The sequence below is a fragment of the Muntiacus reevesi genome, chromosome 3 (genome assembly GCF_963930625.1).
Source record: "Muntiacus reevesi chromosome 3, mMunRee1.1, whole genome shotgun sequence".
NCBI lineage: Eukaryota > Metazoa > Chordata > Mammalia > Artiodactyla > Cervidae > Muntiacus > Muntiacus reevesi.
In genome coordinates this window covers 7,878,784-8,010,540 of record NC_089251.1, presented here as the reverse complement: position 1 = coordinate 8,010,540, position 131,757 = coordinate 7,878,784, and the positions used below count along the sequence as shown (strand labels likewise).

The following is a 131,757-nucleotide window of genomic DNA, read 5'->3' as shown; positions in this document are numbered from 1 at the left end:
GTAAAGCAGGTATAACAATGCCTTCCTCGCCAGGCGATTGTGAGATTTCCATGGGTCTGGGCATCATAGCACAGAGCTCTGGACCCAGCACTCAGGAAGGGCTTGCCCATCACGCTCCCTGAGCCTGGGAGACAGTCCCAGAACTGTCCCTTGTTCATTTGCAAACAGTTAGCGCCAACTACATGTCTGCCTTGGTGCTAGTCACGGGTAGCACTTTAGGATCAGTCCCAGGAGGCTCAGAGGAGGAAGCCAGAGCTGCCTGGAGGAGGGAGCATTTAGGTCTGGCCTATGGAAGTCTGGGCAAGTTGGGGTGAGGGGGTAGAAAAAGGGTTGAGGAGGGCATGTCAGGCTGGGCACCAGCCTGAGCAAAGACACAGAGGCAAGAAGTGGCCTGACAGCCGTAGGTCAAGCAGGGGTGTGGTGGGGACAAGAGACCTAGAGAGGCAGACTCCGACCTTGCTCTGGGAGAGGGGGCATTTTTTACTTTAATCAGGCTGCACCGGGTCTCAGATGCAGTATGCCAAACTTCAGTCTTTGTTACAGCAAGGAGGATCTTCAAGTTACAGCTTGAGAGATTTTTAGTTGCACCATTTGGGAATCTAGTTCTCTGACCAGGGATCGAACCTGGGACTCCTGCATTGAGAGCACAGTCTTAGCTACTGGACCACTAGGGAAGTCCTGGGGAGTGGTTGGCCTTGAATGCCAGGACTTTATCCTGAAGGCCTGGGGAGTCACAGAGGGTTCTAGAGAGAGGGTGCTGGTGGAGTGGGCTTGGAGAGGACAAATTTCCATCCCACAGTGGGGATGGAGTCAGGGGCTTTCCTCTTTACACTTGTCCTGGTCACTGATGGAGACACCAAGGCCCAGGGAAGAAGGAGAAGGTGGGAGCCCTGGCTGCCTCCGGAAAAATCGGGGGCCGAGTAGAGCGTGTTTGTGTCTGCAGGAGCTGACCCCCGGGGCAGGAAGGGCGGGTGTGGCTCCTTGGGTGGAGGTGGGGGGAGGTTTGCTCGCCCAGCCCTGCGGCTGCGTGTTCCATGCCTGGCCAGGCTTGGGTCTAGGGTCACTGGAGACCCATCCCAGTCCAGCAAAGCCAGGAAGGATGTGACAGAGCGGAGGGAGACCCCCGAGGGTCACTGTTCCTCGGCTTTTCCTGCAGCCTCGGGGATGGGGAGGTGGGCATGACCAGGCACAGGAAAGCTCCAGTGGGGGAAGTTGGCTGGCTCTGAGGTTCCCCAGGCATCCCCCAACCAGAGTTCATGCCCCAGGGACAGTTAGTTACTCCAGTCCCCCCGGAGCTGAACTCTTCCTCTCTCAGGCCCCACCCTAGGCCTTCCTCTGTCAGCTCTGGATCCCCTCAGTCACGCCAGAGACACAGGAGGAACCCGAGGCTCCCTGAGGTTTGAGTGACCCCAGCTGGAGCCTCCAGGGCTGCCTGGCTCCAAGTTCTGCTCCTTCCCATCTGAGCTTGGAGAGGACGGATGACCCTGGATGAGGGGGATTGTTGCCCGGAATGGATGTCAGGGCATCTGAGGCCATAACACGGACCCCACGGGAGGCTCCTCTCAAACCTCCCTCCCGGGAACTTCCCTGGTGGCCCAGGGGCTAAGACTCCAAGCTCCCAATGCAGAGGGCCTGGCTTCGATCCTTGGTCAGGAAGCTAGATCCTACGTGCTGCAGCTAAGACCCCATGCAGTGAAATAAATAAATATTTAAAAAATAAAAATAGAAAACACTGCCCATCCGTCCACCCTCATGCTGCTAATCCATTCCCTCTCACACGATTGGTTTCTCTAGAAAGCGGGAGAGGCCTAGGTGGACCCAGGATAAGCTTGAGGGTGACCTCCAGGGAGAGGAAAACCTAAGGAGGGCCTGGAGCCCTGAGCCCAGGGGCCCAGTGGAGGGAGGAAGATTGGGCACCCAGGGCTGGAGAGGGGGCTCACCCCAAAGCTCCCATGGCACCCTGATGCCCCCACCCCTCAGCCGGTCTCATGCTGTGTGAGTCTCTCTGCTCGACTAGCAGCCCCTCGAGGGCAGGGACTTGGATGTCTCTGCCCCACTGTTTCCCCAGCACAGAGCCCAGGAGGCCCTTCTGGTCCTTAAGACTCATTGATGAAAAGCATGAAGTTCCCCGGAAGGTAAGGCAGGAGCGGGCCGGGGTTGCATAGGGAAACTGAGACCCAGAGAGGTATGCCTTTGCTTCTGTTCCTAGTGAAAGAGGCCAGTCCCCGGGCCGGGCTGCCTGTCCCCAGGGAGTTTCACAGTCACTGTGACACCATCCCGCAGGCAGGTACCAACCTTGGGTGGTCTCCTGTTTGCCCCCCAGATGCACGCCCCATTCCAGTGGACACATCTACCTCCTCCAGCCCCCCACTCACCCCGAGCCCCAGCCCTGCACGGCTCAGAGAGGAAGGAGCCAGAGGATTCATTCTTCTGGCTCCTTCCCCACAGGGTCACTGCAAATTGGTGGCCTCTCTGCTCCGGAGGCCACAGCCCTGACCTGGCCCTCTCCACCCAGCCCTTCAGGCTGGGGGTAGTCACGGGTCATGGCCGCTGCCCGCCCCGGGCTTCGGCACTGTCCCTCGTGACTTTCCTACACCCTGCCCACACCTGTGTCAACAGACCCTTCATTCCACTCTCCTCGAATTGTCCCACTGGAGCGTGCCGTCTGTTTCCTGCTGGGGCCCCGACTGATACAGACGTTTTCAGGTGCCGCCTAGCCACACGCCAAAGAGACAAGCGGCCAATGGCCAGGCGTCTGGGCCAGGCCCCCACCGCGGGCAGGTGCCCCTTCCTCTCCCCTGCTGGCCAGGAAGACTGGGGCTGCAGGAGCGGATGGAGCACGTCTACCCTGGCCGCGAGCCACCAGAGGAATTTCAGGCGGCCCCCAGGGACCCCCCCACCAGGCGGCGGGCTGTCTCCAGCATCAGCCTGGAGCCAGGAACTGTTGAAAACAGTAGGGCCAGACCCACACAGGCAGGGGAGAACGTGGGTGCGGGGAAAGACGGCACTGGCCTGGGAGTCAGGGTGTCCAGGCTTCAGGCAAGACCTTCACGTGCTGTGAGGACTGAGCAGAATCCGCTATGTAACTCGGGGAACTCTGCTTGGCGCCCTACGCTGACCTAAATGGGGAGGAAATTCAAAAAAGAGGGGCTATACGTAGACAAAAGCTGATTCACTTTGCTTTATAGTAGAAACGAACACAACATTGTAAAGCAACTATACTCCAGTAGAAATTATTTTAAAAAATATTCTGTGTCTCACTTTTTACCTCTGTGCAGTGGGAGGGCAGTCTGCTGGCCAGGAGGAACCCAGAGCCCCGAAGAACAATCGGGATCACCCCACCACCATTCATACTCTTGCCCTGAGCCAAGTGCCACCTCATGGCCTCTTTAACGGGCTGAGACTGTCGCTTCCCCATTTTACAGGGGAGGAAACTGAGGCTCAAGTGTGCAGGACAACAGGGCTGAGGAGGAGGAGCAGAGGCCAATTCTCCTCTGGGCCTGTCCTTCCTCCCTTGACTTCCAAGAACATTCCATCCTGGTTTCCCTCCCACCTCCCTGGTTGCCTTATCTGCCTCTTCTCTGGTACCTCCCCATCCTTCCTTACTTGGACCCTGGGTCTCTTCCCTTCTCTGTTTATCCTCACTCTCAAGTCTGATTTTCTCAAATCTTTGTGACCATGATGTCATGTCCCAGCACAAACCCAGGGACTCAGACTCCAATAATTAAAACAAACATTTTGTGAACCTATATATTTATATACCCTGAGGATGGGCATTCGCCCTGTTCCATTTTCTTTCAAATACTGATCACTAGACACCCTATTGATCTCATTGCCCACTGTGGGTCTTGGACATAGAATATAGTGCCCTAGATGCTCGCTACTCAAAGTGTAGTCTTAGCGTCTCCTGGGAGCTTCTCTCAGGCTCTGCCCCAGACCTGCTGCATTTAATCAATATCCTCAGGACAGTCACATGCACATTCCAGTTTGGGAAGGACTGTTCTGGGTGCCCTCATCCAAAGAGCTTTAAAGACCATCTATACACTGGCAGCTCCCAGCTTTGTGTCTCCAGCTAGAACTCTTCCCTCAGGCTCCAGGCCCCTGATAAGCAGCTCAGACTTCACAAGTCCAAAACTGGGCTCTATTCATCCTCTGCCAACTGTTCCTGCCTTCGTCTCCCTGTTTCAGATCATGAGAGCTCCCTTCTCTCATTGCTCAAGACTTAAGGATGACCTTGACTCTTTCTGCTACATCATTCATCCAACCTATAAGCACATCCTGTTGGCTCCTCTCCAGGCAAATTCCCATTGTTTGTGGGGCTCCCACCACCCCACAGCTACCGTCCTGGCCACCACAAACACCTCATGGAATATAACAGTCACCGCCTCACTGGCCCTCCTTACTCCCACCCTTGCTCCCAGCCCACTCTGCACACTGTAAAGAGAATCTGTTAAAACCAAGTCAAGTTCCATCCCTCCTCTGCTCAGCGCCCTCTGCAGATAACCGTCTCAGTGTGAAAGGCAGAGCCCCTCAAATGGCCCCCAAGGCTCTCCTGTCCCCTCTCTGACCTCTGCTCTTCCCCCACTCACTCAATCTATGCCAGCTGGCCTCCTTGCTGTTGCTGAAATGCACCAAACACATGCCCACCTCAGGGCCTTTGCACCTGCCAATCCCTCTCCCTGAAACTCTGTCCCCCTAAATAACCACTGGGCTTGCTCCTCATGTTTAAGTTACTGGTCAAATGTCACAAGGTCAATGAAGGCTTCCTTCACATTTTTTAAAATAGTTTTATTTATTTGTTTGTTTTTGGTTGTGCTGGGTCTTTGTGGCTGCATCTAGTTGCAGAGAGCAAGGGCTACACTCTAGTTGTGGTGTGTGGGCTTCTCTTTGCGGTGATTTCTCTTGTTGTGGAGCACGGGCTCTGGGGTTTGTCCCATCGCATTTTAAGCAACCCTCTCCCCACACCAGTAACTGGCCCCTGGGCACATATCAACCACTGACAATACTGTGTGTATGCTAAGTCGCTTTAGTCGTGTCTGACTCATTGCAGCCCTGTGGACTGTAGCCTGCCAGGCTCTTTTGTCCATAGGATTCTCCAGGCAAGAATACTGGAATGGGTTTCCATGCCATCCTCCAAGGGATCAAACCCACATCTCTTACGTCTCCTGCATTGGCTGGCAGGTTCTTTACCACTAGTGCCACCTGGGAAATCTTCTGACATATTATATATTGTTTATTTGGTCTGTTTCCCTCTTTAGAACAAAAGTTTCATAAAGGTAAGGGCCTAAGTTTTGCTGCTGAATCCCCATTGCTTAGAATAGCGCCTGACCCATGACAGGTGTTCATTAAGTGTTCATGTAATAAATGAACGAACTTAACCACTGGGCTACACAACCTGGGGTTTCATGGGCTGTGATTCTGGGTTTCCAGGGTGTGTGTGTTGGGGGCATTCTGAACCCGGGGATGGGGGGGGTCTCTGAAGAGGGCAAATGACTCTCCAAGGGTATAGATAATCGGATTCAGAGGTTGTGCCAGACTCTATTCTAGAAGAGTGCGATCCCTCTATATCTCCCTCTCTCCCTGGGAAATGGTACGTGCTGCCTCCTGGGTGATGCTGACCTTCTTGATAAAACCCGACTGTGCCCAAGGTCTAGATGACCATGACCGTGACGACCATCTAGGAGGCAGAAGGATTCCACTGGGCTGGGATTCTAGAACCTCTGTATTGTAGGGACTCCGAGTTCATAGAAAGGGAAACTGAGATCCAAGAAGAGATGAGACTCTCCAACACCCCATGAACCACAGTGGGCAACAGAGGCAGGAGACCCTGCACCACAACCCCTGGAGGGAGCGGAAGCTGGAGAGGCAGGTGAGGATGCCCCTGCCTTGCTGTGTGATCTGGGGCAAGACGCACAACCTCTCTGGGTCTGCTTGCCAAAGAGGAAGGCTTATGTTGGCCGGCTGCGCATGTCCAGTGGGTCTCTGCAACCCCCCCCGAAGCCCCCCCACCATGGAGCCGCCAGGCCTTCCTGTTTACTCGAGGCCCCTCTCGCGGCTGGGAGGCGACAGCCTTGGCCTCCTCCGCTCCCCGCTTCCTTCCTCTCCCACTTCAGTGCCTCCGGCCAGGCCCTCAGGGCCCCCGAGGCCAAGACTTAGGGGCGCAGTCCACAGGGGCGGGGGCATCTGAGGATACCTCCCTACCTGAGCGTGCTTCCTCTCTGAGACCCTGAGGCTACAGACCCTGCGCTCATCCTCCAATGGTTAAAATGTTTCTGCATCTTGGTGGCATCCCGAAACCTGAAGAGTGACCATTTCTAGTCTCGGATTGGCCATCATGCTGCCCTCTCAGCCCGCCTCTAGTCGCTGAGCACACACTGACCCTAGAGATGCCCCCTCCTCCCATGCCTTCCCTGGGCTCCCGCCTCCACAGGACAGCTCTCTGAGCTCCCCAAAGTAGGGGGCTGTGGACCAGCAGCTGGCTCCTCCTGCCCAAACCAGACCTGCTGGATCAGAGTCAGCTTTTCAGGAAGGCCCCAGGGAGATACGTGTGCAGGTTACAGTTAGAAGTGCTGCAGGTCTGACTGTCCTGCCCGGTTTAAACACTCTTCCTGGGACTACCCCCGGCAATCCAGTGGTCAAGACTCCGTGCAGGGGGCATGGGTTCAATCCCTGGTTGAGGAACTAACATCCCACATGCTTCACAGTGTGGCCAAAAAACAAACAAACCTTTGTGAGCTTAGTTTATTAGGTATCCCTGCCCCAAAGGCTTCTCTTGAATCTACGAAGCCTCTACAGCTAACTTCCAGTTTACAAGAAATTCAAGGGGTGGGGTAGCTGGTTAAATGCCACCATGAGGAAGTAAGAGAGGAATCTGGAAAAAGGAATTTTCTGCAGGACAACTGGTCCCTTCACCGTCAGCATCAGAGAGCAGGAAGGCCTTCGAGGTTAAAAGAGTTTCATGGAATCACAACCAAATGCGGTGTGTGGTCCTGGGTTGCATCCTGGTTTGACCACAGACATATTTTGGGGACCATTGGGGAAAATTGCATGTGGTCTGATTATTGTCTATCGCAGTATTACTATTAACCTAGTGTTCTTGGACCTCTGAGTTGTGGTTATATAGGAAACGGTTCTTACTTATTGTAAAGTCATACTGAAGTCAGACTTTAGGGGTGAAATATTTTCATATCTGTAATTTACTTAAAAGTGGTTTGGCAAAAGTAAAACAATGAGGTATGGAAAAATAGTGCCAATTACTAAATGTTGGTGATGGATGTATGGATGTTCATTGTATTATTTCCTCCAGTTTTCAGTTTGCTTGAAAATGTTCATTAAAAAATAAAGCTCTGGGACTTCCCTGGTGGTCCGGTAGTCAAGAATCTGCCTTGTAATGCGGGGGACACGGGTTCAATCCCTGATCAGAGAACTAAGGTCCCACATGCTGCAACAGAGATCCTGCGTGCCACAACTAAGACCCAACACAGCAAATAAATAAATGCTAAAATATATTAATTAAATAGAATATATATGAATCAAAATATGTCCTTCTGTCCCTCTAAGTCTTGAGCCCTCCCCACTCAACGGGTCCTCTCCACCTCTGAGTCTCCACAGAGCTGTCCCCTCTGCCCTTCCAGGCCCTCTCATTCCTAATGAAACACACTCCTGGTTTCCTTCCAGGCCCCACTCCAGAGCTCCAGCTCAAGGAAACTCCTGCCTCCTGGGCCCCCTCTGAGTTCTGTGTGCTGAACTGCCCAGAGCTGGTCTGGGTGGAGCAGCTCAGGTGGAATTTTGTGAATACAGCCGCCCTTGTTCCGAGAGTCACTGCACATGGACCAGGGGGTTTGTGACCCTGTATTGTGAGCATAGCAGTTGCTCTGGAAAGCAGAATGAACAAACATGAGCAAAGGAAACCCTCACAGGGAGGTTTGTGGTGGCAAGGATGGGGTGGAGCTGTTAAAAATGTGCTGTGGTTTTTTTCCAAATTCTCAAGGTGTTTTTTTTGTTTTTTGTTTTTTTTTTAATGAATAAAGTGATTCCATGGTGAAGAGTTTGGGTCAGCTTAGGTTTTCATAAACTTAAAGACATACCTGAATTAATGAAGCTGTACTTAAAAAAATAAAGATAATGAAGATGATTTTGTCAGGTAGGCTTCTCTTAGCTTTGTATCATTTGGGGCATGTTTTTCCACTCACCTTCATGCTGATCATGACAACCTCAACAGAGGAGGTGCATGCACACCTATGTGTGTTTTATTCCAGTTTGACAGATGCTCAGACAGTAAAGAATCTTCCTTCAATGAGGGAGATCTGGGTTCGATCCCTGGGTCAGGAAGATCCCCTGGAGAAGGGAATGGCAACCCACTCCGGTATTCTTGCCTGGAGAATTCCAAGGACAGAGAAGTCTGGCAGGCTACAGTCCATGGGGTCGCAAAGAGTGGGACACAACTGAGTGACTGCACTTTCACTTTCCTTTTGACAGATGCAGCATGGAGACCCTGAGGTGAGAGGTCACAGAACAAGTTGGGGCTCCCTTGCATGTCCCGTTGGCATGGCTCACAGACTAACCAACTGCAGAAGACCAATCTGTACCCCACCCAGGGCCTCATGGTGTGGGCCTTCTAGAACCTATCTCCCCTATACTATTGTCTACCAATTTCATGTTCTTCTTTCAATAGACTCACTTTTTATAACTTAAATATGTTTATTTTAAAGGAAAGTTTAAATAATGACTGTAAATGGAAAACCAGCCCCACTTGCCATAAATAGAAGTGGACACACACGGGTCGCCCTCACCCCACCCAGGATTACGTCCCGGCCGGGGGTGCCCTGCTGGAGGCTCTCTTGGCTTTAAAGGGAGCCAGCTGGGCTTGGGACAGGTGTATAGGGACACGTGAGCACTAAGGGAGACGCTCTCCGTGATGAGGTCAAGGCGTGAAAGAGAACAGAAGAGGGAAGACAGTTCTCCCGGGGGATTCTGGGGGATTCCGAGGCATTCCCAAATCGCCCTGCCAAGGCTGCTCTGGTCTGTGGTCCCCAGGCCGTGGCACTGACCACTCACACCCCTGGCTCAGTGTGTTCTCGTCCTAACCTTGGGGGGGGGGGGAGGAGCACTGAGCCTCGGGGAGGGCAGGTTGTGACATCCTTCAGGTCTCACCTCCAGGGAGGCACCCCTTGACCATGACCCCCATTCATTCCCAGTGCCCTGTCCAGACCCTCAGAGCGTCCTGCGCCAAGGAGGCCAACTCACTGCCCACCCAGCTAGCTGATGTGTGCTGCCCTCCCTGTCTGGGGAGCCCCTACCCCCACCCCCAGTCCATGACCATGCTGCCTGCTCCAGCTCTGCCCCCAGCAACGGTTGGGGACAGAAAACATGCTCAGAGAGCTAAGGGGCTCAAGGCCAAGGCCACATAGCAAGGATACAGGGGAAGCCAGTCTAGGGCCCAGCTCTGCCTGACCATGAGCCCCTGAGAGCCAGGACCCCAGCTCCCTCACTCAGCATCCCCCGGCCTGGCATAGCCTGGGCCCAGCACACCCCTGTGTGAGGGGGGTTTTCCTCTGCAGCAAGGAGGGGGCACCAGCTGAAGCAGGTTGAGAGGGGCCCCAACGAGGAACCAGAGAGGGAGGGGCTGGGGACTCAAGGCTGGGGCGTCCACACCCTGTGAATCAACCCTGATGGAAGCAAAGAAAAAGGAATAAAACTGAATGTCCTTGGAAACTCCTTTAGTGCTCGGCTGTCCATGAAAACAGGATAAAGTGGCTTCCTCTGCCTGTGCTCAGCCGGCCAGGGTGGAGGCGCTGAGCTCAGGCCGGGAAGGCCTCGAGTCAGGACGAGGGTGGGGCGGGGCTCTCGCTGGGGAGGGGGCTCCAGCTTGGCTACTTGAGGGCGTCCAGGTGGGTGCAGACCTGGGAGAAGACACTGTCCACAGAGCCTTCTGCGTTGACCTGTAGGGAGACGGGCCGTGAGGGCAGGATGCCTGCGGGGCTTGGTGAGGGGGCTGGGTGGACCCCACCAAGGCAGGGGGCTGACCCCACCCCCCCCCAGAGGCCAAGCCAGGCTCCCCTAGCCCAGCCACAGTGGACAGCAGCCTCTTGCCCAACCAGTGAGGGAAACCAAGGCCCAGACAGGAGGCCTGTCCCAGGGTGACAGCAATTGGAGGCCACGCCAGGAAAAGACCCAGGTTTTCTCTTGGGCCTGCACCTTGCGAACAATGCCGCGTTTCTCGTAGAAGGCGATGACGGGCTCTGTGGCCTTGTAGTAGGTTTCCAGACGCTTCTTGATGGTCTCTTCGTTGTCGTCCACGCGCCCGCTGGTCTCTCCGCGCTTCAGGAGCCGCTTGGTCATGGTCTCAGGGCCGGCGTCCACATACAGCAGTAGCGTGGGATGTGCGATCTGCCGGCAGGGTGTTACTTACAGCGGGTCCACTCCCGCCCCCTGGGGCCACCTTCTCCCCTACTTTCCACTTCTGAGGCCCGCTTGAGACCCACTCAGACCTTCCAGCCCTTCCCCAGGGCAGTCTGAGGAACCTTCCTCAAACCGATCTGCCCTGCCCCTCCCCTGCTCACACCTCTTCCATGGCTCCCCAGTACCCTCAGGAGAAAGTCCTAACTCCTCACCTGACCTGCCCTCCTCATCTCATGCTCCTCATGCCTCTGCTGTCCTGGCTTCAGCCGCATGACTGGCTGTGGTCGGGCTCTCACCCCTGCCTCACCAGGCCTCTGCTCATTCTGGGAACCTCAGTCAGAAACCCTTTCCCTCAACACCAAGAGCTCGCCTTCTGCTTTGAGCTAAAATCTCATTCCTCTAGGGCAGTCTTCTCAGATGCCCCCTCCCCCGCCCCAACCACAGTCCCAGCTCTCTGGGATGCTCTCGCTGGTGGCTCAGACAGCAAAGAATCTTCCTGCAATGCAGGAGACTCAGTTCGATCCCTGGGTAGGGAAGATCCCCTGGAGAAGGAAACAGCAACCCACTCCAGTATTCTTGCCTGGAGAATTCCATGGACAGAGGAGCCTGGTGGGCTACAGTCCATGGGGTCACAAAGATCCGGACAAGACTGACAGACTAACATGCTCTTTCACTTTTCTGCAGTCAGTGCCCTTTACTTCTGCCTTGAGCTTGTCGCAGGAGTGTGTGCGTGTGTGCTCAGTTGCTTCAGACTCTGCAACTGCATGGACTGTAGCCCACCAGGCTCCTCTGTCCATGGGATTATCCTGGCAAGAATACTGGAATGGGTTGAGTTGCCATTCCCTCCTTCAAGGGATCTTCCTGACCAGGGGTCAAACCCTCATATCTTGCAGCTCCTGCATTGGCAGGCAGAGCCATGGAGCCACCTGGGAAGACTTGCCTCAGGAGGGCCTTCTGGTTATTTACTTAACATCCCTCTCCCAGGCAGACCTGGAGCCCCTGAGGGCAGGTAGATGCATCTTACACCTGTAGAGCCGATGTGAGCCTGACTAAGGAACAAGGGCTGAGTGAAGGGGCAAGAGGCTGCTGAGCTCTGGGAGTTCCCAACAATGTCACTGTCATTGGAATAAGCATTTCATCTGTGGAGAAGGTTTGGAAGGACCAGGTCGACCAGTCCTCCTTCAGTGAGGCCCAGGCGCCCCCTGGTGGCCAGAGCCAAGCAGACCAGGTTTCCAGAGGCTGGAGGACACAGTGGAGCTGGGCCCTGTGCCAAGTCCAGCACCCACAGTATCACCCACAACCGCCCCAGGAAGGATGGGGTCTTTCATTGACCACATTTTCTAGACGTGACTGTCACGGCCTGAAATGACGTCACACAGCTGGTATGTCAGGACATACTCAGGGCTGCCTGGCATCGGACTTCAGGATCCAAGACCTCCTAGCTCAAAGGAAGCCCAGCCAATCCCCATGTCACAGACAGGGTAACTGAATCCCAGGCCAGGATAGACACTTTCTTGAGGTCCTGCAGCCTCTAAGAGGTTGAGAAATACGGTGTTGTGATGCCCCTGGTGGTTCAATGGCTAAGACTCCTTACTCCTGATGCAGGGGGCTCAGGTTTGATCCCTGATCAGGGAACTAGAACCCATAAGCTGCAAATAAGAGCCCAAGTGCTGCAATTAAAGAGCCCGTGTGTTGCAGCCTGGAGCAGCCAAAAATATATATATTTTTTAAAGAAATATGGTATATTTCTACTGGGTTAGGCTCAAAGCTGTGGAAGCCCAAAGATGGCCCAACCTCACAGAGACGGGCAGTGGAGATGGAAGTCTGTCCTACCCCAGCCCCGTAAGATGTCAGGTCCTCCCCATATATGGCCCTGCTGCTGAGAATTGCCCCTGAGTCCCCATCCACCCTTGCTGACCTCTCCCTCCTCCTAGGAACTTGCAGTTTCCTGTTTCCCCCTATGGCCTGTGACGTCAGAGGTATTGGCATTTATCAAAGATGTGTGTATGTGTGTACACTTGTGTATGTGTGTATGTATGTGTGTACATCTGTGTGTGTGTATATGTGTACAATCTCTGTGTATACCTGAATACACCTGTGTGTATGTATACGTGTGTACGTGCATACATCTGAGTGTACATGTGTATGTGCATGTGTGTGTACATCTGTGTGTATACATGTGCGTATGTGCGTACATCTCAGTGCACACATGTGTGCATCTCTGTGTGTCCCTGTATTGGGATATGCTACACCCTGCTTCCTTGCACACATGTTGCATGAGTGTGTGGGCGTGTACACCACATGCCTGTGTACATGTGTACATATGCCTCTGGCCTTGTGCATGCGTGTCTGTTGGTACATGTACCTGTGTTTGTATGCCTATGGTCACCTGCCTGTACATGTGTGTGTTTGGGTGAGGTGTTCCCACCCTGGAGAAGATCCTCCTGGAGGGCACTTGTGCCAGGCAGCCCAAAGCCCTCCTCCTCAAGGCTGTCTCTGTCCAGCCAGACTTCCGCGGTGCCTGGAAGGGGACTAGACTCCCCCCATGGCATTCAAGACCTCAGCCGGCCTGAACCTCCCTCCCCATGGTACTTCAAGTTGCCCTGCCCCACAGATTCTGTTCTCCTCACATCCCCTGACCTTCCAGCGCCATCTATGCTGTTTCCTGCCCCTCTGACTGTGTGTTCACAGGGTGCCAAGTCCCACTTTTAAAGGATGCATTCTCTGTAGCCTCCATGCTACCTTTCAAGGATAATGTCTGTCCCCATTTTGCAATTGGAGACACGGAGGTTCAGAGAGGCAGGATGACTGGCCCAAGGCCTCAAACAGCTGAACGGGAACCCACGGCCAGGTTTGTGAACCCCCCAGCCCACTGCCTCCTCTTCTACTCATTTTCCTCTAGACTTCAGAAAGACCTCCAGAGAGTCATCCTGGTCTTCCTCCTTGCCCACCCTGCCACCCTCCGACGGTCAGTCTATCTCTCCCTCGTCTCAAAACTGCCCATCACGGCAGCTCCTGCCTGCCCGCTCCGTGTCACAGCTCCCGGGGTTGCACTTACCCTCCGCTCAAACTCCTCCCCCTGCTGCACCTCCCGGGGGTAGCCGTCGATCAAGAAGCCTTTGGAAGTATCTACTTTGGCCACCATGGCATCCCGGAGCATGTCGAGCACTGTCTCCTGGGGGCGCAGCAAAAGAAAGGAGGGTCATGAGCCCCTCTTCTCCAGGCCCTGCTCAAGTCTCTGCACATGCCGCCCCACAGTCAGAAATGCTCTCTGCCCTAACAGATTTCCCAAACAAGCCGCCCTCTCCAGGAAGCCGCCTCTGAATTACAAAGACTTGATTGATTGGGCCATTCATTCAATCATCCATTCATTTCTTCATTCACTCAATAATATGACTGGGCCCCTCCTTCCAGCCTCCTGTCTGAGCCCTGAGGACACAGCTCTGAACAAAGCAGACCTTCCCTGTCCTCAGCACGCTCACAGCCTGCTGAAGAGACAGACCGCTACACAGTTCATTTACAGTTTCCAAGAATGACATGGGCTATATACTGGCAAAGAAGCGTGGGCGACTGGAGTCTAAAGTGGAGGGCGGGAGCCTAAAGTGGGGGGCGGGTCTTGGCCCAAATCTGAGGGAGTCAGCAAGGTCTGAAAGCTGAGGAAGAAGCAACATTTCAGGCAGGAAGGAGTAGGATGAATGTGAGCAGACAGAAAGGTTGGGATGCTGGGAGGGTGCAGAGCTGGGGCGGGGGGTGAAGACTCAGGGGTGTGGGGAGGGGCGCTGAAGGGTGTCGGCAGGCAGGTCCTGGAGGCTCTTGGGAGCTTCTGGAAGGAATTTTCTGCCAACGGCAATGAGGACTCTCAGAGCCAGGGAAGGTCACGGCCAGCCCTGCCGATGTGTCATGGGCTTTGCTGGTTGGCGTCCATGCAGGGCCACCACCGCCCCCCAACCCTCACCCCGCTGGGGCCCACTCACCAGTGGTACCAGCTGCCCCTTCTCCATGATTTCTGACAGCTTCTTGCCCCTAGCTGAGCCCGAGCTGACCTCGGCCCGCAGGAGGTCTCCGGTGGAGAGGTGGGTGTAGCCATACTTCTGGACAATCTTCTCACATTGCGTGCCCTTCCCCGAACCGGGCCCGCCTGCAAGTGCCCACCCATTCAGAAGTCCTGAGAAATGGGACCCCTGCAGGGATGGGGGTGTCTGCCCGGGTCACCCAGCGAGGAGGGGGACAGAGCCCAGGGTGCCCCCCAGGCCCAGGCTCCCACCGGGAGGCCTTTGAAGCCGCGCCCTTCTTGCTGCCTCAACCCGCCTGCCTTGGACTCACCCACCACAAAGATGATCTTGGTTTTCTTCAGCTTCTCTGCGGGAGAGAAGAGGGGAGTGGAGGTTAAGTGAGTCACTGGACAAGGAGCCAGAGGCACCTCTGAGGTCCTAGGCCTGTAGCTGAGCCCCAGGCAGAGGGACGGACACTGCTCATCACCGCATCAGAGAGGCAAATGAATCAGCCCAGAGTGAGTGATATGGGGCGAGGGAAACGCAGAGACTGGGACAGGCCGGGGAGGTGAGGATGATCCAGGCGGAGAGACCCACAGGGACCAAGGCCTGGAAGTCACAGGCTCAGCACAGGCCGTGAGGGTGACGCTGAGGGCCTCGGACGCCCACCCTCATGGCCCCTTCCTGTGGGCAGCTGGACCAAGGTGTCGGGTCACCTCTGGCTCTAGAGTCTTCCATGATGCGGGGGTCTGTCGCCGAGCAGCAGACCCCCATGGTCCTGGTCTGCTGTGTCCCCCAGCCTCCCCCTTCAGGCTCTGGGCCTGCCCATCGCCTGCCTCCCGTAGGCGGTACCAGTGTGGAGTTGGCAACCACAACATACGTTGCCCTGGAGACGGTTGCCGGGAAAAAGGGCTGCGGTGGGCACATGGAACCCTTGCTTAGAGAGGGCGGGAGGGAGCTTGCATTTCAACCTCCGCCTTGAACTCAGCCAGATGGCAGCTCCACCATACAGAAGGGACCGAGGCCTGGAGGCAGGTGCCTGCTTGAACTTGGATGGGGGCCTCTTCCCAAGCTGCCCAGCCTTCCCCGCTTCTCAGGAAGTAGGAGCTCGCTGTGTGCCAAGGGGGAGGTGAGCTTGGCAAGCTCCTGGGGGTCTTGAGGAGCTGCTAGAAGAATGACTTCTCTGGGCTTCCATCGTCTGCGGCCATGTGAAAGGGCACAAGCCTGGGCGTGGGGGGGTGGCCACAGCCCAGCCGTACCTATGTTCAGAGCCCCGGGGGTGGAAGGACGACTGCCGGCCTCAGGCAGTAGCAGCAGCCGGGCCCTCTGGGCTCCTTTAAGAGCCACCCGGGCCCGGACCCAGCGCCAGGGATGGGACGGGTGGTGCCGCCAGGAGGCAGGCCAGCTGGGCGTTCTGCCCATGTCTCCCTGCAGGACCCAGCCCGCAGGAGCCAGAAGGGCCCAAGACATGCTGAAGACTCAACCCCACTGGTATGGAAGAGGGGCAGGAGCGTGTCCTTGTTTGCCTTGGCATTTGCACGCTTGAGGCCTCTCAAGCAGGGCAGGGCAGGCCTTCCCTCACCAGCACTGTGTCCCTCTCCAGAAAGAGCCAGAGGTTCAGCTCTATAAATACCAGTGTAGGAGGTGAGCTATGGGGCCCTGAGAAGCCTCAAGGAAGCCTCATTCCTTCTAAAATTAATCTTGGAGCTGGTACATCCCGCGAGAGGCCCGAGAAAGATGACGGAGGCCCCCAGACAGGTCCTTCCAGCAGCTCCAGAGCTACCTCCAAACAGTCCCCGCACATTTCCCGAAAGCACGCCCCTTTACCAGATGGGCACACTGAGGCCCAGGCTGTGAGCGGGCAAGGAGAGGCACTTCCATACCTTCCATCCTGCCGTGATCCGGGCAGCCGAGTCAGCGCTCTGCAAGACAAGGGCACAGGCAGCCGAGTGAGGGGGTTTCTCGGACATCCAGCCTCTGCCCCCGGCCAGCCCCCCAAGGTGGGGGCCAGGCCCTGGCCTGGTCTTCTGAGGGTGGAGGGGCCGCTGGGGGCAGGGGAGGCCCAGGAGGCTGGGAGATCTTAGCGAAGTCACCTTTCCTCGGGGTGCCTGCACTGCCTCACCTGTCGCATGCAGGGCAGGCAGCAGCCCCTCCCGCCCACTCAAGAGCGAGGTTGACAGCCAGAGGCGTAAACAGAGGCTCCTGCAACTGCTGAACTGTTTCCCTCCCAAGTCCCGGAAAACAGGCCCTGGGTCTTGCGTCTGCCTGATACCTTGACAACGCTCCCCAGAGTGGGAGGAAAGCCCGGGAGGCAGGAAGGTGCCCTCATCTAGGAGGGGTTTGCACCAGGATGCTCGAAGGGACACAGAGGCCAAAGGGAAGAGAGCTGTGGGTCTGTACTTGGTCCACAGCCTGCGTGGTTCTCAACTGAGCGGGTCCCCTGGCTTCCGCCCCTGTAATGTTGCACTCAACACCTGAATGCCCTTCCCCAAGGAGCTATTGTTGAGGACTCAGTTCAGGTGCCACCTCCTTCAGGAGGCCTTCCTGGACTTTGCCCTCCACTCCCACACTGGCAGGTGACTGGCCTCCAGCTTCACACACAGCATGCTATACTGGGCCTCTCTGCTGTTCCGCAGCAGAGCTGGGTGGAAGGCCCAACTTCCACCCCGACATGGCCCCTGCCGCCTCCCTGCCTGAGGACCTCGCACCCCTTTCCCCTCAGCTTGTCAGTCAAGCCCAGTGCCTCTTGGGATCCCACCCCTCTGCATCCACAGCTCAGAGGTCTCCCTCCCTCTCCCCTTCCCATCAGTCTCTTTGGAGTTGCCACGACACATCTGTGGCTCCCAGTTCTTCACTCCTCATCCCCCAGCCTTCCCCAAGGCTCCCAGCAACCACCACACACCCTTTTGCCTTAACCTTTGACCCCAAAGCCTGGGTCAGCATTCCTTCTGCCTGGGACCCCTGCCCGGTGTCCCTACTCTGCCCTCTCACTGTTGGCCTCAGGTTCCCTGGACCCTCATCTCTGCCCAGCCAGCCCAGGCCTCTCTCCCCAGCCTCCCACAAACACAGCCCCTGGACAGACCCAAAGACCCCAGAGACCCCCAGCCTCTAAACAGCCCTTACATCATCCGAAGCTACGTGCTCTATCGCCCAGCCAGAGTCCCCGGTCAGTGTGAACGCCCTTCTCCCCACCCACCTCCATCCCACACAAGCACGTCCTAGCCCTCTCGCTCCAGAATTTCCCTCCAGGCTGTATCCTCACCGACACTTCCTTGTTCCAAGCAGGGAAACTAGCCACTGCCCGGTCTCCCATGGGCCTCCCCAACCGCCTCCACACCCCACCAGGCAACCTGCAGGATTTTCTCTGACAAGCATCAAACCACATCCTTGCCTGCTTTAAAACACTTCCACCTGTGGTCCCCTCCATCCCCCCAATAAACCCTCACGTAGCTGATGGAGCCCAGCAATCTAGTCCCCTTGGGAGCCCTCCCCTGGAGGCCACTGCCTGAACTGCTTGGAGCTCCCTCACTCACCACAATCGTGTCCCACCTGCAGGTCCCAGCTAATGTTGCACCCAACACCTGAATGCCTTTCCCCAAGAAGCTATTGTTGACGACTCAGTTCAGGTCCCACCTCCTTCAGGAAGCCTTCCTGGACTCTGCTCTCCACTCCCACACCGGCAGGTGACCGGCCTCCAGCATCTCACACACCACGCTGACTGTAGGCCTGTGTCCCACCCCTCCGGGCCTGGCCCTGAAAGAGCATGGGGCTGGGGGCCTCACTCCATCCGCACAGCTGTCTTGGGAGGAAAGTGAGGCTTGGGGAGGAGGAGAGACCTGCCCCAGGGCCTGGCTGGGGTCACACTGGGGGCAGTGTTTTCTACTGCCCTGGGCCTGGCATCTGCTAGGTCCTTCAGCAGCTTGCTGAGTGTCCCACCCCCCGTGGGGTATGAGCTATAGCCTTTTTCCTGCTGAGTGTGCTGAAGGAAGGCTAAGAGCTGCCAGTGGCCCTCCGCCGCTGGTGGGGGAGGGAGAGGGTCCCCTGGCCAGGAACAGCCTGCAGCGATGCCCCGAGGAGTGGCCTGGACCCCAACCCACCCCGCCCCGCCCCCTCCTGGTAACCTAAGCCCCTCTGCCCTGCTGGCACCTGCCGCTTCTTGGTCCAAAATAACTTGGGTTGTGAGGAGTCCTCACAGAGGCCAAGGGTCTAGGGCAGAGTTGGGTTACGGGCTCAGCACCCAGGCCTTATAAGGCCCCCAGGTCAGGACCACGGCAACTCCTCACATGACTGGGTGGTCTGCTGAGGGGCCCGGGAGGCCAAGGCCCAAAAGGACCACGACTTCACCTCAATCACAAGGCAAGAGCAAGGCCTCCCAGCTCCTGACCAGATGCAGCCTTCTCAGTGGTTGGCAACTGGCTAGGGTTCAAGTCCCAACTCTTATCACTCAGCTGTGTGACCTTGGGCAGCTGGGGTCCCCTCTCTGGGCGCGAACCCCCAAGCTGAGTCCAGCTGCTGCTGGAGGGTCCCAGGAAGGTAGCTGAATGGCACTCAGGAAAGGCCCCATGGGCTGACTCAGGGCTCCCTCCGAGCCCCTGCCCTTTCAGGAGACTGGGGCAGGGGGCCAAACATCCAGGGGGCTTCCCGTCCCCCCAGCACTAAAAATGACATGACAGGGTAGCTCCTCCCCACACCTAGGCTGACCCCTCCCAGGCCCTGGGGCAGGGAGCCCAGCCACAGCTCCCCTCCCAGGTCCCCAGCTGAGATGGGCCAAGGGCAGGGACCCGGAGCCCCAGGAGTGCCGGCGGGACAAAGGGGTGACTGTCACGGGGGCCGGGAGGGAGAACACCACACATACACACCCCCCCAACCACAGGACACACATAGTGTGGCACAGACACCTAGCGCAGAGCCTGGAGAATGCCGCCAGGCAGATACTTACAGATCACAAGCTGGATAGGAGCACAGCCACACGAAGCCCGAGGAGACCCCGACACGCACAGACACGCAATCCCCCCAGGTGCGTGCAACTTCCCCATTCCCGGCAGGGGCGCGCCCCAACACACGTGCACAGGCGCACACACGGGCACACACTGACCTGGGGGGAGGGTGAGGGTGGGCGCAGGGGCCAGTGCGTGCCCTGCCTGTCCTCGCCAGCCGCCCGCAAAGGCGACTATTTATAAGGCTGTCAGCGGCGCGCGGCATGCCGGGAGCCGGCGCTCCGTGATGGCAGGGAGGGAGGGAGGGAGGGAGGCAGGGAGGCAGGGAGGGAGAGCCACCGGGAAGGGAGGGAGCACTGGACCAGAGCGGAGCCCTGGTGGGAAGCCAGGCCAAGCACCCCCAGGGGGCCTGCCTGCACACGCTTACAGCACTTTACTGCTTCCCGAAGGTTTTTCATTCCTCTGTTGTTTCCACTGTACCTGCATCACTCCAGGGGGACCGGACCGGGCTTCTTCTATGACCACTGGGGAAGCTGACGCCCAGCGAGGAGAGGCTCTTTGCACAAAACCCCACAGCAAACCGATGGCAGAGAGAGAGGCCAGAACCAGGGGTGGAGGGGACCAAAGTATGTGTTCTGGCGTCCAGACAAGCCCCCAGCCCCTCCTCAGATCCTGCCCCGAAGTCTCTGGGCCAACAGCCACCCAGAATTCCTCCTCCTCTGTTGGAAGGGACCCCAAGAGCTTCTCTGAGACTGTAACTCCCCAGAACTCCGAAGATCACCTACATATCCATCTCCCAGCCGGTGGCTGTGCGCCTGTGCGCGTGCTCAATCATGTCCAACTATTTCTAACCCCAGGGACTGTAGCCCGCCAGCCTCCTCTGTCCATGGGATTTTCCAGGTAAGAACACTGGAGTGGGTTGCCATTCCCCTCTCCCGTCTGAGCCAGTGGTAGTGTAGACGATTATTAAAAACAGAAAACAAAAAAACAGCCCTGCCCCGTGCAGCTGCCAGGCAGTTCCCAGTGAGGCCAGCTTGAGGATGTGGAACATTAAGAATGCTGTGGGCACAAATGGGACTGACAGTCCTGATACAAAGAACAGCTCCCATTAATGAGGCTCACTGGGCACCAGGTGCTGGGCAGAGCACTGGACTCAGACCATGTCTGCAGTCCTTAAACACAAGGAAAGTGAGGGTCACAGCTGTAAAAGAGCTTGCCCGGGGTTCTCAGGTAGAGAGCAAAGTATTTACCCAGCATTTTTCATGAGATAGGCACATAGCAATAGTTGCTCAATGAAGTAGCAGAGCAGAGATGAGAGCCTAGGACCACGTAGCTTCAGAACTCATGCACTTGACTGCTAGACCATATCACGACCTTGAAGGCAGCAGCCCCAGATGGTAGAGTGGGTTGAATCTGGAACTTGTCTTGCAGGCACTAGGGAGCCATGAAAGGTGTTTAAGTGAGAGGGTAAGACTCTCAGGAGAGTGAGGCCACCTTAGATGGGTGGATTCTTTTTAGCAACAACAGCAGCCTGGATACCAGGAGGCTTCTTGGGTCTAACCCCAACACTGCCACTTGTGACATCAGACAAGGTTCTTACTCGTTGGGATTTTAGCTTCCCCGTCTGTGGGAGGGGTGAGTCGTGGGTCAGAGTCTGCCCTAGAAATTGTATGAAAGGCCCCTCTCGAAAGCTGTAGGTGGTTGTGTGCATGGGCGCAACCTTTGGGGAAAGCAAATTGATGAAGCCAAATTTCAGTGTGACTCTCTGCTCTTAGGAATCCCACAAGCGGGCACAGAACGTGCACTAGGGCCGGTGCGGACCGACTGAGGGGAGGGGCAGTGGTACGGACAGTCAGGGTGGAGAGCTGGCAACCGCCCTAGAGTTAGCGAAAGAAGGGAAGCTGCAGGGCTATGTAGCTAGTGGGGCAAGAGGAAGAGGCTAAAGGCCCAACTGCATTGATCTTATCCCACCTGAGTGAAAACAATGCTAAACATGTATGTGTGTGGCGTAAAATCTAGCCCTAGAATTTTTTTCTCCATTCTAACATCTCTGAGGTTGGTTTTGCTTGTTTAATATTTATTTGTTAGGCTGTGCCGGGTCTTAGTGGTAGCACCTGGGGTCTTCGATCTTTGCCGCTGCACACAGGGTCTTTAGCTGCTGCATGTGAACTCTGAGTTGTGGCAAGAGAGATCTAGTTCCCTGACCAGGAATCGACCCTGGATGCCCTGCATTGGAAGTGTGGAGTCTTAGCCACTGGACCACCAGGGAAGTCATTGAAATAGTTCTGTCTAATAACTGAATCAATGGTATCTTTTTTTTCAACTTTTTTCTTTAATATTTATTTATTTGACTTCGCTGGGTCTCATTTTCGGCCCATGGGATCTTTGCTCTTTAGCTGTGGCATGCAAACTCTGAGTTGCAGCAGGTGGGATCTAGTCCCCTGATCGGGGATCGAACATGGGCCCCCTGCATTGGGAGCACGGAGTCTCAGACACAGAACCACCAGGGAAGTCCCTGAAGTAGCTTTGTCTTATAATCAAATCAATGGTGTCTTAAAGTTGACGAGCTAAAGCAGAACAGAGAGAGCAAGCGTGGGCACAGGATCCCGAGTGAAGGCGAGACTTTCACTTCTGCCTTAAAGTCTTCCCTACGCATTTCTTAAATACAACAAGCATCTATAGATGTACCTTGAAGACATTAGGCTAAGTGAAATAAGCCAGTCACAAAAAGACAAATATTGTATGATTCTATTTAAACAAAGGATCTCAAGCAGTCAAATTTGTAGAAATAGAAAGTAAGAGTGATGGTTACCAGGGGCGGAGGGGAGGGGAAATTCTGAGCAGTTGTTTAATAGGTTTAGAGTTTCAGATATGCAAGATGAAAAAGTTCTGGGGTCTGTTTCACAATGGAAAAAAAAGCAATGTAAATATACTTAATACTACTAAACCGTGCACTTAAAAATGGGTAAGTGGTAAATCTTATGTGTGTTTTTTTTACCACAATAAAAAAATTTTTGAAATCTTACAGACTGAACAAAAATATATATTAGGCACCTGTTTTTGTTATTTCCTTTGCATATGATCTATGGGTTTTCTACCAGTACTGTGTTATTAAAGTTTCAGGATTTTTTTTTTTTTTTTTTCCCAGCTACAATCTAAAGAAAGAAAAAAAAGAGAGAGAAAGAAGACAGGAGAAAGGGAGGGAAGCAAGGGAGAACTAGGGAAGGAGAAAAAGGAAGGAAGGGAGGGAGGGAAATGAAAAAGGTACATGGAAGAAAAATCTGGGAGATTAGACTGTCACCAGGGAATAGAACTGGGTGACCCCCTTGCTTTCTATCTTACAGTGTCTGTATGTTATGTTAGTCGCTCAGTTGGGTCCAACTCTGCAACATCATGAACTATAGTCTGCCAGGCTCCTGTGTCCGTGGGTTTCTCCAGGCAAGAATACTGAAGTGGGTTGCCATTTCCTTCTCCATAGTATCTTCCCGGTCCAGAGATCAAACCTGGGCCTCCTGCATTGCAGGCAGATTCTTTACCATCTGAGACACCAGGGAAGGCCATCATGTTTGTATAGTTCAAGTTATTTTAAAACATAAAAAAATACCTAAAATATAACCATACAGAAAGAAACCAATTTAAAAAAATGTTTTTGAAAATACTCTAGCTAAAAAGGATTCCAATGAGCCGGCATCAGGGGATACATCTGAGGCGGCCAGTCTTTGAGGTGCACAGCTGGATCCACGCGCCCAGCACATGGGGCTGGGCTATGGAGCTGCCCCGGGCGGGCCTGGCCGGACAGCAGAGCATCCGCAGGAAACAGCTGGAGTGGCTGCTTCAGGCAACACATGTGAGGTTGGCAGCTGGTGGGAGATGCCCCCTCCCCCAAGGACGGGTGAGGGGTACGGGTACCTCACAGAGGTATCCGGGTAAAAGGGTTCACGGGAGGGCCCTGAACCCCCAACTAGGAGGCGGACTTGGTCCTGACCACGGTGGGAAGCAGTGAAGGTTTCAGAGCAAAGCTGGCCATGATGAGGTGGCTTCAGGAAGCTAAGTTTGGCCAAGGGTGGCCCCGTCTCGGTTGGGTCTGTTCTGAGGAAGTAGGAGCATGGGAGGGCGGTTGAGGACTAGACCCCAGGCCTCTTGCTCTCAACATCTTCCATCAAAGTCCTGCTTGCTGATTCTGAACTGGTTCCCCCGCCAGGCTTCCATTCGGGCCCTTCTTCCCTCCTGACATCCCCTCCCTCATCAGTTGCACCTAACACAGCACACGGCACGTGGCTACCGACTGAGTGAATACACCTGTGAGCCGAGCCAAAGGCGGGGCCATTCTCGCCGCCGGCCAGCTCCGTGGGCCCCATCCCGCTGGCGCGGTGCCCAGGAGAACTCGTTTCCGTCCCCTTGTCTCACAGTCACCCTTTGTTAGCCCTCCGCTCCCAAGGGCATCTTATCTGACTAAACAGGTTGTAATCTCCCAGAGTCACGGACCCCCTACCTCCTGCCAACCTGGAGTAAACAAGCCCTTTCGCTGAGAGGTTGGAGGGATCCACAGCTCACACACCTGGCCAGGGCCGCAGCCCTGCCTGGCTCCCTCCAGTTCAGGCCTGCAGGATACTCCAGCTCCCTCCCTGGGCACCGCCCCCCACCCTTCCCACCCTGCTTACAGCCAAACTCTGACCCCACTGCCTGCCTCTCTCCATCAACCTCCTCCATCCCATCCCCCATGCTTCTGGGACAGAAATGTCATCCTCTCCCACCCCATTCTCTTCCTGTGGGACGCTCTTCCCCTCCAAACCTCTGCAGGAAGCGTCCTCAGGAAGAGCTTCACCTCCACAGCTGCAGGGCCCCATGCAGCCCTCACTGCCCTGAACCTGCCTCGGGCCCCTCCCCTCCCTTGATCCTGACCTCCTTGAGAGCAGTGTCTGGTTTCAGCCCAGAGGGAGCTGGGGTTCTGAGAGGGGGAGTGACTTGCTTAAGGTAACAGTGGCAGGGGGAGGTCAGACTGGCAGAGCCAGGTGAGTTTGGCTCCGGAAGCCCTTGCACCCCCAGCCCCCAGGGCCACCAGGTCTCCACCCAGGCTGTAAAATGCATGATTCACAAAGAAGCCGGCCATTCTGCTGGAGTGCGGACTCCTTCCCTGGAAGGTGTGGGCCAGAGAGACAGCTAGAACTCAGACACAGGAAATGGGGCTGGAGCTTAGGTGCGTTTATTTCTGTACAAATCACTACAAAATCAAGTCTAGGGTAGTCACCGGCCCCCAACCCTTGCCCCAAAGTGCAAAGACTCACTGCTGGCCTCCTTCCCCACCTGACCCTGCCCACTCTACGGCCTCCTCCAGGAAGCCCTCCAGTCTCTTCCCTTCAAGACTCCAGAAGAGCTGGGGGGTAAATCCAGCCCACTGAGGCCCAGCAATAAAGTGCCTGATGTAGAGGGAGGTGACAGAACTTAGGCGACAGCTCCCAGGCCTCTAGAGCCTTCCCCCGCCCAGGTAGGGGAAGGTCCTTGGACTACTCCAGCAGCTGCAAACAACGGGGCTTCGGGGAACCTCAGGTGGGCTGGGATCCCCCCTCCTCTCAGCCCCAAAGTCTCCTCCAACAGATGGAAAACTTCATGGTTGGATGGCAGAAACAGGGGCCTCGCTCTTTAAGAGCCAGGCTAATGGCAGCTGGGCAGAGGGGCTAAGAAAACAACTGAAGGTTTGTCCCTTCTTTTCAGAGTTCCCTAAAGCCTGAGGAAGTTGCACAAAAATACCCTCAAGTTTCCAGGAGGAGGTGAGGAAGGGAACCCCAGACCCTCAGGAAGCTGAGCCCCCCAGCAAGGGGCGGTGGCTAGAGATGTCCAGTCTTAAAGAAGGACAGACCCAAGGTGGTCAGTGGGGGGAGGTGGGAGGGTTCTCAGAGTCTACAATTAGAACCTGACACAGGCAGGAGGAGGCCCAGAGACGGGGCAAGGGGTTTGTTCAAGGCCACTCAGGGCAGAGGCAAGACCCAGATACCAGTCTCCCACCCTGGAGAGCCCCCCAACCCCACAAATGCCCCAGCCTGGCCCCTTACCCCCACCCAACCTCTCTCTAGCTCTGGAAAGTGAGGAGGCGGCTTCCTGGAACAGGACCCCACCATCCCCATCAATAGGAAGTGATTTGGGGTCCATCCTGGGGTTCTGAACCAAGGCCTCATGGGAAAGGACATGACTTTAGCCTCAGATTACTCAGAAATACCCTGATTGACTATGCTCAGACCCTGACTGGACAAAAAATACCCTCAACACCCGATTAACCACATAGAAGCCCAAATCCTTAATTGGCCAAGAGATTCCTCCAGGCCCTGGATGGCTGGAGGATGCACCCTCTTCAAGGCTTGACCAGCCAGAAGACACTCTGACCAGCCTTGATTGGCCAGGAGATGGCCCTGGGTCAAGCAGCTGGGCAGAGACCCACTTCTCCTGTGTCCCTCGTGACAGCCCCACAGGCGGGGTGGCCTAGGTCCAGGAGGGGTGGGAGAAGGTGATTCCGTACACCTGGGCCCAGGACGAGAAGACCCTCTTCTCCGTGATGAAGCGGTGGTGGTTGCCCTTGCGGCTGTTCTCGTTCTGGATGTAGGTGACACACTCGTCCGGCCCCTTGGGCTCATAGTAGTGGTAGGGCATGCGCTGCAGGTGGGGCCGCAGGCTGGGGCAGAGCAGAGGGGGCCGTGAGGGCAAGGTGGGCACTGCTCTTCCCAGCCCCTGACCTTCTGTACAGCCTCAGTGGGGGAAATCCCCGCCCCCCCCCCGGGCCTCAGTTTCCCCATCTGTGAAATGGATATAGTGTAGACTAGGTGTATGACTCTCAAACTTTTTTTTAAATCTATTTGGCTGCATCAGGTCTTAGTTGTGGCAAAAGAGCTTATGTGGACTCTTCCCAGACCAGGGAGTGAACCCCATGTGCCCCGCAATGCGAGGCTGAATCTTTACTACTGAGCCACCAGGGAAGTCCTCAAATTTTTATTTTTTTTTTTTTTAATGCAGTGGAAACTTTTCCTTTTCCCCAGAGGGTGGCAATGTGGGATAGTGGTAAGCACCATGGGCTCTGAAGCCTGGCCCCCACCCCTTCCTGCTCCTGGGAACTGAGGCCATTCACAAAATATCCTCCTCTTATCCCTTATGGTCCTATAAGGAGTAAATGAGATAATAAAAAGCTATGTTTGGTACACAGTCAGCACTTAGTAAAAAAAACAGCTGTCACCTACTGGGCTTTTCTTATAGTAATAATAAAAATAGTTATTAATATATAAACTCTGGACTCCGGCTGAGCTTGGGATGGAAGCCCCTGAGGTAGCTCTGAAGAGCCTAGATCTCTGCAGAGTAGTTTGGATACTGTAAAATAGAGGCCCTCAAAGGCATCCCAGCCAAGGTCTTCAGGACGCCCGCTCCACCCTGAGGCCAGCAGCTGGACATCACGCTGGGAGTGCTCACCTGCAGTAGTCGGGGGGCACCATGCCATAGACGTGCACGTGGTCACACAACTCCACCGCAATCACCATGGTGAACCAGCCCGTGCTCAGCCACGAGTGGGACTTTTCCCTGGGGGCAGAGAGGTGTCACGATGAGGGGGTGTGCAGGTGGCGGTGGGGCGGGCAGGGAAAAGGGCCCACCCACCCAGAGTTCCCCAGAACTCCTCCCACTCTGCCCCCTCCTGGGGCTCTCCTTCCATGTCAGTCACCCCGGGTCCAGCCCTGCTGCGGGAGCGCGGACAAGTCTGAACAGAGATGAGGCGTGGAGGGAGGGCTCCTTTGGGGGGAAGAACAGGAACACGACATGCTGGGAATTAACTCCTGGGGAGCCTGGTCACCCTCGGGCAGGCTGGGAGCGACCCTGACCACAGAGCATGGTAGGCGCCAACTCCAAAGGAGAGGCTAACCAGCGGAGATCCTGCCAGGAGTGACAAGTGACAAGTTGGGAGCGAGGCATGGGATGAGCAGCCAAGAACCCCAGGCTGTGCTGCCCACCAGGACAGCCACCAGCCACACGCGGGCGCATGTGAGCACTTGACCTGCGGTTAAGATGTGCTGTCAGTGTAAAATACACACTTTATTCCTTAGCATGAAAAAAAGAATGTAGAATATGTCACTGATAATTTGTGACACTGCTTACTTGTTGAATTGAAAATATTTAGGGTATATTTGATGGGGGGGGGGTTCTTTGAAAAGTTTAAGAAAAAATAAACTTCTACAAGATTGACAGAAAGAAAAGACACAAATTAACCAATATCAAGAATAAAAAAGGAGGATTCATCATAGGCCTTGTAGACATTAAAAGAATAATACGAAAACTGCAAAAAACAATGTACATGAATTTGATAATTTAGATGAAATGGGCCAATTCCTTGAAACCTCAAACTGCCAAAACTCAAGATGAAATAGATAACCTGAATATCCTATAACTCTTAAAGAAATTAAAAATCTTCTGAAAAGGAACTCTCCAGGTCAAGAGTTTCACTGGCAAATTCTACCAAACATTTAAAGAAGAAATAAAACCAATTCTATAAAATAGAAGGAAAACATTTCCCAATTCACTTTCTGAGGCCAGCATTACTCTGATACCAAAATGAGGCAAAGACGGTACAAAATAAACTACAGACCAATATCTCTCATGAACACAGATACAAAAATCTCAACAAAATATTGCAGATCATATCCAGCAATATATAAAAAGAATGACATCCACAACCAAGCAGAGTTTATTTCAGAAATGCAAGACTGATTCAATATATAAAAATCAATCAATATAATCCATCATTTTAATAGCCTTAAGAAAAAGCATGTGATATCAACTGATGCATAAAAACATTTGATAAATCCAATACCCAGTAATGACTAAAAAAAATGCTTTTAGCAGGACTTCCCTGGAGGTCTAGTGGTTAAGACTCCATTCTCCCAAAACAAGGGGCACAGATTTCATCTCTGGTTGGGGAACTAAGATCTCACATGCTGCATAGCATGGCCTAAAAAAAAAAATCACCAAGAACCAAAACAAACAAAAAAGTCTCAGCAAACCAGTAAGAGAAGGAAACTTCCTCAACCTGATAACTTCCTCAACCCATAGCTTCAAAAACCTACAACCAACACCATATTCAATGACGAAAGACTGAGCACTTTGCCCCTAAGACTGAGACCAAAGCAAGGATGTCCACTCTCACCACTTCTAAAACAATTCGGTGTTATATTGAAAGCACTAACCAGTGCAATAATGCACGAAAAAGATATAAGAGGCATACAGATTGGAAACAAAAAATAAAACTGTCCTTCTATGCATGTTGCTACATCATGATCATTTGCACAGAAAATCCAAAGAATCTACAAAAGTCTCCTTGAACCAATAAGTAAGTTTAGGAAGATTACTGGATATAAGGTCAACACAAAAAAATCAGTCATATTTCTATAAGCTAGCAATGAATAATGAGAAACCCATCAAAATTCTAATACTATGTACAATAGTTCTAAAAATTTTAAATATTTAGGTATAAATCAAACAAAATCTGTATAGGACCTATATGTTGGACATATCAAGTTGAATAAAAGTGAATTGAATTTCACCTATTTCTTTTTACTTTTTAAATGTGGCTACTCTAAAAATTTAAATTACCTATGTGGCTCGCATGATATTTCTTTTCATTCTTTCTTTCTTTATTTTTTTCGCATGATATTTCTATTAGACAGCACTGGCCTAGTTTTGTTTTTTTTTTGGGGGGGGGGGGCTAGCTTTTCTAGAGAGATCAGTCAGAGCAGCACATACCAAGGGTGATGTATCCTTAGAAGAGACATGCTGGAGATGGTCAACACTTTCCATGAGGCATGCTACGTGAGGGCTGCCCTAGAAAGATGCTAGGAGTGATGATACAACCTGAGAGCAAAGCATGCTGGGAGCCCTTGTCCTCTGGGAGCACCGCAAGCACTCCCAGGGAGATGAAGCCAGGCAGAACATGTTGGAAACGACACAAACTAAGAGCTGGACATGAAGCGAACTCCCCTAGGAAACCTGACCAAGAGAAGGTGGCAAGAAGTGACCACACCCTCAGAGCAGTGCATGCTGGGAGCAATAGGCCCTCCAGGCAGAGCACGCTGAGAGGGAGCACAGGGCTGGCCGGAGGGAGCGGGCAGGAGGTTGGTACCTGTCCCTGCCTGTCTCACTCCGGAAGAGGTCGTCAAACTGGCGCATGCGGCTGAGGGAGATGGCGTAGGCCTCCATGTTGGGGAACAGCAGCCCTGCCCGCTGGATGATGCGCACCAGGCTGCCCTGGGGCTTCTGCATCTTGTTTGGGGGGCCCCAGAAGATGAACACAGTTTCAGGGGTCCGGTTGACAAACTCCTGAGGCTTCCGCAGCACATGGAATACGCTGGAATGGGCCACCACGCGGAAGGTGGTCTTGTTGCCCACATCAGCCGAATAGCCCGTAGTGGGTGCGTCGTTCATGCGGATTGTGCACTCGGCCCGCTCGATCTCAGGACCCAGCTTGGTGCCCAGCAGGTGGCTGGAGCTGGTGACAATCACACACTGGCCACACCTGGAGGGCAGCGTCTGGGGGGTTAAGGAAAGCCAACACTGTTATGACTACTCGGTGCCAGACACTGTGCTCCATACACCCAGGCCTCCAGGAGGCAGGGATTATGATGCCCATTTTAAAGACAGGGAAATTGAGCTGTATTCATTCAACATTCAACAGATATTTATAGCAAGCTTGCTAATGGCCAACTACAAGAAACAGAGCAATAAACAAGAGACCCCACTCCTGCCTTTTAAGAAATTCAGATGGTGAACAAGTAAATGATAAAATAATGCCAGGTGGTTAGTTATACGTGCTGCAAAGGAAATAAAATAGGGGCAGAGGATCAAGATTGGCAGGAGTGAGGGCTATGCTAGAAAAGTCATCTGAGGGGGCCTCTCTCAGCTAACACCCGAAGGATGAAAAGAAACCATGCAGGACAGCCATGCTGGGGTGTCCCCAAGGTCACAGAGCAGAGGAGTGCAGGGTCAGGATTGAACCTAGGTCTACATGGCCACAGAGCCCCAGCTTCACCCTCAGGCCAGCTCTTCAAAGAAGACATCCTCCCCAATGTATCCATGACATTTCCACATCACCCACAAACAGGCCATCAACTTGTCAGTAGGAAATGGTGTGGAAGCTGCTTTGAGCCTCTGTTTTCCCACTGGTGCAATGAACAGATTGGAACCACAGGCCATCTGAAGCCTCCTTTCCGCCCATGGATTTCCTGTGCACCCTTCAAGGCTAAGTTCAGGTGCCACCTTCTCCAGGCAGCCTTCCCTGAGGCCTTACTCCAAGATCCAGCAACATGTCTCATGTTTAATACCTCAATTGATGGCTTTGCCAGCTTTCCTGAGCTCTACCATCCTGGCCTCCCCTATCAGGCTAGAAACAGCTGCTGGCCAAGTTCTGTCTCATTCCCTTCCACATCACCCACCCTCAAGCAGTTCCACTTTCTCCCAGAGATCCTACCATTTTAATTTCTCTTTCAAGGATCCTTAAAGTAGAGAAAGTCTCAGTTAAGTGTTAATCTGTCTCTCGTGTCGTGTGTTCATGCTCAGTCATTCAGTTGTGTCTAACTCTTTGCTACTCTGTGGACTGCAGCAGCTAGGCTCCTCTGTTTGCAGAATTCTCCAAGCAAGAATACTAGAACAGGTTGCCATGCCCTCCCCCAGGGGAATCTTCCTGACCCAAGGTTTGAACCCCAGTCTCCTGCACTGCAGACAGATTATTTTCCACTGAGCCAAAGAGAAAGCCCTTAATCTGCCTCTGTGTGCGTGCTCAGTCACTTCAGTTGTGTTCAACTCTTTGTGACCCTATGGACTGCAGCCTGTTAGGCTCCTCTCTCTATGGAATTTCCCAGGCAAGAATACCAAAGTGGGTTGCCATTTCCTCCTTCAGTGGATCTTCCCGACCCAAGGCTTGAACCCACATCTCCTGCATTGCAGGCAGATTCTTACCACTGAGCAACTGGAGAAGCCCTTAATCGGTCTCTTGTGCTTAGTCACTCAGTCGTGTCTGCCTCTTTTCAATCCCATGAACTGTAGCCCACCAGACTCCTCTGTCCATGGGGATTCTCCAGGCAAGAATACTGGAGTGAGTTGCCATGCCCTCCTCTAGGGAATCTTCCCAACTCAGGGATCAAACCCAGGTCTCCCACATTGCAGGTGGATCTTTACTGTCTGAGCCACCAGGAAAGCCCAAGAATACTGGAGTGCGTAACCTATCCCTTCTCCAGGGGATCTTCCCGAACCAAGAATGGAACTGGGGTCTCTTGCATTGCAGGTGGATTCTTACCAGCCGAGCTACCAGGGAAGCCTCTGTCTCTAAACACATGCTAATGGGCCTTTTTCCAGTGAGGAGGAGCTCATGGACCCAGGCTCTATATGCAAAGACCTCTAGAGATTTAGGAGGGTTAGTGAGGGAAAAGATAGAGGCAGGCAGGAGCTGGGGGACCTCCTTCTGGAAGGCGGCATCCATGCTTGAGGCCAACAATTTTCTCCCTGACCCCAAGGAAAATACTGGGGCTCAGGGGACTACAAGGTGAACTCCGGAAATACAACCTGAGTTTCATAGTCATTCAAGACAAACAGAAGCCCCAGGAAAGACTCTGGGCCTCTCCACACAGCTGTATCCTCATCAGATGTTGGAGCAATACCCAGGCTCCTCCTCACCCTTGCTGTGTGACCGTGGGCAAGTAACTTTGCCTCTCTGAGCCTCATTTTTCCCATCTTGTCAAGGGAGATAATGCTAAACTCACAGCGCTGGTATGAAGATTACTGCTGATCACAGTGGCCAGCACACAACAAGCAACTGACCATTGGCAGTTGCTTTTGTGTTGCCAAGTACCCTAGAGTCCTGCTCCCAAATCCTATGTAGACTCCCCTGAAGAGATTGAGATCTGAAAACCAGACAGACCTTTCCAAAGGGATTCTGATTCAGGAGATCATAGGCTATTAGCACTGAGGGTGGAACCTTGGAGAAAACTGAGGTCCAGAGGACAGGCTGCTTGTCCGAGGTCACATCACAAACAAGGGGCTGAAGGCACTGGACTCCTGGGGTCCACTCTTTTCTTTAGCAGGGATGGAGGAGAGAAGAGGAGGAGAAGAAGAAGGTAGGAGCAGTGATGGTGGGCAGTGGGGAAGGGCAGTCTCCAGGCAGCTCCCAGGGAGTTCCCAAGAGCGGCTGCCCTACCTTGTTGCCAAGAATGGGGATGTATCCGTCAGTGAGGCTCCACTTCCTGAGGTTGACAGGCCGGCGCGTCCGGCCCTGCAGGGAGCCATAATGAAAGACCTCATTGGCACTGTTGGAGCTGTAGAGGATGAGGATGGTGATGAGGGCAAAGAGGATCACGAACACTGCTGACCTCTGCTCCTGGAGAGGGGAGAGGCCAGTGAGGGTCCAGCCGTCCGGCACAGTCCTCACCACCGACCACGCCTGCTAATTCCTGTTTATTCCATCAGTTCAGGCACCACCTCCCCCAGGAAGGCCTCCTCCAACTCCCTCAGCACTGCCTATCACAGGCTCCAATCCCACTGCATTCACATCCCCCTCAATGAAACCATGAGTTCTGAGGGCTGGGACTGAGTCAGCCTTGATCCCCACCATATCTCAGCTCCCAGTGTGGAGCCCAGAAGGTTGGCTGGATCAGACTGGATGTGGGGGTCACAAGGATCCCTCCAGCTACAGCGGGAAGGATGCTTGGAGACAGATGGGACTTTCAGACGAGAGGGTCCAGGTCTTCCCCAAACAGTCAGTCTCCATAAATGTTCATCATTCATTTAAACCTGAAGGGAAAGGTTGTGGTCAGGAATCAGGATACATGGTAGTCGGTACACCAACTTGCGGCAGAAGGCAGGAAAGTGATCTCTGAAGCATCCACTGGGATTTATTGGCCCAGGGTCTGCAAGGCTAGAGGCCCTGGAGTCCTGACTCCTCGAGCTGAGCCCCCTAGGCAGTTATTGACGTACTGGTTCTCAGTTCCAAGTTTACTCTTTTTTGCTTATTCTGTGAAAATGGATCTGGACCCCTTACAAGCTTTTCCTCGCTAGCAAACTTTGTTAGTAGAGGGCACCAGAGATAGATTTCAGGAGGAAGCAAGTTTGCTGCCCAGTTCTGGGGGCTTTGAGCCTAGTTCTGGGGACTTGCTCCTCCAGGGCACATGGCTTCTCCCAGGGGTCAGCAGCTTTCTCTAGCATCCACCCTCCGGCAGTTTTGAAGCAGAGTGCCCCTGACTCCTACTGTGACCACAGCTTCTCCAGAGCTGAGCTCATGTGGCACACTCAACCACCAGCAACACCCACAAAAATTAAGCTTCACCTTCCCGGAACAGTTCTGCATGATGCTTGAAGTGCCTCCTGGGAGTTACCTCCTGTGAACAGCCTTCCCTGTAGCCTAGCAGGTGGATTTATGACAACTTCCATGGCACAGCATCACCATGAGCTCTCTGCCATCCACTGGGCCATAGCTCTTATCCTCTCCAGGCCAGTAAGGCCTGAGTCTGAGCTCTGACTGTGGGGGCTGCTGCTTTTTTTCCTTTTTTTCTTTTCCTTTTTTTGGCTTGCAGGCTCTTAGTACCCTGATCAGTGATCAAACCCTGTCCCCAGCTGTAAAAGTACCAATTCCTAACCACTCGACCATTAGAAAATTCCCAGTGACTGCTCCTTACACCTGCTATTCCTGTATTCTGTAGAGTTCAAATCCTTTGTTACTCCAATGCCCAATTATAGTTAACAATTCTTTACATTAAATTTGCTCTGTTCAAATTACTGTGTGGTTTCTCTTTCCAGATTGGACCCAGACACACCCATATCACCCCAATCCCAACCCCCAGGCTCTGCCAAAGCCGCAGCTCAGTGGATCCTAGGAAAGGGGTATACGGGGCCAGGTACATAGTAGGTGCTCAGGAAAGCATAAATGAATGGATGATGGGGAACCCTGGCACCCTTGGAGTGATGCTCGTAACATTATGTCATTTTTGACTCTGACTGCTGCCCCCTCTCCCAGCCTCCCATTCACCTTCACTCCCCTACCCCAGCCCCTGCCCAGAACTCCACAGTCACCTTCTCAGCTAATGCTTGACCACAGATGGACCAGTCAGGCCTAGGAGGACAGAAGTGGACCTGGGCCCAGAGAGAGGCAGGAACTTGCCCAGACCACACAGGTCAGTGGCTACAGCAAGGTTTGCACCAGGGTCTCCCACGCATCAGGAGCTTTTCAGCAGGGAAGAGAGACTGGGTGTGAGGCAGGTCCGAAGGCGACCATTTCACGAAGGGAAATTAAGAAGCTGAGATGGGGACAAGAAATAAAGAGATGGGGACAAGAAACAAGAGGTAACTTACTTTGTTGCTCTTCATCTCTCTCCGGCGTCTGCCGAGCGGCAGGGGCCAGTGTTCTGCAGGTGGCCCAGGTAGAGGTGTGGGGTCACACCTGCAAGCCACAGAAAGGGTTATGGTCCAGTTGGTCTTGAGCAACACCCTCCCCACTCCTGCCAGCTCTCCTACCCACCCATGACTCCAAGGCTCAGGGCTGTACTCATTTTCCAGATGAAGACACTGAGGTCGAGAAAGGGCAGGAACTGGTCAGAGGTCATACAGCCAGGTGGTGGCAGAGCCCTGCCTCTCCCCCTGCCGTGCTCTCTCCCACTCTGTGCCAAAGGCAGCTTGCAGGCCAAAGGCTGGCTTCCCCATTGGGGGTGGGGGGTGGGCTGCTCCTCACCTAGCAGGAGCCCCATTCATACCTCTACTCTAAACCTTGCCTTATGGTCCCGAAGCCTGGGAATAAAGCAACATTCCTTGTAGGTCCCCAAACTCCTCAACACTCACACCCTTCCAGGTCTTGCATAAACTGGCCCCTCCAACTGGAACACTCTGCACAACCCTGTTCATGCCCTCTCATCCTCCCACCTGGGGTGCGCCAGGAATGTCCCCTGCATGCCACTTTCCAGCTGAGAGCTCTGATGGCACAGCTGGCCCAGGGCCTCACTCCCATTCTCTGCTGTGCCTCCAGGGCCCTGGAGATGTGTGCAGGAGGTCCACTGAGTGATTCCATTCTTTTATTTATTTTTTTTTTTTGAGTGATTCCATTCTTGTTTTCCCTCGGTTTTGACTTTGTTCATTATTACCTAAGATCTTGACGGTTAAGGGTTCAGACTCATCTATCCAATGGCCATAATCACAGCTCCACCCTGGTGAGGGGGGAGAGCGTCTCAGGGAACCATACACATTCTGCTCCTCACTCTCCAACAGACGCCCCCCCCCCCCCCCCGCCCCGATCTTCGCAGGAAGCAGCTTCTCTGCAGCTTTCAATTTCCCCACCTCTCAAAAGGGAGTCAGTACCTGTGTCCAGCCACCTCCAGCAGGTTAGAGGCCAGAAGGCACTAAGGGAAAGTGAGTGCGCAAAGAAAGAAACTGGGTCCCAGCACCTCCCTAGCTCAGTCAAAGCTTCCCTCCAGGGGCCTCCCGGCTCCCGCCACTATCTCCGCCCCCTGACCTAGCAGCTGTTTACTCCTACACCGCTACCAGGAATAGCCAAAAAGTCCCAGGCCAAAGGAGGTGTCCCCACACAGCTCCTGATTGGTTGGGCCCTAACTCCGCCCACCACCCAACCCCGCCCTCTCTCTGCAGGCGCCCCCTCCTCCTAAGCCTTGTTTCAGGTTTCGCCGCAGCCGGCCTTCAAAGCCTTCAGTCGGGACTCTGATGGGGACTCTCACCGGGTCCAGTCCCGCCGGATCCACAGATCAGGAGACAGAGGTTCAAGGGAAGGGAACAGCAGCTTGTTGTTAAACTCACAGCCCACTAATGCAAAAGTTATCCAGGATCCCTGGGTAGCCCCCATCTGCTCTGAGGCCTCTAGCATTCCAGCTGCTTCTCCGAGCTGAGCCACCCCTCTCACTACGCTTTCTTTCGGATCCCCCAAGCTCCAGACACCCTAGAATACTCCAGTTCCCAGACCCGCCCCCCCACTTTCCCACCTTTGCCTGAGCAGTGCCCTCAGCCAGGACCACTGTCCCCCTGGTCAGCCCCCGTCACAGTCCTGCTCTGAGAAGGCCATGGTCAGTACAGCATCTCAGGCTCAACTGCAAATCCGGGTTCCTCCACTTACTGGCTGAGGGGCCTCGGGCAAGCCATGTGACCTCTCTGAGCCTCAGTTTCCTCATCTGTGAAATGGAATGATAAGAGTAGGTAACTCACAAGATTGTTAGAAGGATTCAAGCAGATGTGGCAAGGGAAGCACAGGGATTTGAAAGTGCTTGGTCGGGGCCAGCAGCTGTTAGTTTTCTGGTTATTCATTGTTTAAGGCCTGCCTCTTCAGGAGCTAGCCAAACAATTCTCCCCCACGCTGCCTCTGATGCCTGGCCCAGCAACTTCCCTCTAAAATCAATAAATGCTGAGTCCTTGCTAAGCGCCACCCACTCACTGAATCTTCCTGGCAATTGTACACAGTAGGGGCTCTCATCCCTATTTCACAGATGAGGAGGCTGAGGTTCACAGAGGCAAAGTGCCTTGCAGAGCTGTTCAGAATTTGCTGGGAAGTCTTATTTCCAGACTTGTTTCCAGGCAGCAACCTGGGGATGAGCCTAACCGGATTTCTCTCAAGGATCCCCCAGGGCTGGTACTGACGAGAGGCCACCAGGTGCGTGCCCAGCACCTGATTCAGGAAGGATAGCAGGCCTGCTGAGGGCCACTTCCTCAGGCCAGGGAGGCGGCAGCCCACAGCCCTGAGCCAGGAGCGTGGACTCAGTCCTGAGGAGGCCCGGTCAGAAGGCTGAAACTGTGGGCTAAGGCTGGGGGCCACACCCTGTCCTCTGTTTGGGGATTTCGCTTTGCCCAGCTCGAGGAGCCCTCCTACGCGGTCGGGACGCCCCCACGAGTCGCGTGGGAGGAGATTCCCGGGAGAAGGGGGAGGGGGCTCCTAATTCCAAATGGGGGACGCCGAAACCGTGGGTGCACCTGGGAGGGGGCGACGAGTTCTCTACATCCCGCTTGCGCTGACCCCCCACCCCACGAACTCCAGCACTCTGGCGGGTAAGGAGCTCTAGCCTCAGCAGGGAAGGGAGGCAGGACGGCGGCAGGGTCCCCGAGCTCGAATGGGGTGTCAGCGGCGGGAGGCCGCGCGAACCCCGCGACAGCCCTTGGTCGCGAGGACCGGGATCTTCAGGCACGATTGCCAAGAGTGAGTGGGTCTAGGAGTGCCCCCGATGGCCCCCGCATCAATCTCCATCACCAGCGGCTCCCAATCCCACCCCCACCCCCACCAGGGGTGCAGGCGGCGCCCCCTCCCGCAGCCCGCCCCCGCGCGGGGGCCTGCTCACCTCCCCCGGGGAGCGCTGGCTCCCCGCGGCCCCCGAGCCCCCTCACATGGCGCCGGGAGCCGAGAGCCGGGGTCCGCGATGCTGTGGCCGCCCAGGCCCCGCCGCAGCCCCGGCCCGCCGGGTCCTAGCGCCGCCGCTCCCCTATCTCCGGCCCAGGCCTGGGAGGCGGGCGGAGCCTCGAGGGGCCACGGGTGGCTCCGCCCCGGGGCGGTGCAGACGGTGATGGGTGAGGGGCAGGCGACCCCCAGCACGGAGCACCCCGGCGCCTTGCTCAAGCCTCTAGGCAGCCTGTAGTGACAAGGGCAGTAACAGCTTTCCGAAGAACCTCTTCTGTGAGTCAGACCCACACCCACTTCACTTTACTGTCCCCACGGCCGGGATGGGGAAACTGAGTCACAGAGCACCCTGCCCTTGGAATCAAGTTTCTCCCTGGGCATCCCTTCCTCGAGCCTCCAGAGCCCTGCACCCAGTAATCACCCTGGGTGAACGCAGGGGTCCACTGTGCAAGTTCAGCTCTGCCAGCTGCTAGCTGTGCGGGCTTGGCACACGACTTGACGCTTCCCCTGCTTTCAAAAAATGGGGCGAGCAACCTCCCGCGGTGTTGTAAGGATTAAACAACATTATAATTAAAACAACAATACCATTATAATTATCATGGTATTCATTACATCATTTTCTGTGATAGTGAAAAATAAGAAGGCTGGACGCCTGCTTAAATGAACAAAGGCACAACCCTGCTAAATGAATGATTCAGATCAATATACACCGACAGGAAGAGATGTCCAGGATGTTCACCCGGATATGTCATAAGTGAAGAAACCAAGTGTTAAAAATGCATCTGTATAATACTTTGGAAAACGAAGTTGGAAAATTTTGCATCCTGCTCCTAGATATATTGGAGAAGGAAATGGCAACTCACTCCAGTCTTCTTGCCTGGAGAATCCCATGGACAGAGGAGCCTGTCGGGCTACACAGTCCATGGGGTCGCAAGAGTCAGACACGACTTAGCAACTAAACCACCACCACCTAGATATATACCCTGGAGAAGGTCTTGCAAATGCAGGTTATGAAGTTCAGAGCAGCAATGCTTGAAACCAAACTGGAAATAATTCATATAGCTATCAAGAAGAATGGAATCTTTTTACATTATGATACATTCACATGGTGAAATACTACACAGCAGGGGGAAATGACATGGATGGATCTTACAGACAGGAGAAGTGAAAAAGCCAAGTTCTGGAAGACAAATGGAACTACACAATATAGTGTTTAAGTGCACAGCAGGCAGTAGGCCGCCTCTCATAGGACAAGAGATAGCTTTGCCTATCAGAGTGATTAAAGTTTTAAAAGTAAGAATCAAGAACACGACAGTTTTGTGTGTTGGGAGATGGGTGTGGAAGAAGGGAAAAAAGGCAGGGGTGTGCAAGTTATAGTATCAAAGGTCTGGTCTTTAAGTGGGATATGAATTCAAGAAGTTCATTATATTGTTTTATTATTCACAAGTATAACTCATGCCGTCATTCGGGTGTATTTTAAAAGGTGAAAAAAAAGAATATAAATGAAAATAAAGATAAAAAAGAAAATAAAGAGATGTTTTTGTCTATCACAGTGATTGAAGGGTCAATAGTGGTTATTTCTGGAATGATAAGATTATGGGCTGCTGTCTTCTTTTGACTTCGCTGTATTTTCCAAATTTTTTAAGATAATGGTCACATAATGTCTTTTATATTTTAAAATTTATTTTTAATATAAAAAATCAACTGCATATACAGCATGATTCATTTTTTTAACCCAACTGTCTGTGCACATGGGTTTGTAAGTGCACACAAACTGCTTTGGGAAGAATCCACGAAGGGTCTACAGGCAGTAGCTTCCCCTGGAGAGTGGATGTGGGGAGAGTGGATGTGGGGAGAGTGGATTGGGTGCTATTTTCACCTTTTGCTTTATAAACTTCCAAGTGGTCTGCGTTGCACTAATTTAGGACATTAATACCACTTTGTTTTTAATTAAAACAAGTCAGTGGGCCCCCAAGGGCCAGCCCCCAGGCTGTAGAGACCCTGACCTCCAGGTACTGGGGGCGGTACAGATGGCCGTGGGCGCAGGCAAGGCTTCCTGCCCCTCCGGCGTCCCGCTCCATCCACTTCCTGAGCCTGGGCCCCATCCTCACCCCAGCCCTCCTCGGCGCCTGCCCTGCCCTGCCGGCCACAGGACAGGAAACCGTGGAGCAGAGAGCAGGGCACCTGATGAGCATGCCTGCCGGGAGCTCACAGAAGCAGAATCTCCTGCTTGAGGTCACAGGCAGCTTAGAGGCCAGGGGTGGAGGCAATCCGGTCCCCAGTCCTTCTCCCAGCCCCGGTCAATGACCTGGACTCTGGAAATAAAAGGGTGCTGCAGCCCAGCTCCAGGACCAAATCCGGGGCTGGAGCTCCCCCGTCAGGCCTGCCGTGTCCCTGGGACCAGGTTTACTCCAGCAGGCTCTGCTCTAGGGCTAGCTTCCCTTTCCAGAGCCCCCAAGAAAAGTAACAACCACTTCAATAATAATAACAAGGACACGGAAGCCTACACAGTTTCCTGTGGGTCAGGGGTTTCTCCTGCGCTATTAATAACAAGCACTATGCGAACATACCTTGCTGAATCCTTAGCACAGTCTATAACGTGGAGACTGCTATTACTCCCACTTCCCAGGGGGAGAAAGTGAGGCTCAGAGAGTACACAGGTGTTTCAGCTTGGATTGCCCCAGGCCTGTACGCTAAATAGTTACAAGCCTTTCTGCCGACAAGTGTTTCCTAGGTGGCTCAGCGGTAAAGAATTCGCCTGTAATGCAGGAGACGCAGATTTGATCCCTGGGTCAGGAAGATCCCTTGGCGAAGGAAATAGCAACCCACTGCAGTATTCTCACCTGGGAAATCCCACGGACAGAGGAGATTGGCAGGCTGCAGTCCATGGGTTGCAAAGAGTTGGACACGACTGGGTGAGCATTTCCGCCACCAAAGCCCTAAGCCTGCCCCGCACACATGCCAGGACCTTCATGTCTGAGAAGCTGCGGCCAGTCCTGGTGCTACTCCCCGACCCTGCCCACAGCTGGGCAGCCCATGCCCTCTGGAGTCGTCCCCCTGCCCCCACCACAGTCTGAGGGCAGTGGCCTCTGCTTCAGCCCTTCCTGCCCCAGGGTGGTGGTCCCTCAGGCCCTTCACACCCCTTAGCAATCTTTGCACTGTTAGGATTTTTTCCCACACCATGGGATACTGGAAAAAGCCTTCACAGGCCTCTGAGTGGTGGGTCTGGAACTAAGAAGTCCCTGGTCATTTGCAGACAGAGGCTGGAGCCATAAGACTGGTCCAGGTGACACTGGATTTGGGTACCCACCAGTACCTAGAACTCAGGTTCCTTTCCTCACCTGGGCTAAATGTGTGAGTGTGTGTTCCTGCCTGGCCCCAAGTTCTTTCTGAGAAGTGGCTACGTGAGATATCTCCAGGCCATGAGACTCACCCAGCTTCCCTTGGTTTCTAGGAGGAAGTAGTGGGTCCCCAGCAGGCCCACAGAGGAGACAAAAGAGCCTGGGTGTGACAGAAAACAGGGGCCCAGAGAGAGGCTGCCCACATGACCCCCACTATATTCCTCAGGCTCCCACTCCCCCCGACTCACCTCCAGGAAGCTGCAGGAACTGCAGTGGCAGAGAAGGGGGTCCAGAGAACGTCAGCAGGCCCAGATCCAATCTCCAGACATCTGGAGTGGCTGGTGGATCGCGGCTGCCAGGTTACCACTCCAGAAAGACATTTGGGTCAACAAAGCAATAAACCTCCAACCCACCCAAGGGCAGGGCCAAGATAGAGGTGACTCTGTACACTGGACACCAAGGGTTGGGCCTGCGTTTCCCGAGTAATGGAACGGGAGTGGGAGGCAACCTCCTGGGATAGGCTGCAGTCGTAATCCAATCAAACCCAGCAGACCCTGGGCCTGGGAGACAGAGGGTGATGCCGTGAGTAGACACGGCTGATGGTGGTGGGAGGACTTCCTGCCCATCCCTCACCACCAGAGCAGGCAGGGTTGGGTGAGCAAAGGAGCCCCCGCTGAAAATGATGGCGCCCCACTTCCTGGGTGCCATCTCTCTCCTGTGAGTTGTATGACTACTCCCTGTGCCTTTTACAAGTGAGGAAACTGAGGCCACGAGGGAGGCGCTAACTTACCAGGGCCCTGCAGCAGGAAGCAGAGCCAGAATGAAGCCAGGTCTGACTCCAGAGTCCTCTCTCTGAGCCTGGAAGTTCCCCCACCAACCACCCCCTGCCCCCGCCCTGCCACCAGCCGCGAGGTCACATTGCCCCTTACCTCTGCCTAACACCAGCTTAGAAACACTCACCACCGCCAGGCCAGCAGTTGTGGCTTGGCCACCAGCCTGCTGCCTCCCACAGCGTGGCTCCCTGCCTCCCCAGCTCAGGGCTCTCCTCCCACACCTGCAGAGACTTCTGGGGCCACCGGGCACTGGGTAAGCGGAGGCAGGGCACAAAAGGCCTGTGGGCCAAATGCCAGGTCTCCAGACTCTCCTGACAAGGTTGGGTATGGGAGGGGAATGTTCCGAGTCACTTGGACTCCCTAGCACAAATGGCTACACGTCATTGATAGGTCCAGTGCCAAATGAAAAGGTGTAGCCCCTTGTTAATTAAAAAAAAAAAAAGTGTCAAGTGGAAACTGCAGAACATTAAGCTAAGCCTGGTGCCTGAGGAAACTGCACAGGTCACCTGTCAATGAACTGGCTGAGTCCCAGAGCTGCAAGCTAGAACCCAAGGACTCCATCCCAGCTGGGACTTTGGGGTCCTGGCCCACCATTAGTCTCCTAGTCTCCAGAAACGGGGAAAAGGAAGTTAGGAAGAAGGGAGGGGGAGTGAAGCCCTCTTTCCAACCACCTGATACAGGGGGCCCAGACACTCAGCTGCAGCTCTCAGACCTGGGATTGCATCCTGGCTCAACCCAGTGGCTTCGTGTCGTTTGTGAACTGGGTTAACTCTAACCCCACCCCATGGACAGTGGCTGCACACCGTCCATCCCCTGTTTGATGGTGGGTCTGCTTTTCCACTTTACCAGTGACCGAACTGCTACTCAGAGAAGGAAAGCCCCGGGCCTGCCCCTCGCTTTCCTTTCTGATAGTGTAACGAACTCCAGAGTTAACTGGGAATTGAACTGGCCAGGCCCTCGGAATCTGACCCTGAACCAGGAAGGGAATGTGATGTGGGGGAATTTCCTCCCACCCTGACTGCTCTCCCAGTGCAGAGTGGGAATCCCACGAAAGCCTCTAATCTGGGGCATTTCCTGGGCTATGTGTTGCCATGGGGCCACACACCCTGAGCTGGTGGGGAAGAAGATAGGCTCTCGAGGAAGAAACAGGCAGGCAGATTAGACAGCCAGAAGGCCAGCTGGCTGGAGGTCTCCCCTCAAGGCAACAGGTCATGGGATTGTGGTGAGCAGAGAAGCTCCAGTCCCCACCCTTAGACACATGACAATAGCCGGGACAGGCTTCCAGAAAACACATTTACCCGTACACTCCAGAGGTGGCCCTGGGAGTCACAGTTCAAAGGCTCCCCCCCTCACCCAACGAACCCCAAGCTCGAGGCTGCCCCACCGAGGGCAACCAGCCTGGGAAGTGTGGCACCAAAGGCAGGTGGAGAGAGAGTGCAGAGAGGAAGGACCAGGGCTGGTGCTCGGTCGAAATTCATAGTGCTGGTGACTGGGGGCCACCAGCCCCCAGGGCAAAGGTCACTGGACAGACTCAGAGGTGGGAAGAGCTTGAAAACGAAGACTCAGATTACTCAGGGAGCAGGGGTGGGGAGGAGGCTGCAAAGGTCACCAGAGGCCTCCTCCTCTCTCCCCAAGTCTAGAAGCCTGAGATGGCTCCAAGTGTCCCCAGGGGTATGGCTGGAACTCAGGGGAACTCAGGTCCGCTCGGCACGTGGCAGGAGGCAGGATCCATAAATTAAGTGTTTTTGGCGGAGTGTGGCTGCAACAGAGGCCTGGTGATGGCGCTGTGGTGATGGGGCCACTGCGTCCTCCAGGATGGGTGGGCGAAGACGATGGGCCTCTTCTTGGCCCAGCGAGAGAACACAGCCTTCTCGGTGATGAAGCGGTGGGCGCTGCGGGGCGCCCGCTCATGCGCCAGGTACATTTGACACTCATCCAGCCGGCCCTTCTCGAAGTAGTGGTAAGGCACCGAGGGGTGATGCTCCTCCCTGTGGGTGGGGAAGAGGGACAGGTGTGAGGAAACCCAGCTCGCCCGCCTCCCGCCAGACCCTGCCACCTGCCAGGACCATTCCTCACCCAGCCCTACGGACCATAGAGTCCCACAGGCCTGGTCCCAAGGGTAGCCAAGATAGATAAAGGAGGAACAGGGAAGCCCCTGAGGATTCCAAAGGCCAAGGGCTCAAGCCCTGGCTGTACCTCTTGCAAGCTGGTTGACTCTAGGCCAAGACAAACGTCCTGAGCCTCAATAACCCATCTGTAAAATGGGCATTGTGACATCTACCTTCTTGGCTGAAAGTGAAGTGGCTCAGTCATGTCTGACTCTTTGTGACCCCATGGACGGTAGCCTACCAGGCTCCTCCATCCATGGAATGTTCCAGGCAAGAGTACTGGAGTGGGTTGCCATTTCCTTCTCCAGGGGATCATCCCGACCCAGCGATCAAACCTGGGTCGTCCCACATTTCAGGCAGACTTTACCGCCTGAGCCACTAGGGAAGCTAAAACCACAGGTCAAAAAATGCAAAGTGCCTGGTGCCAGGCTCATGGTTGAGGGACCCCTGGTTCCCCACAGCATGGAACTGCCAGGCCTGCACATCCACCTACTCACGGGCAGTCTGGCCAGGCATCCTGGTAGAAAGGGGCTACTTTCATCTTGCCCACGTGCTCAGCAAAGAAGTTCCCCCCAAAAAACAGAGGGTGAAAACATGGGGCCCCTTCAGTTCAGTGATGGGAGCTATGACAGTGTTGAACTAGAACATCACAAGTCAAAGCTTAGGCGTAACAGCTGATGACGGACACGCACAGCAGCCCTGAGTCTGGGGTTAAGGACTTCGGTAGATCATTCTCTCGCTAAACCTTTCCACAAGCTTCTGAGGACAGTGTGGTCATTTGCTCTCTTTGACCTGAGAAAACGGTTGCTATGGGAGGTGGCAGCCGGGCCCAAGACCACTCGGGCACAGCGGAGGTTGGAACCCAGCCTGTTCTACAGGTTGGGCTCCTTCCCACTGGGTACCAGGCCCAAGGGCTGTCTGTGCCTTGGCTGCTCACGCGGAAGCCCACATACCCTCAGCGTAGGGCCCAAACACGGTGTCCCCCCGCCTGGCTCCTGGCTGGCCTGACCTGCAGTAGCTGTCGCTGACCATCCCGTAGACCACGATCTCCTCACACAGCTCCAGGGCGAGGATCATGGTGAACCAGCCGGTGCTGAGGAAGGACCCGGACTGCCTCCTGGCCGGGGGAGGGATGCACAGTCAGCTGGCCACGTCCGCCAGCTCAACTTGGAAGCAAGGTGGGCCCAGTTCAGCTGGCTCACCGCACAGCACTGGTTCCCCTCCGAGTCAAGGGCTTCTCACCTCGACCCCCAGAGAGGCTCTGGGGGACACTGGGGAGCTGGAAGATCTGGCCCAAGGCCAGCAGTGGGCAAGAGGTGGGCGTGGGTGCCAACCCAGGTCTGTTCATCTTCTACCCATCCACACAGGACTTGAGCAAACCACGCCCCCAACAATGATGATGCATCAGCCCTGGTCACACCCTCTCCGCATCCCAGGGACCAAGCTTGCAGAGACAGCAGAAAGCAGCAGAAACACAGCCACTGAAAGTGGGGAAGAGGGTTGTCTAGAGTCAAACAGTCTTCAACTTGAATCCTGAATCTGCTCTGGGGCATCCGGTTTGCTTATGAACCTCTCTGAGCCTCAGTGACCCATGGGTGACATTGGGATAACTATAGGTGGTGATGGAGAGGGAACACTGTCAGTCCAGCTCCTCCCACAAGCCCCAACCGCCAACCCAGAGCATGGGAGCCTGGAGCCGGACCTGGCCTCGCCACTCTCAAAGCACCAGTACTGATTACTTTCCCAGCCGATGGCCATCCATCTCGGGCTCTACTGAAGGGCTGTGGGGTGGTTCAGCCATTCAAACTAAATACCTCCCAAGCCCTGAGCTGGCCATGAAGTGGCCCCACCCGGCGTTAACATTCTCAAGGAAGGGGGCAGCTGGAAGACTTGCTGGGAAGACAAGGAAACAAAAGAACGGGATGACTGATGTCAGGTAAGAAGTGTTCCTTCAGACGGGGCCAAGGAGAAACGCCATCCATACTGAACGCAAGGGAGGATCTGGGGGTAGGAATGGCAGGTGCAAAAGGCCTGCAGGTGAGAGCAGTGTGGATGTCCACGGCCAGTGTGGCTGGAGCAGGGCAAGCGACGGACGATGAGGCCACAGAAGCAGGCAGGGGCAGACCATGCAAGGGCACGAAGGCCAGGGGAGGGGAGGAGGTGGGAGTCTGGACTTTATTTTCCGTGTGATGCGAAGCTGCTGTAGGGTGAGGCCAGGTGACTGGTGGGATGAACTCACTGGGGCACTTAGAGATCAGACTGCAGGGCTTGCTGCAAGGGCAGGGAAGTGTGGGGACTTCCCTGTGGTCCAGTGGCTAAGACTCTGCGCTCTCAGTGCAGAGGACCTGGGTTCGATCCCTGGTCAGGAAACTAGATCCCACATTCTGCGGCTAAGAGTTTGCATGCCACAACTAAAGATCCAGCATGCCACAACAAAGATCCCATGTGCTGCAACTAAGACCAGGCACAGTCAACTAACTAAAAATATTACCAAAAACACAGAGGAGGATGGTGGCTTAGGCCAAAGAGGCACCCGTGGGCAAGGAAGGAAAGTCGCAAGCCCATCCTACGTGACAGGTGATGAAATAAGGGGAGTCGAGGGCAAAGTCAAGTGTTTGACTGAAAAACTGGAGGCTGGTGGCTGTATTTTCTGAGCTGGGGAGGTGGGGGAGAAGCCAGTGTGCAGAGGAGGAAGCCATAACAGTTCAAGTGCTCTTCTGGGTGTTGGATGAAATGAGCTCTTGAAGGCAAGAGTACTTAGCTCAGTACCTGGTGCACAAAAAGGGCTGTTAGAACTGCCACTGTTACTTTCAATTCTGGAAGGGACATCAGAAACCAATTCAGGTCTCAGAGCATCCCCTCCAAACAGAAGAGCTCTCTGCCATGGCCCCACACTGATCACCACCATCACCACCACCACCAACCCCCCCCACCACCCTGCCCCGCCACGGTGTATACTGGTGAGGCCGAGCGCCCTTCACCGCCATGTGGAACATCTACATGGTCATTCGATGATGACAGTCTCTGATTCCTGTCCCCGTCAGAGGGCAGGACCACGTCTGCCTCTATCACTGCTGAGCCCCAGTGCCAGACAGAGCAGACCCTCGATGGACCAGAGGCTCCTGGAGAAGGCAGGCCCCCAGCTGCCAGGGAGACCCCCCAGCAGGCCAGCGCCCCGGCTCACGCTCACCGGTTCTTGCCCGTCTCGTCCTGGAAGACCTGGTCGCAGTAGGCCATCATTCGCTCGGTGAACGTGTACACCTGCAGGCCCGGGTACATCCTGGTGAGCTGCAGCAGCGCACGGTAGGTGCGGCCGCCCAGCGCCCGGTCCATGTGCTTCCCCTGGCCCCACACCACATAGAGCGTGTCGCGGGCCTGCTGGAAGTAGTGGGAGTAGTTTCGCAGCAGCAGAGGCACGCTCGTGTGGGAGATGACCCGCAGGGTGCTCCGCTGGCCCACGTCTGCCTCGAAGCCCACGGTGGGCGCCTGGTTCATGCGCAGTACACACTCAGCGCCGTCGATCTCGGCGCCCAGGCCCGAGCCCAGCATCTGGCCTGAGCTGGACACCACGGCACAGCTGCGGCACGGCTCTCGGACCAGCGGCTGCGGGGGGAGGTAGAGAGAAAGAAAGGAAGTCCTGGGAACGGAGCTTCCACCCCGCCTTCTCCGCCACCCAGGAATACCCCTGACCACCTGTATCAGCTCCCAAGGACTTCGTCAACCCATTTTGCAGATGAGGAAACAGAAGCCAGGCAGTTGGAATGACTTTCTAAAGGTCATACCAGTGACAAGTGGCAGAGCTAAGATTCATTGTTCAAGGTCCTGTGCTTCCCCGTCAGCCACATTTCTGGCCCTGGTTTCTGTTGCTAAGGCCCTATGAGGCCCTACATTGCACTTTCTTGTTAGGATTATATATAAGTTAATATTTATAAAGCATTTAGAGCAGTTCCTGGCACAGACTAGGTGTCAGTTATATATTTGTTAGATAAATATGAACCTCAGCTCTTCAGAATTACTTTTAGGTCACTTCCTCCTCTGCCCAAGTCCCATTTTCCTTGTCCCACTTTATAAGTAAAAGCCCATGACAACATTGGGAACCTCTGGTTCTGAACTTGAATCCTGGCTCTGCCCCATCCTAGCTGTGTGTGCTTAAGACAAGTTACTTTGTCTCTCTGAGCCTCAATTTCCTCATTTATAAAAAGGGGATGAAAATAGCATCTACTTGATCAGGTCGTAAGGATTCAATTCAAAATGCCTAGAGAGTGATCAACACAGACTGAAGCACAGTAAGCTGCCCTCCTACCACCTCATTATCTCATAAGAGGCAGAAGCTGATCCAACAAGTCTGCAAACCGTCACTGGAGGTCAGGGCTCCCAGAAAGAAGACTTGCTGCCTACCCCAGGCCTCCATGCCCTCTTTGGGAACACAGGTTGATGGAGGCCTATAAAGGATATGGAAACACTCAATCTAGTCGATAAAAGACACACAGTTGTAGCCCACTCAGGGACAGTTTATGTCTGACACTGTGTTGATTTAAGGACTCGTAGCCCCATTTTCCATGCCCTGGCAATAAAGAACAAGACTTCCTTATTCTGCCCTCAGTTTGAGCCTGAGCTGACAATTGTGGTCTGTTCAGATCCAAGGTCAACATCAGCCCCAGAAGGTGTTCTGCTTGTCCCGTTCTGCAGGGTCTTTAAGACAATGAATCCTATACAGAAATCAGCCCTTTTGACATTCTAAGATTTTCCGCTCTGTTAACAAACTCAGAGGATCTGGCCATCCTGGGGCCACATCCTCATAAGCTCTGAGCATCTGAAATGAACACTAGCCATGACCATGGAAGCTGGGATGGCGTCTATTCAGCCCACCTTGCTGCTTGTCCCTCTTGGCCAAACCTGGCGGCACTTGAGTTTGTCCCTCCCAACTCAGCTGTTTTTGCATCTTGATCAAAGATTTATACAGCACCCATTCTAAACACTGTCCATGAATCACAGAGTTGGACCTGCAGAGCAACCCTACTAGGTAGGAACCACAATGATTGCCTTTCACAGATGAGGCAACTGTGACTCAGAGGGATGAAGACCTGAAACAGATCTCCAACACAAGGTCCCTGAGCCGTCCTCCCTCTGACCAACACTCGGAAAGCTGGCAGACTCCGAGCTCGGACCTTCCTGCACCGGGTGTCGTTGGGAGATGCCTTTGAGAAACCTACCAGCTGGGGCTGCTGAAATCAGGGTGAGCGGTGTAAAGCGTTCTGAACCTCGCCTGGCAGAGCAAGCGTGGAGAGGTGCACGCCACGGGGCAGAGGCCGCAGCTGCCTTGTCACCCTGGGCTCCACTGTCCCTGTCTCCTGTAGAGGGACAGCTCTGGGGCAGATCTGTATCCGCAGCAGGTATCAGCACAAGGCAGAGCACATCGAAGGCACCAAATACACACTTGCTAAACAGATGGGTTGTGCATGGACAGTTATTAATAAATCTAAAGCTGCATGTACCACCATGATGTGATGCTGTCTGGCTCCCAGGCTGGACCGGAAATTCCAGGTGGCCACCCTGCCTAACTCATCTTTTTTATCCCCAGTGCCCAGCTGAGAGCCATCAGGCAATATTCGTTGAATTTAAAAAAAAAAAAAAAAAAAGACATTTAGGAATACCCTGGTGGTCCAGTGGTTACGACTCAGCGCTTTCCCTGCTATAGCCTGGATTCAAGCCCTAACTGGGAAACTAAGATCCCGCAAGCCACGCAGTGCAGCCACAATTGGAAAATAAAAATTTCCTCCTAGAATTTGAAGCTCAGAGAGGTAAAGGGTCAGCTTGAGCAGAGGAGCCAAGTCCAGGATGCAGGCTGGCCTGATGTGAGCCCAGTTCTCACAGTCCCCAGAGAGTCGGGGAGAACCCTGGCAAGCTTGGCTGGGCCAAACCCAACCCCCGACACACTGCCCAGCGAACTCACCTTCCCATCTGGCACACTGCTGTAGCCACTAAAGTGCAGAGGCCCTGGCACGGTGGGCCTGGAGTTGATAGAGAGGTGGGGGTCCAGGCAGGCGGCCGGGCAGAAGGGCAGGCAGGCCCAGCAGCACAGCAGGATGTAGACAGCCGAGAAGCCCGCAGAGCAGAGGACGATGAGCAGGAGCCGACCCTGGGGAAGACAGCGGTCATGGGGTGCGAGCTGGGGGGGATTGTCGCTGGAGCTCCTAGAAGCTGCCGCTGGGGTCCCCAGCCTCGTGGGTCCAAACCCCAGTTCAGTAGTTCCCAGAACATCAGCAGAGGCCACAGTCTCTGTTAGCCAGGCCTGCCTCTGGACTTGGTTCCGAGCGCATGCATGACTGAGATAAGCCCTATTATCCCAATATTCTAAATAAGGAAACCAATTTGGGGTGAAAATGGGTAGGCAACTCAAGGCCACACAGTAAGAAAGCAGCAGGGTGGGGTCTCCAAATCAGAAACCATCCTCTTAACCAGAAAGCTGAGGTGCCCTGTGCAGCCTTGGGTATAACTGTCTACCTCTCTGGGCCTGCTTCCTTTGTGAAACTGATACTACCCACAGTGGGAACTCACTCTGAGGACAGTGGCCAAAGGGCTACCGTAAAGTGCTGTGCATATGAAGACATGAGAGTGGCCCAGCAGAAGGGCCACCAGTTCCCTTCAGATCCCAGGTTGAGGCTGTCCCCTCCCCCAGCTGATGATCATGACCTGGGTCAGCAGACGTGTGAGTAAAGAGACAGTAGAAGGGGATGTAGGGGAGCGTCACTCAGCAAATGAGAGCTGCAGCCCTGAGGCTCCCTCCTCCAGAAACCACGTCCCCAGAGGCCACGTGAACCAGGAAGCCCTCCTGGCCCCCTGCCCGGCTGGCGGATGTAGTGAATACCTCCACCGAGCCTTCAAGGAGGGGCCGCCTGGTGGGGGGACACAACCCTGGCCTGCCATTGTGTGCCAGGTCACCTTGGTCACCACCTGTCTCTCTGGGCTCTAACCGGTCTCCCAGACTGCCCAAGACACAGGTCCCTCGGCCTCAGAAACCATCTGGCAAGCTGGCTGGGGCTCTCTGAAAATCAGAGGTGAAAAAGTAGCCCCCACCAGTCCCGTCCTTGGGCATATCCTGCCAGAGGCCCTCCCTCCTCTGCCCACAAGCCACTTCAGCTCCTAAAAATAAATCTCTGTGAGACCAGCTGTGCGCAGGAGGGGGTTCAGCCCCTGAGGCCTCAAGCTGTGCTTGGTACCTGGTTCCCTGCCCGCAAGGACCCAGAGACCTTGATTCAGGCAGCTGACTTTCCACAACATTCAAGGCTCTCACCAGGGGCTCCTGAATAAAGTCAAGATTCCGCTAAACTGAACTTTCATGACATACCCTGCTCCCAGGTAGATGCTTCACCTGGGTGACCCCTGGATGCTCACAGGAGGCAGTACTATTATCTCCATTATACACAGAAGGAGGAGCAAGGCATTGAAACCAGAGAGGGAATGCCACTTGCCCGGGGCCACACAGCCTGGCAGATCAGGGCCGGACTTTGAGGCCAGTCTGCTGGTCTCCTTCAGCTCAGGAGCAGTGGAATCATAAGTGACAGTCAGCCCTGGGGTGGGGAGTCAGGGGCGGGGGGTGAGGCTACTGGGCCGGAAGCCACCTCCCCTGTGAGCCTTCCTCCTTCTGCCACTTACCGGAGCCTTCATGCTGTCACTGCCGCTCCGCAGCCCGGTGGCTGCTGCCTCCAGGGATCAGACTGGGAAGGGATCGGAGGAGCCAGGGACCTGCCAAGACCCAGACACTCAGAGCTGGGTCCCAGGCCTCCAAGGAATCTGCCCAGTGATACTGAGGCAGGGGAGGGTACAGGCCTGGGTGAGGGCAGACGGCTTCTGGGAATCACATGCCCTCAAGTCCCCAAACACGGGGCAAACACCGTCCCCATCCTAAAGGAGCTGAAACCTCCCGCCAACCCAGTCCCCACTGCACAGATGGGGAAGGAGAGGTAGACAAGAGAAGCCCAGGGCTCAAGGCCACCCCATCCAGTCTGGGTCAGATAAGCACCAGGAGCCTGGAGCCTTGACTCCCATCTCCGCCTAACTCACTAACAGAGAGGCCTGGGGCTGGACGGGACAAGGACTCTCCACCCCACCGCCAGACCCCACCGACCCCTCACCAGCTCGGGCGCTAACCTGGAGGGCAGGCGGGGATGCGCCGGCTGCTCCCCATCCGTTGCTCGGAGCTCCATGGCCCGCGGGCGGGACGGACGGGGCAGGAAGCCAGAGCCCCGGGGCTGAGGCGTCGCCGTCGCCGTCGTCTCAGCTTCTGAGGCTGGAAAGTGATTGTGCGCCGCCGCCGGCGGGGGCGGGGTTTGCTAGGACTGGGGGGAGGAGACAGGCGCCGGGCGCGGGGCTGAGCGGCGGGGGCGGGGGCGGGGCCTACGAGCGCGCCTCGGGTGGGGCGTGAGCGGTGGGCGTGGGCGGGGCGGCGAGGCCGCAGGGTCTGGGGACCCGGCATCAGCTGCTGGGGGTGGAGTCTCAGCTCCGGCATCTCTTCCCTTCCGCCTTTCAGCGCATCTCCTAAGCTCCTGCGGGTGGTGGGGTGGGCGGCCCCCTAGAGGAAAGACCTATAGGGTGCCTTGTGTGCCTTGTCGCCCTCTTGTGGTCCGGACTGGAATTTCTCCATTTCTGAAGTTTGGGTGTGGGGAGCTTCAGGGACAATCAAGTGGGGTTTTAGGCTGAGGCAGCTCCAGATTTCCAGCTTGGTAGGGTTGCCGGATTTCGCAAAGTGAAATACCGGATGCCCACTTACATTGGAATTTGAGAAAAGAAAGATAGCGCTAAGTCGCATCCGACTCTTGCAACCCCGTGGACTGTAGCCCGCCAGGCTCCTCTGTCCATGGGATTCTCCAGGCAAGAATACTGGAGTGGGTTGCCATTTCTTTCTCCAGGAGATCTTCCCGACCCAGGTATCGAACCCAAGTGTCCAACAGTGCAGGTAGATTTCTTTACCGGTTGAACTACGCAGGAAAGTAGCCACTAATTATGTTAGAAATCTGAAAGTCCAGTGTAACTGTGTGTGTTAGTCGCTCAGTCAAGTCCAACTCTTTGCAACCCCACGAACTGTAGCCTGCCAGGCTTCTCTATCCATGGAATTCTCCAGGCAAGAATCTTGGAGTGGATTGCCATTCCCTTCTCCAGAGGATCTTCCTGACCCAGGGATGGAACCCTGATCTCCTGCATCGCACGCAGATTCTTTACCGTTTGAGCTACAGGGAAGTCCTCCAGTGTAACTGGGCATCCTGTATTCTTTTTTTCTGGCATCCTTACCTGGACTACTTCAGATGAGCCTCAGTTTTTCTCCTCTGTGGAGGAGGGTTGATGATAGAACCTACCTCAAAGTGCCGGAGCATCTTGTGGCAGAAGCAGGATTTGAACTGGGCAGTCACTGCAAAGCCAGGGCTCTGACCACCTACTTTCAACTCCCAAATGCCCGTTTTGTTGCAGGGTCCAGCGGTAAGACCAGGTTAGAATCACAGGATGGGGATATACAAAATATAACCAGTATTCAATTCATGAGTCACTTGGTTTATTGTACACAATTAGCAGGTGAAGAGTTGGACTATATAAAGGGCTGACTGCTGAAAAATTGATGCTTTCCAACTGTGGTGCTAGGGAAGGCTTTTGAGAGTCCCTTGGACTGCAAGGAGATCAAACCAGTCAATCGTAAAGGAAATCAACCCTGAATATTCATTGGAAGGACTGATGCAGAAGCTGAAGCTCCAGTACTCTGGCCACCTGATGTGAAGAGCTGACTCATTGGAAAAGACCATGATGCTGGGAAAGATTGAAGGCAGGAGGAGAAGGGGAATGACAGAGGAAATGGTTGGATGGCATTACCAGCTCACTGGAAATGAGTTTGAGCAAACTCCGGGAGATGGTGAAGGACAGGGAAGCCTGGCATGCTGCAGTCCAAGGGGTCACAAAGACTAGGACATGACTTAGTGACTGAACAACAAAAAAAGCAGGCAACACAGGTTAGTCAAAGTAGGGAAAATAGAAATGGGGGTAACAAACTTGTCCAAGGAGAAGTCTGGGAAGATCCCATCTCAGCACCAGTGAGCAGCAGGTTTTGGTCCAGCTGAACCAGTCTCATGACAGACATGATAGGAAATCACCTTCTGCCCCAACAGAGCATCCATCTGGAACAGCAGCGGGGAGTCCTCCAGCAAAGAGCCTTCAAGTTGCTCAGCACTGTGGTCTCATTTTAAGGAATCTGCCTATAGAGGGTAACAGTTACACCCCCAGGGAGTCCTTGTCTTTATCAGTCTTGGTGCCAATAGAGTCTTTCTGAGAAACCAAACTAATTCCTTATCTAAAGCAATGCTATTTTTTTTTTTTTTTTTTGACCACACTAAATGGTATGCAGGATCTTAGTTCCCCCACCAGGGATCAAACCTGCACCCTCTTCAGGGAAAGCATAGTATCTTAACCGCTGGACCTCCAAGAAAGTCCCTAAAACAACAATGTTAATTTATCACATTCAGACACTCACAGTCCTGTAATGGACAGTTCACAATAACTAATATGGAAGTTCACATTGGCCACTGTGACTCCATCTTGAATTACTAAATTTAAATCCTATGAGTTTCACGCAAGATGAGGAGGAAGCATAGAAACAGAAGAAATCACACTGTAAAAGCCTGGGCTCCTGTTCTGGTCCTATTTTTTCAAACTCTATTTTCCTATTTCTAAGAGGTTCTGATGTGGATACAATAGCAAGGTATCTGTGTTGGGAACCTGCACCCAGTTCAGCAACTTTCCAGGGCTATCCACTCCATGTGCGTGCATGCTAAGTCACTTCAGTCATGTCTGATTCTTTGTGACCCCAGTGACTGTAGCCCACCAGGCTCCTCTGTCCATGAGAGATTCTCCAGGCAAGGATGTGGAATGGTTTGCCATGCTCTCCTCCAGGGGATCTTCCCAACCCAGGGATTGAACCCGCATCTCCTGCATTGGCAGGCGGGTTTTTTACCACTAGCACTACCTGGGAAGACCACATGCAAAGCCAAATTCCCCGAAGCCGGTGATTAGACCTCCATGCTGCTATTCATCCTATTGGAAGGGCTGATGTTGAAGCAGCCCTGCTCCCAGCGCATCCTTTGAGCACAAGCTTTCCTTGTGTTGCCTCATCCCAACCTGGACACACCTAAGTTCAATCTCTCTCCGTGGCCCCAATTCCAAGGGGAAGAAAATGGTGAGATGTTCCGTATGGATTCACTGATCACCCACAATGGCTGGTGAAGTGATGATTCCTTCCGCAGAGAGGCATATCCTGCCTTGCCAAGACTGCATGGGGACAGGGACACACACAATGGTCCCAAGCTCCCAGAGCAGAGGAGCATCGTACATCCACAGGGGAACTGACACCAGCAAGTCCTGCAGCCACAGATGAAGCTCTTCAGTTTGACCCTGCAAAAGTCCTCTCTCCTCATCCTGATCTGTGAGGCCCTGCATGCTCTGAACTCCTGCCTCCTTCCCAATCGCTGTCCACCCACCCTGACTGCCGTTTCAATCCCTAATTGCATTGAACTTGTTCCTACCTCAGGACCTTTGCACTTGCTGTATCCTCAACCTGGACTTCTGTATTCACATGGTCAGCTCTTTCTAGTCATTCAGCTCAAATATTACCCCCTGTCAATCCCTCTATCTGACACCACACCCCCATTCCTCTTGTCCCAACTTGATTTATTTTTTTCAAAGGACTTGTCACACTCTGAAATCACACTGTGCATTAACTCATTGCCTTGTTTATGGTCCACCTGCCCACTAGCCTCTATTCCGTGTGGGCAGTCAGGCCAGTCATGTCCTTAGAGGATTTCCAACACCAGCATGGTGTCCAGCACACACACAGTGCTAGATAATGTGTTGCTTGAGCCAGTTAGAAGAGCCAGGAGTCCTGTGCCTCGTGAGACCTTAGAGGGGCCACTTTCTTTCAGGCCCTGCCTCAACCCATTGTCAGAGACCCAAAGTAGGTAGAGACTGAACCATCCCTCTCCATGAGCGTAAGTCTCAGGCCCTGACTCAGCCTGGTCGGATCCAGACCCCAGGAGAATGTAGGGCCAACCCTCCGTTTCCTGCTGTGCTGCCCTTCCACCAGAGTTTCCACGACCCACCCACCTCCTTAGTGATGACCTTAACGCACTCCGTGTCTCAACTTCCTGCTGAGCCAGAACGAGAAGTGCTCCGTGGTTTGTGCCAGCTCAGAAAAGTTGAGTAATCACCTAGGGTCACCCAAACAGCAAGGGATGACGTCAATTATGTATATATTCCAGGAGCCCACGCTCCAGCCCTGCAGCCTAAGACTTCCTTTTCCTCTCCCTTCCCCCACCAGCCGTCTTTCCTTGTTTTCTCTTATGGCCAATGCAATGGCAGCGTTGAGTCACTGAGCGAGTTTTCTAAGGTCTGGAATCATCTGGCCCCAGGGACCAGCAATTGGCCCACAATGCTCCCCCACCACCACACTGTCACCCCACCCTCAAACTCCGACCGCAGTGAAATAATTTTTTCTCTCAAATGCCAAGCTCTCTCTTACCCCAGATCTTTGCTGTGTCCTTGGCTTGGGACACCCCCCCAACCCCCTGCCACCACCAGAGCTGTATCTGATTCTTCTGGTCTCTGTTTAGAGGTTAGAGCCCCCCTTCCCATCAAATAACTAGATAGGGGCTCCTTCCCTAAGCGCCATGGCCCCTTGTTTCTTCACGAGGCTTTGTCACACACGTGGCTTTTATCACTGTTCCCCCCCACACACACACTGAGTTCTTCGGAGGAAGAATCTCTGCATTTCGCTCCACCCCAGGTCTGCATTCCCCCGGCAGAGGGCCTGTCACATGGCAGGTCTCAATAAATATTTAATGAGGTAAATATTTCCATTTGCAAAATTAGACCACTGAGGCACAGAGAGGTTTAGCACCTTTTCCTGGTCACACAGCCAGGCCACAGAGAAGCTCTAGAGGAAAGGCTCCCTTGGGCATGGTCGAATTGGACTGGGGTCAGAGGTAGGGCTGAAGTTTCCTGGAGGAGGGAGAAGGAATGATCATGGGCTATGCAGGCAATTTCCTTCTCTGCTCCGGTGATGTCTGTGTGTCCAGACTGACCAGCAACCCCTGCTCCCATTTCACAGGTGATTAAAGTGACTTCCAGAGAAGGACAGAACTTACTCAAGATCAACAGTGGACCCCAGTCTAATGTTTCCTAGAGCTGAAGCCCCCCCACCATGCCCCACTTCCTCCCACCTGTGCAGGATATAAGGGGGCCACCCCAGAGGGAGACCAGTGGGTCCTGCTTGAGCCTGGGTTCTTGGGCTGGCCTTGCCACTTACCCGTGCATGAGTCCCTTAAAGTCTTTGGGCCTCAGTTTCCCCTTCCGGACGACAAAGGGGCTGGACTTGGAGGTTTCAGCCACCCCCTTCCCCAGTGAGGACAGGACTGTGGGAGCTGATGAATAAGAATACAGCTCCTGAGTCCAAAAGGCATAGTTGAGTCCTGGTTCTCGAATTTATTGCTGAATGATTTTGCTCAGTACCTTCACCCCCTGAGCCTTCATTTCATGGTCTGTAAAAAAGAATAATACCTTTTTTTTTTTTTTTTGAGGATTAAATAATCTCGCGTTAGGGTAGTCCCTGGCACAATGCCAGGCACAGCATTCCCCAGCAAAATGAGTTCATAGTATTAGGGGGATGCCGCCCTCTGGAGGCCAACCGGAGGAACGGCAGGCGAGGGGAGCCCGACCGGCTGCCCGGGGCCAGTCTGGAACCCGCGTCCCCGGCGTGGTCCCATGTGTCCAGACGGGGAGAGGGCAGCTGCGCGCCGGTCACTCCGTGTGCGCCTCCACCCACTGGCAGAGGCGACGGGCATAGCAAGCTGGGCTGACGGTTGAGAAGGTCCGGCCTGGGTAGCGCAGCGTCTTCCACAGTTGCTCCAGCCGCTTGCGGAGCCCGTAGACCGTGGTGAGGTCTACCAGGCCTAGGAAATAGCGATGCTCCGGCCCGTCCACGATGTGTAGGGCGTTGGGGGCGTCGGGCAGCAGTCGGCGGTTCTGGGCTCCCGACTCCTCGGCGCTCTGCGCCCCTCGTATAGACCTGGGGGCCGACAGGAGGTGAGGTAACCGCCTCCTCCGAGGACCCCCAGTCAATGGACCCTGTCAGCCCGGGCCAGGCTGCCCCTGGGTCATCCCCACACCTCCTGTATGCCCCGGCCTGTGATGTCAGATAAACTGGGCGGCTGAGTGAATTACAATTGACAGGCTAAAAGCTGAACTGTGCGCTCTGCAGCTGCCAGCTAGCCACGTATGGCCCCTGAGCGCTTCAATGTGGCGCTCAGATGCATGGTTAGTGTAAAATACATACTGAAAAAAAAAAAGAAAAAAGAAAAAAAATACTGAATTTCCAAGACAGTATGAGAAAAGAATGCAAGATATAAATGTTTACATCGATTAGATGACGAAAGAATCAAAGTTTGGATGTATGAAGTAAGGGAAATATACTATTAAAATTATTTTTACCTATTTCTTTTTACTTTTTATTTATTTATTAAGATTTTTTAAAGTCTTTAATGGATTTGTTACACTACTGCTTCTGTTTTATGTTTTGGTTTTATGGCCCCAAGACTTGTGGGATCTTAGTTCTCCCACCAGGTATCGAACCCTGCATTAAAAGGCAGTCTTAATCACTGGACTGCCAGGGAAGTCCTTCTTTTTACTGTTTAAAATGAGGCTACTAGAAAATTTAAAACTACCTGTGTGGCTAGTATTAACTTTCTACTGGATAGCGCTGGTATCTAGCATTTGGGTCACACAGACTCTGGCTCTACATTTAAGTACCACATCACTTTGGGTAAGTCCCATATTTGGGTGGGCTTCCCTGATGGCCCAAACAATAAAGAATCTGCCTGCAATGCAGGAGATATGGGTTCGGTTCCTGGGTGGGGAAGATCCCCTGGAGAAGGAAATGGTAACCCACTCCAGTATCCTTGCCTGGAAAATTTCATGGACAGAGGAGCCAGGTGGGCTACAGTCCATGGGGTCACAAAAAGTCAGACACAACTGAGCATGCACATGCCACACTGTATTTAGGTATTTCCAAAACTGCTGTTTGGGGTCATCCAACCCTGAAAGTTTCAGAGTGGCAGAGTTGAAACCTTGCAGAAAAACCCAAGTTTACAAATGGTGTGTCTTTTTGCCTCAAATTGTATCCCAAATCAGAAGATGCCTCTGATGGGGGCCCCCAATCCAAGCCAGAGAAGGCTCAATTCTCTAACTTTGTCCTCTTGTGATGGTGCGACTTGGAGAGTAGGGGGTCAGGGGGTCGCTGAGGGCTTTATTCCTGCCCTGCCCAGGTGTAGGGGGGAAATAAGCCAATCAAAGAACGCTCCCTCCCACCCCAGGCACCAACCAATCTGAACAGAGTGGTCTGGGAGCCTGGACAGAATACTGGTACTTTCTGCAGTGGCAGGGTTAACCTGGGGATGGTAGGTTCTGAATGAGGGGCTGGGAACTGAGTGGAAGTGGGGCAGTGGCCATTTACCAGCCAGCTTGGAAAATTTCAATAGAATAACAACCACCGTATGCAAACTTGGATTTACTCTAGCTTGGATGGGCAGACTTAGGGGAATCTGTATCCCATAGCGGGCATTCCACTACCTGGTCAGGATGTGTCCACCAAGTCACAGGTTTCATGGGGAGCCATTACCTTGGGTTGTGCCCAAGACTTGCTCATTGGAAGGTGAGTGGACATCATTTTTCATTTGTCCACCCACCAATTCAATGAACTTATTTCCTTTCTTACTTTCCAAGAAGGACCCATCTTAATGCCTAAATATTTCTGAAAAGCAAAAGTGAAAGCATTAGTAGCTCAGTTATGACCGACTCTCTGCGACCCCATGGACTGCAGGCTACTGGGTTGCTTTGTCCATGGGATTCTCCAGGCAAGAATACTGAAGTGGGGTGCCACGCCCTTTTCCAGGGGCTCTTCCCAGTCTAGGGATTGAACCCAGGTCTCCTGCTCTGCAAGCAGATTCTTTACCACTGAACTGCCAGGGCAGCCCTGACTGTTCAACTACAAAAGTGGGCCTTGGAGGACTGAAATCCAAGTAACTAACCAAGTACTAACATGAATCCTCAAAAGTCATTCTACAACTTCATTTCCTCCCTCTGAGGCTCAGTTTTCACATCTCTAAATTGGGAATGAACCCATCCTCTCAAAACCTCATGGTCAGCATGCAAGGACTGACTGCATGCAAGAGGAAGGCAACATGATGATGGTGCCAGTGGTGATGACTTCAGGGTCCTCGAAGTGAAACGACCAGGTCAAGGGGCAAGGGCTCTTTCTAAGGCAAAAATGAAGTAGGTCTGAAATCTTCAATGACTCCACATCCCCTTCTGGAAAATGGGCAGATTCTTCAAATCAACACTGAAGCTCTCATCCAACTGGATCTCACCTGGTCTTTCCCCTGCTGTGATCTACCTGTGCCCACTACCCCTGCTGGCCAGGCTTCTCCAGCTCTCCTCCACCCCCCCCCACACACACACACATGTACACACATACACACAAATACTGCACTTTCCAGGCTTTGAACCTCTGCCTGTGTTGTTTCTCCCACCACACCACCTGTCTTGCCCATGCTTTCATCACCTCATTCTTGCTGTTGCCTCTAGGGGGCCCACCTGGCTGTGCGGAAGATAAGGCTACTGCCTGGGCCCCTCTCATCCTCATGAAGACGCTGGAAGGCCATCAGGAGGCTGTAATCCAGTACGTTGAGCTCCCGGAGGAAGGCGGTGTCCAATTCCATCTGGCGGAGGAACCAGCTCCGCTGGGGCCCTGCCGGAGCATCAGTGCCCCCACCTGAGTGCTCATCGGGTGCCAGGCAAGGTGCTGCGGGCTCCACACGCACCTGCCCCGGGAGGGCAGGAGACATTACTGTCCCAATTCACAGATGGGCAAACTCATGTGTAATTTGCCTTGGTCACCTAGCTAGAGAGTCGCGGAGCTAGGATTCTCCTCTTGACTCCAGAATCTAAGCTGTTAATGACTCGGGCAGAGGGTAGTGCCAAGGACACCCTTCTAACTTCACCCTAAGCAGAGGAAGAGCAGGCAGTGACCACCCTATGGCTCACCCAGATTGATGGTCTTGCCCTGAAAGTTGAGGTCTTTCAGCACCAGCACAAGGAGGCTGCCCTCAGGGGCGGGCTCCACCCAACGGCTCACCTCACAGCCCTTGATGTCATACCTGGAGGTGAGGGGTGGGGGAGACAGAATTCCACATTATACAGACTTGAGACACACAGGAAAGCTCACAAGGTGATAAGAAACAAGAGCAGCCACCGGGTGACTGTTCAGATTCTCAGCACAACCCCAGTCCATTATCGCTCCCCTGTTAGAGATGAAGAAAAAAAACCTCAGAGAGGTTTTTCAATTTGCCCAAGACCACACAGTGACTAAAGGGCAGAGCAGGGATTCCAACTCAGGCTGAACACCAGTCCAGCCTTTCCCCTTGCCTGTGCCTGCCTCTTGGCCCCTTGTCATCCTTGGGGTATCTGACACAGTGGGCCCACACTACTCGCAGAACCACAAGGGCCTGTGGGAGGTCTGCAGCCCCTGGGGAGCACCAACGTGGAGCTCTGGTGGCAGAGGAGGCAGGACTAGGAGGCTCAGGGGCTCTCCTCCAATCAGAGGCTGGATTTGAATCCCTGCTTCTAGCACAGTAGCTATGTAGATTTCCCCTCCTCAATTTCTCATCCACAAAATGGGGATGATAAGGACACCTACCCCTCAGAGATATTCTGGGAAGGAAGATGATGAGTGCAAATGACTCAACGCAGCACCCATTGCCTCCCGAGCACTCAGGAGACATTGGTCGTGGGGATCATGGTCTCGGACCCGCCAAGAGATCTTGGGATCGATCTTTCGCTGTCTATCCCATGAGTGTGGGCGCTTCAGGTGGTACATTCTGGGCAGGGCTGGGAGGCCGACTCACCTCTCAGCGATGCGGCCGGCGGGATAGAAGACGCTCTGCATGACGATGAAGTATTTCTGGGGATGGGAGTAGGGAGTAAGAGAAGACAGGGTCTCACCCTCCCGCCGCCCCCTCTGGCCCGGTCCACTCGGCTAGGCCTCACCCACCTTCTTTCCCCGAGCCACCCGCAGACTGTGCACTCCTGGAAGGGGAGAGGGCGTCAGGTGAGGGGCGCAAATTCGGATACGCCCCCGGGGTCCATCCTGTCCAGGGCCAGTTTCAGGCCACTCCTCTTCGAGATCTGCCGCTTCCCAAGCCTCCAGGCCGCGCCCCCGGACCCCTCCCTTCCCCAACTTGAGGGTGGTGTCCCGACTTGACCTGTTTCTAGATTTAGCCCCAAATGGGCGGCTCAGACGGTTAAGAATCTGCTTGCAATGCAGGAGACTTGGGTTCGAGCCGTGGGTCAGGAAGATCCCTTGGAGAAGGGAATGGCTACACACTCCAGTTTTCTTGCCTGGAGAATCCCATGGACAGAGGAGACTGACGGGCTACCGTCCACGGGGTCGCAGAGAGACACTACTGAGCGACTAACAGGCCCACAAATCTCCCTCCGGTCGCTGTCCAATCCCAACCCCGCCCCCTTGGGGCCCCACCCAGGTCTTGGCCCCGCCCATCGACCCCGCCCCCTCGTACATTGCGGTCTAGGACCCGCCTCCCCACTGGACTTGGCCCCCGCCTCTCTGTTGCCTGGTACCCTCCACCCTGCTCGGACTCAGGTCCCCTACGCTCCCCCCACCACCCCCGATCCTGGAACCTTCCGACTCTCCGACCCCTCCCCTTCTCGCCCTCTCTCCTCACCCCTCCCCGCTCCCTGCAGTCCCGGGTCCCGGACAGGTCGTACCCAGCAACCGTGCCAGCAGTGAGTGTGGGTGTCGCTGCAGGTGATGCACGTAGCGGGGCAGATGGGCGAGCAGCGCCTGCACCTCCCGGCTCCGCAGGGTCTTCAGGAAGAAGCGTTGGTCGTGGCTGAGGGGCGGGAGGGAGAGGTCACTGTCCAGGCCGGTCAGGAGCCGCCTCCCCACCGCCCGTCTGGCCTCCTGTCTCCGCCCCTCTCCATCGGACCGCTATCTGGACGTGACCCAACCTAACCTGGCCATTCTCTCTCTCCTCAAGCGCACCCCTCCCCCGACCCCTCCCCCCTGACACCACTCCCCCCGCCATTCCCCACCCCTGCCACCAGCTCACGACAGAAAGAAGCTGGCCTTGCTCTTGGAGGTGCTGAGGAACTGCAGGTAGGGGCGGCCGGGACCCAGCGCGGCCTGGTAGTCCTCCTCGGCCAGCCCCAGGGAGCGCCGCAGTCGGGCGAAGGCGGGGCCAGCCAAGGTGCCCAGCTCGAAGCCCTGCGAGGAGGAAGAACAGCCCCCAGGAGTGTCCCCCGGCGCCCAGGGGTGTGCAGTTGGCCCTCCCGCGGGAGGGTCAGGGTTAAGCACACTCTTTCTGCAAGACCCCAGGGTCAAGCCGTCACTCCCACTGCAACTGATGCGGAAACGGAGGAGAGCTGAACACATTCCCTCTCATGCAGTGGTCTTGGGCTTCCTACCTCATGAACCTGGGTCAGGACTTCGGAAAAATCCTCCTCTGTGGGCAGCCCCTGGAGCAAGGAGCAGAGGGGCCCAGGGCAAGTCTCAGCTGACACTGCCAGCCCAGGGTCTCCCAGAGTCTGGCACCCAGCCTCACCCCTTCCCCCCATGTGGTTCCTCCAGCAGCTGGGGGCTAACCCAGGTGTGCCTGAGCTGAGCAGGGAGAGTGCCAGCCCTCCCAGAGCTGGAGGGAAGAAGGAGCCAGGGCAGGTCCCAGGTGTGTCTTATTCACTGCTGAGTCTCCCACACCAGTCTCTGAGTTAGAGCCTGGCACATGTGCCCAGACACAACGCTGGCCAAAATGTTGCCGGATGCCCTCCCGGTAAATGGGGGTGGCCTTGAAGTCTAGGGACCTGCCTGACTGAGCCTGGGAAGAGCAGGATCAGAGAAAGCTTCCTGGAGGAGGTGCCCCCTAAGATGAAATGTGAGGGTAGTGAAGATGTGGAGCAAGGTGCTCATAGCAGGGGGAACAGCAGTGATGGCCACTGGGAAGAGGAGAGACCAAGACTGAAGAGAATAAGGAGGGGTGGACTGAGAATGAGGTTGGACAGGTGGCCCTTGAGCTTGAGCCAGCAGGAGAGACCATGCTGAGAATTGAGGAACCCTGCAAGATTTTCAGCAGGTGATGAGATTTAGAGGGCTCCTGCATCTCCCTGGACCTCCAGGTCCCTGTGCTAGGATGGGGTCACACTGCACATGTGTGCACACACACAAACGACACACATGCTCACCCGGGGTCATCCAGCTGCTGAGCTTGCAGTGGGCGACCCTTTCTGCTGAGCCAGCCTGGCCCTAGCCAGAGCTCTGGGGAGGATGGGCAGAGCTGGTGGGGTGGGGGTGGGGTCCCTTCTCAACTGCACACCCTGGCAGAAAGGGAGGACCTCAGAGACCAAAGAGTACAATTCCTCCCACCCATTATACAGATGGAGACACTGAGGCCTAAAGAGAGGCAGACACCCACCTAGATCATACATCCACCACGTGGGTTCAAGGGCTTCCTCACACCCTCAACATACCTTGGGCTTTCTGGCTTCCTGGCCTCAGCCCAGAAATGTCCCTCCTTCCCTGCACCGAGTCCCTACCTTCCTCCCCTTCTATCTGGCCTGCTCTGATCCCCAGCCCTGCATTATTATTAGCATCAGCCTGGTCTCGATGTTAGCGGAGGTGGGCGGAACTGGCCACTCACCGTGGGTGGGTGGTCCATGGACACTTGAGTGGCAGCCCACAACCCTGCCTGCATCAGGCACATCACCTGGTGCAACTCGTGCCCGGGGCCAATCTCAAACAGTCCCAGGCGACACTGCTTGTCTCGTAGACGCCAGAGGAGCCCACGGTGGCCAGAGCTTGAAGCAGCTGCTCTGCGTCCAGCCTCTGGGGAGGGGGCCAGGATCTGTGGTGGGTAGCACCAGAAGCAGTCAGCATGGGGCAGTCACAACCCCACCGGGGAAAGACCCTGGTCTGAGTCCCACATCACTGTTTGTCAGCTCTCTCCTAATCTCTCTGCCTCGGTTCCTTTAGTTGTAAAATGCAGAAAAGGCTGGTACCCACCTCACGGCGTGTTGTGAGGGGACCGTGTCTGGCATTCAGTCAGCACTCATAGTGATGGTTCTTATTATCAGCGGATAATTCATTCCGCAGCCTCTCACTAGCTGTGTAACCGTAGGTAAATCACCTACCCTTTCTGCACCTCGCTCTCTGGTCTGTAAACTGAGAACTACAATAACTCCTTCGTGGATGGTATTAACTGTTGTTACTGTTGAGTCTGAGCACCGTGCACAGGATCTCCTTATAGTAGGAGCTGTGATGTCAGTGATTGAGTCATCTACTCTACTCGTCTATGCCGAATTCCTCCAGTGCCGCGCGGCAGGTCCCCATGAAGCTGAGGTCACAGCTTCTGACCCATCTTCAGTCGGCACCCACCATGAGCCCAGCCCTCGCTGAAAGCTTGACCTCCTAACCGCGCTATGAAGGAGACACTTTTATCATTGTCTCCATTTTGCAGTGAGGAAACCAAGCAAGTTCTCGTGGAAAACCCTCCGGACTCCCCACTTCAGACCAGCAGCCCCATGTGGGGCGTGTCCCAGTCCCGCCCAAGCGCAGGACCCCCTCCTGGGTTTGGATGGGGATGTGTCCGCCCCTTACAGGGCGGGGAGACCCGGCCACTGCTCTCCAACCCTTTCCTTTCCTGTCCTCTCTTGGGTCGGCACCTACCTCGCGGGGCCCCGGGCTCGGCGCGGCCATCGCCCCCGCAGCAGCTTCCCGGGCTCGGGCCGCGTCCACAGCTGCCGGGTAGCCCCGCAGCCGGAGCCAGGCCCCGCCCCTACTTCTCGATCGACCAATCGAGCGGTGCCGGTCACGGCTGCACCCAATCCGAAAGGGGGAGCCAGGGATCGCCTGCGGGTCCCGCCTCCGGGGCTGCAGCATCCTTCGGATAGCGGTCCAGGGCGGGGCGGGGCCGCCGCGCGATGGTTAGGATCTCTGCGGCGTGAAGACCCCCTCCCCCCATTCCGTTCCGAGTGTGGGAGACTCAGATCTCGGGGAGTTCGGGAGGTCGGTAACCTAAATCCAGTCCCGCCCACCCACTCTGGCATGAAAATCCCACAGACCACATTTCGGGTAAGGAAACTGAGGTCCAGTGAGAAAAGTGACTACCTCCAGAAAGTGAGGGGCATGTATTCATTCAACACTTATTTTGAACACTCAGTATGGTCCAGGAGCAGTGTAGGCCAGGGTGTGTGTTGGGGGGGGGGGGAGCGCTGGGGAGGGCAGATTTTAGGGTAAGTGAGAGGAACACAGCTGTCAGCGTGAGCTTTTAAAAGCATAAATCGGATGATGTCACTGTCGGGCTCGAAGCCTCCAGTGGCTTCCCAAGGCACTGAAACAAAGCCCAAACCTCCCAGAACGGCCCCAGAACCCACTCTTCAGATTCCTCTCAACTCACTCTCCCTGCACCCAATACACGGCCACAGGGGCTCTTGGCCCTCTTTCAAACCTGCAGGCTTTTGGAGGTGCTGTTCCTTCTGGCTGAAGTACCCACCCCCCTCACCACCACCACACACACACACGATTTGCTTTATTCCTTATCACCTTGCCCTACTCTGGCCTCAGTCATGATCACATCCCTTTTATTTTCTTCATCGTGCTTAACACTGTCAGAGACTGTCTTGTTCATTTATTACATCCCCCTCGCCCCTACCCAGAGTGCAAGGAGGGCAGGCTCCTTTCCTGGCAGTAACCTGGCACAAACTGGTGTTTTGAGAAACTGGTATATGCTGAACCAGTGCAAGTAGATGTACACAGAGGGGGCCATTGTGGGAGAGTGGAGAGAGAAGTGAGGACACCTTTGGTGATTTAGGGCAGAGGATGGTGGCTTTGCATCAGAAAGGTGACTGGGGCGGGGGAAGAAATGGCAAGAATTGATAGGATTTGGGTCCGGTGGATGTGGGGTGGAAGAGGAATGCCAAGGTCAGTCAAGATGTCAATGCCTGACATCTGATGGAGATGTCAGGTGGGCAGCTGGTACACATGCAACACCTTTGGGCTCAGGAGAAAGCTGGGCTGGAAGCAAGCCTGGGTGAGGATAAGGTCGCCCCTAAGACTGTGGGGTGAAGAGGCCTGTGACTGAATCCTGAGAAACCTACACTCTCATTGCAGGAGAGAGGAGCATGAATATGAGAGAAGTAGGAGAATGGGGCATCTGGCATTTGAGAATGCACCCAGGGGCGGGGTGGGGGGGATGTCACTGGCCAAATGTGGCAGGAGGTCAAGGAACATGCCTCTGATGTAAAGACTGGACATCACTGGTGGTCTGAGTGCAGCCCTCTGGGAAGGCTGCCAAGCACAGTGGGAGGAGAGGAAACAGGGGGCAGGGGTGGATACCCTTTGGGGAAGTTTAGTTGTGAAGAGGAGATGGGGAGAGACCTGGAGGGAGTTAATGGGTTGATGAAGGGTCCCTTATATGGAGCCTGTAACACGTTCATTTAACACTGGAGGACCACGTTGCGAGGCAGAGGCTGTTCCCCTACGAGGGATCATCAGATAGCAAGCTCTTGCCACAGTGGTAGGAGAGGACAGGACCGAGTCCAAGAGGGCAGCTCCACCTGGACTGGAGGATGGGGAGGGGAACAGGTAAGCACAGGGCAGGCGTGCCTGCAGCTGGGCTCTTTCCTGATGAGGGGGGCGGGACACCTCTGCTAACTGGAGGAAGAATGGGTGCCCAAGGAAGTGAGGGGTAGAGGCTCACACTGTGAATGGGAGAGCTGGCTGCCCAGAGAGGCACGGTGGGATTGCCAGGGGCTCGAGCTGAGGCCTGGACCAGTCAACCAGAACACAATGCAAACAGCCCTGCTCTGGCTCACAGCGGCCCTCTGCTCAGAGTCACACTAAGTTGGGCTGCTGGGTACGAGACAGATGATGGGCTTGGGCTTTTAGGGGTCTGAGGGTCCTTAATATACAGTGCCCCCTGGCTGGGTTGGCACAGGGGAGGCGAGGTAGAGGCTGATGTGGTGTCTGGCAGATGGCCATGCCTCCAGACTCCCTCGCTGTGAGCTGCGCCAGGCCAGATGAACATCAGTCCTGGCCCCTGCTCTGTCCTGTGTCCAGCACGGGGATAATCCAGGAGGTACCCAAGGCACCCTCGTTGTACAAACCAGTGTCTCCTGATCTGAGACCAACGCACAGGCCAGCTCCCAGCCCCTGGGCTCCTTGGGTCAGGGATGGCACTGAGACAAAGAAAACAGTGTTTATTGTTCAGCTCTCCCATCAGGCCAGCACTGAGGCTGGGGGGCTGGGCCTCCAGGAGAAGCAGTCAATCTGGGGAGCCCCCTGTGGCCAACCTAATGTACCCTGGGGCCCCTTAGAGGTCAAGGCCTCCCTCTAGGCTCTCCAGGTCCAGAAATCCTTGTGGGGTCTGGGGCTATGTCAGACCTGGGAAGGCTGCCTTTGTGGAGGAGCAGGATATGTGGGGAGAGGTCACATGATGCCCCAGAACCTGCCAAGTCCAACACCATCATATGACAAGAAGGAAACTGAGGCAAGTGTAGAATCCAGCGGGAAAAATGATAGTGGTCTGAAGGGGAGGTGTGTGTGTATGTGGAGGGGGACCAGCATCTTCCAGGCCCTGAGTCAGAAGAGGGGTGAGATGGAGACTTCCAGGTACTTCTCCTCCCTGGCTTCTGGAAGGAGGAGCAGGGGCACTGGTCAGCCAGGGGTGAGTCCTGAACGGCTTCCATCCCACAGGGGTGTTTGCAGGGCAATCAGGCTTGAGGGGGCCTCAGTGCCTGGATGGGTCCTGTGGGCACCCCCATTGGGTCTGCCTGGAGAAAAAGCAGAGAAGGGGCCAGCAGCCTCATTCCTGCTGGGCCTTCACTGAGCCTTTTTGGTATCCTTCTGGTTCTTCAGCATCACGTAGGTGATGAATATACCTGGAATACACAGACCAGAAAAGGCAGGTAAGATCCTGGCTCAGGACTGCTGGGAGGTCAGAGAGTGAAGTGAAAGTGAAAGTTGCTCAGTTGTATCCGACTCTTTGTGACCCCATGGGCTACACAGCCCGTGGAATTCTTCAGGCCAGAATACTGGAGTGGGTACCCATTCCCTCCTCCAGGGGATCTTCCCAACCCAGGGATCAAACCCAGGTCTCCCACATTGCAGGCAGATTCTTTACCAGCTGGGCCACAAGGGAAGCCTGGGGAGGCCAGAGCAGGACCCAAGCATGGCAGTGAGCCACACAAGAGGCCAAGCAGCTACCTAACTGCCCTCCAGGCCATGCCCTGGAGGCTATTTCCCTAACCATTCATCAAGCCACACTTCTGCCTGTACTCATTCAACAAACATCAGCTGAGTGACTACCACACGCAATTTGCTGAGTTTAGTGTTTCTGATTCTACATGGAATAAGATCCACCCAACTATCTATCTACTCACCCGACCACCTGTCCATCTACCGAACCACTCACCCACTCAGCATCCATCATCCACCTACCCCATCATCCAGAGAGCTAATTGTTGATTCATCCAAACCACTTTCTTGAGCACCAACTCAGTGCCACAGCTTGTGCTTGGGGTGAGGACATAGTAATGATAAAACCACAGTCCCTGCCCCTATAAGGCCCACACGCTAGACCCTGGGAGATAGATGCAAGAATCATGAACCAGGGTGACAAGGAGGTGAGAGGTGATGGAGGTGTGAGCAGAGCGGTGGTGGTGGAGGGAGCAAGAAAGAGGGAGACATCCCATTAGATTCCAGTGAGCCTGAGGCATCGGGAAGACTGACAGCCCTGAAGGATGAACAGGGAAACCCCAGGACGTGAGTTGGGGGGTAAGAAGCCTCAAGCAGACGTACAGTGAGTGATGAAGTGTAGCAGCATGTTTGGTATTGGGAGGGGGTCATGGGGTCCCCGAGACACCCTGTCCAGGGTTGGGGGAACTTACCCACAAACAGGAGCAGCAGGAGGCCGGCAGCCAGTGGGATAGCAATGGCATAGGCTCGGGGCAGGAAATACTTGTGGATGACATGCTGACTGTCGATGAATGGCTGGCATCAAAGGCAGAGCTCTAGTGAGTGTTCCTTGCTCTGCTCATCTCCCCAAGTCCAAACAGCCCACCTCCTCCATCTCAGGGGTTGACCCCATCAAAGCACTGCATTTGCTTTTCTCTAAGATGATAGCACTCTGGGTGCCTTGGTTTGTTCCCTTCCTTCAGTTATCTAATGGTTGTGTACTGGGCACTTGACTGGTGCTCGCCCAAAGTTGGGGCTAGAGACCTGGTAGGACTTGCCCTCACAACTTGGCAAGCACAAAGGGGACATGAGGAATCCGCGAGTGATTCCCAACGAGGACTCCAAGGTTTTCTTTACTAACATTTTTCTCCAAAGGATACCGACTTCTGCAATATTTTGCCCTTCAAACAAACACTGCACTTTTAAAGCAGTAACCAAAAAAGATTTCCCACGGGGGAAAAAAAAAATGCTAAACACTCACAAAATCCACTGGGATTGTCCTGCCCAAGCGCCCGCAGGATAACCAGAAGGACTAGAACTCCCATCAAAAGCAAAGCAAATCAAGGACAGGAACTCGCAGTGCAGTGGTTAAGGATTCCACCCGGAGCCCTCCCCTAGAGCTTCTGCTTCCTCGCCTATAAAATAGGGGCACCTGTTACCATCTTCCTCATAGTGCTGTCCTGGAGCTTTCATGAGATATGCAGTGACAGCACCTAGCACAATGCCCGCTAAAATGATGTGAGGAGTTGGCTTCAAGATTCAGGGATGGGAGGTGAGAGAGGGCGGGGAGGCACACATACCAAGAGAATTACCCAGGCGGTGTAATAAGTGAAGATGATCAGACTAAGGGCGACGAGGCCGAGTCCCACCACCTGGTCTGTTCCCGTGGCCTGCAGAAAAGGGAAGATTCAACTGAGGAAGAGATCCTCCGTTTAGGAAGGAGTGGGGGTCGTTGCGGCCCGATCACGTCCATTTACTCAGCTGACACATGTGACGTGACTGACTAGGTATCTTTTCTAGGTCGGAAGAGAAAGTACCGGGCCAAAGTCTATCGCTCGTACGATGGGACGGCGGGAGAGCGATACCGGCTCCGAGTGCTCAAGCCCCAGCTCCCGAGCAGACCCAGGACCCCACCTCCCAGACGCCCCCATTGCCGACACTCGGCCTCAAGCTCACCATTTCCCCAGCGCTTCAGGCACCGGGGACGCAAGCCCCATCCGGTTCCGGATCCGGGCCCTTCCGGCCTTGAGCCGCGGGGCACGCCGGGAGTCGTAGTCCTCAGGATGGTCCGGGACCTTGTCGCCGGAGACGGGCGGGCACCGCCTCCTCTTTGCATGTCGGGAAATGTAGTTTCTCGAGGACATTCTGTGACGCGTTCCCGAATCTCTCTGCAGTGAGACCGAGTTGAGGAACCGAGATAGGCTTGGCACTTGTGGGCTCGGTCCTGTCGAACTCGCCCGAGGGAAAAAAAAAAGCCCATCTCTCAATATCCCAGAGTCCTAAAGCCAGAATAGGATGGGGGTGAATGGTCAGAAGTCCCGTGTTTCAGGTAGGGAAAAGGAGGCTCAAGAGAGGGGCAAGAACTTTTCAGATCACAGTCTGTCAGTGGTGTATAGCTGACTCCACCACCCGAGGGCGCTACTTCCTGGTCCCGAAGCCCGAACGTGTCTGTTGAGGGTAAGGTAAAGAACCCGCCTAGGGTAGGAGGAGAAGGAGGAGCCGGGGTCCCTTCCTCTGTGCTTCACAGCCCCAAATGCATCACCAGGAAGACGCTTGTCACTGCCTTTCTGTTTTTTATTTATTTTTGGCCGCGCTGGGTCTTCGTTGCTGCGAGGGCTCTTTTTTAGTTGCCGTGCAGAGCCTTTTATTGCCGTGGCTTTTTCGTTGCAGAGCACGAGCTGTAGGGCATGCGGGCTTCAGTAGCTGCGGCTCACAGGCTCTATGAGCACAGGTTGTACTTGAGATGCAGAGGGCTTAGCTGATCCGCAGCATGTGGGGCCCTCCTGGATCAAGGATCCAACCTAGTCTCCTGCACTGGCAGGTGGATTCTTTACCAGTGAGCCATCAGGCCCCATCACTGCGTTTTAATTATCTGAGTTACTTGTTGACCTGGCCCACTTGACTGTGAGCCCCCTGAGGAAAGGGTCTGTATCCCCAGTGCCCAGAATGAGGCTTGGGACAACTGGGAGCTTTGAATCAGTCAACCAGCTTTAAGATTTTGGTGACTTCTGCAGTGCTATAGAGAATAGCATCTGGCAATGCCAGGCTCTCCCTGTGCTGTCTTCACTTGGAGAGGAGGGGGGCAGGGGCATGCAAAGATCGAGTCTGAACCAGCCATGGCTTGCTCCTGCTGGCCGCATCTGTCTCTTGGGTTGTCTGAGCCCATCGCAAAGCTGAGAGGAACATTTTCCCCCCATCATTTTATATATTGATTTTTCACTTAGCATGGAAAAAAACATGGAAAAGTTGTGCTTAGTCATGTCTGACTCTTTGCAAGCTCATGGACTGGTTCCAGATAGTGAAAGGAGTAGGACAAGGCTGTATATTGTCACCCTGCTTATTTAACTTATATGCAGAGTACATCATGAGAAACGCTGGACTGGATGAAACACAAGCTGGAATCAAGATTGCTGGGAGAAATATCAATAACCTCAGATACGCAGATGACACCCACCACCCTTATGGCAGAAAACAAAGAACTAAAGAGCCTCTTGGTGAAAGTGAAAGAGGAGAGTGAAAAAGTTGGCTTAAAGCTCAACATTCAGAAAACTAAGATTATGGCATCTGGTCCCATCACTTCATGGCAAATAGATGGGGAAACAGTGGAAACAGTGACAGACTTTATTTTTGGGGGCTCCAAAATCGCTGCAGATGGTCAATGCAGCCATGAAATTAAAAGACGCTTACTCCTTGGAAGGAAATTATGACCAACCTAGACAGCATATTAAAGAGCAGAGACATTTTGCCAACAAAGGTCTGTCTAGTCAAAGCTATGGTTTTTCCATTAATCATGTATGGATGTGAGAGTTGGACTATAAAGAAAGCTGAGTACTGAAGAATTGATGCTTTTGAACTGTGGTGTTGGAGAAGACTCTTGAGAGTCCCTTGGACTGCAAGGAGATCCAACCAGTCCATCCTAAAGGAATTCAGTCCTGAATATTCAGTGGAAGGACTGATGCTGAAACTCCAATACATTGGCCACCTGATGTGAAGAGCTGACTCATTTGAGAAGACCCTGATGCTGGGAATGATTGAAGTCAGGAGGAGAGGGGATGACAGAGGATGAGATGGTTGGAAGGCATCACCAACTCAATGGACATGAGTTTGAGTAAACTCCGGGAGTTGGCGATGGACAGGGAGGCCTGGTGTGCTGCAGTCCAGGGGGTCGCAGAGTCGGACACAGCTGAGCAACTGAACTAAACTGAACTGGACTGTAGCTCACCAGGCTCCTCTGTCAATGGAATTCTCCAGGCAAGAATACTGGAGTGGCAAGCCATTCGCTTCTCCAGAGGATCTTCCTGATCCAGGGATTGAACAGATTCTTACTGTCTGAGCCACCACTGAGCATTACTGTGTTTCAAAGGAGCAAACTTTTTTGGACCTTACAGTCTATTCCTTCCCTCTCTGTCTCAGGAGAATTGGGGCTCAGCCAGGAGCCAACTCATCCCTTGCCAGGTGTGCACAGAACCGAGGAAGGGGCTGAGAATCAGTCTCCAGGGTTTTCTGGGGCATGAGCAGGCATCAGCGCTGGGAATGGGTGAAGATAATGCAGTGCTTGGGCAGGGACAAGGCCTGGTAGTCTGGTCCCTTCCAGCTTGTCCAGAGCTCTGAGGATTCCTGCCATTTCTGAGCTCATGAAAGGCCCAGGGTGACTTGCCTTTCCCAGAGCTTGGTGGCCATGCCAGCTCTTCAGGAACTTGAGTCAAGGGCAGGGAGTGAGGTGGTCCAAGCCTGGAGACAATGCTGGCCTGTGGCTTTAGGGAGGCTGGGAAAACTCTTAGCGTCTCTCGGGTGGGTCAAGAGCCCTCCTGTATACCCACCTCCTAATTTGATCCACAACCCCATTTGCAGCTGCGAAAGCTGAGGCACAAGCAGTCATCGGTCCTCAGGCGTGCTTGTTAGAGGCCACCTGACTCTGGGGAGGTTTGAACTTGGGCTCTGAGGTCAGAGCTGCCACCTTGTAAGTGTGAGGTTGGCAAGAAACTGCCCTTCCTGGGCCAAAGTTTCCTCCCAACGAATGTGTAGTAGTAACAGTGATAATAATTGTAATGATTGCAGCCAGGACAACCAAGAACCCCGGCCACCGACGTCTCTCCCACCCCCAGAGTGTCACCTCCTACATCTGGCTCCCTTCTGATGCCATCTGTGACCCGGGATTCAACTCAGTAAAACAAGCAAGAACCAACATGCCATAACAAAATCTGCAACATTTAATCCCTGCCCTCCCCCCCCCAAACCAAGACACTGACACTAGGCTGATTTCCCCTTACAATGTTATTTTCTACAACAGAAGCTGGGACAAACACAGCCCACTGAATCAGGGGGTGGTGATGGTAACATTCTGTTAGAAAGGAGGGGTGTTTAAAAAAAAACAAAAAGCCTCCCCTCCCCCCATCTCCCTGCTCATCTCCCAAAAGAGAGAAGACCGTGGGCATTCTCCACCTTGGCGGATCATGCCATGTGGTCGGTTTGTGGGGTGACCAGAAAAAAACAAAACAAAACAAGAAACAACCTAAAAATATTGTAGACCTTTCTTTTCTTTAAATCTCCTAGTAAAAACGTTAAACTGTCTTTCAAGAAGATTCCAAACTGGCATTGCATAGACCAATTCCTTTCCAAAAATATCTCTAATATATTCTATCTCTTTCTAAATATAGGATTTTTAGTCCAGAGCTGTGGGCACCTAATGGGAATTCACTGAGCTTGAGGGGACCAGAGGGTCGAAGAAAGGGCTCCCACGTGGGGATGAGGCTGGGGCTCCGGGGCTCCAGGCCTCCGGCTCCAGCCAGCATTGATTTGGTTGTGGCCGAATTTTATCAGTCCGTTACCCTGGCCCAGGGCCTGGCATGGGAGGGTGTGGCAGGCTCTGTTTCCTTCTGGGGTGACTGTCAAATTCAGACCTCACCTAGTGGTGAGGTTGGGGTTCCTGGTATGGGGAATTCTCCCCAACAGCACCAAAACCAGCTATCTTATGCCTGAAGTCCCCAGAATGTTGACTCAGACCCTAAAGACACCTTGAATACATCACCTCACTGGGCTGAGGTCGTGCAGATACAGAAGGGAAGGACAGCGTTCCCCCATCTTCTGGGGGTCACTTCAACTGCAGACAGTGCGGCCAGCTCCCTTTTAAAGTGCCAGGTGTCTGTGGAGCAGGAAGGGACCTGCAGAGCTGACCAGAGCCTTCCCCAGCCAGAGCAAACGCTCCATCCTGCCTCGGCAGGCACCTTCTCACATTCATTTTCTAAAAGGGTTAGGGCATTAAAAACAACAGAAATCCTAGCAATGCTCTGGTCCCAATGCCAGGAGGTTCCAAGACCAAGTCCAATTCTTGCCAGTGAGGCAGAAGGCAAGGACCCCTCCCAGCCTGGGAAGGGCACCCCCCACCCCCCACCCCAGATCCCCAGCCCTGCTGGGACCCAGCCAGCGGGTAGGGGGAGAACAGAAGCACCTCCCCTCGCCTGGGGGAGGAGGAAATACCAAACTGTGAACTCTTAAAAAAGAAAATGAAAGGGAGGAAGGAAAGAAAAAGAAAAGAAAAAAAAAAAAATCAGGAAAGAAAAGGAAAAAGGTATGGGGCTACGCAAACACCAGCCTGCTGGGTTTATACAAAATGAGTGAAATTTAGAGTGTCGGGGGAGTCTGTCCAGGGACTGGCGGGCAGCCAGAACCCACCTTCAAGCAAGTAAGGAGGACAAGGCCAGGGGAAAGTGCTGAGAGCAGAGGGTATAGCTAGGGGTAGGGGCGGGGGCAGGGCCAGACTGCTCCCCGCTGGGAAAACCCCCTTAATGGACCCCCCCACCCCGCCCTCTCCTTTGCCCAGAGAGGGCATGTTTTCAGAGGTAGGCTGAGGCTTTTCTGGCCAGGAAGCCAGCTCCGGGCCAGTCCAGCTACAGCCCATCTGCCTCTCCGCATCGGCCCTGGCCTGGGCCAACTGAGCCTGAGGGGAGAGAAAGGGTGCTTGGCTTGGCAAACCCAGCCCAGCCGGGCTGCTGACCTCCAGGGCCTTGGGAGACACCTTTCCTGGCTTCATTAACAGAAGCTAGCTGCCCAGGACCCAGCCCTGGGCAGAGGGGAACCGCTGCTCAGGCTCAGACCTTTCTCAGCAGGGGGCTCAGGCCTGAGCTGGAGCCAACCGGAGAGGGCAGGGAGGGGCAGGGGCAGTGCCACGTTCCAGCCGGGCTGCGAGGGCTGGGCTGCTGACCGCACGGCAGGCAGTGCCCAGGGATCCTTGGGAAGGGCTCAGTGGATGGGCAGGCGAGGGCCAGGGCGCTGTGCTGGAGACAAGCGTGTGCAAAGTGCAGGCTGCCGGGCAGCAGGAGAACATTCGCTGCGGGGGAGGTGGGGTCTCAATCTGGAGCGCGGGTGGGGTTTGAGGTCTTGGTTTCCCGGAGGAGGCTGCCAGCAGGTCCCCCAGGACGCAGGGGAGGGACGGCTGAAGCACTAAGCAGTCAGAGGGCCACGGTGGCAGGATTCCGGGGGATGGACTGCCCCTCCAAGGACAAGGGGGCAATGGAGTGAGGCCCTGCCAGGGCTGAGTCAGCGCTCCTGGAGTGAACAGGGACACAGGACAGAGCGCCCGCGGCCACCAGCCTCCCTGCATGTGCAGGAACTGCTGAATGTCCTCACCGAGGGCTCAGGTGGGTCTCAGAGGGGCGGTGCCCGCCATGGGTCTCTGCCCACCTGCTTCATGGGCCCATGTGTCCTGCCCTCTAGTGGTTCAGAGGAGAATATTCACAGTGGTGCCCGGGGCCCTGGCGGGCCATGAGCATCCCAGCATAGATGGGAGGTCAATGGAATGATGCTTTGGGGCTGGAGTGCATGGAGGAGGCACAGATGAGAGGCAGCATGGATGGTGATCCGAAGGCGAAGGTCCCCTGTGGAATGATGCGGGTCTGGACGCCCGTGAAGGCAGGGCCCTTCTCCAGCCGGGGCACCTGCTCCTCAATGGCTTTCAATCACGACTGGCTCATAGACCCCAGAGGAGACCCTGTGGGGGAGAAAGAGGTCAGCTTGTCCTCCCTGATGGTCCTCTGGGCCAGCCCTGGGAGGTACTTCACAAGCACCGTTAACTGGCCCCATTTTGCAGAGCGAGAAACTGAGTCTCAGAGAAGTGGAGTCACCTGCCCAGGGTGACACCGATGTGAAGTACCTGAGCCTGTGGAGTCACAGAGCTCGCACGGACCATGTCCAAGCCCCCGGGCTCCAGCAGCTCGCAAGCTGGGGTGTGCTGTGCCCATCCTCACAGCAGTTCAGGCAGAGAGGATCTGCGGCAGGGCCACTTGACGGATAGAGAAACTGAGGTTCAGCGGGACTATGGGGCTTGCTGAAAGTGCAGTAGAAGGCTGGGAAGCTTGATCAGCTTTTCCCACCGAGGTCCGGCCCACTGGCAGGGTTGTGGTCATCTGGGGCGCAGTATGCAGCTCAATCTCAGTTTCCTCATCCTCAGAGGGGGCCGGAGAGGGATGTCACAAAGCCCCAAGAAGTGCCCTGTTTCCTTTCTGTCCACCCCACTAGGGGCAGCCTAGGCCGCGCAAAGATGGCAGCTGCAATTTTGAGCCTCAGCCAAGCAACACCAGAAGGCAGGTCTGAGGACCCAGTGTAGCCCAGCCAAGCGTCCTACTGCTCTGGCCCTAGATGTTAAATGGGCACTTTCCCATCTGGCCCACAAGAACCAGGAGTAAAGGCTTCAGCACAGCCCTGCAGGTGGTAAGTTCCTCCACTCATTCATTCAATGAGCCAGGCACACAGACCAGCATACTGTAAATCAATGATTTTGAGGATACTCTAGAATATACTGGCAGAGTTCAAGCCACAAGTTTGACCCTCACATCTGCTTGCCTCTGAACATCATGAAGCAGAAATCTATGTTGCTCACTGCCATACTCCCAGCACCTAGCTCAGAACCGTGGATCGAAATTGGTGCGCAGAAACTATTTGTTTAACAGATACATGAGTTGTCATCATCATTTTTTAGGAGCTCCCAGGCCCAAGAGGAAGGAAAAAAGTGGGATCTAACATAAAGATACATGAAGCCCCTGCTGTGTGGCAAGCCCTGTGCCAGGCATTTTCCAAGGTTCCTCAGAACCCTCCCAAACCAACCCTGGGGCGTCTGTCCCAGGTTTCCGGGTGAGGTGGTGTGATCCACATCATTTGACAGATGGATAAACCGAGGCTCAGACAGACATGACTGGCCCGAAGTCACACGAACAAGAGCTGGCATTCAAAGCTAGGTCAATGGGCTGCAGAAGCCATACGCTCTCACCACGGGGACCCAGAGCCACACTCATCACCCGCCCAGAACCTTCCCCCCGACCTACCTGTTGGCCAGCTGGATACCACTCAGGGTGGTGGTGCCATCGCGGCTCACAAACAGCCGGAGGTTGCTGTCTGTAGGGACACCGGGGAAGATGGAAGCTGAATGGGGCAGCAAAGCCAGGGAGCCCCCAGGCACTGTCCCCCTGTCACTGCTAGCTGCTCACCCCGGGCACCAACCCCTGCACCCCGCCTGCACTGGCAGCTCACCCTCAGTATTGCTCCCTTCCGTGAAGTCCTGGCTCTGCATGATCTTCTCTACGATGTCATCAGCGTCAATGCGCGTGTCATCCACCCAGGTCGGGTGGCTCTCCACCGAGTCCTTCTTCCTCCTGGGGTGGGGCGGGAGTCAGGAAAGTCAGACGACCATAGGACCCAGTCCCCCTCCACCGCACTCAGGACCCTCCGAATGCACTTGGAAGCCGGTCCAGACATGCTCATTGAACCGTCACATCAACTCTACCGTGCGGATGCTGCTGTGACCTGGTTTTAGAGAGAAGCTGCAGAGTCCCTGGGAGGTTAAGTGCCAGCCTCTGAGAGACCGCAGGGCGCGGAAGCAGGCGGGCCCCAGGGTACGCTAGACCACCCGCACCATCCGCCCACTGAGCATGCGCGCCAGGCCTGGTGCGGCCAGCATGGAGCATCAGCTGGTTCGACGGCCACGCACCCCAAGGCCGCGGGGCCCAGCTGTCCCCGTGTTACAGGGGGAGGAGCAGAGGTTCCGGGAGCCACCAGAGGGCTCTGCTCTCCAGCAGCACTTGTGGTGAGACCTACCGGAACGAGCGGTCCGACAGATGCGGGGGCCGGGGCGGCCGGGGCGGCTTCTCGGGGGGCCGGTGCTCGCGCTCGCTGCCTTCGGGCCCCTCCACGGCCATGCTGAGGCCGCCCGAGGCGCTGCTGCTGGTGGACGTGTTCCGGCGGTGCGTCAGATCCGAGAGGCTCGAGGAGCGCGAGTGCTCTGTGCTGTAGCCTGCTGGGCGGTGGGGTGCAGGTCATGACGCGGGGGTCGGGGAGGCCAGGAGGCCAAGGACATGGGGAGGGCGGGCAGGCACTCACCCGAGATCTTGGACTGCTGGCTGGCGTAACTGGAGTTGCGGGAGTGGCCGGAATGGAACACCTCCTCGGGGCTGGACAGGTTCTGGTCTGGCTCCTCCGGCACCCCTGGAAGCCAGGAGGGGCAGGGGTGACCAGTATGCTCGCTTCTCACTAATCCTCTCACTGAATGTGGCGGGGGGGGGGGGGGGGGGGGGGGGGGCACACTATGTATTTCCACTTAAGAGATGGAAAAACCGAGGTTCAGTGGGGCAGCAACCTGTCCTGAGCTACAGGTCAGCACTCGAACCCAGGATCATTCCTTCATTCCACAAATATGGCGGGGGGGGCGCTCTACTGGGTGCTGGGGGACAGGAGACAGGGTGTCACAGGCACCCAGTAGTGGGAAGGAAGAAGGTAGGACAAAAATGACCCATAATTAACCATAACTGGCGAATGGCCCACAGCAGGGAGCATATGGGGGGAAGGCGGGTCTGAAATCCAGTCTGAAATCAGGGAAGGCTTCTCTGAGGAAGTGGCCTTAATGAAAGACCTTCAGGATGTCTGGCAGGGAGCAGGCTAGGTAAGGCATCAGAGAAAAGGCCTTCCAGACCCAGGGAACAGCATAAGCAAAGGCCCTGAGGCTTCAATGAGCTGGGGTCTGTGTAGCTGGAGTGGAGTAAATAAGGGTGGGGAACACACTTTGAGGCACTGACAGCAATAGATACAGGGAACCAAGCAGGGTCTGCCCAGGGCTCAGAGAGCACCCACCCCCCCACCGGTCCTTCTGGTCTACCCAGGAAGCAAAGACTCTTCCATCCTCTTCAGACATGAGCACACCCAGGTCATAGCCTAGACCCTAGGCCTGTCTGTGTCCCCACCCAAAGCCACAAGGTTTTTCAAGTCCCGGCAGGTTCTCTGCCTCTGAGGGGAGAGAGAGGCTTGTGGGGCTCAAATTCCCACCCAACGTGGGAGAAGCATCTCTTTTCTTACACAAAAGGCACCACATGTGCTGCGGTGCCCTGGTCCCCAGATTGCTCTTCTGGGCCCCGACCCTGAAGCTGGAGAGAGCAGTGGAACTGGGAAGCCCCCATTCCTGCATGCAGCCCCCAGGCTGAGGCAGGGGAGAAGCCCAGCTTTCTGCTCTGGGCCCCACCTGACTGGTGTGCAGGAAAAATGGGAGGGCAGGAAAGCTGGCCTTGGGGTCAGAGGGTCCCTCTCAGCTCCCAGCTCTGGGGGCAGACTCAACCCAGCAAACAGGATCTGAGGCCTCGTGCCCTCACTGTTGTGGCACAGGTTAGGGCCACCATGTGCCACCCTGCTTACCGATCAGCTTGGGGGTTGTCCACCTCCCAGCTCTGAGCTCACCCTCAGGGACGGGGTGCAGGGACCAAGGCTCATGCTTTGTTGGGGGAGGGCCTACTCCACCCCTTACAGCACTGGGCTCCTTTCCTGGTAGTACCTCCCCCTCTTAACTGCCACACCCACTCCTCTGGGGAGTCAGGCTCATTTGCATTTTTTGTAACATTAGTAATAATGATAATTCAGTGGAAACATGCTGGGAAATAGAGAGGACGACCCAGGTGCCAGGAAAGGCACATGCATTTACTCAGTTCCTCCCCAGAGCAATCCAGATGTGGTTATTACTGCTGATTCCACTTTGCAGAGGATGATGCTGAGACCTGAGAGGTAAAACGGCCAGTCAGGGTCACAAAGCAAGGAGCAGAACAAGAGCTCCTAGCATGTCCCTCTGCCAGGAACACGGCACAATACACCCCAGTTTCAGCTCAAATGACATCCCTTCAGGGAGCTTTCCCTGGTTGTCCCCAGGCGGATACCTTCTATATCTCTCTTCCAGCTCTCGTCACAGTTCTAGGCGGACAAGCATTTGATGTATTTATTGTTCATTGACCCCTGTCTCTCCTGCTCGACAGGGAGAGCCACGAGGCCAGCAACCTGATCCATCTCTGTCCAAGGCGCTGCTGTGATTCTGGGGCCAGGCAGAGCCCGGATCATGGGAGGGGCGCAGATGCCCACCCAACGGACCAAGGGTGGGTGAATACCACCCCACTGGCTTTCTCTGCTCAGCAAGTGTCCCCCCTTGGGACCTAGGGACTGAGGGAGGTGAAAGCCTTAGTCCCAGGAGGAGTGCGGAGGGCAGGTGGGGAACGGTACCTGAGCTGAGGATGGTGGGCCGGGCCTTGGGGGGCCGGGACCCCGTCAGGGAGTTGCTGCTGCTGCCACCGCGGCTGGTTCCGCCACCCTTACACGTCAGCTGCAGGGAGGAATCCTGGCCTGGAATGGAGATGGACTTGGCAGTGGACGGCGGCCTAGGGAAAACAGAGAGGGGGTGTGACTGGGGTGCCCTAGCTTGGGGTCAGAAGACAGGGGACCCCATGAGCCTGGAGGAGGGAAGAGTCCCTGCCCCTCCCCCCACAAGGTCCAGGACAGAGCCCCCACCCCTCAGCTGGCCTGCACCAGCACTCACGTCTTGAAGCAGGGGTCTCCCGAGAGCAGGAACATTCCAATAGTGACCTGTGCAAAAGCCAGGGAGATCAGCCATGCCCCGTCCAACCCCACCAGCTCCCCCACAGGTGCCTGGCCCCCCCCCAATCTGGCTTCAGATGAGCTTGGACTCTGATCCCATCTCTGTCCCTTGCTGGCCCTGGTGACACCATCAAACTTCACTGAAGTTTCCTTGTGCAGAGGACAAAACTGATCCTAACGCCTGCCTCATAGGATGGCAGAGAGGATGCCTGGGGCACCTGGCATGGAGTGAGTGAGGAGTGAAAGTCAGCTACTGTCATTTCAGAATGACGACTAGACTGTGGGACCCTCAAGGGTGGGGCCGCAGACACTCTCCATCCTCACGGCCCCCAGAACGGGCGAGGCAGGTGGGAGGGCAGCTCTTGATGCCTACCCGGTGGGGAGGGGAGGGGCCCACCCTGCCTGAAACAGTGTGAGGGTTCACAGAGTCCAAAACAGAGGGCACGGGTGTGTGAAAGTTTGTTGAATAAAGCAAAGCAAGAAGTCATTAGAAACGTTTAACATCCACTTGGGCAAAGAGTTCAGCAATGGTTCAAACAAGGCAAGATTCGGGTCCCTGAATTGGGGCTAGGATGAAGTGACAGGTGATGGTGTGAGAAGGAGAATCCCAGGGATACCTCCCACAAAAACGGTGCCTACTGGGGTGAGGCAGAGATTTTGAATGGGTTACTTCATTTGGCTGTGATAGCAACCTGCCTGCCACGTACGTGGTGGCCCCCAGCTGTAGACACAGGAACTGAGACTCAGACTCAGGGGAAATAAATGACTGTCCAAGGTCCTGCAGACAGGACGTGGGGGAGCTGGACTTGGACCCGAGGTCCCCTTGATCTGGTCTCGGATGCACTGAGACCCTGGCTCTCACAAGAGCTAGCCTGGACCTTTCCAGGGGCCTCTGGCTTCTTCTGCAAAACGTCCAGGAGGCCCCAGCACCCTTGCCTACCACCTCCTGCCCAGCTCTGCCGGACAAAGCATGCTCCTGCTGGGTCAGCTCGCAGGGCTGTGGTTAGGACAAGACTGTTTTCTCAGCCAGGCGGAAGGGTGTGGAGACGAGGAAGAGAGGTGCGCTGGCAGTGGACGCCCCGATATCTCTGTCCTCAGAGGTTCAGGAGGCAGCTGCCTGGGTCTGCCGGGTCCTGGGACAGCAGGTGCGTCCACACCCCGGTGCTGGAGCTCAGGTGGCCTCGCGTCATGTGGGCCAGTGGTTAGGAGCTGGGCTGCAGGGTCAGGTGCCAGCTTTGCTGTGCCTTCGGGTGGGTGATCAAACCTCCGTGCCTGAGCCCCTCCTGTGCAAAACTGGGGCCAGGAAGAGACACCACTCCCTGCCAGGCTGTGGTCGGGCACCACGAGATAAGGGGTGCTGGCCTCACCACCAGAGACTGTCGGGGTCCACCCCCTGAGCCCCGATTATGGTGGGCGAAACAGGTCAGTGGCCGAGTCAGGCCTCCGAGGCGGGTTTCCTGACCCCAGGGCCCAGGTCTTTCCAGCATCTCTTGCTGTCCGTCTGGGGTGAGAACCTGTGTTCTTCACCGCTCCCCAGGGGCCTCTGACAGGGAGGTGGCCCGCCCCCGCCCCGGCCCCTGGGCAGGAGTGGGGACGAGGCCCAGAGCCCCCAGTACCTTGAGGATGGAGTTGTCCTGTCGGGTGTTCTTCGTGTCATAACCCTCCAGCAGGCAGCAGCGCACCGTGGAGCCCGACCCTGCAAACTCCGCCAGGTTCAGGTCGGTGAAGCCCAGCTGCGCGGGGACAGAGGAGAGGGCGGGAGGCTGAGGGGAGTGTGGGCGCAGGGCTGGCAGCCCAGAGGTGAGCTGGGCCGGGGGCGGGGGGGGCAGAGCCCTGGGCCCATCCCAGAGCCCCGACGGGCTGTTGCATAACCGGCACCCAAGGACACAGGCCCCGGCTGGCGGCTCCGCGTGGCAAAGCCAGGAGCTCACATCCCCGGGCTGCACAAAGCGCCCTTTGTGCCGCGTCCCGGCATGCACCAGGGCAGCGCCCGAGATGAAAAGACATTGTTGTCTGCGACACAGACGCACTGTTCCCGGGGGAACAAGACCGTGCTGTGGGAGCCCCCAGGCCAGCGGGCAGGAGGGGAGGCCAGGCCCGTGGGAACTTGGCACTGGGGTGGGTGGGTGGATGGGTGGGGGGCACTCTGCTGGGCAGGCGGGAGACCTTGGTGGGGGCAGGAGCCAGGGGCTGGTGGGAACCCCGAGCTGTCACAGAATGCAGAAGGGAGCCCGGGGTGGGGAGGGAAGTGAGAAAGTGGAAGAACAGAGTGGATGAGCTGAGAAGGCCTCCTGGGAGGAAGCCATGTCTGCCAGACCTGGAGGTTGGGGTGCGGAGGGTGGGTGCTGGGCTTAGGGACCTGGAGGACAAATCAGGCTAAGCGGGGACTTTCATTGAGCACCTGCTGCATGCAAGTCTCTACTGCAGAGTGTAGGGCGCATGCTTCAGATCCAGAAACTAAGGTTCAGAGCGGGCAAGTGACCTGCTCAGGGGCTCACACACCTTAGCCAGCAGGACTGAAATGAGGCCTGATCAGTGTCAGATCTCACCACCTTTCTGGGCCTCAGCTTCTTCCTCTGATTAAGGGAACCAGAGCCTGTGGTGGGGCTTCCCAGATGGTCCAGTGGTAAAAACCCACCTTTCAATGCAGGAGACCCTAAGAGACATGGGTTCAATCCCTGGGTGGGGAGGATCCCCTGGAGGAGGGCATGGCAACCCACTCCAGTATTCTTGCCTGGAGAATCCCATGGACAGAGGAGGCTGGTGGGCTACAGTCTGTGGGGCTACAAAGAGTTGGACATGACTGAAATGACTTAGCACGCACACAGGAGCCTGTGACAGGAGGGAAGGGCCTGGGAGGTCTGACAGGTGACACAGCAGGTTTGTGGGAGGAGGGGGAGGGAGGTGGGTGCTCCCGCTGTTTGCTGGCCATTTCTTCCCTGGCTGTCCTTCACCCACGTGCGTCACCAGGAGAAGTCTCCACTCTAAGAGCACCTTCCACAGTCTGGTTCTAGCCACCCTGCCCTCTGCTTCTGGACAGGGCGCCGGCGCCCGGGACAGGGCGCAGGGCACGGCCGTGTCCACTGAACTTCCTGAGCTCTGGTCGGTGAGAAGGGACCCACCCCGCTTATCGGCTGCCTCAGGCTCCCCACGCAGGGTGAGGTGAGACAAAGGCATGCCCCCTCTGGACTGACCGAGCCCACCTCTCTGCTGCTGGGCACCTCCCTGGGCCCCAGAGGGTGGGCGAGAGGCCCCACGAGAAGCGGGGCACAGGGCAGAGCAGGCTGACTCAAAGCCAGAGTAACCCTTCCAGAGCCATCTTCCCCCACCTTCCCCAGTGGGAAAGGCTTTAAACGGGAAGGTCTGCAATGTCTGTGGGCAAGGGGAAACCTGCCCACCACACAAACGTGCAGCTGCTGGGGTGACTGAGCCCCCTTCACCCAGCCAGACGAGAGGACCCTCCACTGTTAGAAAGCAAAAGGAAACTTGTGATGACACAAAAACATGCCCACGCTGTATTGGGTAGTTAAAAAAAAAACACAAAACAGGTTTCAGAATCTGTAGGACAAGTCCCTCTTGTGAATTTAAAAATCCTATCACTTGCGTGTGCTTAGGGACCATGGGGACTCCTCGTCTGATCCTCTAAACTACATGCACATGTTTTATTCACTGCTCTGATTGAGATAGTTCATGCATTTTTCTTCTTCTTCTTTTCTAAAGTATTTATTTATTTATTTGGCTTTACTGGGTTAGTTGAGGCATGTGGGATCCAGTTCCCTGACTAGGGATCGAACCTGGGCCCCTTGCATTGGGAGTGTGGAGTCTTAGCCACTGGACCATCAGGGAGGTCCCCCGTTTCATACATTTTTGTTTTCTTAAGAGGTCTGGAAGGGTGTGAGGAGGAGGCCGAGGGAGGCACAAGATGGGAAGCCCTCTACAATCTGTGCTGTAATAAGCATCTTCCACCTTTACATTAAATGCAGAGGCTATCAATAAAGATATCTCCAAAAAATAATACATCTCATAGAGGGTAGGGCATCTTCTGTTTGGGTAAGAGAGGTGGCTGGAGGTTCTTCTTAGAGCTTCTCTCATGCCTGTCCCATCCCGTCCCACCCTGCCGCCCCTTCACCTGGCCTGGCTTACCTTGGAATAAGCCTTCCCACCTTTCAGCTCCTGCAAGGGAAACAGACACGGCGATCAGGATGGCTAGGGAGTCCCAGCGACCTCATGGGTCTTCCCAATCCTCTCCGCCCCCCTCCCCATCTGACCCCCAGGGGAGGAGGACAGGAAATGAGGTAGCCTGACTCAGTGGATGGGCCCAGAGCCACCAGCCTGGTGGTCCTGACAACCCCCTGCCAGCCTCACCTTGCGCACCGACACTCGGAAGATGCAGGGGTCGAGCAGGCCGGTGGCCGGGTTGGCGCTCATCTTACACACGAAGGTGAACCTCTTCCGCCACCGCACACAGTTCTCCTGCACCTCCTCCCTGCGGGCACAAGGGGAGGGGGGTCCCCGTTCAGGGAGGTGAGGGCCCTGCCCACATGTGGGGATGGGCAGGGGGAGCTCTCACTTTTCACTTTGTATCACAAAGTGACTGCAGTTTCATAACAAGAATCTGCTTGTGGAAGTGTGATAAAAACAACAACAAAAACAAGATAAAAAATGAAAAAAAAGAAAACCACAAGGCGAGCGAGGGTGAGAGCAGGCCGGCGGGGGCGGGGGGGAGGGCAGGGGGCAGCCGTGTGTTTCCAGCACTGCCTGCCCGCCAGCCCCCACCTTGTTCTGGGGCCTCCGACAGCTCCTTCGGCTGCCATGTGCCCCCTCCCGCTGGACTGCGGCTGGCCATCTCGAGTGAGCCTCACAAAGGTGTTCCCGGGATGGCCTGCCAGCCCTTTTCACAGAGGAAGAAATTGAGGCTAGATAAACTGCCCAGTATCACCCAGCCAGGAGACAGCTGTGCCCTCAGTCCAGTGCTGCCCGGCTCCAGAGCCCCCTTCTTTGCCAGCAGTAACAGCGATGATAACAGCAATGACAGCAACAATAGCAAACACTCACACCACGCTTCCTATGTGCCAGACACAACCCAAAGCCATCGGAGCCTGCTCCAAGCACCGGCGATCCACGGTCCTGCTAACCCTCCCAGCAACTGTCTACAGCAACTACTTTTAGTAGTCCAAGCCCACATGCAAAGAAAATGGGACCTCTGGGGCTAAGACCCTGGCCCGAGGCCCACCACGAGCAGAGCAGAACAGGGACTCAAACCCAAGCAGCCAGACTCTGTGCCATAGGTTTGTCTTCCCCGCTGGGTCGGGGGTAGCGGGGGACAAGCTGGCCTTCCAGCTCCTGGAGCTCCTCCTGGACCTGTGGAGCGTGACCAAGCCCCACTCCCAGCTCAGCACCCCCCGCCCCCCACCACTGGGGAGGTGCCTTGTGCCCTGGGGGGTGAATGGGGGCCGGCAGGAGCGGTTCCCTCAGCCTCTCCAGCTGCGGCAGCTCTGGAGGTGGAAGTCGGGGGTGCAAGTGGTTATGACTTCTCACGTGAAGGAGATGAGGTTTCCTCCACCCGGGCAGGACAGGATGTGCTCAGGAAGGGAGGGGCCCACGTGAGAGACATTATCTCCAGCCTCATCCCACCGAACAGGAACGGCCGAGCGGACAGCTGAGGAAATGACCGCTCCACCCCCTGGAGACCGGAGGGTTAACGGCCAGATTGGGGCCTGAGGGCGGAGGGTCAGCCACAGGTTGAGCATCTCCTGAACACTTACTTCCCCCGGCAACTCTGGAAGGGGACGGACTCTGTCCCTCCCTTTCTATACAGTTGAGGGTATTGAAGCTCCCAGAGACCATCCAAAGTCATACCCCCCAGAGACAGGCAAAGCAGGATCTGCGCTCAGGACTGGCCAATCACAGGGTCAGGGCCCCCAGCCATCGTCTTGGTTCACGGGTCAGCGGCTCGGGAGAGGCTGGCACGTGGAACCCACGAGGGTCATAGGGCCAGCTGCAACATGCTTGTTCCCCGAGGCATCTATCTGGGTCTCTGAGTCCCAACTCCAGGCCGGGTGCTGGACCCTGCAGTGGACCGGAGTGACAGACTTGCCATTTGAGTCACCCCAGTGATGACTCAGCGTCACCAGGACAGGGCGGGGGGAGTGGTGAGTCAGCGACAGTTACTAGCTGCAGAGAGATGGCATTCAGGCGCAGACCCGAATGCAGAGGCGGGGAGTAGCCAGTGGGGGAGACAGTTCCCAGCAGAGGGAACCGCACGAGTGGGAAACGATCATACTCTTGGGTTCTCGGCCAATGAAGGGCCCCGAGCCAAGCCTCTATGAGGAACTCCCTTCTCGCCCCACGAGGCTTTGAGGATGAGACCAAGGCTTCCCCACGTCCTGCCAAGGCTGTGATGGAAGCAACACGACTCGGTCAGGCAGACCCAGGCTCAGAACCGCACCCTGTGCAGCTCAGGCTGAGGCCCAACCTCTGCATCGGCATCGGTGAAACAGGCACAGGAGCCACTCATCGCGGGCCCCTGAGAGCATTCAGGGAGGTGCGCCCGGCAAGGGCCAGGCCTCGGGAGGCCCCTGAGACATGTCTTATCTGATGAAGACGCTGGAGTTGAGGGGCACTCAATCACCAAGATGCTCTGACCTTGTTAGCAACGTGAGCTCCAGCAACCCCAGCAGACTGGGGACAGACAGAAAAGGTCAGGGCTCGAGAGCAGGGGGAGAGGAAGGGAGAGTTCCCAACCCTCGGTGGACATGGGGCAGGAAGCAGGTGCCCCAGGAGAGGCGGCGGTCCCAGGCCGGAGCACCATCTGACCCAGCCGTGGTGGGCCCCCTTCATTCATCAGATGATTGAGCACCAGCTCTGTGCCAGCCCCTGTTCTGAGCACTGGGCCACAGCAGTGACTAGCTTACATGTTGCTGGAAAGAAGAACTACAACTACCTCTATTGGTAGATGACTTGATCTGGTATGCAGAAAATCCTAAGGAAGCCACTACCTATTAGAATACACCAGTTCAGTCAGGTTGTAGAATACAAGGTTAATATACAAATATCAGTGACCTTCTGTATACTAGTGGACATCCACAATGAAATGAAACAATTTCATTTACAATAGTATCAAAAAGAATAAATTTAACAAAAGAAGTACAAAACATATGCTCTGCAAAACTACAAACTATCAATACCTTGCTGAAATTCAAGAATATCTAAGTAAATGTAAAGACATCCCATAGTCGTGAACAGAAAGATTTATCTTGTTAAGATGACAGTAGTCCCAAAATTGGTCTAAAAATTCAATACAATCTCTATCAAAATCTCAGCTGACTTTGCCACCAAAAATTGAAAAGTTGATCCTAAACCTTAGAAACTCAAGGGACCAGAATAATCAAAACAATCTAGAACATACATAAAGAATTCACATGTCTTGACTGCAAAAATCCTACAAAGCTACAAATTAAGAAAGTATGGTTCTGGCATAAGGATAGATACAAAGACCCAAGGAACAGAATTGAGAGTCCAGAAACAAATCTTCACGTTGATGGTAAATTAATTTTAACAAAGGTACAAATGGGGGAGAGAATAGCCTTTTTAACAAAAGTTGCTGGTACAACTGGATATTCACATTCAAAAGAATGAAGCAGAACCCATTTTTCACCCCATGTACAATAATTAACTCAAAATGAATCAGAGGTGTAAGTTGAAGAGCAAAAAACTATAAAATTCTTAGAAGAAAACATAGGGGTAATGCTTCATGATCTGTGATGAGGCAACAGTTTCTTAGATATGACACCAAAAGTGCAAGCAGTAAGATAAAAATATAGATATACCGGACTTCATAAAAATTTAAAAACTCTGTGATTCAAAGAACACCATCAAAAAAGTGGGAAGACAGCCCACAGAATAAGAGAAAATATTTGCAAATCATATATATAAGGGACTTGTAGCTAGAGTATATAAAGAGCTCTTACAACTCAAAAATAAAGACAAATAACCCAATTTAAAAATAGGCAGATAATCTGAATAGACATTTCTCCAAAGAAGATATACAAATGGCCGATAAACACATGAGAAGATGTTCAACATCAGTAACTATCAGGAGAACACAAATCAAAACTGTAACAAGCAACTACTTCACACCCACTAGAACGGCTATAATCAAGGACGAAAATAACAAGTGTTGATAAGGATGTGGAGAAACTGGAACACTCAGTGCACTTCTGGCAGGAATGTAAAATGGTCCATCTGCTTTGGAAAACAGTCTGGCAGTTCCTCAAGAGGTTAAACTAGAGTTACCATATGACTCAGCAATTCTACTCCTAGATAGAAAGCCAAGAGAAATGAAACATGTCCATACGAAAATTTGTACACAGATGTACACAGCAGCATTATTCATAATAGCCAAAAAAGTGAAAGCAAACCAGATGTCCATCAACCAGTGAATGGATACTTCAAGTGTGATATATCCAAACAATCGAACATTATTCAGCAGTCCAAAGAGCACCTAAACATGCTACAATGTGAACTAACCTTGAAAATATCCTGCTTAGTGAGAGAAGCCAGTCACAAAGAGTATACCTTGTATGATTCAGTTTCTAAGAAATGTCCAGAAGAGGCAAACCTATAAGAGGTAGAAAGACTGATGATTGCCAGGAGATAGGGGAGTTGGGGGAAAAAAATAGGAATAACTGCTAATGGGTATGGAGTTTCTTTTTAGCGTGATGAAAACATTCTAAACTTGGCTGTGGTGACAGTCACAACTGTGAATATACTAAAAACTTTAAATGGGTGAACTGTGTGGTTTGTGAATTGCAGCTCAAAGAACAGTTACCAAAACCAAACCAAAAGCTTGGTAGTTCAAACAGAGAGGAAAATGGAGCACAGAGAACAGGGACAGTGGGTAGGGAGTACCAGACGGAGATGAGAGGGGGAGCTGCTCCTTTGGGCAGGTGGGTAGGGAAAGCCCTGTGGCAGTGATGACTGATCAAGGTCTGGAGTGAAGTGAAGGTGTGGGCTGAGCAAAGACTGGCGGGAAGAGCCGTCCTGATGCATGAACAGCAAGTGCAAAGGCCCTGAGGTAGACACAAGCTTGGCCAATGGAGAAGTGGCGTGGGGGTTCAGGGGCTGAATGGGACCGGGGAGCGGAGCAGAGGGGATGAGGCAGTGGAGGGAGCAGGGTTAGGTCCCGCTGCACCGTGGTGAGAACCCTCGAGCCTTCCCCCGACAGTACAGTGCCTCGGTCTTGCCACCAAGGATTCCGGGCTGAGGGCCTCAGCCTGGAGGAGGTGGGTGGAGAGGCACAAAGACTAGACCATTTCCCATCGGGCAGAGGCCCCAAGCCTGAAAGCAGGGAAAGTGAGGGGGCAGCAGGGACGCCAGAGCAGACCCTCAGACCTCCGCCCGCCCCTCCACTGGCCTGAGCCAGCCCAGGAGTGGCAGCAGCTGCTGCAGGTTGAGGAGGACGCTCACAGTGCCGGGCGTGTTGAAACACCCAGAGGAATCAGGATTAGTGTCTGGGAAAGAAAGCCGGTATCGAATTGTGCGTTTTCTCCCTCCCTCTTTGTGAGTCTGCCATGGGAACGCCGGGCCAGGACGCCTCCCTGACCGTGGTTCCTGCAGGCCTGGCCAGAGAAAGCCTCGGGGACCCCTCCCAGGCTCGGGTTACAGGCGGCTTCCTCTGCCGCTGTGGGAAGGTGGGCCGGGGCAGGGCTCACGGGATCAGTCCTGCGCCTCCCTTGTGTTTCCACAGGGCTCTAAATACACACTATTAAGTCCCACCACTCCCACGGGAAGAAGCGCGGAGCCTCGCCCTGGCACAACCCGGGAGGTCACGGCAAGGATAAAACAAGCGCCCCAGCAGCGGCCATTCCCTGAGGGCCTACTGCGTGCCGCCCAGAACTCCTCAGCACTAGGAGTTGGCTGTTATGGTGGCCCACTTCACAGATGAGGAAAACGAGGCTCGGAAAGGCTGAGAAACCCAGTCACAGAGCGGTGAGGAGCGGAGCTCGGTCTCAACTCGGGGCCCACCCGTGTCCAGAGCCAGGGAGGGCACACCCGGGACCTAGCCCTGCAGACGCCTCCGGGGCCCTCTGCAGAGAGGGAGCCAGGACCTCCAGCCAGGTGGTCTGGGGTCCCAGGCACAGGCAGGGATAATGGGGGGAGATGAATACAGACTCAGGGTGGGGATGGGGGCATTCATTAAAAAAAAAAGCAAGAATTAAGATGCCAAGTAGAGGACCAGGAGCCCAAGGTGGGAGCTGACTTTAGCCAGGTTTGAGGAAATCTCAGGGCTTGATTCACTGAAGAAGAAACTCTTATGAAGCACTTACTAGGTGCCAAGTACTGATGAAGGACCTAGGAACATAAACAGTGAACAAAACAAAACAATTCTGCCTTCAAGGGGCTTATAGTCTGGCAGTAGGTAGGAGACAGACAAAACGAGGTAAAAACACAGCAGATGGTGGAAGTGCTGCGGAGGAAGGAGCTTGAGGGCGAGACGGCCAGGAAAAGTGTAGATGGGAAGGGCACACCTGAGCAAAGAGCTGAAGGAGGCGACAGTGTGATGACGATGCAGACACCTGGGGGAAGAACAGTCAGGCGTGAGGAACGGTCAGTGAAAAGGCCCTGAGGTGGGGGTCTGCCTGGCATGTTCAGGAAGGGGCAGGGAGGCCACGGGCCAAGAAGGCACCGTGGAGAATAGCCCCCAGGAATAGCAGGGGCCCCCGCTTCGGGGCCGCCAAGGGCTCTGAAGGTGACCCGGATGCTGAAAGCTGAGCACCGCCTGACACCAGCCATGAGTCGATGGACTGTGACCCAAGGGGCGGGGGCTGGGATGGGGCCTGTGCGGGCAATGTGGATCTCCGGACACATTCCTGACTCCCCACGTGCCGTGAGCAGGATGGGGGAACAGGGAGAGCATGAAAAAATTACAAGTGAGCCTCTATGACGAAAAATCATCCAGAAGATGCTCATTAAGAACACACAGGGTTAGGAGGCTTCCCTGGTGGTCCACTGGCTAAGACTCCACACTCCCAATGCAGGGGGCCTGGGTTCGATCCCTGGTCGGAGAACTAGATCCCACGTGCCACAACTAAGAGTTCCAGGGCTGCAGCTAAGATCCAGTGCAATCAAATAAATTTTAAAAAGGAGAAAAATAACACACACACAGGATTGTGTATCCACTCCCCCACACCGCTCCCCTGCTAATGTGGCTTAGAACAGGCTGAGAACTGGAATGTAAAGATGACGGCACCAAACCCAAAAAGGACACCATCAAGACCCTTAGGCTGTGGGTTCCCAAGCCGAGCGGCCCGCTCCACCTGCAAAGGAGCAGGAAGGGACAGTGGCTGAGGGAAGGAGGGAGCTCGGGGTGGGTCTGGCTAAGGTGGGGTGAGGGACTGCAGGGCCACTGTCTTCCTGTCTCTCCGAGAATTGTGTCTGTAGTTGAACTTGAAATTGAAAAGTGAGAAAAGCGTCTGAGGTTAGAAAAAACAGTGAAAGTGTTAGTCGTTCAGTTGTGTCCACCTCTGTGACCCCATGGACTACAGCCCGCCAGGCTCCTCTGTCCATGGGATTCTCCAGGCAGGAATACTGGAGTGGGTAGACATTCCCTTCTCCAGGGGATCTTTCCAACCCAGGGATCGAACGCGGGTCTCCTACATTGCAGGCAGATACCTTTCCGTGTCTGAGCCACCAGGGAAGCCCTGTGAGGTTAGAAGGGCTGGTCAAAAGCCAAAAGGATTTGAATGCCCACCTACCTGATTCAAGGCCTGGGCCCACACTCGCCCCCCCAGCAGGACCGGGCAGCCCCTTGTAAGAGATGAAGATGCCCCGAACCTCCCTCGCCTGGGGTTTCAGCGTTTGAGTCCATGCTGCCAGGGACAGGTAATTACAGAGACTGGGTTTGCAGGCGAGTTCCGTTTTTAGCTTTAAGATATACAGTTAGACATCCAAACCCCAGAGAGGCAGGGCGAGGCCTTTCCACCCACCGCAGCCTGCCGGTGGCCCTCGCAGCGACAGCATTCAGCCACTTCTGGGCTGTCCTGAAATAGAGCAGAGCACCATGCCGGGCTGGAGTCTCCCTCAGAGCTCCTCTGGCCCCAGACCCTCACCAGGGCCTCTTTGTGCCTCCACAGAGCCTCCCTGTGGGCAGGCTCGATGCCAGGCCCGCACGGGCAGGGGGTACACACCAGAGCAGACATCCTCAGGAGCCCCCAGCTCACTGGGGAGACACACAAAAGTCAAGTGCAAGTTGCTCAGTCGTGTCCAACCCTTTGTGACCCCATGGACTGTAGAGTCCACGGAATTCTCCAGGCCAGAATACTGGAGTGGGTAGCCTTTCCCTTCTCCAGGGGATCTTCCCAACCAACCCAGGTCTCCTGCATTGCAGACAGATTCTTTACCAGTTGAGCCACAAGGAAGCCCAACTACACAAAAAGTGACCTGACAACTGCTGTCAAGGGAAGCCTGACAGGAAGGGAAGGGGCTGTGAGTGAGGTGAAGAGACCGGGGGCCCCACTGGGTCGGCAGCAGTGGCCCCACAGCTGGGACCGCAAGGCTGTGGCTGGCTGGACAAAGACGCAGGGAGATGGGCCAGGCGGTGGGAAGAGCCCAGGACGACCCGGAAGGAAGGAGGCTGGGGAGGGGGGCGGGCAGGACGAGGCAGGGGAGGGCGAGGTGCATGAGTGACCGGGAGGTCCGTCACCGGGACTGCATCTGTGAAAGGGTGATCCCACCCACCGCGAGGGGCTGTCCAGTGACCCACTGGGCCATGTCCAGCTAGCTCCTTTCTCCTCTGCTCAGCCCGAGGGGGGATACAAAGAATTCTGCCAAAGCGGGGTGGGGGTGTGGTGACTACATCATCCTAGCATCTGTTCCACCGTGTATCAGGGACCGAGAGAAAGGCAGCTGACCACCTTTGCAGCCCCACACAGATGGGGGCGCAGGGCATCTATCGACCAGCACTGCCTCCCTGGAGCTCATGACAGAGCCGCATAGAGCAGGACTCTCCTTTGAGAACATCCTCCTGCCTCCAGGCTCATCTTTAATCAGCAGTAAAACCCAGCCCTCTCATTGACCTGTTCTACAGGACACAAGTTTCATATACACGGGCATCGTCTTCTATCACAATCCTAGGAGGTATGTGCCAGCGTTGGTCCCACTTTACAGATGAAGAAACTGAGGTTCAGGAAGGGACAGAACAAGCCCAACCAAGGCGGGTCAGAGATAGGGTTAGGAATAGAATAGGGTCAGAGGCTGACCCAAGGCCACCCCTTCACCTCTTCCCCATGTTGTTGCCCCTCAAAAGCAGGAAGGAAAGTGGACACCTGGGTGGAGCAAATGCTTCTCCCCAGGCTCCCAGCAACTGAAAGGCCAGGAAGCAAGGCACCATCCTTAGCCTTTCAGATGGAGAAATCTGGGGCTCCCAGCAAGAGACGCCATCCCCCCGCCAGAGTCTGGGTTCCGTGGTTCCCCAAGGCTGGCTCGCTGGCACATCCCTAGCTCCTGGCCCAGGCCAGCCTCCCTGCCTAGAAAATGCAAGATCTCAGAGCTTTAGCACTGCTCCCAGTCTCCATCAAGCAGGTGACAAGGGGTCAGTGCCACAGGGGCCACCTCCTGGCCTCAGGCTGATTATGGCCCACAGGCTGTCGCATCTACAGGGTCCCTGCAGATAGGGACCAAAGCGGGGCCAGCCGGGGCGAAGGCACAGCACAGACCGCAGGAGTCTCAGAGCAGGAAAGTTGAGAGGGTCTCAGTGGGGGGCCCACGGAAGGGCTCCAGCCTGACCCAACCTCAGTCCTCACCTTCCCAGCGGCCTGGCTGCGAGCATTGGTCTGTCTTGTGCCCAGCAGAGAGCCGAGCAGCTCAACCACGGTCACGGTCTAGGAGTGGGGGTGCCGGGGCCTGGGAGACGGAGCATCTTAGACTCTAATCAACACTGAAAAACAAAACTGTCACAAACGAAGATTCCCGGGCCCTGCCAGAACTAGACTCTGCACGGCAGGGTTTCTCCACTTCAACACTCCGGACATTTGAAACCATTCTGGTTTGGTTTTGTTTTTTTTTTTTGGGGGGGGGGGTGTCCTGTGCATCACAGGACATCTAGCAGCATCCTACCACGAGCACAAGTCCAGCTGTGACAACCAAGTATGTCCCCAGATGCTGTCAACTGTCTTGGGGCAAAGACATCCCTGGTTAAGAACCACTGCTGCAGACCCTGGACTGGACTTTTTGAAAAGCTCCCAGGTTAATTCCGAGGCAGGAGTTGGGCACCCAGCTAAAAGGGTACGTCCGTGAGCACTGGGTGGGACCCCGGGGACTCCCGGCCTCACTGCGCTCCTGCGTTCCTGGGAGGGCCAGTCCCTCCCTTTGTGCCCCTAGGACAAGAAATAAGCAGAGCAAGGCTCCATCATGTGAATTCCTCCCTGCCCCCCACCCCAGGCAGTCACCAAATCCCGCCTGCACCTCCCAGCCACGTGGGCTCCGGGATCTCCCATCCTTGGCTCGTTTCAGGAGGAGCAGCGAGTGGTCCCAGTGATGCAATCAAGGTTCCCGGCTGATGAAGCCCAGCCCCAGGCCAGGAGAGGCAAGAGTCTCATAAGGAAACCATTTAAACTGACAACATCTGCCTGTGCTTCCCTAAAGAGCAGCGAGTCCAGCCGCCTGGGGAGGGGCCCACCCCTGGGAGCGGACGAGGCGTCCGTCCAGGGGCTGCAGGGCGGTGAAGCCTCCATTCCAGTGACGTGGCCCACGCGGCAGCCAGGCAGCATCTGGCTCCTGCCAGCAATCCAGGGCCTCGCGCGGAGGAAGCAGCTTGTTGTGGTTCTGACACGGCCAGCCCCTCCTCCTGGGATGCAAAGAGGCAGCAAGAAGTTCCTAGAAGTCGGGCCACTCTGGCGCAGTGAGAAAGCATTAAGGACAGGAGGAAGGATTCTGCAGGCAGACACCCCTGGCCTCGAATCCTGCTGCTCACCAGCCTGGAAACCTTGAGTTGGATAAAAAAAAAACCAAAGTGGGGACTTCCTTGGTGGTCCAGTGGTTAAGAATCGGCCTTGCAAAGCAGAGGACGTGGGTTCGATCCCTGATCTGGGAACTAAGATCTCACGTGCTGTGGAGCAACTAAGCCCAAGCACCGCAACGAAAGACCCCACGAGACCCAGCGTGCATGCGTGTGTGTGCGTCTGTGTGTGCGCGCGCGCATGTGCGTGCGTGCTCAGTCATGTCTGACTCTTTGCCACCCGGGACTGGAGCTCGCCAGGCTCCTCAGTCTATGGGATTTTCCAGGCAAGAATACTGGAGGTGGGTTGCCATTTCCTACTCCAGGAGGATCTTCCCAACCCAGAGATCGAATCCATGTCTCCTGTGTCTTTTGCATTAGCAGGAGGATTCTATACCACTGAGCCACCTGGGAAGCCCACATGACCCAACGCAACCAAATAATTAAAACAATTTATAAAACAAAGGGGGCGGGTGCCAGCTTCCCCATTTTACAGACACAGGCATGCTGCCTCCCTGCTTTGCCCTCCAGACTTGCCCGTACCCGGAGGCAGGCTCTGGAGGCAGCTGGGCAGCTCCTAGATGAACGTGCGGGGATGCGATTCTCAGCAGACGCAACAGGCCACTCCCTCTTGCTCTTAGAGCCCAAGAGGACAGCAGGCTGTTGGAAGGGATCCAGAGTAAACTTGCTGGCTTTGACCCAGGAATGGTCCAAACCCAGGCACCTGGGTAAAGGTGTCCCCCCCCCCCCCCACTAAGTGTGGCCCAGCCCAGCTCGTTTCCGGGGTACTCTGCCTTGTGCCAGGGGCTACTCAAGCATGAACCCTCTGTAGGCACAACCACCACCCACTTCACAAATGAGCAAACAGATACTCAGGGAGTCCACATGTCACTCAAGAGGTGAGGGGTGAACTGCACCCCCAAGCCCTACCTCAGGAGCCCACCCCTATCCCCTGCCATGCAGGATTGCTGGGAAAATGCTCCCAGACAAAAGAGCTGTTCTTGGGAGCATCATCAATGTTCCTGTGCTTTGCGGGCTGACCCTTCACGAGTCTCAATACTAGAGAAGAGGCAGTCTTGAGACCAGTCTTACCCTAAAGGAGGCATGGTCACACGAGGTCAGAGTGCATGGTCAGTGGGGCATGACCCTGGGCCAAACCTATCAAGCAAGACCTGCTGTTATTGGGGACCAAACCTCGTCAATCCAGGGTGGGAGAGTGGGGAAATGCTCCTGGAGGAGTTCATGTCAGCTTCCTGCCTACTTATCGGCTGCTGATCTGAAAGCTCTCCCTGCCTGACCTCCTGGAGTCCACACCACAAGCCTGGGAGGGAGGTACCATCGTCCCCACATCAACAGGCAGGGAAACTGAGATTCAAGGCACAGAAGCCACCTACCCCAGGTGTGGCCGGGACAGGGCCGTGATCTGGTCTAAACACATAGCTGTCTGATCTCGGAATCTCAAACCAGGCCCAGGCCCTAGAAATTCAAAGCAAGAAGCCACAGCTGAGCTAAGGTAGCAACTTTCCCTTCCCTCAAAAGCCTCAACTGTAAAAAAAAAAAAAACGGAGCTAAAGGATCAACTATGTGCAGGGGGCGGTTCCCTTCCTGAGCCCCTGAAATCCCCAGTAGGACTGTTCATAAGACAAGGGTGCAGGAGACAGACAGACTGGGGTCCAAGGACAGGATCTGCCCCCCACTGGACACATGACCTCTCTGGACCTCAGTCACTGCCCTGTCTCATGGGTTTGCTAAGAGGCTGAATGGGAGAACAGGGCCTGGCACATACCAAAGGGGGACATGTCCGTTACTGTCAGAAGCAACTGAGACAGATGGTCCAGCAGGAAGATCAGGCGTGCAGGGCCCCTGATGGAGGCCCTGCTTCCCCACCCCAGGATATGTATGGACTGGATATTTCCCCAGACGTTTACCTGGCTCGGACATCCCGGGAGGTGGACTGGCAGGGAGCCCAGGCACGCTCAGGCCGCTCCTAGCTGACTCACACCTGGGTGGTGACTGAGTCAACCCACGGAAGGGAAGAAACAGGAGGGAGGAATCCCCATCTCTGGAGTCCAGTTCCGTGAAGAGCTGGACTCAAGTGAGTCACAGGGATGTCCCTGTCCTCTGAGCCTCTACCCAGCCCCAGAGCCTTTCCTGAAAGCACCCTCCTCACTACTGCAGACACATTACTTCCCCTTCTGGGTCTAGGTATGGTGAAAATGGAAGGACTTCCCTGGTAGCCCCAGTGGTCAAGACCCTACACTTCCAATCAGGGGACACAGGTTCAATCCCTGCTTGGGGAACTAAGATCCCGCATGCTGCACACTGACCAAAAAAAAGAAGAAAACGTAAGGAAGCTTCTATATCCCAGAGTGCAGGCATCTTCACTGATGGCTTCACTCACTGATGCTTCTCACATCCTAAGGCTGGCACCTGGCACGGGGGAGGCACTCAGTAGGTCTCTGATGACTAGATCAGTGACAGCCGCAGTCCGGCTCCCAATAAGGAGCTTCGTGCGCTGAGATTTCCACCTCTAGGAAAGCTGCCTCCAGCTGTGGTCAGGACCTGTGCTATAGCTTTCGGTGGTCATCGAGGGGTCAGAGGTCATCACCACCTCTGGATCTGCCCCTGGGTGGTCCCACTGCTCCTCACCACATTCCCCACGGCTCCCTGGACTTCTGAGGGGAACTGAGGAATAACCAGAGGCCACCAGAGTCATATCTCCTCACAAAACCAGCACAGAGTCAGACCTGCTTTTGCCGGCCATCTTCCGCAGCCCTCTGAGATTGCATCCACGGGACAAAGGGCTCGGGGGTCGGTGGGACCAGGAGGCCCTGACTCATTCCACCTCCTCCCCAGACAGCTGATTTCTCCTGCAGACTCAGGAGCTGACCCTGGGTCAGTCGCTGCCCCTGTCATTTTCAGGGGCATTTCGTCCATGCACACATGAACTGAGCACTTGACTACGGGCCAGGCCTGAGCGGGACGCTGGGGACACATCTGGAACAAGCCTGGGCCTTGGTCTTGACTGCATTCAAAATGGGCCAGGCCAGTCTCACCCGGGTCCATGTGATTCCTCTTTGACCAACAGGAAACCCTTAGGAGCTGCAGAAGCCCTGGGTCGGGCCTCCTCTTGCATTCAGGGCAATGCCCACTCAAAGGCCCACCCCCAGAGAAGACAGGGGTCAGGGCCAGAGCAGGCAGGAGTGGCTGACGCCGCCCCTCCCGCCCCGTGCTCAGCACTTCCGGGAGAGCTGATGTATCTAATGGTCCTCCCCTGGCTCAGGGGCCATGGCTATCTCTGCCGCTGCTGGGCCCAGTGCCCAGGGCAGGAGCCTGGCTCTAACTGCAAATGTTTGCTGAAGGGGGTGAAGCACAGGAAGAGAGAAAGAGAAACAATTAAGGGGCGAGAGGGAGCAAGGTGAACCCTTCCTTCCTGCTCCCACCCCTGGATCGCCTCCAATAACGGCCCTGACAGCCACCACTGCCAGCCTTTCCAGGGCCCTGACTCGGTGCTGGGGTTTCTGCTGGGTACGTAATGGGGACGGGGGAGGGTGGGTGACCCACTTAATCCAAGCGCCGGGAAGGAGCTCATCACCCCATTTCACAGAAGAGGAAAGCAAGGCTTGGAGAGATCCGGTGGTCTGGCAGCCTTGGGAGCCCACCCTCCGTCTGAACCGCCAAGGCCCACACCCAGCCAACCCTGCCAGGGTTTGCAAGAGGCGGAAGGAAAAATCCCCAGCCTGAGAAGACTGTTGGCAGCTGCCAGGAGGAGTTATGGCTCATAACTGATGCTTATCGGGCTTGGGCAGGGATGGTTCAGGCCACCCAGCCAGAAAGACCCTGGAAAGACCAGAGGATCCCGCCCCCCAGGCTCACAGGTGCCTGGCCCGATCAAAGGGGTGGGTGTGTCCAGTCTGTTTCTCAACACAGACATGTGCACACGCCAGGGCACGGCTGGCAGGCTCTCACAGCAGTCGTGCGTAACCAGCCGCCTAAGAAGCAGGACTTCACAGGTCCCAGAAGTCCCCTCCAGACATGACCTCCCCCCAACAACCCAAGCCAGCATCATCCTGACTCCTATCAGGATGGGTGGTTTTAATCAGAATGCTTTTGAACTTTATATAACCGGCCCGGGATGGCACGGCACGCTCTTGGGTCTGGCTTCTTCCCTCAGTGTTGTCTGCCACACCATCCTTGTTGTGAGTGGCAACGGCTGCTGCGTAGCCCGCTGGGAGTTTGGTTTTTAATCATTCCATGATGACAGAGGCGGGAAACCGCTCCTATCAGCTGATGGCCGCCTCCCCTCCTGCCACTTGAAGTCCCAAGTGGTCAAGCCCATGGCTGCCCCTGGGGGTTCTAAAATACAGCTCTGATTCACATCTTTCCAGGGCCCCTTGCCCATGGCTCCCCAGACTCCCAAGCCCAGCATCCTGCCTGGGGCGGGGCACGGTGGGGGGCAGGGCAGTAACCCCAGGAGGCAGCACGAGCCCCCCTACACCCAGAAGGTGCTCAGGAACTTGTCCTGAGGGACTGGGGGTGGGGGTGCTCTTGCAGAGGAAGTGGTGGGAGGTAAGGGCGCCTTTGCGTGCGAGAAGGATCCAGACTTCTGCCTTCCCCAGCAGCCTCCCAAGCGCCGGGCATGCACCGCCTCCCCTCTTGGCAGGTTTAGTCTGGTTTCAGCTGCCCTGTGCCTGGCCCTGTGCTGGGCAGGGAAGCCCTCCCACCCCCTTCCTGGGCACCCCCTGCCCCACTGGATGGAGGAGAAAGCCCAGACTGAACGGACAAGGCTGTTGGCTGTGGTTACAGAGTCAGAGGGTAGTTGCCGAGGTCCAAGGGCAGACGTCGGGGCAGGGACCAGCCTCCACCTCCTCCCCCCGCTAGGAGCAGCCCCCCTCTCCACACCCAACACAACCTACCGGTGCCCCCAGCTGCCTCTCAATCGCAGCCTCTGAGCCCCAAGGCGGTGCCCAGCTGCCCGACAGGCGGCGAGAGCTGCTCCTGACACACGCTGATACCCCTGGCACCAGGGTGGGGAGGGCCTGGGCTCAGGCAGCTGGCGGTGACTGGCACTCGGTCCAGCACCATCAGCGCCCACGCTGGTTCAGGGCCAAGGGAGAAATGTCCCAGGTCCATGCCAGCGCCTGCCCTTGGCACAAGGCCCCAGGACTAAGATGCAACAGAGGCCACGCCAAGTCTGGGGCTGGAGCTAAGAGGCATGGCCCACTGGGGTGCACAAGGCCAAAAGGGTGGCCAGGGAAGGCCTCGCAGGGGAGGGGGCTCTTGGGCTGAGCAGGAGTTTGGCCACGTAAAGCGGGGAAACGGAGTCTGAGGACAGAGCAGCTGCAGAAGCAAACAACTAGAGGAGTAAGGTGGGGTGAAGTCAGGCAGCCCGGGGACCCTGGCATCACCCCCCGCTCCTCCGGCCCCAGCAGAGTCTGCCCTGGACCTCGGCGGGGAGCAGTCTTCTGTTCCCAGCGAGGGTCCCACAACTGACAGTGTGGAGGGCCCCTCCCCCCTTCGGCACTTCCTGTGTAGAAGCCCCCGCAAACCCCTAGCCCACCCCCACCCAGGGGAGCACTCCAGCTCTCCCTGGCTTGGAGCCAAGCCCCCCAAGAAAGAGCAGGTTCAAGCCAGCAAAGGTGAGAAAGTACAGAGACCCCACACTGGGGACCCTGAGTTCCAGCATGAGGCCCAGCTTCCTACACACTTGGGAGCTCACCTGCTCCCAGCCCTCCGGAAGGAACTTCTCCCCACAGCACCCCCAGAATCCTGAGAAAGAGACAGTACCCCAGTCAGTCCTGGCCCCCAGGGCAGTTCCCCGACCAGAGGGACAACTGAGGTGGCTCCATCCAGCCCACCGCCTTGACTCAGCTGGGGACGAGCTGGACCTCTGATGGGCATTATCTCATCGCGTCTCCCAAGAACACCGCGGGCAGGCACCAGCAGCCCGGGGCTGGGGGGCCCAGGCCTGTGCCCAAGGTCGGACGGGCGACAAGCAGCAGAGGACGGGTATGTCCTCCCCAGGCCTGTGGGGGGGACAGGCCTCCAGCCCGACCAAACAGGCAGTGCGTCCTCTAGCAGGGCTCCTTCCCCCCAACCGTGGACTGGCCACACCCCATTGACATCTGGGCAGATGGGGGGGCAGACGGTTCCAGGCCTGCATCTGAGAGCTGTCTGTTCCAACCTGGGCACCAAAAGCAGCTTAGAGCAGAGGCTGAGGGTTTGCAACGACCGCCCCAAGCAGACACCAAGGCCGGGCCACGGGTTGGGCAGCTTTAGGGCTCGCCAAGGCCACCAGCAGCACAGTTGTGACTTCATGGAGAGCCGGAAGGCCTGAGGGGGGGGCGGGGGGAGCCCTGGGGTCACAGAGCACACTGAAGCCCTGAGGGCAGGTCTGGTGTCCCCAGAACCCCCAGCACTTGCCAGGCCAGGTGGATAATGAAGAGTGGCAGCCCTTGTCCGCAGCCTACATCACTTCCAGGTCTCATTCTAAGTGAATCTGACGTCTCTCCCTGCTCAGACCTTCCGGGGCTGTGTGTTGAGATGAGGATAAATCTATATTGGTTGCCATGGGTGATACACTGCTCATTTCAGCAGCAGGCTAGCGACTGCAGGGTCACCAGGCTGCACACACCGAGTCCCCCAGCTCCCAGGATCCATGGGCAGATACGCCAGCAGCCCAGGCAGGGCTTCCAGAACGCAAGTCAGGACTTCCAAGTATTGAGCAAGCAGAATTCAAAGCCTCTCCAGGCCCTCAGACACACGGTGTAGATGCTGCTGCGAACCCCGGGCCAGAGAGGTTCCCAGAACTGAGCTCAACGTGAGGAACAGGCCTCAGGGAACAACCCTAGCTCCACGGGGCCCAATCACCTCTGGTCAGAGCTCTGCCACTGCCAGGCAGGCATGTGGCCGGGGTTGCCAGGGTGGCACCTGCCAATGGTGTGGCCAGCTGGCAGCAGAGGCCAGGCCCCGGGAGCAGACACCAGGGCCAGGCAACAGGCTGGACGGCTTCAGGCCTCGTCAAGCACACCAGCCACAGCCTGACCCCAGGAGCCCACAGCTGGCCTGACGCCACGACCTGGCTGCCAGCAAGACGTTGCTACCAGCGCCCGCCTCCTCAGGCCCCAGCTTGCCCACGGAAGGCCTCCCACAGGGGCCCCGGGGACCAGGCAGATCACCACCAGGGACCCAAGGGCATGAGGGGGGTCAGGAGGAGCCCAGAGCATGCAGCTCACAGAAGAGGCAGCTTGGGCCAGATGCTGCCACGTGACGCTGTCACCAGATGCACTGATTTAAAAGATTTTTTTTTCTTTTTATGCTCTCAAAACCTGTTAGACCCCTGTATAGGGCAACAAAACCCCAGCACAAGCTCCAGGAGGGCAAGGACCACGTCCAGCCTGGGGTGGGTGCCCAGTCGACATCTGCCAAGCAGACAGATGACCAAACAGAAAGGCTTCCCAAGTTGGTCCTGGGAGGACCCTTCCCAGGTGTGTCTGGCTGTGAAGTCTCTGTGAGGCCTCCAGGCGCACTGCCCACCCCCCCCCCCCACCATGGGGAGCTCCCCAGGAGCCGGGCTCTCTGCTCCTGGTCACCTCTGGAAGCCCGGGTCCAAGAGGGTGCTCAGAAAATGCGGAGTAGGGACCCGGGCCTGCCAGCCTCCTCCTCTGCCCTCCCCACCCGGTCTGTGAAAGGAAGTGGTGGCCCCGCCTACCTCAGGGTCCCACTGCACCCCCACATCCCTGTCCCCTCGGGCCTAAGAGATAGAACCGCGGGTCCAACTCCAGACCAAGAAGTGTGGGAGAGCCGGCTGCGCAAGCCAACAGGTTCAAGAGGCATCTGCGGTCTTTTCCACGGAAGGAGGGCGAGGCCCCGCCAAGCCCGAGGTGTGTGTGTAAAAGACCTGGCTTCCCTGGGCCCGCGGCCTCCAGCTGCAGAGCTAACCTGTCCGAGGTCCTTCTTCAGACCCCTCCAGATCCCAAGCAACCCTCAGAGAGCTCCCATCCCAGCCTGCTCACGGCCAGGCCCGCAAAAGGAAGGCAGTGTCCGTCTTGTGAGCACGCCTGCCCCCTTTCAAACGGTTGCCCCAGTGAAAACCCCACTGAAGAAATCATTGAAAACTGAAAGCGGTCACAGAAGAAAGTACAGGGTGGGAGCCCGCCCAAGTCACGTGTCTGTTTCTTAGACAGCCTGGCACTAAGTCCAGAGCAGGAAGAGCCCCTTGTCTCTCCCTGGCCCAGCCTGCCGCTTCATGCCGAGAGGGGCTCTGAGGCACCCGGGGCAGAGGTCAGGGCCAACCAGAGTTGTGCCATGAGCTCCTCCTACAAGGTCACCCTGAACGAGTGACTTCTCTGCCCCCAGCCTCAGTTTCCCCATCCCCTGGCCCAGGAGGCTCACTCTGCCTGTCCTCTCCGCAGAGGCCTTGCTGTCCGATAGATCAGCGCCTCCCTCTTGCTCCCTCCCACCACCAGCCACGTGCACAGGGCAGCCGCAGGCCCAGTGCCAGCTGGGCGCAGAGACCTCTCAGGATGTTTGGGATTCCTCCTGCCCGAAAGACAGATTGGCTCAAGGCTGGAAGCCTGCGCCCGGCCTGCCCTGGGGAGACCACGACCTGGCCCACGGCTTCCCGGCTCACGAGACTTGGCTGGGACGCGTCCCTCCTGGGACCCCTGGGAAAGCCTCCCAGATGCCATTCGGATGCATCTGCTTAGAAGGCCTCTGGGCAGAGACCTTGGGAAATGCCCACTGTGCCCCAGTGCCAGCCCGCGCCTGGCATAGAGTCCACAGCAACGACGTCCGCCCCGGTCCCCACCTGCGGCCCCAGGCCCCTTTTCCTCAGATTTCACCAGATTGAGCACAGTGCCTCGAAGAGACCCCAATTTGGATTTCCCTGTCACACCCATCCCACGGGAAAGAACCTCCTTCCAAGGTCTGGCGGCATCACATGGGGCTGCAGCTGCTTCTGGCCCTCGGTCACCAAGGCAGGGTGGGGCCTTGGACCTCACCTGATTCCAGTGAGGAATCTGCCAGTCCCCAGCTAGGTGATGCGAGTCTACCACTTTAGGTCTCTTGACCCCAATTTCCTCATCAGCTCAGGGGTGGGATTCAAGGACTCAGTGGATCATGCATTCTAGGTGTTTAGCGGGTCCCTGGCATCTCACAGTGCGCAATCAAAGGCAGCTTAAACCCTGATGATAAAATGGTTATTTTTGCAATTGCATTTCTAGCCAGGTGACCCCTCCGGATGGTCGAGAGGATTAACAGACACGTCATGTGCAAAAACACCCGGCGTGGCACCTGGCACGCAGCACAGAACCTGGTAACCATGAGGATCACAGTTCGTAAGGAGGCCTCAGAGAGGTGAGGCTGGGGAAACAGTGCGACGAACCACCTGTTCTACCTGCTCAAATTGGGTCAGGCGGGAGCTGTGTACCCAGCTGTTGCCATGGCACCCAGCACACAGGGAAACACTCTAAGCTAGGAGGGTGGTTGCTGCAGGAGTGGGGCCTCGGGCCTGCTTCGCCCAGACACCTCCCATGCTGCCACTACCCCCGCTGTCTGGACCACATCGGGGATCCCCGAGGTTGGGGCAGTACGCCGCTCAACTAAGCAGGTCACGTACCCCTGACCCCACCCCAACTCCAAAACAGGGCTTTGGCCCTCTGGGTGGGGGGGGGGGCTGTGAGGAGGGGCTCCCAGGCTGCAGACCAGGGTGTGTGGAAGGGGAGTGGATTGGGTAGGAACCCAGGAACCCTCATCTCCTGGGAAAACGCCAAAGCACCTCTAAGCAGCCTCGGGTCCCAACATGTCTGTTCCCTCCAGCCACACTTGCCCAGCAGCGAACAGGCACCCAGAGCCCACTTCGTGCCTAGCTGTGTGGGGTTCAGTGCCAGTTCTTCCCTCCTCATCCCTCTCAGCTTTCATCCAGGGTGAGGGTTGGCAAAGGCTGTCGAGGCTCAGCCGGGTTTAGGGAATCCATGGCCCCTGGCCAAGAAGAAATAAGGGGAGAGAGAGGAGAAATCCAGACGCTATGGGCTGAGATCTGGAACTTTTCAGACTTTCCCACATGAGGGGGCAGGTTTGGGGCAATGGAAAGGCTGACAGGTAGGGTGGCAGGGGCCCCAGGGCCTGGGAAGCCCAGCTGAAACTTTAGCCTGGGGCTGAATACTGACTCCTCAGTAGAATCCAAGACCCTGCCCCCAACCCTCAACTCAGATGAGAGCCCCTCCACTGCTGACTCCAGCTAGTACCCCCAAGATCTAGGAGGGCCTGGGGCATAGACCCGTCTACCATAGTAACCTATGGCTGCAATGGCTATCGTTGCAGCGGCTGCAACGATTTGCCTGGCCAGATGTCATATATACATTATCCATTCCCCGTCACAACTGTAGCAGCGGGTATGACCTCCCATTTCTCAGAAAAAGAAACTTAAGGTGCAAAGGTATAACACAGTAGTGGCTAAAAGCACATCCTGAGTTTGAATCTGGCCTCTGCTGCCATAACACAGGCAAATCACTCCCTCTCTGAGCCTCAGTTTCCTCCTCTATAAAATGGGAATAATCTTACATGGCACCCCCCCCCGCACCAACCTCCTCTCTGCTTCATGGCATAATCAAGGGGTTAAGTGAGAAGAACTAGTAAAATAGGGTGCAAAGGACCAATAACTTAACTTGCTGGTCCCTGGAATCAGAGAGGTTAGGTAACTTGCCCTAGGTCACCCAGCCAGTGAGGGGCCAACATCCCAGGCCCCAGCTCTGAGCATAACCCTTTACCAGAGAAGTTGGGCTGCTCTGTGTGTGGCCGGCGGGATCACAGGCTCCCAACCCCACAGCAAAGGGCAGCCCTTGTCTGAATTCCTCAGATAAGCAAGCAGCCCAAGCCGAGTGGAGCCGGCCCAAGTGCACAGAGAAGGTGCGCTCCACCCCGTTCCACACTGTAGATTCCTAAATCTGGGTTAGGCTGTAGGCCTCTCTCCTCCCAGCAGAACATTGGACCACCAGATTCATCCAATAGGTCTCCAAACAGGCCGATTTCAGTCGACAACTGCCTCTTGTGGGGTCCCTAGCAGACCACTTACTTCCTCTTTTGGGGGCCTCAGTTTCTCTATCTGTAACAGGCAACCCCATCTCACAACTATGGGACAGCCCCAGCTAACTGGGCTCACAAGGAGGCCGAGGAGCCAAGGGGCAGCCCAGCAAGGGGAACCAATGGATCACAGGCCCTGGGTCAGGCCTGGACTGTGCTCTCTCTGCTGAAACTTCTCCACAACTCGGACTGAGAGACCTGTACTGGGCCCAGGAAGTGGCCAAGCTGAGACTCCAACTCCCATCTGTCACACTCCAGGACGATGTGACCCAGGGAAGGGGGGTGCCGGGCAGTGGCCGCCCTCAGCAACAAGCTGGACGCCTGGGACTGCAGGATGGGGAAGAACACAAAATTAAACTTGACCGAGCTTCTTTCTTTCAGCGAGGGCAGCAGCCTCCGTGACAAGGGCATTTGCAATGCAGAGCAGTTCAGCTCCAGCCAGAAGAGAACGGTCACTCGGAGGGGGCTGGGCGGGTCAAAATTCAGCCCCCACCCTCCAGCCAGACCCGGAGTGCCCGGGGGGCCAGGCCTTCCCGGGCGTCGGGGAGTGCCAGGGAACCTGTGGCTGGCCCGGGCTCTAAATCATATGACAGCCTGAGCGGCCAGCTGGGTGCAAGATGCCCTGGAATACTCGCCCCTTCTCAGCCCTTCAAGGCCAAACTCTGCTGGGCTCTGCCTGCAAGTCTGCAGAATGGACATACTGTGGGCTGTGTGTGTGCAAGGCCCCAAGAGGGGGCTGAAAGAACAGACTCCCCTCCCCCACCCCCCGCCAGGTATCCATCTGGTCACCTGCAGGTGGGTGCACCGCACCTGCCAGCTTCCCTCAGGCCCAGATCTCCCAGATCACTCAGTCCTGCCTTGTGCAAACCTGCCCCAGACACGCATAATCTCCAGGACTCCTCTGGGCCCGAAGGGGCACTTCCACACCCGCCAAGTGAGTAGATCTCGCTTCTCAAACCCTGCTTTGCACCCCTCTTTGCGCCCACCCCCCACGCAGGCAGAACTGCCCCAGCTCCTACCTTGACGACAAGCTGACAAAGTCCCCGCCATCCAGCAGCCGGACCTTGCAGAAGAGAACCCCATTCACGAAGGGGACTGCAGTCAGCTCCTCCAGGGTGAAAGTGGTTTGGAATTTAAATTTCTTCTTTTTCATCAAGAAAGCCATGAGCGAGTTCCCTGAGTCTGAAGCCCCGAAGGCCAAAAAAAAAAAAAAAAGGCGGGGGGAGCCAGAAATGCCCAGGATTCTTTCCCCTACCACCACACCCCCTCCTCAAAACACCAGAGCCGGATCCCGCCCAGATGGTGGCTGAGGCAGCAGAGCGGATGGGGAGCTGAGTCCGGAGGGCCCGGGTTCGAACGACCAGTCCAGTTCGCAGGCCGGCAGGCTTCACCCTCGGGGAGCTGGGGCTTGGACGGGTTCCGAGTAGCCGGGGGCTTCACCGGCCATGTAAACATTGGGGCAAGGTCCAGGAGTCAAGGGCAGGGGTGGCGAGCGGCGCGCGAGCGGCCGTGCTGGCGGACAGCATCCCGAGAGCTGAGGTCCCCGGAGAGCTCACGCCGCGCGACCGGGCGCGGCGGGCAGACCGGTGAAACTGAAGACGACGGGCGGCCCGGCTGAGGACCGAGGGCGGCCCCGCCCCCGCCCCGCTGGCGGCCGGGGGTGGTGCCCACGCCACGCTCACGCCCCCGCACCTGGGTGCCAGGCAGCGGCGCAGGTGAGTCCCGGGAGGCCGAGGGCACCTCCAGGGGGCGGTCGAGAGCGCTGCAGGGGGCGGGGGGAGGCCCCTCTCTCCCGGAGGTGCTTCGGGGAGCTCCGGGCCAGGAACGTCCGGCCACGGCCCCCGCCCGGCGGGCAGCCGGCCGGGCTCCAGGCAGCAGGGGCGCCGCCTCCTCTTTGGTCCTGGGTCCCGCGCCGCGGTCCCCGGCGGAGCTGAGGCGCCCTTCCGGCCGGCCGGTGGCGCCCGCCTCACCCGCCGCCTCTGGCCGGCACCCCGCGAACAGGAGCGCCGCCGCCCGCGCTCCCGACGCCGCCTCCCGAGCCCGACGCAGCGCGGCGCCGCTGGGAGAATGCCGAGACCCCCGCGCGGCCGCCCGCGGAGCCTCAGCCGAGCGCGGGAGGGGCGGGGCGCCGGCGGCTCAGCCCGCCCACGATTGGGCCGCCCGGTGGGGCGGCCGCGGGGCGTGATTGGCGGATGGCGGCGTGGGGCGGGATTCGCGGGAGGCCGAGGCACCTCGAGGCTCTCGGATTGGTCCGTCGCCTATCTGGGTCCGCCTCCTCGATCAGGGCGGAGCGGAGCGAAGGGGAGAGGGGCCCTGGGAAGGCGGTGGGAGGTCGTGGGGCGGGAAGCCGGGACAGGCGTGCAGGCTAGGAGGAGGGCGTGAGCAAATAAGAAAGGAGAAACAATGAAGAGAAGAAATAAAATGAGCCCAGGGACTGAGGTGGCCCTCCAGTGTCCTCCCAGACTTGAGTTCGTTGACCACTAGATTAGGCCCGGAAGGTAGACTCGCATTTTTCAGAACACACACCCAGAGAGGTGGCTGAAACTAGACCATGAGCAGCTCTTTGGCTTCACATCCCTGGTTCTCAGCACCGAGGAGGGAAGTGCCTGTAAAGCCTTCGCCAGGGGGGTGAATTGAAGCAGTTCATCACGCAACCGGTGATAGAACCAGCTTCTCCTGTCCCAAACTGCTATCTAAGCCTTTTGTTGGTGCTTAGCATCTTACCCAGTATGGCTGATCTCCCTGACTGCACTGACTGCGCTGGACGCAGAGACCACTTTGGGAGCTTTTTAGGTTCCAGGCCTTCCACACTGCAGTTCATTGATTCAGTCCCCAAATGTTCAGGGCTGCGTGCCAGGCTGGCATTTAGGAGTGAGCCTGGTGGACCTGCCATCTCCAACCTTCCCAAGCTCAAGATCAGATGGAGAAGCAGACAGGGACCCAGACAGAGACAAATCTGGTGAATGAGGACAGTGATCGGGGACATAGAAGGAACTGGGGAAGCTCCGTGCTGGCAGGAGTGGAGAGGAAGGGGACTCAGAGAGAAGGCCTCACGAAGTTATCCTAGCCACTGGCAGGATGCATTCCCTGAGTTAAGCAGGGTGCAGACGGAGACTCAAGAGGCCTGGCGGCCAGAGAGCACAGTGCCGGCAGAAAGCTGTGGGTACCTTCATGCTGCTGCAATGTGGCTCTTTGAGGGAGGAAGGGGGCAAGAGGTGGGGCTGGAAGGCCTGTAGAGGCTGGATCTAGCAGAGTCTTGTAGACCAGAGTAAGGAGGGGAACCACACGCACGTTTTAAGTGACCCAGACAGATTTGCTTTTTGCTGCAAGAAGTTCGCTCTGACTATAGAGAGTGTGGAAGAGAGATGATGGGAAATAGGGATGAGGGGCTTGTGGTGATCCAGGCAACAGGTAATGACAATGAACCACAACACTGAAGGGAAAAGTGGGGTCCGAGAGGCATTCAAGAGACAGAGGCACGTGGACTTGGGGATGAGTGAGGTTGGGAAATGTATCTCAGAACTCGGATTTCTGATTTCTTCCTGATTCCCAGCCATAGCATGGTGGGCAGCCTCTGCTTCTCTCCAGTTTGTCCTGCAATTTGAAAAACACCGCTAGTCAGATAGGAGAAAATTGATAACAGCAGCTCCCAGTGCTATCATGTGCCCCCATTTCCAGCCCGGGAAGTTGAGACCTGGAGAGCTTAAACTACTTGACTTGGGTCTTGACCCCAGAGCACAAGCTCTAGAGTGCTGAACTGTGCTGCCTGTGATGAGGTGGGAGTTTCTTCACTAATCCTGGCTGGGCCCCCTTCACAGGGGAAGGACCTGTGGCTACCTGATCCCAGGAGATTTCAGAGGAGAGAGCTAGCCAAGGATGTCCCTGGCTGACTTCTCAGCTGTGACCGCGAGTAACCCCGGGCTTCAACAGGAAGCGGGGTGGGTCTGGCTGCCAGACTTAGCCGGGTAGGGTATTTATCTCTTTGCTGCATCGAAGCTGGGAACCCAGGAAGTTTCCTTTCCCTCATTTCCCAGATGGGTCTTGGGTCAGAGCTAGGTGCCAGGGCAGGATGCCGCATTTGGGGTGAGACAAGCCTGAGTTAGTATCCTGGCCCTGATGCATATGAGTAGTATGGCTTTGGTTTCAGACATCAAAGCTCAGGGGCTCCGAATAGAGAGGCGGGTTCAGTATGGTCTGGCTAGGACCGCTTGCCCTGGTACCAAAAGAGTGGGGTCTGAAATCTGGCAGACACAACATTGACCACTGGCGTCACATACACTTTGGGTGTAGTTTTCTGTGCACGGGAAGGAACCCTGAAAGAGACACTTTAAACTTTCCCATCCCTGAGCCACAGTTTCTTTACCTATAAACTGGGAATAAGAATACCAACCTTTCCAGAATGTTGTGAGAACTTCAAGAGGCTGCGTCTGCAAACGGCTCAGGCCTGGAAGGATGTGGGGCTCTGAGAGAGCAATCTTCAGGGAGCACCAGGCCAGCACGTCCTCACTTCTCCAGCCCCCCAAATTGCCAAGTAGAACCTGTACTTCCTCGTCCTCACCTCTCCAGCCCCCCAAATTGCCAAGTAGAACCTGTACTTCCTCCCTGAGGCCCTGACCGGATATATAAGGAAACCAGTACCTAGCAAGATAATTCAGACAAGTAAGTGGTCTGGAGGACTTCCCTGGTGGTACAGTGGATAAGAACCCACAACTACTGAGACCTGTGCCTATAGCCTGTGCTCTGCAAGAGAAGAAACCACGCAATGAAAAGTAGCCCCTGCTGGCCGCAACTAGAGAAAGCCCACACAGCAACAAAGACCCAGAGCAGCCAAAAGTAATAAACAAATAAACATTAAAGCAAACATAAGTGGTTTGGAGAAGGGTTCTTAGGGCACTGTGAGAGAGGATACACGGATTGGGAGGCGTCCTGATTTAGATGCAGTGGTCAAGCAAAGCCTCTGTGAGGCGTTATCTCAGCCCAGACCCCAAGCACAAGAAGTTCTGGGAGCAGGGGCGGAGCTGGCATGCTTTCAGGTCTCTGTGTGCCTGGAGGGCTTCCCTGGTGGCTCAGACGGTAAAGAATCTGCCTGGAATGTGGGAGACCCAGGTTTGATCCCTGGGTTGGGAAGATTCCCCTGGAGAAGAAAACAGCTACCCGCTCCAGGATTCTTGCCTGGAGAATCCCATGGACAGAGGAGCCTGGAGGGGAGTGCATAGAGGGAGGAGAGAGAGGTATGGAGTCAGGCAGGAATCAGCTCATGTGAGACCTGTGGGCCTGGAAGGAGTTTAGACTCCATTCTAAGCCCAAAAGAACACCATTGGAGGATATAAGCAGGTGGGTGAAAAGATCCAAATACCTTTTTGAAAGTTCTTGCCAGTTCTTTCCATTCTTTGGAGCAGATTGAACATCAGCAGGCAAGAACAGAGGCAGGCGGGCAGGCAGGTGAGGAGGCTGTTACAGCCATTCCAACGGGAAACTGGTGGCTCAGACCAGGGTGGAGCCAGAACAACGGGAAGAGAGAGGGAACTCCTGTGGAGCGGAGATAACAGTTACCCACTAGAGCTTTTTGAATATTCCCAGGATTTTGAATTTGACTGAACGCCACCAGGTTCTTTAAGGCAGCAGTTATGTGAGCATATGGGCTTCCCTGGTGGTTCAGCAGTAAAGAATCTGCCTGCCGATGCAGGAGACGCAAGAGATGCAGGTTTGATCCCTGGGTTGGAAAGATCCCCGGGAGTAGGAAATGGCAATCCACTCCAGTACTCTTGCCTGGAAATTTCCATGGACAGAGGAGCTTGGCGGGTTACAGTCCAGGGGGGTCACAAAGAGTCAGACATGACTAAGCACGCATTGTTTTTTTATGTGTGCATAGAAAAGAACGGGGCTTCCCCAGTGGCTCAGCAAGTAAAGAATCTGCTGGCAACACAGGTGACACAGGAGATGCGGGTTTGATCTCTGGGTCGGGAAGATCCCCTGAGGTAAGAAATGGCAACCCACTCCAGTACTCTTGCCTGGAAAAACTGACGGACAGAGGAGCCTGGCAGGCTACAGTCCATGGGGTGCAAAAGAATCAGACATGAAACTGATCGACTAAACAACAACAGCAAGTGAGCATGAGCACTGGGATAGGAGAGAAGAAGGAATACAGGGGAGTGGAGGAATTGTCTGCGGCATCGGCCTGTAGAACAGAAACACAGCTGGAGAAAGAGGAGTGCCCTTAGAGAATCCCTACCTTTATCTGATGCTGGACAAACTCTTGTGATGCCATCTTTCTTCTCTCTCATTACAGCATGAGCCTCACAGGGTCAAGACACCTCACTCATGGTGTCCCCACATCCATTTCATGGCCTGTCACATGATAGACACTCAGTAAATGGTTGCCTCAGGAATTGATGCATAGATAGATGCATATATACATGATGTATGTGTGTATATTTGAGTGGATGTGCATGCTCAGTTGCTTAGCTGTGTCTGACTCTTTTTCGACCCCATGGACTACAGCCCACCAGGCTCCTCTGTCCATGGGATTTTCCAGGCAAGAGTACTGGAGTGGGTTGTCATTTCCTATTCCAGGTAATCTTCCCGACCCAGGGATCAAGCCCATGTCTCTTGAGTCTCCTACATTGGCAGGTGGATTCTTTACCACCCAGCCACCTGGGAAGCCCCATATATGAATGGACAGCTACATGGATAGATGAGTAGATGGATGGCTGAAGATTTAACCTTGTCACCTCATACTTTAAACTCCTCAGTGTCATCAATCACTATCAAAATTAAGTGTGCACAAGTCCATTTTCAGTAAGTTGCCCAGGGATTTCCTTGGTGGTCCAGTGACTAAGACACCAAGCTCCCATTGCAGGGTGCCTGGGTTCTATCCCTGGTCAGGAAACAAGATACCACACGCTGCAGCTAAAGATCCCAAGTGCCAGGGCTAAGACCCAGCACAGCCAAATAAATAAATAAAAATAAATATTAAAAAAATAGTTACCCAAAGCAATACTCACATATGCATTCAATTAGATATACAAGATGGCCTTGAAGCCTTATATATTACACAAAAATATTGGAAGCAACCTGATGTCTGGCAGTAGGAAGAGGGAGGCCTTGAGAGAAGGTAATGTGTTTTGTGCTTTGCTCCATCCTCACCTCCTGGGACAATGCCTGGTACCTAGTAGTGTTAAATACATACATATTTGTGGAATGAAGGGAAGCATCATCAATGAGATGCTCTCAGCTGTTGAGAAGGATGCTGGAGATGTGTGTGCCAAGGGGAATATACCCTCTCTATTGTGGCAAAGTAAACACAGGGGATGTGTTTGTAAAGCTATGTAAAGGATGAGATTACTTTTGTCAAGGAAAATGGACATATTTATGGGGCTTCCCAGGTGGTGCAGTGGGAATTCACCTGCCAATGCAGGAGATTCAAGAGAGTGGGTTCAATCCCAGGGTCAGGAAGATCCCCTAGAGTAGGAAATGACAGCCAACTTAAATACTCTTGCCTGGAAAATTCCATGGACACAGGAGCCTGGTGAGTTATAGTCCATGGGGTCGCTAAGAGTTGGACATGACTGAGCACACACCTTGTTTTTTATGTGTGCTAGAAAAGAATGGGGCTTCCCCAATGAGTCAGCAGGTAAAGGATCTGCCTACAACACAGATGACACAGGAGACAAGGGTTCGATCTCTGGGTCGGGAAGATGCCCTGGAGGAGGGCACGGCAACCCACTCCAGTATCCTTGCCTGGAGGATCCCATGGACAGAGGAGCCTGGTGGGCTATAGTCCATGGTGTCGCAAAGAGCTGGACACAACTGAGCGACTGACTACAGCATGGAAAAGAACCTCAAAGGATACACTAAATTGTTATCACAAGCTTCCAACCAAGGAGAGTGTTTGGGGGAAAATGTTTATTTTAATGAAGATTCTGGGATATTGTTTGTCTTTTGTAATAGGATAGATTTATTTTATAATTTAATACAGTATAATTATAAAGATGTTCATTTTTATAAGGATATTAACAGAAGACCTTCCATGCTTCTCCATCACGGTCTGGATAAGGTCAAAAGTTCTTGGAAAAAAATAAAGTTTCTTAGCCAGGCACTCAGGCCCCTCCAGAATCAACTGCTCAGCCTTTCCCTGCCTGCCCCCCTCAGGCCCCTGTAGCTCTGCCCAAAGGTCTTGACCTTGTCCTCTTCCCCAACTGGTGACAGCTACTACTAGTAAGTGTCAGGTGTCAGCTCAAGCCTCCTCTCCCACCCCGTTCCCCCACATCAGGCGCAGTGCTGTCTCCCTGCTCTGTGCCCCCAAGTTACCAGGCTGTGTACAGAGAAAATGAGGCCTCTGCCTTCTGTTTTTCATCACAACAACGGGTGCCTACTTGGCACTCACTGGGAGGGAGGTGGGAGGGCGGGAGGAAAAAGTAAGGAGCAAAAGAAGAGAAGATGAGAGGAAGAAAGAAAGGGGAAACTGAGGTCGAGGTGGAAAATGTCACTTGCCCAAATCACCCTGAGGGCATCTGCCCAGCTGGCTTGCTCTCTCAGTCACCTGACAGCCAGCGTGGAGTGCCACGCCAAGCCATTTTCCCAGCGCTGCTTGCCAAGGGCGGTCGGTGCTGATTCACCGGTGACTGGGCTCCAATTATTTGCAGAACTGGAATGGCAGCTGAGCCACCCCAGCAGCTGACCAGGGGTGTATCGATTCATGTTACGCTCCTTGCTAATATCTGAGCCAGTCACAGAAAAAGATAAAGGCCCCAGAGAAGTCACCCATGGTGATCTGTCCTACTTAAACCTCCCACGGCCAAGTCCACAAGCCCCCCCTGTTGATCAGCCAACTCTGTCCTTCCCAAACCAAGCCTGACCATCAGTCACGGAGAGTAATCATGGTTCAGAACATGAGATCTGGAGTCAGGCGGCCCTGGGTTCGACCCCAAGGATTACTGAGTCAAAGGGTATTTGCATATTTGCTGTTGAGAGATGCTGCCAAACTGCCAAAAAGGCTGAGCCCATTTATACTCTCACCAGTGGTGTAAGACAGTGCCCATTCCATACTTTCTCCATCTTTACCAATCTGTTTGGAAAACAAAACAAAAAACCCTCTACTACTGTGCTTGCATTTCTTTCACTGGTATCTTTTTCTTTTTTTTTTCACTTTGAATTTCTGTAAATTGCCTGACTATGTCCTTTGTCCATTTTAAAAAATTTGAGTCATCTTTTCATTATTTATTTGTAGTAGCTTATTACATATTGTGGATATCAACCTCTATTATATATGTTAAAGTATTATTTCCACTTCATCAGTGGTCATTGGACGTTGTGGTGTCTGTTTGTCTCACAGCAGCTCTTACCAAATCCCAGTTAAGAGATAAGAATCAACCTACTTGAGTGGAGAGAGCACTGAATTAGGAGTCAGGAGCCCGGGTTTTGAGTTCCACCTCTGTCACTGATTCACTGTATGACTTTGATCGCGTCCCTGACCCCTCTTTCACTATCCGCTAAATAAGAGCCTTGATTTAAGTGGTCTCTGTTGATCCATCCGCCTCCACGGTCTGTGCTGTGTGTGCTCAGTGGCTCAGTAATGTCTAACCCCGTGGACTGTGGCCTGCCAGGCTCCTCTGTCCATGAAATTTTTCAGGCAAGAATACCAGAGCAGATTGCCATTTGCTACCCCAGGGGATCTTCCCCACCCAGGGATCTAACCCATGTCTCTTGCATCTCCTGCATTACAAGTGGATTCTTGACTACTGTGCCACCTAGGAAGCCCCTCCATGGTCTAGACAAGCACTGTTAACAGAACTTTCTGCAATGATGAAAATGTTCTGTCTCTAGTCAGCATGCTGACCACTAGGCACATATGGCTACTGAGCACTTAAAAATGTAGCTAATGTGACTGAGAAATTGAATTTTAAACTCCATTTAAGTTAAAAATTTAGATAGCCACAGGTGGCTAATGACTACCATATTACATGGTACAATTCTCGATGGTTTAGGTCCCCCACATCTGAGTAAGCTGTGTGTGTGTGTGTGTTAGTCATTTAGTGGTGTCCGACTCTTTGTGACTTCATGGACTGTAGCCCGCCAGGCTCCCCTGTCCATTAAATTCTCCAGGCAAGAATTTTGGAGTGGGCTGCCATTCCCTTCTCCAGGGGATCTTCCCGACCCAGGGCCTAAACCTGGGTCTCCTGCATTGCAGGCAGATTCTTTGCCATCTGAGCCATGGGAGAAGCCCCTGAGTAAGCTGTAATACTGTGGTGTTGGAGAAGACTCGAGAGTCCCTTGGACTTCAAGGAGATCCAACCAGTCAATCCTAAAGGAAATCAGTCCTGAACATTCATTGGAAGGACTGATGCTGAAGCTGAAACTTCCATACCTTGGCACCTGATGCGAAGAACTGACTCCTTGGAAAAGACCCTGATGCTGGGAAAGATTGAAAGCAGGAGGAGAAGTGGACAACAGAGGATGAGATGACTGGATGGCATCACCGACTCGATAGACATGAGTTTGAGCAAGCTTTGGGAGTTGGTGATGGACAGGGAGGCCTGGCATGCTGCAGTCCATGGGGTCACAAAGAGTTGGACACGACTGAGCGACTGAGCTGAACTGAAGCTGTAATATAGCAGCTTGATTAAGGCAGCAGTGATGAGTCCTTGTGTGACTTGGGGCAGGTTACTCAATATCTCTAAGTCTCAGTTTTCCCATCTGTTCAATGGGGCCAGAGCAGTCCCTGCCTCCTGGGGCTGTTGGGCAGATTTGATTAGTTAGTGTGTGAAGACCAAGGCCCAACAACTGACCCGACACTGTGGAAAGTCAGGCCACATTCCCAGATTGAAACATGAGAGCCTTCCCAGCAGCTGGGCCTCATTTCCACTGTGTTCAGAGACCCATGAGTGGTCTTCCCCAGACTGCCTGTCTTCCCCTACAGCTTCAAGACCAGGTTTATATTCTTAAACCAGGACTTTGGCTCCCATCAGCCCTCAGCCCAGGATTCTAGATCGCTGATGGGACAAAGTCCAAACTTCAGCCTGTGTTCCCAGCTCTGGGCACTGGCCCTGCCCTTGCGGTACTGTCATTAATACAACCTGCAGGTCAGGCCAGCAGCGTTGCCAGCTTCGCCCTCTGTCTGCTCGCGCCCCCAGCCTTCCAAGGTCTGCCAAGCACTTCATTGATTCATTTTTCATTCACAGATATTTATCACGCCATCTGCTCTGTGACTGTGGCCCAAGTGATGAGAGCTGGGGTCAAGAGGAGTCGAGGGAGCAGTGAGAACCCAGAGGGGCCCAACCTGGTGCGTGTGGTCAGGGCAGACTTTCATAAGGAAGTGGCGTGTAAGCCTGAGTCCAAGCAGTGGGTAGAAGTCAGCCAGGGCAGAGGAGAGTTGGTAGAGAGGAAACTGCAAACTGAGATAGGCATCCAGGATCTATGAGAGGCAGGGGGAGGGCTAGAAAGGTAGGCAGGAGGACCTTGCAGGCCATGTTAATGATGTTGTATTGTGCTTTATGCTAAAGGTAATGGGGAGCCTAGAAGATTTTAGAGAAAGGATGATGTGATTATTCCATGCCAGTTCCCCACATGGACAGTAAGATTCAGGAATTTGGGGAATTTCCTGGTGGTCCAGTGTTAGGACTCCATGCTTTCACTGCCAAGGGCCCAAATTCAATCCCTGGTTGGGAAACTAAGATCCTGCAAGGGGCACAGCCAGAAGGAAAAAAAAAAGAAAGAAAGGAATTTAGCCTCTTTAACTTTTCCTTCTCTGCCTGCCACATGTATATCAAGATGCGTCATGAGCACACAGTTCCTGGGGCTTGCCTTTTGTTTCAAGTGACCTGGGTTCAAATCCCAGCCCTATTGCTTCCAGTAAGTTATTAACCTCTTTCAGTGTCCTCACCCATAAAACGAAGATAATGACACCTTTGCACAGTTACACAAACTATGTGGGGAAAGTGTATGGCACAGAGCCACCCTGGAAATGGAGTCCAGTTGAATTCCTTTTGTGCAAAGTCAATTCGAAGCCACAGACGGGGCCTCTGGGGGTTTCCTGAAGGACAGGCAGAAGTCCCATTTCTGGGATGTGTCGCTGAGGCCTTTCTCAGGAAGCCTGACCATGTGCTAGATGACCTCAAAGGGAAACTCTGGAGCTAGATTTTTGTCTTCTGAGCCTTTTCAGACCCCCACCCAGCAGGCCAGGCATCAGCAGATGGATCCTGAGCTTACATAACCGGTCAAGAGTCCGACACCTCTCACCCAGTGATCAGGGCCGTGTTTACTGAGAAGGGGTGTTTCCGGGTCACTTCCCCATCCTCGTAGGTACCTCCTGGGTATGTACACAGCCCTTTAGTCCTTGCTGACCTCTGCTTCTTTTCGGATTTCTTAGTCACAATGCTTGGTGTTACTGTCAGCAACAGCTATTTTTACTTTATTCATATAATTTTATTTATTATTTGTTTTTGGCTGGGCTGTGTCTTCATTGCCGTGTGGGCTTTTCTCTAGTTGTGGCAAGTAGGGCCTACTCTCTGGTTGCAGTGCTCGGGTGCTCTGGGCTTCTCGTTGTGGTGGCTTCTCTTTTTGGGGAGCACAGGCTCTAGGGCACGCAGCCTTCACTGATTGCAGCTCTCAGGCTTAGTGGCTCCAAGGCATGTGGGATCTTCCCTGACAAGGATCAAACCCAAGTCTCCTACATTGGCAGGCAGATTCTTTACCACTGAGCCACCAGGGAAGCCCAACAACTATTTTTAAAAATGAAAATATAGTTGATTTACAATGTTGTGTTAATTTCTGCTGTACAGCAAAGTGATTCAGTTATATATATGTATGTATATTCTTTCCTATAGAATAATATCTAGAGATCTAGAAATCTCTTCAAGAAAATCAGGGATACCAAGGAAACATTTCATGCAAAGATGGGCACAATAAAGGACAGAAATGATATGAACCTAACAGAAGCAGAAGATATTAAGAAGTGGCAAGACTATACAGAAGAACTATACAAAAAAGATCATGACCCAGATAACCACAATGGTGTGATCACTGACCTAGAGCCAGACATCCTGGAATGTGAAGTCAAGTGGGCCTTAGGGAGCATCACTACAAACAAAGCTAGTGGAGGTAATGGAATTCCAGTTGAGCTATTTCAAATCTTAAAAGATGATGCTGTCAAAGTGCTGCAATCAATACACCAGCAAATTTGGAAAACTTAGCAGTGGCCACACGACTGGAAAATGTCAGTTTTCATTCTAATCCCAAGGAAAGGCAATGCCAAAGAATGTTCAAACTACCACACAGTTGCACTCATCTCACATGCTAGCAAAGTAATGCTCAAAATTCTTCAAGCCAGGCTTCAACAGCAAGTGAACTGTGAACTTCCAGATGTTCAAGCTGGATTTAGAAAAGGCAGAGGAACCAGAAATCAAATTGCCAACATCTGCTGGATCATAGAAAAAGCAGGAGAATACCAGAAAAACATCTACTTCTGCTTCATTGATTACGCCAAAGCCTTTGACTGTGTAGATCAGAACAAACTGTGGAAAATTCTTCAAGAGATAGGAATATAAGACCACCTTACCTACCTCCTGAGAAATCTGTATGCAGGTCAAGAAGCAACAGTTAGAACCAGACATGGAACAGCAGGCTGGTTCCAAATTGGGAAAGGAGTACGTCAAGGCTGTATATTGTCACCCTGCTGATTTAACTTCTATGCAGCCTACATCATGCGAAATGCCAGGCTGGATGAAGCACAAGCTGGAATCTAGATTGCCAGGAGAAATATCAATAACCTCAGATGCTCAGATGACACCACCCTTATGGCAAGAAAGCGAAGAAGAACTAGAGCCTCTTGGTGAAAATGAAAGAGGAGAGTGAAAAAGTTGGCTTAAAGCTCAACATTCAAAAAACTATGATCATGGCATCCGATTCCATCACTTCATGGCAAATAGATGGGAAAACAATGGAAAGAGTGACAGACTTTATTTTTTTGGGCTCCAAAATCACTGCAGATGGTGACTACAGCCATGAAATTAAAAGATGTTTGCTCCTTGGAGAAAAGCTATGATAAACCTAGACAACATAATAAAAAGCAGAGACATTACTTTGCCAACAAAGGTCCATCTAGTCAAAGCTATGGTATGGATGTGAGAGTTGGACTATAAAGAAAGCTGAGTGCCAAAGAACTGATGCTTTTGAAATGTGGTGTTGGAGAAAACTCTTGAGAGTCCCTTGGACTGCAAGGAAATTCAACTAGTCAATCCTCAAGGAAATCAGTCCTGAATATTCATTGGAAGGACTGATGCTGAAGCTGAAGCTCCAATACTTTGGTCACCAGATGCAAAGAATCGACTCCTTGGAAAAGACCCTGATGCTGGGAAAGATTGAAGGCAGGAGGAGAAGGGGATCACAGAGGATGAGATGGTTGGATGGCATCACTGACTCGATGGACATGAGTTTGAGCAAGCTTCGGGAGTTGGTGATGGACAGGGAGGCCTGGCATGCTGCAGTCCATGGGGTCACAAAGAGTTGGACACAACTGAGCAACTGAACTGAACTGATTCTTTTCTATATATTCTTTTCCATTATGGTTTATCATAGGAAACTGAATATAGTTCCCTGTGCTATACAGTGGAACTTTGTTATTTATCCATTCAATACATAATGATAGCTATTATTTTTTTATTGGAGTATAATTTCTTTACAATGTCCTGTTAGTTTCTGCTCTACAGCGAAGTAAATTAGCTATATGTATATACATATCCCCTCCCTCTTGGACCTCCCTTCCACCCCACCTCTGTCCCACCCATCTAGGTCATGACAGAGCACCAGACTGAGCTCCTTGCGCTATACGGCAGGTTCCCACTAGCTACCTATTATGTTTAAATGTGAAGATCATCAGTCATATCATTTAATGATGAGGCACTAGGGGATCAGAGAGGGACAAGGGCTGCAGTAGGGACCATGGTGTGCGCTCCAGACTCCTTCCCTCGATAGCTCTGTGACCTGGATCCAGTTGCTTGAACACTCTGAACCTCAGCTTTTACGGCTGTAAGATGGGTTGAGCGACCATACTTACCTCAGGAAATTCTTTTGAGGATTCCACAAGGTAGAAATGTACACAAAATACCTGGCAGGAGGGAAGCACTAGTCAAATATTAGCTATTGGACTGGCCAAAAAATTCTTGAGTTTTTCATAAGATGTTATGAAATATCACCGAATATTAACATCACACCGTTTTGTAACCTGTCCCTTCCACTCAACTCACTGTGAAAGTCTTTCCAGGGACAGTGAGGAATTCAACGCTTGGAATTTTCTGATGCATCCCAAACTTCTAACTGGGAACTGGAAATCCTGAATTTTATTCTCCTGGTTGGCTTTAGGGCCCCACCCTCCTAGACCTTGGTCCCCACTTCCCACTTGTAGAACAACAGGGGAGTGGGGTGGAGACTTATGCTTGTTAAAAGCCCTGTTCTCTGATTCTGCATTTCAGAACTACGGCCCCCAGGCCCCACCCCTCACCTTTCCCTTCCTTCCTTCCTTCAACAAATACCTCCCAGGGTTCAAATTCCAACTCTGTCATTAGTTGGCTATGTAACCTTAGACAAGTTATGTAACCTCTGTATGCTTCTGTTTCCTCTAAAATAGAAATATATTTCCTCTAAAATGGAAATATATTACCTATTTATTTACCAGGGATGTTATTAGTAATGAATGAGTAGATTTTTGTAAAGTGCTTAGAATAGTGCCTATTCAACTAGATCAAAAACTGAGTGTCCTTTTGTGCCATTCACTGATGTAAGCACAAGTGTGAACAATCAGACAAGAATCATGATCTCAGTGCGGTTTTGTTGGCAGGGAGGATTGAAATCAACACAGCAATACAGTGATGTATCCCGTGACACAGCCCCAAGACAGGGCAGTGTTGACCCTTCTCTGGCAAGGGGGTTGACTTTCAAGGTGGCCCTGATACTCTGATGCTGTCATTTCTCTTTGTCTAAATAACAGGTTCTAGGTATTGACCTCACCCTGGAGGAACATGCTTGGGGCTAAGCCCTGTGCTCCTAAGCCAGTAGGCTGCAGGGGGTTCCGTCATTGCTATAGACCAAATGTTTGTATCCCCCCACCTAAATTCATGTGTTGAAACCCTAACCCCCAGCATGATGGTATTTGACAGTGGGGCCTTTTGGAAGTAATTGGGTCATCAGGGTGGAGTCCTCATAAAAAGGATTAGTGCCCTTATAAAAGAGACCCCAGAGAGCTCCCCTACCCCATCCACACTATGTGAGGACACAAAGAGAAGACAGGCCCTCAACAGACACAGAATCTGCCAGTACCTTGATCTTGGACTTTCCTGCCTTCAGAACTGTGAGAAGTAAATTTCTGTTGTTTGTAAACCACCTGGTCTGTGATATTTTGTTAGAACAACAAGAACAAACAGTCAATATTCCCATTTCATGGAAGAGTTTATGTCCATTCTCCCTCCTGGGCCAAGCACATAACAGGAGGCCAGTGAATGAGTGTTGAAGGAAAGAAGGGGCCTTCCGGGGTGGTCCAATGGCTAAGACTCTGCACTCCCAACTCGGGGGGCCTGGGTTCCATCCCTGGTCAGGGAACTAGATCCCACATGCTGCAACTAAGAATTCGAGCACCGCAACTAAAGATCCTACGAGCTGCAACTAAGACCTGGTGCAGTCAGATAAGTAAATAAATAAAAATAGGAAGAAAAGGCCACTACTGACAGTAATCCTTTCAGGGGCAAGCATCACAACAGGGCTCAGGGGCCTTTTTGCAGGGAACTCCATCATATGTGCTTGTGGTCACCATACAGGGCTCAGCAGGAACACCCTCTAGACGGTGCCTCTGACAATGGCCCGTCCTCCGCATCATCACAGCTGAAACTTCCTCAAATCTTAGTATGTGCCCCAAGCACTGATCTAAGGTCTTCAGCATATGAACTCTCTCAATCTTCACAGTCCCATGAGGTATGTCCCACTTCACAGGTGAAGAAACTGAGGCACAGATAGGTAACTCATGCCCAGGGTCACACGGATAATCAATGATGGAGCTGGCTTCAAATCCAGGCAGTCTGGACCCTGGGCCTCAGCTCTTCACCACTGTGCGATCCAAACTTTCTCTTTCTCTTTTAGTCAGTGTTCTGCTGATTTCAAATGTAGCACATACTCTGCAGCAGACTGAAACTAGAAATCAATGGCAGAAGGAAAACTAGAAAATTCACAAATACACGGAAATTAAACAACACACTCTTAAGCACTCAATGAGTCAAAGAAGAAATCTCAAGGGAAACGAGAAAATACCTTGAGAACAAATGAAAACAAAAACAACAAGACCAAAATTTATGGGATGGCATGCAATGAAAGCAGTACTAAGAGAGAAAATTACAGTAGTCAATTCTTACATTAAAGAAGAAAGATCCAGGACTTCCCTGGTGGTCCAGGGGGTTAGGAGTCCACCTACTGGTGCAGGGAGCGTGGGTTCCATCCCTGATCCAGAAAGCTTCCACATGATGCAGGCTTCCACAACTACTAAAGCCTGGGTGCCCTAGAGGCTGTGCTCTGCAACAAGAGAAGCTACCGCAATGAGTAGCCTTTGCACCGCAAGTAGAGAAAGCCCGTGCGCAGCAACGAAGACCCAACACAGCCAAAAGTAAATATATAAATGAAAAAATTAAAAAGAAAGAAACAAAGAAGGAAAGATCTCAGGGAGTTCCCTGGTGGTCCAGTGGTTAGGACTTGGTGTTTTTACCGCAGGGGCCCAGGTTCGATCCCTGATTGGGGAACTAGGATCCCGCCGGCCATGTGAACAAAAACATGAGAAAAAGATCTCAAAACAAAAGTAGCACTCTCAGCTTTGAAAAATTCAAGCATTGCATAATTTTATGCTCTAGAAAGAGAAAGTTTAAAGAATGACAGTCCCCCTTCCCAGAAATGACCTCTGTTCAGGCACTTCAGGGAGCTTTTTCGAAGTTTGTCATTCAGGCGTCTTTAAAAAAAAAGGAATAATTCAACACACATTGTTTTGTCATTTCCAAGTTGTTTTGTTTTGTTTTACCTAAAAGTGACTCTTAGAGGCTGCCTCTTGCTGGAATATTCTCTTCAGGGGCTACGGCTGTCTCTAGTGAGGACATCCACACCAGATTGAGCCGGTCCCATCCAGGCTTCTCTGTCCATGGGTTCTCCAGGCAAGAACACTAGAGTGGAGATCATTTCCTTCTCCAGGGGATCTTCTGGACCCAGGGACTGAACCCACGTCTCCTGCATTGCAGGTGGATTCTTCACCGTCTGAGCCACCAGGGAAGCCCGCATGAAGACATGCCTGCAGTGCTTACAGCTTTTAACTACTTCAAGCCACTGCGGTGAGCACCCTTGTAAACGCTCCTTGTGTGCTGGTAGAAGATCTCAGGGGATAACTTCCAGAAGTGGACTCTCTGGGCCAAAGGTCAAGAGCATTTTATTTTATATTTATTTAGTTGGCTGTGTTGGGTCTTAGTTGTGGCATCCACGATCTTTTTGTTGTTGTTGTTGTTGTGGCATGTGGGATCTAGTTCCCTAACCAGAGATCAAACCCAGCCCCCTGCACTGGAAGCTCAGAGTCTTAGCCACTGGACCACGAGGGAAGTCCCTCAAGAGCATTTTAAACATTCCATCCAGGAAGGCAAAACCAGCTCAGCCTGGAGAGTAGGAGATGGTGAGTTCTCTGCCCTCACATCTTTGCTGCCACCTCTGCCCAGCTGGTCAGTATGAGCCCAAACCACTGTCTCGCCCTGCTGAGCAGTGCCTGACCCTCAAGAGTGACCCAACCTCTCGTGGTGACATTCCCTCTGTTGCTGCCAGGGTGCAGAAATTGACCGTTCTCTTTGAGAATCTCATCAGATGCTGAGGCTGAAGCACTTCTCAAAAACCCTATCATACAGCGAAGCTAGCAGTGCCTACAGCAAGCCCTTGCAACAAGGCCAAGGGCTGCTCCATGGACTGCCAGGGCCCCCCTCTTGAGGTGACTGGTGCCCAGGCTGGCCTCCGAATAGCATCTCTCTGCTTGGATAGCTGGATTGGCTGAATTCCCTTCCAGAAGCCAGCGAGTGGCTTTTTCCCTGAATCATCATGACTCCCACAAACCGGGCACTAAAGTGATTAGCGTCCTTCCGGGCCATTTGGTAGCAGTGATCGAATACGTCCACGGATTGGTCCTGCTGTCGCCTCAGACAGCCACGGGCATTTGAATGTGACTGTGACTGCCAGGGGCAGAGAGGAGCAGGCCAGTCACCTGGAGTCCAGGGCAGGGACTTAATCATGTTTTCTCACCTTTGTCCGGGGTGACCTTCCCCACTTACCTGACCTAGGGTGTGCTGCACGTGCAGGTCCGTCTCACCTGGACTCTTCCTACCATAGACTCTGTCCTCCCTGCCTTGCCTGCCTGCTCCGTGTCGCTCGGTAGTCCTCAGCATCAGTGCTGCAGGGCAGCCCTCCCTGACTCCTCCAGGACATGTTGGTCCATTTTTAGATTCTCTTAGAGTACCAAACTTGCAGGCTTTCCTGGTGGCTCAGTGGTAAAGAGTCTGCCTGTCAATGCAGGAAATGCAGGTTCGACCCCTGAGTTGGGAAGATCTCCTGGAGGAGGAAATGGCAACCCACTCCAGTATTCTGGCCTGGGAAATCCCATGGACAGAGGAGCCTGGTGGGCTACAGTCCATGGGGTCACAAAAAAGTCGGACATGACTTAGTGACTAAACAACGACAACAACAACCAAGCTTATAGCTCTTAAAACAACAGTGACAGCTCCTGATGTGGGTCATTGTTAATATCTGGGTCATTTTCCCCAGGCCCACAAGTAGGATGTGTGTCTTGGTCTACATCTCAGTGTCAGGCACCTGCCAGTGACTGAGGAGGAGGCAGTGGTTACCAGCATGGCACCAAAGCCAGGCTGTCCAGGTTGGAATCCTACTCCTGTGAACCACCTCAAGTTACTGAACCTCTTTGTGCCTTAGTTTTCCCATCTGTAAAATGGGGGTAACCATACCTACCTCTTCGAGTTGATAGGAGGGTTGCATGAAGGGCTCTATGTGAGGTGCTTAGAAAGGGTGCCTCCGCTGTAGAAGGTGTTGGATCAGTGCGAATGTTGGCATTCAACACTAGAGGTGGGGACTTCCCTGGTGGTCTAGGTCAGGGAACTAGATCCCACATGTCACAGCTGAAGAGCCCGAATGCTGCAATGAAGATCAAAGATCCCGAGTGCTGAAACTGAAGGGCTTCCCAAGTGGCACTAGTGGTAAAGGATATGCCTGCCAGACAGGAGACGCAGGAGACATGGGTTCAATCCCTGGGTGGGGAAGATCCCCTGGAGAAGGAAATGGCGATCCTCTCCAGTATTTGCCTCTCCTGGCAAACTCCATGGACAGAGGAGCCTGGAGGGCTACATTCCATGAGGTCGCAAAGAGTCAGACACCACTGAACGACTGAGCATACACGCATGCCACAACTAAGGCCAAGCACAGCCGTATTAAAAAAAAAAAAGAACTGAAAACAACAACAGAACCCCTGCTAGTGGTTAGACAAGGGCCTCTGAGCGTCTGCGTGTCTTCCTATTCAGGGTTCTCCTGCATGCAAACTGCCATGCCTGTCAGAAATATGATTTCCCGTGGCTGGTTGTGGTGACTGTGGACTGCTGCTCTGGTCAAAAGCTGTCACCATCTCTCCTCTGCCTGCTCCGTGCCTACCTCTTCATCCCGGTTCCTAGCGACACAGCTGACCTTTCCCCCCACAGCCTCGTTCGGATTCCTCAGAGGACTTTGCCATTGCTGCCCTGGGGCAGGCGACTTAGCAGCTGTCACCAGGGTCGGGCTATGGCACAGACCCGGGTGGGGATCCATTCCATGGGAGGGGGCTTGGCCCCCGCTGCCTTTCTAATACTGGGGCCCCTCGGGACAGCTGCCGCACAGGGAGGCACCATGCTGGCCGGAGGGTAACCCTGCCCCGCGCCCCCGTCGATTTTTCTCTGCTTGTGGAGCCCTAGAGAGCAGGCTTTGGGGAGCCATCCAGCCCACGTCTGCCCCTTCCCTGAGATTCCCCTTAGCAGGCAGCTTAGTATTCTGGGCTCCTCCCCATTGGCCGGATCCAGAGTAGGTGCCACGTGACCGAGGTAGGCCAATCAGATTCTACCTTGGGAAACAGGCTCTCAGCTACTCTCAGCTGGCAGCTGAACTACCCACCGGGGTAGCCACGTGCTCAGGGAGGCAGAGACTGAAGCGGAGAGCCCCTGGCACTGAGGAGTCAGGAAGGTCCTGCTGGTTTTGCAGGCCCCTGTTTTGGTTCCTCGGAAGCGTGACTGCACTGCCTCCTCTTCTAATCCCTCACCCAAGCATAAGTGGGGGCTCCTTACTCATCCATCACTTGCACGCACTTCCCCGCCTCCCTGGCCCTCCCTCTGCAGAGGAAATGCTCCGGCCCCTTCCTGGAGTGATTTAATGGTCTAGTCCAGCTGACGCTCGGGCTTTCCGGGAAGCATCTGCAGGGTAGCTCTCGTCACTGCCCTGAGGGCCGCTGCGCACAGGGACCAGCTCTCAGGAAGCCTTTGAGACTGGGTCAACTCCGGCCCCTAGCTGGACCGGACGAGACGTGGGTGGAGCCTCCGATGGGTGGGCGGGGCTAGGCCCTGCTTGGTTTTCCTTTTGCAAAATGCAAGTTGCTTTATTTGTTGTAAAATAGAAAGGCAAACGTGTGGTTGTTAAAAAGCGTTGCTGCACGTGCAGAAAAGTTTAGAGAGAAAAGTACTTCACCTCCGATCCCATCACCCAGGAAATACACACACAAACAAACACCTTTTTTCCCCCCAGAAAGGACATCAGACCATGTGTACGTTTGGAACTGGCCTTGAAAAAAAAAAAAAAAAAACAGTGTATCAAGAACACGGCTTTGGACTTCCCGGGTGGTGCTGTGGATAGGAATCTGCCTGCCAATTGCAGGGGTCACGGGTTTGATCCCTGGGTTGATCCTGTGGCCACAGGCAACGAAAGCTGGTGAGCCACAATTACTGAACCTAGAGCCTGTGTTCTGCAACAAGAGAAGCCACTGCAATGAGAAGCCTGGTCACCTGCAGCAAAAAGTAGGCCCCGCTCATCACAACTAGAGAAAGCCGGCTGGGAGCAACCCAGACCCCGCGCAACCAAAAATAAACTATATTCAAAAAAGAAGAACGCACCTTTTTTTTCCCTTCCACTTGACATACAGAACTGTATAAATTTATGTACAGTATACATAATGATATGCATCATGAAACATACATCATGAAATAATTATCACAATAAATTTAGTGAACATCCAGGATCTCATATAGTTACAAAATTTAAAAAAAATTTTTCTCTCTCAGGATTTCCTTTCTTAACAACTTTCATATATAACATACAGCAGAATTGATTATGTTTATCATGTTGTATGTTATATCCCTAGTGCTTATTTAAAACTGTACTGAGACTTCCCTGGCGGCCCAGTGGTTAAGACTTCAGACTTCCACTGCAGGGGGCATGAATTTGATCTCTGGTTGGGTAACTGACATCCCACAAGCCCCACAGAGTGGCCAAAACAAAACAATGTGTATCCCTTTTACTCACTGATGTCACATGAAGGAAATGGACAAATATACAGAAAAGCACATACATCACAGCATTAGGGAGAACAGCAAAAAAATCAAAGCCAACCTAGATGTCCATCAACAGGGTCTCGAAGAAGCAAAAGGATGGATCTGATGTAGTCCCAGACAGTGACTAATCACACAGTGATTCAAAATGACAATCAAGGCCAAGTGACCTTTCTGTTTTGTTAAACTTTATTGTAATAAAGTTTAATAATAAAAAGGGGGGGAATGACAACATAGGCATACGAAGATGGCCTCACATAAGCACACGAAGAGATGCTCTACTCCATAGTCAACAAGGAAATACAAATTAAAGCCATGAGTAGATACTACTACACACCTATTTGGGCTTCCCTGGTGGCTCAGACAGTAAAGCGTCAGCCCGCAATGCATGAGACCCGGGTTCGATCCCTGGGTCGGGAAGATCCCATGGAGGAGGAAATGGTGACCCACTCCTGTACTCTTGCCTGGAAAATTTCCAAGGACTGAGGAACTTGGTAGGCTACGGTTCATGGGGGTTGCAAAGAGTCAGACACAACTGAGCAACTTCACTCACTTCACACGCCTATTAGAATAGCTAAAATTAAAAAGATTGACTATATCAATGGGGCTTCCCTGGTGGCTCAGTGGTAAAGAATCTGCCTGCCAATGCAGGAGACATGAGTTTGATCCTTGATCTGAGAGGCTCCCACATGCCACAGAGCAACTAAGTTTGTGTACCACAACTATGAGCTTGTGCTCTAGTGTCCAGGAGCCACAACTACTGAAGCCAGCTCACATTAGAGTCTGTGTTCCACAACAAGAGAAGCCACCACAATGAGAAGCTTGCACATCGCAACCAGA

At 54.4% G+C, this 131,757-nt stretch overlaps 6 protein-coding genes across 18 annotated transcripts; all 6 read right to left on the bottom strand.

Moving 5' to 3' along the window:
- Positions 1-9,702: 9,702 nt before the first annotated feature.
- Positions 9,703-19,569, bottom strand: AK1 (adenylate kinase 1). Of its 2 annotated transcripts, none has more exons than XM_065928389.1 (7): positions 19,489-19,569; positions 16,277-16,315; positions 14,725-14,760; positions 14,376-14,539; positions 13,460-13,576; positions 10,198-10,389; positions 9,703-9,941 (listed from the first exon to the last, which is right to left on the bottom strand). In XM_065928389.1, exons 2-7 carry the CDS (start codon positions 16,281-16,283, stop codon positions 9,873-9,875), a joined length of 585 nt encoding a protein of 194 aa, XP_065784461.1. In that variant the 5' UTR covers positions 16,284-16,315; positions 19,489-19,569; the 3' UTR covers positions 9,703-9,872. The 2 variants fall into 2 exon arrangements, with proteins under 2 accessions (XP_065784461.1, XP_065784462.1); XM_065928390.1 differs by lacking the exon at positions 19,489-19,569 and adding an exon at positions 19,333-19,462.
- A 6,091-nt stretch (positions 19,570-25,660) lies between these two features.
- Positions 25,661-41,862, bottom strand: ST6GALNAC6 (ST6 N-acetylgalactosaminide alpha-2,6-sialyltransferase 6). 9 transcript variants are annotated; one of them, XM_065928384.1, is made up of 9 exons: positions 37,660-37,728; positions 36,450-36,504; positions 35,470-35,532; positions 34,688-34,775; positions 32,952-33,133; positions 32,541-32,720; positions 29,475-29,881; positions 26,780-26,887; positions 25,661-25,994 (listed from the first exon to the last, which is right to left on the bottom strand). In XM_065928384.1, exons 5-9 carry the CDS (start codon positions 32,952-32,954, stop codon positions 25,805-25,807), a joined length of 888 nt encoding a protein of 295 aa, XP_065784456.1. In that variant the 5' UTR covers positions 32,955-33,133; positions 34,688-34,775; positions 35,470-35,532; positions 36,450-36,504; positions 37,660-37,728; the 3' UTR covers positions 25,661-25,804. The 9 variants fall into 9 exon arrangements, with proteins under 9 accessions (XP_065784456.1, XP_065784450.1, XP_065784448.1 ...); XM_065928378.1 differs by lacking the exon at positions 32,952-33,133 and having other exon boundaries at positions 37,660-37,727; XM_065928376.1 differs by lacking the exons at positions 32,952-33,133; positions 35,470-35,532 and having other exon boundaries at positions 37,660-37,795.
- A 1,306-nt stretch (positions 41,863-43,168) lies between these two features.
- Positions 43,169-52,286, bottom strand: ST6GALNAC4 (ST6 N-acetylgalactosaminide alpha-2,6-sialyltransferase 4). 3 transcript variants are annotated; one of them, XM_065928387.1, is made up of 7 exons: positions 52,149-52,286; positions 51,654-51,743; positions 49,951-50,136; positions 47,352-47,600; positions 47,188-47,258; positions 45,007-45,114; positions 43,169-43,877 (listed from the first exon to the last, which is right to left on the bottom strand). In XM_065928387.1, exons 2-7 carry the CDS (start codon positions 51,663-51,665, stop codon positions 43,625-43,627), a joined length of 879 nt encoding a protein of 292 aa, XP_065784459.1. In that variant the 5' UTR covers positions 51,666-51,743; positions 52,149-52,286; the 3' UTR covers positions 43,169-43,624. The 3 variants fall into 3 exon arrangements, with proteins under 3 accessions (XP_065784459.1, XP_065784458.1, XP_065784457.1); XM_065928386.1 differs by having other exon boundaries at positions 47,188-47,600; XM_065928385.1 differs by lacking the exons at positions 45,007-45,114; positions 52,149-52,286 and having other exon boundaries at positions 47,188-47,600; positions 51,654-51,680.
- A 4,905-nt stretch (positions 52,287-57,191) lies between these two features.
- Positions 57,192-66,226, bottom strand: PIP5KL1 (phosphatidylinositol-4-phosphate 5-kinase like 1). The gene is made up of 10 exons (XM_065927118.1): positions 65,818-66,226; positions 64,793-64,996; positions 63,567-63,617; positions 63,212-63,366; positions 62,868-62,992; positions 62,134-62,168; positions 61,988-62,043; positions 61,128-61,240; positions 60,678-60,831; positions 57,192-58,095 (listed from the first exon to the last, which is right to left on the bottom strand). Exons 1-10 carry the CDS (start codon positions 66,028-66,030, stop codon positions 57,828-57,830), a joined length of 1,374 nt encoding a protein of 457 aa, XP_065783190.1. The 5' UTR covers positions 66,031-66,226; the 3' UTR covers positions 57,192-57,827.
- Positions 66,227-68,331: 2,105 nt separating this feature from the next.
- On the bottom strand, positions 68,332-74,518 carry DPM2 (dolichyl-phosphate mannosyltransferase subunit 2, regulatory). The gene is made up of 4 exons (XM_065928375.1): positions 71,281-74,518; positions 70,905-70,994; positions 70,038-70,140; positions 68,332-69,029 (listed from the first exon to the last, which is right to left on the bottom strand). The coding sequence occupies exons 1-4, from the start codon at positions 71,281-71,283 to the stop codon at positions 68,971-68,973; spliced, it is 255 nt and encodes an 84-aa protein (XP_065784447.1). The 5' UTR covers positions 71,284-74,518; the 3' UTR covers positions 68,332-68,970.
- A 23-nt stretch (positions 74,519-74,541) lies between these two features.
- Positions 74,542-109,460, bottom strand: EEIG1 (estrogen-induced osteoclastogenesis regulator 1). Of its 2 annotated transcripts, none has more exons than XM_065928372.1 (11): positions 109,312-109,460; positions 86,581-86,701; positions 86,359-86,388; positions 83,832-83,948; positions 82,157-82,203; positions 81,844-81,998; positions 79,693-79,797; positions 79,411-79,609; positions 78,847-78,968; positions 78,642-78,711; positions 74,542-77,311 (listed from the first exon to the last, which is right to left on the bottom strand). In XM_065928372.1, the coding sequence occupies exons 1-11, from the start codon at positions 109,455-109,457 to the stop codon at positions 77,266-77,268; spliced, it is 1,158 nt and encodes a 385-aa protein (XP_065784444.1). In that variant the 5' UTR covers positions 109,458-109,460; the 3' UTR covers positions 74,542-77,265. The 2 variants fall into 2 exon arrangements, with proteins under 2 accessions (XP_065784444.1, XP_065784446.1); XM_065928374.1 differs by having other exon boundaries at positions 79,411-79,606.
- Between the last annotated feature and the right edge of the window lie 22,297 nt (positions 109,461-131,757).

Excerpts from the sequence above, each read along its gene's own strand:
- AK1 (XM_065928389.1), bottom strand. Across the intron at positions 13,577-14,375 it reads AGGGGCAGCTGGTACCACTG|GAGACAGTGCTCGACATGCT; the intron begins GTGAGTGGGCCC and ends CTGCGCCCCCAG. Across the intron at positions 9,942-10,197 it reads AACGCGGCATTGTTCGCAAG|GTCAACGCAGAAGGCTCTGT; the intron begins GTGCAGGCCCAA and ends GTCTCCCTACAG.
- EEIG1 (XM_065928372.1), bottom strand. The coding sequence starts at position 109,457 with ATGGCTTTCTTGATGAAAAAGAAGAAATTTAAATTCCAAACCACTTTC. Across the intron at positions 86,389-86,580 it reads TCCGAGTGTCGGTGCGCAAG|GAGCTGAAAGGTGGGAAGGC; the intron begins GTGAGGCTGGCA and ends TTTCCCTTGCAG. Across the intron at positions 78,969-79,410 it reads CTGTCGGACCGCTCGTTCCG|GAGGAAGAAGGACTCGGTGG; the intron begins GTAGGTCTCACC and ends GCCCCACCCCAG.
- DPM2 (XM_065928375.1), bottom strand. Across the intron at positions 70,141-70,904 it reads CCGCCTGGGTAATTCTCTTG|CCATTCATCGACAGTCAGCA; the intron begins GTATGTGTGCCT and ends CTTTGATGCCAG. Across the intron at positions 69,030-70,037 it reads CCTGCTGCTCCTGTTTGTGG|GTATATTCATCACCTACGTG; the intron begins GTAAGTTCCCCC and ends TGTGTATTCCAG.
- ST6GALNAC4 (XM_065928386.1), bottom strand. Across the intron at positions 45,115-47,187 it reads GACGAGACGGGCAAGAACCG|GAGGCAGTCCGGGTCCTTCC; the intron begins GTGAGCGTGAGC and ends TCCCCCGGCCAG. Across the intron at positions 43,878-45,006 it reads GTCAGCGACAGCTACTGCAG|GGAGGAGCATCACCCCTCGG; the intron begins GTCAGGCCAGCC and ends CCCCACCCACAG.
- ST6GALNAC6 (XM_065928376.1), bottom strand. The coding sequence starts at position 36,475 with ATGGCTTGCCCGAGGCCCCTCAGCCA. Across the intron at positions 26,888-29,474 it reads AGTGAGACAGGCAGGGACAG|GGAAAAGTCCCACTCGTGGC; the intron begins GTACCAACCTCC and ends CTCTGCCCCCAG. Across the intron at positions 25,995-26,779 it reads GTGCCCCCCGACTACTGCAG|CCTGCGGCCCCACCTGCAGC; the intron begins GTGAGCACTCCC and ends GCTCTGCCCCAG.
- PIP5KL1 (XM_065927118.1), bottom strand. The coding sequence starts at position 66,030 with ATGCTGCAGCCCCGGAGGCGGGACCCGCAGGCGATCCCTGGCTCCCCC. Across the intron at positions 61,241-61,987 it reads GCCGGCCGCATCGCTGAGAG|GTATGACATCAAGGGCTGTG; the intron begins GTGAGTCGGCCT and ends CCTCACCTCCAG. Across the intron at positions 58,096-60,677 it reads CTTATCTTCCGCACAGCCAG|GTCTATACGAGGGGCGCAGA; the intron begins GTGGGCCCCCTA and ends GTCGGCCCCCAG.